General features: G+C 40.7%; 1 non-coding gene and 2 pseudogenes across 1 annotated transcript; all 3 read left to right on the forward strand.

Annotated features, from left to right (window-relative positions):
* Positions 1-2,432: 2,432 nt before the first annotated feature.
* On the forward strand, positions 2,433-3,311 carry LOC112925889 (small ribosomal subunit protein uS5 pseudogene; annotated as a pseudogene).
* Positions 3,312-9,856: 6,545 nt separating this feature from the next.
* Positions 9,857-9,998, forward strand: LOC112926009 (U4 spliceosomal RNA). Its single transcript, XR_003236238.1, has one exon. It is a non-coding gene; the product is annotated as a U4 spliceosomal RNA (small nuclear RNA).
* An 18,266-nt stretch (positions 9,999-28,264) lies between these two features.
* LOC112925926 (large ribosomal subunit protein uL14 pseudogene) lies at positions 28,265-111,156 on the forward strand (annotated as a pseudogene).
* The last annotated feature ends 33,023 nt before the right edge of the window (positions 111,157-144,179 follow it).

The raw sequence follows: 144,179 nt of genomic DNA on the forward strand, positions 1-144,179 counted from the left end.
GGAAGATCACAAAGCAGCTTTTGTGGCTCATTATCCATGTGCCTGCATAAGATCACAAAATCTTGAGTTTACTCCCATCCAGTTGTGTGTGTGTTTGGATGGGCAGGGGTAGGGGACAGGATACAACACTACCAGTGGTTGGGAGGGAGTCGTGGAGCCTCCCAGACTGATTTCTAGTGTTTTCCATCTTCCACCAGCCTGCTCTGCCTGGCTGCAGTGATGTCTCTTGTGGATGGCAATATCCCCCAAGGCCACCCGTACTCTGTAAAACACCAGCACCTGTCATCCTCCCACACTTCTTCTCTGGTCCAGCCTGTTGCCTTCCCCATCAGGCAGGGGCCACACGGATGCAGGTCAGGGCTGCAGACCAGCACAAGGAAGGCATACTCTTCCCTGTGGCAAAGCATGGAGTTGGGGCCCAGAGACTTGGAAGTTATGTGCTAGCAGAATGCTGAAGGTCAAAAGTAGGGCCATGTCCATCCAGGAGGGCTGGATAGAGGCAGGAGATGAGGCCTGGAAGAAAAGGTAAGCAAGGTGTGGTAGAGACAGACAGATTTAGCAGGAGGCTATGAAGTGTACACTTTAGGGCCTCCTCACTTGCACCACTCCTTCCCATGCTCTGCACCTAATTTTTTTTTCATATTTTCACTTTTTTTGTAAATTTATTTTTTATTGGTGTTCAATTTGCCACCATACAGCATAACACCCAGTGCTCATCCCATCAAGTGCCCCCCTCAGTGCCCATCACCCAGCCACCCCACTCCCCACCCACCTCCCTTTCCACCACCCCTTGTTCGTTTCCCAGAATTAGGAGTCTCTCATATTCTGTCTCCCTTTCTGATATTTCCCACACATTTCTTCTCTTTTCCCCTTTATTCCCCGTCACTATTTTTTATATCCCCCAAATGAATGAGACCATATAATGTTTGTCCTTCTCCGATTGACTTATTTCATTCAGCATAATACTCTCCAGTTCCATCCACGTAGAAGCAAATGGTGGGTATTTGTCGTTTCTAATGGCTGAGGAATATTCCATTGTATACATAAACCACATCTTTATCCATTCATCTTTCGATGGACACCGAGGCTCCTTCCACAGTTTGGCTATTGTGGACATTGCTGCTAGAAACATCGGGGGGCAGGTGTCCCAGTGTTTGATTTCTGCACCTAATTTGGTATTCAGAATTTTATATACTTTTTTTTTTTTTTTTGGAAAGAGGTCTAAAATTTCATAAGTTCCAGGTTCCACAAAACCTGAAATCTATTCCAGGTAGAGAAAGTAAGAAAACTGAAGATGCTGAATAGCGGAGGGGCAGATAGAGCAAACCAGAGCAATTCAGATCTGGAGCAAAGACACCCACAGCAGGGCACCATGAACCAATAAAGTCAGGTAAAGAGCCTGGAGAAGAAGAGATATACCCAGATAAACCTGAAAGCTGCTGGATCAACTGCCTGGGGCACTGTTCTTTCCCTGTTCCAGCATCTACTCCACATGAAGAAAAGACCAACAACCCCTTTTTGTGCTGCCCTCTGAGTCCGGGCTGCAATCCACCCACCTGTCACCACTGTAGGAACTGAAGAAAGGTACCCCTTCACTCTAACACATGTAGCCCCTCCCCAAGGTGCCCTTGGCAAGTACAGCCAAATCTGGATTTTAGCCCCTTGTTGTCCCTTCAGCTGAGTAAACAACCTAGTAAACATCCTAAAGAACTGTAGTAGGCAAACAAACTCACCATGGGTTTACAAAGCAGGTTGAGTCAAGCAGGGATGCCCCAGAGACTTCATCCAATAAACTCTTAGAGTTCTTACTCCCTCACTAGCAGAGCCTTCTCCCCAAGAACTCTGGCAAAAGCCCATATGAGCTAAGTCAGAGAATAATCAGAACAAAGCATGCTAGTAATGACAGTAGACAAACAGACAGCAGTTCAAATCCCAATTCTGCCATTTACTACTTGGTTAGCCTTGGGCAAGTTCTCTACCTCATTGAACCTTTGTTTTCTTATCTGTGAAATAAAGCCCACAATGCATTCCTTTGAGAGTTCTGGAAAGGATTACAGAAGATAATACTGACATATCTCAAGTATCTGGTCCATTACAAGAATTCAGTTAGTGGTAGCTGCAATTGCCAAGTGATGGATAGCTAAAATTACCCCTCACCTCCTGCCTGTGATCAAGTCAGCATATCTCAACTCTTGCCTCAGGGTGAGTCCCCGGCCTCATTAGTGCCTCACAGATTCCCAAGGGTTTGTTCAGCAGGTGCTCCAAAACAGCATAAATGAACTGAGACACCTGCAAAACAAATTCTGGCTAGGTATATGAACGTTTATCTCACATATGAGACCATTTATTCCTCAATGACAGGAAATGGTCTTATCTTTGTGCAATGTTGAATTAAAGATCACCTATTCACTTCTTCTCCGAGAGAGCACCAAATGGTGGATGACGCCGGTGCTGCAGGAGGCCCCGGGGCCCCGGAATGGGAGGCCGCGGCGGCTTCCGCGGAGGCTTCGGCAGCGGCATCCTGGGCGGTGGCCAGGGCCGTGGTCGGGGTCCGGGCCGCGGAGCTCACAGAGGCAAGGCAGGGGACAAGGCGTGGATCCCCGTCACCGAGCTGGGCCGCCTAGTCAAGGACATGAAGATCAAGCCCCTGGAGGAGATCTATCTCTTTCTCTGCCCATCAAGGAATCTGAGATCATTGACTTCTTCTTGGGGGCATCCCTCACGGATGAGGTCTTGAAAATCATGCCCATGCAAAAGCAGATCCATGCCGGCCAGCGGACCAGGTTCAAGGCATTTGTTGCCATCGGAGATTACAACAGACACGTGGGTCCGGACGTCAAGTGCTCCAAGGAGGTAGCCACTGCCATCCGTGTGGCCATCATCTTGGCCAAGCTTTCCATCGTCCCCCTGCGATGAGGCTACTGGGGGAACAAGATCGACAAGCCCGACACTGTCCCATGCAAGGTGACTGGCCGCTGTGGTTCTGTGCTGGTGCATCTCATCCCTGCCCCCAGAGGCACTGGCATTGTCTCAGCCCCTGTGCCCAAGAAGCTACTGATGATGGCTGGTTTTGATGACTGCTACACTTCGGCCAGGGGCTGCACTGCCACCCTGGGGAACTTTGCCAAGGCTACTTTTGATGCAATCTCCCAGACCTACAACTATCTCACCCCTGATCTCTGGAAAGAGACTGTGTTCACCAAGTCTCCCTATCAGGAATTCACTGACCATCTTGTAAAGACCCACACCAGAGTCTCCATGCAGAGGACCCAGACTCCAGCTGTGGCTACCACATAGTTTTATACAAGAAAAATAAAAAATTAAACCTTGTTAAAAAAAAAAAAAGAACATCTATTCAATTATCTGAGCTTAACTGCCTTCTCCTGAGAAGTCTTCTTCTTCCTAGTCTACTTCATTTCCTCAACTTCTGTCTCCAGTCCAAAGACAAGTCCTCATGGAAAAGAGGATACTGCTCTATGACCTGCCAGGCATGCTTTAATGTAAATAAATTTATCAGACTTAGATTATTTATAGAGTACTAGTTTTAATGAAGGAAAAAAGGCTGAAGAGCTTGGAGACTGGTTCTTAAACATCCAAAGATCTAGGAAATATAAATTTTTGTAGTTAATCCTGCTAAAATTGTCCATGACTATTTGCTCTGACAATATTAACTGACATTTTTTAGAGCTTTCCATATGCCAATGACAGAACCAAGCACTTTTATGCATATGGACTCATTTAGTACTCAACGCATCCTATGTGGTGGATCCTATGATTTTATAGATGAGAAACTGAACCACAGAGAAATTAAAACTTGTCCAAGGTCACACAGTAGATAAATGGTGGTGATGAGAAGTGAATCCCACAATTTAAAGCCAGAGTCCTTGCTGATTACTCCTTCACTCTACTACCTCTTATCACAGGTTCAGAGGTCAAAGTTCCTGACCAACCTCCCTCCAACTCAGGCTTGAAAAACATGTCATAATAAGACTCCATACCTTTTTGAACTCGGCCACACAGTAACTTCTTGCAAGATACATCCACAAAGGCAAAAGAAACAAAAGCAAAAATGAACTATTGGGACTTCATCAAGATAAGAAGCTTTTGCACAGCAAAGGATACAGTCAACAAAACTAAAAGACAACCTACAAAATGGGAGAAGATATTTGCAAATGACCTATCAGATAAAGGGCTAGTTTCCAAGATCTATAAAGAACTTCTTAAACTCAACACCAAAGAAACAAACAATCCAATCAGGAAATGGGCAAAAGACATGAAGAGAAATCTCACAGAGGAAGACATAGACATGGCCAACATGCACATGAGAAAATGCTCTGCATCACTTGCCATCAGGGAAATACAAATCAAAACCACAATGAGATACCACCTCACACCAGTGAGAATGGGGAAAATTAACAAGGCAGGAAACCACAAATGTTGGAGAGGATGCGGAGAAAAGGGAACTCTCTTACACTGTTGGTGGGAATGTGAACTGGTGCAGCCACTCTGGAAAACTGTGTGGAGGTTCCTCAAAGAGTTAAAAATAGACCTGCCCTACGACCCAGCAATTGCACTGTTAGGGATTTACCCCAAAGATTCAGATGCAATGAAACACCGGGACACCTGCACCCCGATGTTTCTAGCAGCAATGTCCACAATAGCCAAACTGTGGAAGGAGCCTCGGTGTCCATCGAAAGATGAATGGATAAAGAAGATGTGGTTTATGTATTAAATGGAATATTACTCAGGCATTAGAAACGACAAATACCCACCATTTGCTTCAACGTGGATGGAACTGGAGGGTATTATGCTGAGTGAAGTAAGTCAATCAGAAAAGGACAAACATTGTATGTTCTCATTCATTTGGGGAATATAAATAATAGTGAAAGGGAATATAAGGGAAGGGAGAAGAAATGTGTGGGAAATATCAGAAAGGGAGACAGAACATAAAGACTCCTAACTCTGGGAAATGAACTAGGGGTGGTGGAAGGGGAGGAGGGCAGGGGGTGGGGGTGACTGGGTGACGGGCACTGAGGGGGGCACTTGACAGGATGAGCGCTGGGTGTTATTCTGTATGTTGGCAAATTGAACACCAATAAAAAATAAATTTATTATTTAAAAAAAGAATATTTTTCCAGATATATACTCATAATGTCTATACAACAAAATAGAATCAACTGAAAAAGTACTCCAAACAATAAGATTGAGATAACCGTTTACAAAATTAATGTAAAAAAAAAAAAAAAAAAAAACAACAGCTTCTCTAGAAACAACAACCAACCAAAAATAGAATGGAAGAAAAGATACCTTTTAGAATTGTAATATTACATTATTACAGGTAAACTAGCGTAAAAAAATTACTAAAAAGACAAAACAACTAGGAAAAACTCAAGCAATATGTAACATATATATAAAGTGACTGTAATAATCATCTAATAAAAAATAAAAGATTCGAATAGAAAGATATTCCCTTTTCTTCAATAGAAGGACTCCTTACAAAGATGTATATCTTCCCTGCATTAAATCTATAAATTTAACATGATCAATACCAAAGAGAGGGGCACCTGGGTGGCTCAGTCAGTTAAGCACTCAACTCTTGGTTTTGACTCAGGTCATGATCTCAAGATCATGAGATCAAGCCCCATTTATTTGGGCTCCTCACTTAGCATGTAGTCTGCTTATCCCTCTCCCTCTGCTCCTCCTCCAACTTGCATACTCTCTGTCTCAAATAAATAAATAAATAAATAAATAAATAAATAAATAAATTTTTAAAGGAAATAATTGGTGGAAAGGGTAGGAGAGTATGCTCCTCAGATGGACTCTAAAATTTATACCAAAAAGGAAAACACAAGGAAAGCCACAGTATATATGTTAAAAAAGAGTAGGGGAGAAGTACTAGCCCTAGCAGATATAAGACTGTATTATAAAGTTATAGTAATTAAAATATTCTTGTACTGGCTCAATAATTGATAGTCAAATGAATGGAAGTGAATAGAAAAACCAGAAGTAGACCCAAAAGTCTGGTTTATGTAGAAACAGCTATTTAATTTAATGGAGAAAATATGTATTATTCAATAAATAGTTTAGGATAACTGGCTAGGCCATCCAAAAAAGAATGAATCCCTTCCTCATTTCTTTATACCAAAATAAATTCCAGATAGATAAAATATTTAAATGTAAAAATCTAAGCAATAAATGTACTCCACACAGAATAGTTTTTTTATTGTTTTTTTTTTACATAATTTGATGGGAAGAAGTTCCTTAGGCATAACATTAAACCCAGAACACATAAAAAAGTGCATAAAGCTGACTACATAAAATTTAAAAGGTCTTCATTTAGAATGGAAGAAGAGATAAAGAATTTCTTTTTTTAAGATTTATTTATTTGTTCATGAGAGACACACACAGAGAGAAAGGCAGAGACATAGGCAGAGGGAGAAGCAGGGTCCTCACAAGGAGACCATTGTGGGACTCAATCCCAGATCCTGGGATCACGCCCTGAGCTGAAGGCAGATACTCAACCATTGAGCCACCCAGGCGTCCCAATAAAGAGTTTCTTAGACAAAAACTAAAGGAGTTCATGACAACTGAACCATATATACAAGAAATATTAAAGGGGATGCTGAGTAAAAAGGAAAGTGAGGATATGAAAAGTAAAAAAAAAAAAAAAAAAACACAAAAGCAATAAATATTTCTATAAAAACCAGTCAAGAGATTCATAACATGAAAGGATGTAGAATAGGACACTATATACCTAAAACATGGGAGGAGGAGTAAAGAATGGGTTTAAACTTAGGTGAACATAAACTTAATATACATTGCTATATGCAGAAGAGGTTATATACAAACTGAATGATAACCACAAATCAAAAACCAGTAACAGAATCGCAAAGAATAAAGAGAAAGTAATCTTAATATATCACTAAAGAAAACCACCAACCATGAAAGAGCAAGGAAAGAATCAAAGAAAATCTATAGAAACAACCACAAAACAAGTGACAAAATGGCAATAAATATATACCAATAATTATTTTGAATGTAAATGGACCAAATGCTCCAATCAAAAGACAAAGGGTGACAGAGTGGATAAAAACACAAGACCATCTATATGCTGCCTCCAAGAGACTCATTTCAGCCCGAAAGACACATGCTGATTGAAAGTAAGGGGATAGGGAGACAGAACATGAAAGACTCCTAACTTTGGGAAACAAACTAAGGGTGGTGGAAGGGGAGGTGGGCGGGGGGTGGGGGTGACTGGGTGACGGGCACTGAGGTGGGTACTTGACGGGATGAGCACTGGGTGTTATTCTATATGTTGGCAAATTGAACACCAATAAAAAATAAATTTATAATAAAAAAAGAAAGTAAGAGGATAAAGAAACATTTATCATGCAAATGCATGTCAAAAGAAAGCCAGGATAGCAATACTTATGTTGGAGAAAACAGACTTTCAAGGACTGTAACAAGAGACAAAGAAAAGTACTATATAATAATAAAGGGGACAGTGCAATATGAAGGTACAATAATTGTAAATATGCACCCACCATGGGAACACCCAAATACATAATAAGACAGTTAATGACAAACAAATAAAATAATTGATAGTAACACAGTAACAGTAGGGGACTTCAACACTCCACTTACATCAATGGACAAAGTATCCAAACAAAAAAATCAACAAGGAAACAGTGGTTGTGAATGACATACTGGACCAGAGGTATTTAATAGATCTATTCAGAACATTCTATCCTATAACAGCAGAATACACATTCTTTTCAAGTGCACATGGGACATTCTTCAAAATAGATCACATATTAGGCCACAAAACAAGTCTCAAAAAATTCATAATATTCCGTGCATCTTTTTTTTTACTACAATGCTATGAAATGGGAAATCAACCACAAGAAAATATCTGGAAAGAACATAAGTACTTGGAAGTTAAATAACATGTTACTAAACAATGAATGGGACAACCAAGAAATCAGGGATAAAATCAAATGAAAACAAATGAAACAAATGAAAATGGAAAGATAATAGTCCAAAACCCTTGGGATACAGCAAAAGCTTTTCTAAGAGCAATATAGACCTACATCAATAAAAAATAAAAATCTCAAATTAACAACCTAATCTTACATCTAAAGGAGCTATAAAAAGAACAAGTAGAACCCAAACTCAACAAAAGGAAGGTAATCATAAAGATTAGAACACAAATAAATGGTATAGAAACAAACAAAAAACTCAGTAGATCAATGAAACCAGGAGCTGATTCCTTGCAAAGATCAATAAAATTGATAAACCTCTAGCAAGACTCATCAAAAGAGAGAGAAAGAGAGAGACCAGAGACATAGAGAGAGGAACCCAAATAAAATCACTAATGAAAGAGAAAAAAACAATCAACACTACAAAAAAAAAATCAACACTACAGAAATACAAACAATGGTAGCAGAATATTACGTTACTTCTATGCCAACAAATTGGACAGCCTAGAAAAAATGGACAAATTCCTTAGACAAAAATTAAAGGAGTTCATGACAACTGAACCATATATACAAGAAATATTAAAGGGGATGCTGAGTAAAAAGGAAAGTGAGGATATGAAAAGTAAAAAAAAAAAAAAAAGCAATAAAACATATAGAAAACATATAACCTACCAAAACTAAAGCAGGAAGAAACTGAAAATTTTAAGACCAATTACCATCAATAAATTTGAATCAGTAACAAAAAACTCCCAAAAATAAAAGTCCAGGAACAGACAGCTTCACAGGTGAATTCCATAAAACATTTATTTTTTTTTAATATTTCATTTATTTATTCATGAGAGAGAGAGAGAGGCACAGAGACATAGGCAGAGGAAGAAGCAGGCTCCATACAGGGAGCCCAACATGAGACTCGATCCCAGGTCTCCAGGATCCCGCCCTGGGCTGAAGGCGGTGCTAAACCGCTGAGCCACGAGGGCTGCACCCTCCATCAAACATTTAAAGAAGAATTAGTACCTATTCTTCTCAAACTATTCCAAAATATACAAGAGGAAGGAAAACTTCCAATTTCATTCTATGAAGCCAGTATTACCCTGATACCAAAACCAGATGAAGACACATTAAAAAGAAGAAGGAGAACTACTATAGGCCAATACTTTTCATGAATTTAGATACAAAAGTCCACAACACGTTTTTAGCAAAATGAATCCAACAATACATTTAAAAAATCATATACCCCTCAAAAAAATCATATGCCCTGATCAAGTGGGATTTCTTCCCAGGATGCAAAGGTGGTTTAAAATTGCAAATAATCAACATGCTACGTTGAATAAGAGAAAGGATCAAAACCATAATGATCATTTCAATAGATGTAGAAAAAGCATTTGGCAAAGTATAACATCCACGCATAATACAAAAAAAAAAAAAAAACCTCTGCAAACATACCTCAACATAATAAAGGCTTTATGTGAAAAATCCATAGGAAACATCATACTCAATGGGGAAAAACTGAAAGCTTTTCCCCCAAGATCAGCAATAAGACAAGGATATCTCTTCTCACCACTTTTATCCAACATAGTATTGGAAATCCTACCCATAACAATCAAAGTACAAATCCATCCAAATTGGTTAGTAAGAAGTAAAACTTATTTGCAGATGACATGATACTATATTTAGAAAACCCTACAGGTGCCTGGCTGGCGCAGTCAGTATAGCATGCGACTCTTGATCTCAGAGTTGTGAGTTTGAGCCCCATGGACGAAATGGAGTTTACTTAAAATTTTAAAAAGAAAAACAAAAACTCTAAAGACTCCAATAAAAAAATTAGAACTGATAATTCAGTAAAGTTGCAAGATAGAAAATTAATGTACAGAAATCTGAGCTTTGCACAGTGGCAGTATCGTAGCCAATGAGGTTTATCCGAGGTGTGATTATTGCTAATTGAAAACAGAAAATCTGTTGCTTTCCTATACACTAATAATGAAGCAGCAGAAAGTGAAATTAAGAAAACCATACCATTTACAATTGCACCAAAAACAATAAAATATCTAGGAATAAACTTAACCAAAAAGGTGAAAGACCTGTACTCTGAAAACTATAAAATATTGATGAAAGAAATTCAAGATGACACAAAGAAATGGAAAGACACTGCACGTTCATGGATTGGAAGAATATTGGTAAAATGTCTATACTACCCAAAGCAATCTATACATTTAATGCAATCCCTATCAATATACAATCCTAAAATTTGTATGGAACCACAAGGGACTCCAAATAGTCAAAGCCATCTTGAAAAAGAAAAACAAAACTGGAGGTATCACAAGTCCAGATTTCAAGTTATATTACAAAGTGGTAATTTAATTACTACAATATGGTACAGGGGCATCTGGGTGGTTTAGGTGGTTAAGCATCTGCCTTTGGCTCAGGTTATGATCCTGGAGTTGAGCCCCACATCGGGTTCCGCCACTCAGTTGAGCCCCACATCGGGTTCCCCACTCAGTGTGGAGTCTGCTTCTCCCTCTGCCTCTGCCTCTACCCTTCCCCCTGCTCATGCTCATACTCATTCTCATGTTCTCATTCTCTCACAAAATCTTTTTTAAAAAGCAGTATGGTACAGGCATAAAAATAGGCACATAGATCAATGGAATAGAATAGGAAAGCCATAAATAAACCCACAATCAAATGGTCAGTCTTTGACAAAGGAGGTGTTGGGGAAACTGAATAACCATGTGGAAAAGAATGAAACTGAACCACTTTCTTACATCATACACAAAAATATACTCAAAACATATTAAAAACCTAAATGTGAAACTGGAAACCATAAAAACCCTAAAGACAGCACAGGTATTAATCTCTCTAACATTGGCTGTAACAACATTTTTCTAGATATGTCACCTGAGGCAAGGGAAACAAAGCAAAAATAAAACATTGGGACTACATAAAAATAAAAAGCTTCTGAGATGCCTGGGTGGCTCCTTGATTGAGTGTCTGCCTTTGGCCCAGAGCCTGATCCTGGAGTCCTGGGATCGAGTCCCACATCAAGCTCCATGCAAGGAGTCTGCTTCTCCCTCTGCCTATGTCTCTGAGTGTCTCTCATGAATAAATAAATAAAATCTTTTTTTTTTTTTTAAAAAAGCTTCTGAATAGCAAAGGAAATAATCAACAAAACTAAAAGGCAACCTACTGAATGAGAGGAGATATTTGCAAATGACATATTCAATGAAGGGTTAGTATCCAAAATATATAAAGAACTGATCAAGTCAATACCTAAAAAACAAATACAGTACAACTTCTTTGGAGGGAAATTTGACAGTATTTACCAAAATTTTAAATTCCACTTCTAAAAATGTATCTGAGAGACAGCATACGTAAGGATGTTCATTGCAGGGTGCCTGGGTAACTCAGTCAGTTAAGCATTTGCCTTTGGCTCAGGTCGTGATCCCAGGGTCCTGGGATCAAGTCCCACTGAACAGGGAGCCTGCTTCTCCCTCTCCCTTTGCCTCTCCTCCCTGCTCATGCTCTCTTACTCTCTCAAATAAATAAATAAAATTTTTTTTAAAGGAGGTTTATTGCAGTACTATTTATTATAGCAAATAGAATAATGAATCTAAAGGCACATAAATGGTAAACTTATTATGTAACTTATAGTATATCCATACAGTCTACTATAATGTAGCCATTAAAAAGAATAGGCAGACCTATAAGTACGAACACAGCATAATCTTATAGTCTCCCAATATTTCAAGTGCAAATGGAAGAATGCAGTACAATTTATATAATATTCCACTGTTTTAAAACATGAGAGACACCTAACTCTGGGAAATGAACAAGGGGTAGTGGAAGGGAGGTGGGCAGGGTATTGGGGTGACTGGGTGATGGGCACTGAGGGGGGCACTTGGTGGGATGAGCACTGCTCATGTTATGCTATATGTTGGCATATCAAACTCCAATAAAAAAATTTTTAATTAAAAAATATTCTACTGTTTGTGTTTTTTAAAAACTGGAATATGTAAATCTATATATTAGAGATCAATGTCTTACAAACTGGGTGACAACCACTGGTAGGTTACAAAATCAACTTAGCAGATTGTAATCAATATTCTTTAATGCTTGCATTTTTAATTTTTGGATTATTCTATGTTTTACTTAAATATTGATGAAATCATTTAATATCAACTTTATGTTTTCCTTACCATATATGGTAAAGGTAAATATTGTTTTATGTAATTTTGTTACAGTCATAATTGCATAATGGGTTGTAATGGGAGTCTATTTCTGGGTTATAGACAAAAAGTGTTCGAAAAACATCAGTACCAACCATCTCTGGAAACACAAAAAATTGGTAAATGACCTTTGGAGACTGACACTGCAGATGGTGGAGTCAGAAGTGCAAAGGAGACTGAAGTTGCCCACATATCTTTATAATATTTAAATTATGTATTCAATTTGTTGAAAAAGAAAGAGAATGAGATAAAAGCCAAAAGCAAAAAAAAAAAAAGAGTTTTTAAATTGTGTTTTTTGTAGTACAGAGTACTGACTTATACTTCTATTGAGTACATGTCAGGAAAAATACAGAATTTTTAAACTATTTTTACCCTACCTTTTGACCTACAGTTTTATCCCTGACTATAGAGACATCTTTCTCCATGTTATCAATATGTATATCTTACTCAGAATTATACCAACATTGATGTACTTCCTTCCAGAGGGTGGGAGGGGCCAAATATTTTCAGTTTTGAACTCTACTGAGTTTATTTAAGTCCTCAGTTTTACAGATTACCATTATTAAACCATTCCCATTTTTCCATAACTATTTCCTATCAACAAATTAATTTTTATAAGAACTATTTTCCATATAACTTTTTATTATTTTTTTAATAAATTTTTATTGGTGTTCAATTTACCAACATACAGAAAAACACCCATATAACTTTTTAAACAAATATTGAATTGACTGATTTAGTTTTGTCCATAGCAAATAATGACTAGTTATTATTTCTGCCATCAGGAAGTTTCCTTTGCCACCATTTTGAACAAGTCAGTTTTCTTTAATCCAATGTTGCACATCTAAATGGTACCATGTGAATCTCCACCAATAAACCATGGGTAGTTTTAGTTGCTGTCAGTTTTATTTTGTATTGATCATTTCAGTTGCAGATATTCATTATGATTTGGCTGGAACACTTTATAGCTAAACCATGGGAAAATTACAAACATTCTTTCTAAACAAGTCCAGGCTCACTCTATGGTCCATGATCAGTCTGTTAGATTTAGAAGCCAATTCTTTGTGGTGTCCTTCTGAGCACTTTGAAAGATGTCTACCATTTCTGCAATCCACTGAAAAAGCCAAAAACAAACTTCTTATCACATAGTGGCATTGAAAGCCCTCAATTTGGCTGATGGTATCAGAATATATCATGTGACACCTGATAATGTACCATTACTGTGGGGTCAAAGTTGTAGAGACATAACTCCCTGAGCGGGCACTGTGCTAGTGGTGTAGGTTGCAAAGATCAAAAGAACAACTCCTTTTCTGAAAAGAAAAAAAAAAGTATTGTCTTATGAGAAACCCAGATATTCCCAAAATAAAGATAATACGTAAATGCTCATTTGCAGGAATTCTGTGTGATTGGTCCTATGAACAGGAATGAATTTTTCCACAGTGAGTTGACGGAGTTTGAAACAGATGAGTCTCACTGGGAACTTTGCTCTAATGTCACAGGTGTGCGGGATGGGGGCAGGTGGAAATGAAATGAAGAATGTAAAGCCATGATGCAGGGAATCCTATGTGGACAATTAAAGTTATGTTTCCCTCTATCTAGTTCCTCTCTGCCCGCTTATTTCTCTCTCTTCTCCCCCTAGGAAACCAGGTTTGGAACCAGAGCTCTTAGAGATTCTAGATCTGATTTTCCTTACTGTCTCCTTCTATGACCTATGCCCCATCAGGACTTGAGCGCAGAACTCTAGAGCACCAAGTAACAGAGGCTCAGGACCTCCTGAGAGGAGACTGGCAATCTGCCCTGTATCAGGGCCACAAATGAACACCCGATTTAAATTCCACATCTTCCTTCCTCCAGGGCAGCTTGGGTTGGCTTGACTCTTAAACCAAATTTCTTATAATGAATTTATGACCTTTGCAAATATTAATGCTAATCACAGCATTAATTCCAAGGTTTATTTAAATGCATAGTTTGGGGCCTTGGCCAAAATGTGCTTTTGTCTGCAAAGTTACCATGTTAATTTTCTTCATTGGACAGAATGTTTGATAAGACAGTGTAATTATTTTAGCAGCCCACTCAGAAACCAACTGAAATGCCTATGACTGAGGTTCATAGACTTGCCAGTCCTCTGGTTCTCCTTAGAATTGCTTTTGCTGCCTGTGGCCAATTACCCATACAAATTAGGAAGCACATTGGCCTAGATGAGGGTGGGAGGAGAGCCACACAGCGAGCTTCTCCACCCCTTCACCCTCTTGGGCCTGACTGAAGGCCTCATTCTTCAGCAGTGAAAAGGCAACAGATACAGAAGGAGCCCACACCTCAGGCACTCAGTGGTCACAAACCTGGTATTCTCCCCACCCCAATAGGCCACACCTGAGGAAGGCAGGCTGGGGAAGCAAACAACACTCTATGCAAGGAGCTGATTGCAGGCAGGAATTAATGCTTTGGAACATAGTATTATTGGATTGATCTTAAATAGATGTTTCACTTCTCTTTAGTAATGAACTGTAGGCTCTGAAGGGAGCCAAAAGAAATCAAAAGAAGAAATAACAAGAAAAACCACCCCCCAAAAGTCTTCCCGGTTATTGCTCTAAAAGGATCTTTAAAATTCAGTTTTGAATTGCTGGGTCTCTGACAGTGCAATTGTGATAAACTGATGAATGTCTATTTATACCAAAACATAAAACATATGGATGGTTATTTAGAGGACAAATGCATTTTGACAGATATCTAATTTCATTCCACTGATAGGATGTATTTTGTCAGACTCTTCATTTCATCTGAGACACAATCGCTTTTGGTTTCCAGTTCCTTGCCATGGTAGAAATGCATTTGTCAGGCCCTCCAAACCAAAGATGGGCTTAAAATATTGCCATTAAAACTCTGCTTAAAACCAAGGAAAACTATAAACATCTCCTATTCCCCACTCATACAAGAAATATTACCAAGTAAATGCTTTTTACATACCAAACTGGGGTAGCAACAAGAATTATTCAAAAGTCTTCAATATAGATTGTTGGCAATTCCCAACCTACCATGATATACTGAATTCTTGAATTACATATAAGCATAAAAGGAAAAGAGGTTAATTCCTAACAGGCTTAACTAAGAGGCAGAAGAAGAGGCTCAAGACTGTGCTGGAAAAGTTCTACTCCTCATGTTTTTTTGACTCAGCCATCCAGCCAGACTTAAGCTTTCCTCCATAGGCTCCCATTCTACCTATCCATACTTCCATTAGATTCTTTTTATCGCTCTGCATTTTAATTTTTCTAGTAGAGAACTTGACTTTTCATTTTTTGTATTCTCAGTGTCTAGAACACCTAGTACATAGCAGGAATTCAATAAGTATTTGTCAACTGAAAAATAAATTATCTCTATTACACATTTATCACTTGGAATTACTAATTTGTCTGCCATTTCCTTCCACCAGATCATGAGTTTCTTGAGAATGAGGACTATTTTACATTCATAGCGATTTCCTCAAGGTATGAACACTGTCTGGTATATAGCAGACACTCAGTAAATGTCTTGGATGGATGGATGGATAGATGGATCGACAGATAGATGGACAAATGGGTAGATGTACAAGTGATTATTTGAAGCTTCTGGATATTTGTAAAAGTCATCAGCTACATAAACACCAAAAACATTCCCTTCCCTCAGCCACTAGTCACTGGATTTCAAACTCTGAAATTCATTTTTCCAAAGATAGGTAACATCTGTTTTTAATATGTTGGCAAATTGAACACCAATAAAAAATAAATTTCTAAAAAAATAAATTATGAACTTAAAAAATAAAATAAAATAAAATGTTTCCTGAATACTTCAAGAACAACTGGGGAGCCCTTAAAAGAAATCTAGAAAGGAGTGCCTGGGTGGCTCAGTGGGTTAAATGTCTGACTCTTGATCTCAGCTCAAGTCTTGATCTCAGGGCTGTGAGTTCCATCCTGTCTTGGGCTCCATATCCAGTGTGGAGCCTACTTTAAAAAGCAAAAAATAAAAAAAGGGACGCCTGGGTGGCTCAGGGGTTGAGTGTCTGCCTTCGGCTCAGGGCATGATCCTGGATCCTGGGCTAGAGTCCCTCATCAGGCTCCTTGAGGGGTGCCTGCTTCTCCCTCGCCTGTGTCTCTGCCTCCGTATCTCTCATGAATAAATTAATTTAAAAAAAAATCTAGAGAAGATAGCTTGCATGTCTTTAGTTAGAGATTATTAGATGTCCCATTCCTCCATATTAGTAAAAACCTCCAAAATTTAGCTCTACACAAGATGCCTGGAATAACATTTTCCAGCCTCCCTTGCAGATAAGAGTGATCATATGACTAAATTCTGTGAATGGGATTTAAGTGGAAGAGTCAAATGCAACTTGTTGGAGATTTCCTTTAAAGGGACAGGGCCTCCTTTTCTTCTTCTACTAGAATACAGATAAGATGGCTGAGTCAGTCTCAAGGAGCTATACTGAACCAAGAGTTGAAAGCCATATGCTGAGGGTATGGGAGCAGCAGATGTCAACCTAAGTACCCGACAGCTTTGTGGGCTGCCCAATGAGCCCTGGACTCTGTCTATCTCTTTCACATGAAAGAAATTTTGAGTTTCCTCTCACTGCAGATTAACTAATCCGAATGAATATAGATATCCAGCTGGATACAACATGAGAAATATCCAGAATCTTCTTTCGAATTGAATTGAATTGGATTAGGTTGAAATGAACTGAACTGACACCAGGTTCACTATACCTCTGTCCTTCTAAGTAAGAGAAACTTCACTGGAAACTCAAGGTAAGAGATATTTGAACTTGATGGCACATCCCTGAAAGTAGTTCATCTCACACTCCTTTCTTCTCTGCTCTGGGCAGGTTCCCAACTGAAGCTCATTTTATTCATGTGAGACAAGAAAAACTGCTGCTGTTAAAAGATTCCCCTAGCATCCATCAGTCCCAGTCTGGAACTGTGGGTCAACCAACAACCTCCCTAACAGGAGAAACTCCACCAAGAAGAGAATTTTAACTTGGGGTAGAAAGTCTCCAATCTCAGCCAATAACTATGACACATCTTGATTCAAATAGGCCAGAGCTCAATTTCCATCTACATTTAGAATACTTTGACTGTGGTCATTTTTCTGATAATGTCCGGGAATTTCATGGCTTTTTAAGCAAGATGAGGTTGAATGGTTGGATTTACTGTGGGTGAAATGCTGGCAGAAGAAACTTCAATTTAGCCACAGTTATCATGGACTACAAATCGAGGACTCCTCGGAAGAGTGATGCCACTGAAAACAGTTATTACTCAATGTTAATAAAAAAAATTATGGATCTAATAAAAGTTAATGGGGAAGTATCATGTGTCATAAAAACTGCAGTCAAAGCAAAGAATGCTGGGCTGGGGGAGAAGATTCCACTATAATTCTGTACTGTCTGTGAGCCAGAATTGGCCATGTCCATAACACTTCTAAAGTGCAAATGGTTACACAAATCAAATTAAGCCACGGAATGCTTAGTAATAGGATTATCTCCTTTTGTAAAAATAGAAAGGAGCAAATGAGAAATTACCCAGCAAACCTAATTCATTAACTGTAAGCAAGGTCCTGACTCATGGTTGGCTACTTCCAGTAAATATCAGTAAACTTCTCAGAAACTCTACATATTTTCCCATCTACATAGAGACCTTGGTTCCTTTAAAGGGCAGCTTTTGTATCTAAGCAGAGCTCTGTATCTAAGCAGAGTGGCTATGGTTCTTTGAATTTAAGCTTCATATAGCACCAATGATCCCTATTGAGATATATGAAATCAGAGGAATCAAAAACCTTCTTTTCTCCATTCCTTCTATTGCCATCCTAGTCAGGCCACCATCATTTTCCATTCTAGCCTAACTTACGTCCCTACTTCCACTCTGGATTTCTTTTTTCTTCATCCATTCAGATCCTCTTCCCACATGGCAGTCAGAATGATCCTTTTAATTTATGAGTAAGATTTTATTACTCTTCTATTTAAATCCTTCCAAGACTTCCCTTGGCTCTTAGGATAAAAACCAAAATCCTTTCAAGGTTCAAAAGGCTTTCCACAATTTGGATCCTACCCATTTTTTAGTTTAATTGTGAGCTACTTGCTTCCCAGAGCCAGCCATATAGATGGGAGTGCACCTCCTCCTCTTGCACTCTCACTTCTCAGAGTTTGAAGCTTACTGCTCCCACCTCATCTACTATCTGCTGAGATCATTTGGACTCATCTTTAATTTCATATCCTCAGAAAGGGGTTCCCCTACCTCCAAGATTGGGTTAGCTTCTGCTGATGCATGCTCATAAGGCACTGTATGCTTTTCTCTTGTGTAAAATTTAGTATCTGCACAATGCTAGTTTTCCCCCACTAGACTTTAAGCCTCTTCACGGTATGCTCTGTGCCTGTCTTGTTTCCCATCTTCCCCCAGCATCTAGTATAGTGCGTGATAATCACAGGCACTCAAATCCTTGTTAACTGTCTGAATGATTAATAAAAGAATGTCCGCAAAACCAGAAATATTTGTGCTAATGCCACTGATTACGATATGAAATAACTCTTGTAACCCTTTATAAAATAGATATTAAAACACAGGTCCTACACAAGAGGTTTACAACCCAAACTGGGAGAGTGCAGCACCCTCGGGAGGAAGAAAAACTTTAGAGGCAAGCAGTGTGCATGGCCCCTTTTAGAGACAGAGAAACAGGGGGGCCTTTTCAGCAGCCTTGAGTGGTCTCCCAAGGTGAGAAGTAAATCTTACCAGGAAACCCCTTTCAAATCTTCTAAAAAGAGTCCTCAGAGTGCCATTAGGTGGTAAATCATCATTTTGAAACTCTCAGAATAAAGATTGGCTAGGCAAGAATTATCAATAGGATGCTAAGTCTCTGAGGAAATTCTGATCCCTGCATGGACTTAAAGTTTCCCTACAACATGTAAAGGAATAAAACTGGACCACTGTATCTTACACCACATACACAAATTAGCCCCATATGGATTAAAGACCTGAATATAACACCAGAAACCATAAAATTCCTAGAAGGGAATGTAGGTGGTAAGCTCCTTGACATAGCTTTTGCAATATGTTTTTAGAGCTGACTCCAAAGGTAAGTGCAATAAAAGCAAAATAAACAAAAGGAACTACATCAAACTAAAAAGCTTCTGCACAGTGAAGGAAACCAACAACAAAATAAAAAGACAACCTACCGAATGGGAGAAGATATTTGCAAATCGTTTATCTGATAGGGGTTAATATCCAAGATACATAAAGAACTTACACAACTCAATAACAAAGAAAACAATCTAATTTTAAAATGGGCATAAGATTTGAATAGACATTTTCCCAAAGACATACAGATGGCCATCAGGCACATGAAAAGATGTTCAACACCACTAATCATCAGGGAAATGCAAATTAAAACCACAATGAGATATCCTCTCACACCTGTCAGAAGAGTTATTATCAAAAAGACAAAAAATAACAAGTGTTGGTGAAGATGTGAAGAAAAGGGAACCCTTGTGCACTGTTGCTGAGCATGTAAATTGGTGCAGCTGCTATGGAGAACAGTATGGAGGTTTCTGAAAAAAGTTTGAAATACAAATACCATATGATACATCAATTCTACTTCCAGATATTTATCTGAAGGAAACAAAAACAGTAATTCTGAAAGACTCTGTGTTCACTGCCCCATTATTTATAATAGCCAACATGTGGAAACAACCCTTCCACTGATGAAAAAATGGATAAATATGGGGTATGTATGTGTACACACATACACAGAGGAATACTACTCAGTCATAAAAAATGAAATCCTGGGGTTCCTGGATGGCTCTGTCAGTTAAGCGTCCAACTCTTGATTTTTGGCTTAGGTCATGATCTCAGGGTTGTGAGATCCAGCCCTGCATCAGGCTCATGCTGGGCATGGAGCCTGCTTAAGATTCTCTTTCCCTCTCCCTCTGCCCCTACCTGCACCAAAAAAAAAATTTTTTTTAATGAAATCCTGCCACTTCCAACAATATGAATGGACCTTGAGAATATAATGCTAAATGAAATAAGTCAGACAGAGAAAGATAAATGCCATATGATTTCACTTATATATGGAACGTAAAAAGCAAAAACAAAACTCATAGATACAGAAAATGGTAGTTGGGCAGGGGGAGGGGAGCTTTTGAATGTGGGAGGTCAAGAGGTACAAACTTTAAGTTATAAAAATAAATAAGGCATGGGGATTTAATGTACAGCATGATAACCATAATCAATAATACTTTACTGCATATTTACAAGTTACTAGGAGAATGGATCTTGAAAGTTCTCAGGAGAAAAAAGATTTTTTTGTAACTTTGTATGAGGATGGATGGTAGTTAGACTTACTACTTCAGGAGGTATGCAAGTATCAAATCACTGTTTAACACCTGAATTTAATATGTGGTATATGTCCATTGCACTCAAAAATTGTTTCCCCACACATTGCCTAGTTGCGAAGGATAAAACAGTAACTATACAATGGAGAAACTGAACAATGTTTTAATGAATTGATGAAAATTGGGAAGGGGGAAAGACAGATATTGTATACTCCAGATGTGGTATCTGGAGAAGGACACAGCATCACTGGAGGAGTATATTGGCCTGGAATGCATAGCCTAAATCTAATGAATAAGCATCAGATAAACCCAACATGAGAAATATTCTTTAAAGAAAGGGGGAGGAGGAGGTTCTACATTCAAAACTGTCAATGCTATAAAAGACAAAGTCTATGGAAATGTTCCAGACTAAAGAAGACTAAACAGACAAGACAATAAAATGTAATACATTATCCTAGATTGGATCCTTCACTAAAAGGAAAAGAAAAATGTTCTAAAGGTCATCATCGGGTTAAGTGACAAAATTGGAATAAAGGCAATGAATGAGATAAAGCTATTGTATTAATATTAAACTTACTGAAGTTGATAAGTATCTTGTGGTTCTGTAAGAGAAAGAGCAACCAAAAAGTCCCTGTTTGGGGGAAATATACACTGAAATATTTGGGGGCTAAAGGGCTACTATATACCTATTCTATATAGTGGGAAAAAATATTACACATACATACAGAGATGACAGATAATAAAGCAAACAGATTTAAATGTTAAAAATGAAGGAATCTGGGTGTACTTTATCTTTCCACTATTCTTATTCTTATAACTTCTCTATAAATTTCAAATTATTTCCAAATAAAAAATTTTTAAAGGGGCCTTTAGGCTATAACCCCCCTTTAAGATAAACTTCTGACCAAGAGGCAGAAGAAACAAAGCCTGGTTCTCTTAATGCCAAATGTCATGAGGCATCAGCATATTTGTCTGATGTGGAACAGGTAAGCAGGGCAGGAGCAGGAGGGCAACATCCCTGCATCCTCACACACACAGCTCCCATCCTTTGCTCCTAAGAACTCTTGACGCTCTTCAGAAAACACCCCAGGAACCTTAACATGCAAAGCACTACCACAAAGCAGTGTGTTGCCTGAGAATGTCTGGTTGCTTAGCAACCCAGACTCCTACTTGACAAGATAAAGATGAAGCCCTCCCTCTTGGTCCCAGGGTTAGTACACTCTGGAGAGAGAATATCTGTTGGTCAAGCTCCAAGTGAGACTGGCCAGAGTGGAGTTTAGGTCCTGAGCCCCATAAAGCAACAGCCATGGCTGTGAGGGCTTAAATCAGGCACAAAGCCTGGGGATCCAGGAATGTAGTCTAGTAAAATGTTAAGTGAACAGACCTTCTACCAAGTCACTTCAATGCCCTGAGCCTCAGTTTCCTCACAGATAGGAGACAACTGAGATAGATCAGTGATTCTCAAGTTTAGCTGCATATTAAGATAGCCTAATGTGCTGGTAACCAACTCCATTTTGCTATCAGTGAGATCAGAATCACTGGGGATAGAGGACCCAGACACTGGTATTTCTTGAAATCTTTTCAGATGATTCAAATATGCAGGCAGTGTTGAGAATCAAGGAGAAATGATCTATGTATGATCTCCGGTATCTCTTTTAGAACTAATTAGCTGGGATGTTTTGACTCCTAGTCTCCTCTTCCAATTTCCCTCCAAATGGAGCCCTTGACCACCACATTATAGACTCACCCCTAAGACCATCCTTAACTAAGACCATCCCTGCAACCTTTGCAGCAGGTCCAGCCACTGCCCAGCTTTGTTATTTCTCAGACTCAGAAGTTGTGCTTGCCAAGAACCATGATAAGGGAAGAAGTTAGCCTGCTGAATTTTCATGTATTATGAAAGCATGGTATTCCTTGCTCAGAGACAAGAGACAGTTTATCACTAATATCAATAGCAGCATATAATTTTTACATCACTTCCCCAAGTACCAATATCCACAGGACAACATGAAGAGGACCAGAGAGCCCCTGCCCACAAAGTGGGTAGTGTTATAAGGTAAGGAAGCGTGAGTTCATGGAACCCAAATATTTTGTAATGGGCACTTTGCTATTGGCTCCAGAAAGAGACACGATTTCTATCTTCCAAGCTGTTCACTATTCAAACATCCCTGAAAAGACAGTCTAGTGCCCTGCCTGCGAGATGTACAGAAATGCAAGACCCACAGAGAATTGCCTCCCATCAACACCCCAGCTCTAATACCCTGTGCTAGAGCCCCTCACTTGCTCCATCTCCTTAAGATCATGGCCACAGGGCTGTCCTTGCCCTTGTTAATTCTCTCAGAGCCAGTGCCCTACCTCTGAACACCAGTTCTGCAGGTGGGATCTGCTTCCCTAATGCCAGCCAACTGCCTATAGCCACCCACCTGAACTACCAATCACCACAATCCGCCAGATTATTTCTCTCCAAACTTTCTTTCCAGGCAAAGTGTCCCCAAGACTCCAAGCCATGGTAGGGATTCTCTGAACTACAACAGAACATTAGAACAGGTAGCACTGGCCTGCAGCTATAGAGCAAGGAGCCAGGGAAGATTGCAAGAGCAGCTCCCAGGGAGGGCTGCAAACCAACCATGCAGTCTAAAGCAGTGGTTCTCAAACTTCAGTGTGTATCAGTCACCTGGAGGGCTTGTGAAAACACAGATTTCTAGGCCTACCGCAAATGTCTGATTGATGATATCCGAGGTGAGGCCTGCAAATATGCATTTCTAGCAGATTCCCAAGTAGGTGGTGATGCTGCCCTGGTCTAAACCACATCAATCCAAAGCACCTGAGCTGAGAAAGGACAAAGAGATTGAAAATAAGGGAGTGCCAGAAAGGGAGGCAGCAGTAGGAAAGAAGTTTTAGGGAAACTTCTATTCTACAGAATCCTCTACTTTCCAGAGGCAGGAAAGTTTTTTGAAACTCCCCCAACCTTGCCCACACAGGACAGGAAAGGTGCTGTTGGGATCATTTAGGACAGCGTTTTGGGCATCCTGAAGTTGACTGCTTGTTATCTCAGATGCCATGCCTGTGAAACATGCTTTCTGGCAGTGTCTGCAGCACTGTCTGCTCTCTGGGTCACAGCCTAGACCACAGGTAGGTCTAGTCGGGAGTTTGTGATCCTCCTGGCCTGCGTGGTTCCATTAGAGTTAACCCAGTCACACTAGTCTGTTTCCCATTTCTCCCACCCAGTCCCCTCCATCTATCATCTGTACAACCTGCCAAATCCATTCTTCCCTGGTTCCCCACTCTGTGCCCCTGAGGCTGATGCCCTCACAGACTGCAACACCTGGGCTACTAAATTTCCAGTTATGTCTACCTAATAGGCTATGGCAGGAGACCAAGGGGAGGAGAGGAGCTCCTGACATTTCTCTCACCTTCTCTCCTTCCTCCTCAGGGCTGCATTCCACTACCCTTCTACCACTACCCCTGGTGGCTCCTCCATCACAGCTCTGGATCCTCCAAACAGATTCCCACAACTGGGAAACTGTTTCTACAAAACTACTTCCTCTGCTGTCCCTTCAGCACTCAGGGTGGACATGGCCTCTGGCTGCTGTTTCCAGTGCATCATGATCCTGTACCTGTTCCCTTAGCCCTGCCCACATCCCTCTGTGAGCTGTCTCTTCAGTCTCTGAGCTGGATTCTGTTTGGTGCTGATCCCCCTGCTTGCCTGACCACAACCCAAATGTTCCAGAGCACCTCTGTGGGATACATCGAAATGGGCCTTTCTCAGGAACAGAGTGGAGAAATTGCTCCCTACGCCTTCTCAGACATCCGTCCTGAACTCCACCCACTCCACACAGCTCCACAGTGATGTGGAGACAGCAGCAAGATGCAGCACCACAGATATGACCAGAGGCCTTGTCAGCTGGGCATTGGAGAGGACCTCTCCCCGGGCAGCTTCCCTCAGGCAGGGACAGAGCTTTCTGATAGGACCAAACACAGCAAGGCTGTGCCTGAGAGCAAATGTGCTCCTCAGGCCCTGCTGACCTGGTTTCCCAAAGCTACGTCAGGAACAACAAACTGGTACCAGCCGCGCTCTAGAGTCTCGGATGATGTTACCATGGTAACACTAGGGTCACTGCTTAGCAACAGGCCAGAGCTGCAGGAAGTTGCTAAGGTATTTTCACATGTGTTAAAGCAAATGGATGTTTATCTCAATCTTGAGTGTAAATACACGGTGGGGGGAAAAGAAAACATATACACACAAACCACCTACTGACGTGTAGAGTTGCATGTCTGCTAACATTTGAGGCCTGGAGAATATGCCTTCTCTCTGGAGGAGGCAGACAGACCCTATGACCCAACAAAGCACAACCTCCTTCCTCTTAAAACAGTTCTCTGCCTGACTTTGCACTCACCTCCTCTTAAAACCTTCACCACCACCTGTTTTCCGAAAAAAGTCTCCAAATGCTTCTCCTTAATGGTTTTTGAGAGGCCATGTAATATAAGGATTACATGTGTGGATTGTCAAGTCAGACCGGCTGTGTCTAAAACCTGGCTCTGGTCTATTATTATTCTAATACATTGAACAAATAACACCTCTGCCCTCTACTTCTTCATCTGTAAAATGGGAAAGTGCCTATATCACTTTCCCATTTTCCAGTGTTCCAATTTAATAATCTATTCTGTGCAGTTAAAACAAATGCCTGGAGGGACACCTGGGTGACTCAGCAGTTGAGCATCTACCTTTGGCTCAGGGCATGATCCCGGTCTAGGGATTGAGCCCCGCATCGGGCTCCCTGTGAGGAGCCTGCTTCTCCCTCTGCCTATGTCTCTACCTCTCTCTGTCTCATGAATAAATAAATAAAGTCTTTTTAAAAATAAATAAAATCTTTAAAAAAAACCCACCAATGCCTGGAATATAATGAGTGCTTTATTTAGGATAGCTGTTTTTAATATCTAGTGAAATCATGTAAACCTTCCCATGTGCCAGGGAATTAAGAACATAAATGTTAGCAGGAAGTTGGTCTTAACTCATGGGACCCACATCTACCCCAGTGTGGCAAGGGTAAAAGCCCAACTCCTCAGTTGGTTGGTCATTCAAGGTACCTCAAAATCTAGCTCTAGCCTGGCCTTGCCTACTTAGCTATGATAATTAAATAAGGTAATACAACTGAGAGCTTACAATGGGACCTAGCATACACTAAGTGCTCAAAAAAAAAATCACCTATTATTACTCGCCAACAACATACACACATCCCAGCTCAAACTGGTCTGTGTTCTGATCCCTGAGTAAACCTCCTGCACTCCCACATCTGGGCCCTTGTTTACACTGGTTTTGACTATATGGAATACCTTCCCCTTTCCTTGCCACCAGTCTCATGTCTGTGTGACCTCTGAGAGCAGGTCAGTCATACTTGAAAACCCCCAACTACCTAAGGCCATGGTTATCCCCTCTACCTTGACCACATCCAAACTCCCAGAGTGTTCACTATCTCTTCTGCTGTGTGTTTATAGGTGCTTGCATCTGGCATTCTGAACCAGAGAATGAGCCTTCTCTATCAGATACTTCTTATGCATCTTCTCAGAGTCTCCTGGCCTTACCTGTCTCAGGCCCTTTACCGCTGATTCAGCCCCATGGTTACTATGGTGAACAGCCACACATGGACTCCAGCCAACTACCATCCAGTCACCATGCTAGTTCTTGGGGCTCCAGGAAAGGAGACAAGGGGGTGCATGATCATGAGGTCCACTGGTCTTACAACATTCCCCATCATCCAGAAGCAGTAGTCTGAAAGCCTGGCAAAATTAACAAAGATACCAGCTCAGTGACAACATGTCAGAGGGCTAGGGAACTGTCATCTGAAAAGTGAGATATGCCCTAAACCAATATCCTATATGGTACCATGTCCCCAACAACCATGATTGAGTCTGGGAACCCAAAAATGGACAGAACACTTGCCTCTATCCCCTACTTGCAGAATTTGTGCTCTGTCTACAAACTAGGCTCTACCAAGTTAGGGTTACACAGAACTGGACGCTGAGGTCATAACTAAGTCACCTGGAACTCCTTGTGCCAGCTGACAAACAGACCACGACAGGTGTTTATTTCCAGAAGGACCTAAGTGGTTGCCAGACAATGGACACAGAGAGGATTACTGCCGTGACCCAGGGGTTTCACTCAGGCTTTTTTTTTGGTGCTTGAAACCCAATAAAAACTTACCACAACCATTAGGGGATTTGTATCCATGTTAACGTGGAGAAGCCTACTAGGCACCAACTAGGCAAGCAACCTAGGACTTTTAGCTGAAGAGGAGAGAAATCTAGAAGGAGGGGGCTGGGGTGAGGAGTATCAAATTATACCCTCAAACCTTAAAGTGGCAGAGGTAGGCACTGTAGATTCTTTCAGTTATACTTTTTTCAGAGAGAGTGGCAGGTTACAGCCTTGATGGAGAATTTGTGAATACTAGAATTTGTATTTCTACCTCAGGGAAAAAGTGAGGGTATCTTACAAAAAACAAACAAACAAACAAACAAAAAACCCACACCACAAAGACTTGTATTCTAGTGTGGGGGCTGGATATGATGGGAGAGCGTTAGCAGAGCTGAGCAATGCCAGTCAGAACTGTCTCGAAACCTCCCCTGAGACCCTCAGATCCTGTTGGCCGCCCCCCCCCCCATCTCAAGGCCCTTGCTCACTTGCTCCACATGAGTGGTTGACTCTGTGTGAATCCTGCCAACCAGCACCCAGCCAGCTCAAGTAAGCACCATACCACAGCGTGCAGCATGATTTGGTTTCAATGGTGGCCTCAGGAGGACCATGTCATATAAACTACATAACTCCTCAGGGCAAAACTGGGTGAAAGGGAAGGAGAGAAAAGTGCCCCCTCTCTGCCTGTCTGTTCCTTTGAAAAAATGCCCTGAGATTCAGCAGCTTGTCCCTGAAATGGGGTCACAAAACTGAGCAATTTTTGGTGCTTCCTACCAAGCAGTGGCCAGCCCTTGTGTTTCATCTTCCACCTTCCCTGCCTGGCACCCTCTTTGTTCCTTGCTCCCACTCCTGGTTTTCTCTGGCCAATAAGATGTTAGCAGACTTGTGTCTCAGGCTCTGCCTTCTAGGGATCCTAATCAAGGTTACCTTTAAGGGAAAAGACCATGTTTTATCCTTGTTCACACAATATCTTGCCTGGTGGGATATTGGTGAGATATTTACACAGGTGAGAACTAAATATTTAATGCTGGGAGAGACCTACCTAGAGAGGAGGAAATGAACAACTGACAAGGATGTGGGGATAGTCCCACTTTGCAGGGTTTGTGAGGAACTTCAACACTACTAGTTATAGGACTGACAGGAGAAAATGATGCTAGGAAGCTGTTGTGCTGCCTGGCTTTGCTTTAACACAATCTTAACAAATAAGTATCTAATCTTTACCAGCCTTGAAACCACATGGGCAGTTGTTTCCCAAATTCTATACTCATGGTAATGGGGTAATTTTTCCTCAGCCTGGGTCTAGTCACCTGGAAAACACCTTGCCCAGTTTAAGCAGTGGCCTACCAGCCAATGGCAACAGCAAAACTCTCATCGGGAACATGATTTTTCCCTTGCTTCAAGTTCCCAGCTCTAACTGAAGATGATACCCCTCAAGTGAACGGCCTTCTTAGGCCCTATTTTAAAACACATCAGATGAGCACTAGGCCCCTGACTTCTTTATGCCAAGGCCTGATTCCACAGGGTCTACAAAATGTCCACTGCCTTTGTGGCCTCAGACTTCCATGCTGACCCCAGACTTCCAGGCCGATCAAGCTACATCCTCAGCAGCAGCAGGGGCAAACAGTTCAGTGGCAGCTGCTGTTCCTCTTCCCCACCCTTCCCCAGCCTGCACAGCACTAGAAGCCAGGCTGACAAGTAAGAAATTTCCAAGAAAGAGCAGCCACTATGACCCTGGTTCTTGTTATTATCCTGCCCTTTGCCAGAAGGCTTCTGCCTAAAACTAAGGTTCCAGAGGTGTCTCATATCAGAGGCCAGAGGTCCAGGAAAAAGCAAGATTATGTAACAAAGGCTCTTGTCCACAGGACAGAAAAAAATAGCAAAACAACTAATATGTATTGGGTTTAATGTGTTTCAGACCCTGTGTTAAGTGATTTCCATTTATTATTTCACTTAATCCTAATCTAAGGTGTAGATACCAGTATTATCTCAAGTTTAAAATGAGACTTTGTTTTTTTACAGTTTTATGTTTTTGTACATATTTGCCCATATTTTTTAATTCAGTATTTTTTATTAATTATTTTCTATTGGTGTTCAATTTGCCAACATATAACATAACACCCAGTGCTCATCCCAACAAGTGTCCCCCTTAGTGCCCATCACCCAGTCACCCCATCCCCTCACCGACCTCCCCTTCCACTACCCCTTGTTCATTTCCCAGAGTTAGGAGTCTCTCATGTTCTGTCTCCCTCTCTGATATTTCCCACTCATTTTCTCTCCTTTACCCTTTATTCCCTTTCATTATTTTTTATATTCCCCAAATGAATGAGACCATATCATGTTTGTCCTTCTCCGACTGACTTATTTCACTCAGCATAATACCCTCCAGTTCCATCCACGTCGAAGCAAATGGTGGGTATTTGTCATTTCTAATGGCTGAGTAATAATCCGTTGTATACATAGACCACATCTTCTTTATCCATTCATCTTTCGATGGACACTGAGGCTCCTTCCACAGTTTGGCTATTGTGGACATTGCTGCTAGAAACATCGGGGTGCAGGTGTCCCGGCATTTCATTGCATCTGTATCTTTGGGGTAAATCCCCAACAGTGCAATTGCTGGGTCGTAGGGTAGATCTATTTTTAACTCTTTGAGGAACCTCCACACAGTTTTCCAGAGTGGCTGCACCAGTTCACATTCCCACCAACAGTGCAAGAGGGTTCCCCTTACTCCACATCTTCTCCAGCATTTGTTGTTTCCTGTCTTGTTAATCCTCCCCATTCTCAGTGGTGTGAGGTGGTATCTCATTGTGTTTTTGATTTGTATTTCCCTGATGGCAAGTGATGTGGGGCATTTTCTCATGTGCTTGTTGGCCATGTCTATGTCTTCCTCTGTGAGATTTCTGTTCATGTCTTTTGCCCATTTAATGATTGGATTGTTTGTTTCTTTGCTGTTGAATTTGATAAGTTCTTTATAGATCTTGGATACTAGCCCTTTATCTGATAGGTCATTTGCAAATATCTTCTCCCATTCTGTAGGTTGTCTTTTAGTTTTGTTGACTGTTTCTTTTGCTGTACAGAAGCTTTTTTTAAGATTTTATTTATTTATTCATGACAGAGAGAGAGAAAGAGGCAGAGACACAGGCAGAGAGAGAAGCAGGCTTCATGCAGGAAGCCTGATGTGGGACTCGATCCTGGGACTCCAGGATCGTGCCCCAGGCTGAAGGCGGCACTAAACCGCTGGGCCACTGGGGCTGCCCTGTGCAGAAGCTTTTTATCTTGATTAAGTCCATGGACTTTCTTCAGAGAGCTGGAACAAATCATCTTAAGATTTGTGTGGAATCAGAAAAGACCCCCAAATAGCCAGGGGAATATTAAAATAGAAAACCATAGCTGGTTGTAATCATCAAGACAGTGTGGTACTGGCACAAAAACAGACACATAGATCAATGGATCAGAATAGAGAATCCAGAAATGATGCCCTCAACTCTATGGTCAACTAATATTCGACAAAGCAGGAAAGACTATCCACTGGAAAAAAGACAGTCTCTTCAATAAGTAGTGCTGGGAAAATTGGACAGCCACATGAAGAAGAATGAAACTAGACCATCCTCTTACACCATACACAAAGATAAACTCAAAATGGATGAAAGATCTAAATCTGAGACAAGAATCTATCAAAATCCTAGAGAAGAACACAGGCAACACCCTTTTTGAACTTGGCCACAGCAACTTCTTGCAAGATACATCTATGAAGGCAAAGGAAACAAAAGCAAAAATGAATTATTGGGACTTAAGATAAATTCAGTATTTTTATCCAAATTTATTTAAATTCAATTTGACAACATAGAGCATAATATCCAGTGCTCATCCCATCACGTGCCCTCCTTAATGCTCATCACCCAGTTACTCCATCCCCACTTCCCCTCTCACTCCTTCCACCTCCCCTTCAGCAACTCTGTTTCCCAGAGTCAAGAGTTTCTTATGGTTTATCTTCTCTAACTTTTCCCCATTCAGTTTCCCCTCCTTCCCTTAAGGTCCCTTTCACTATTTCTTATATTCCATATATGAGTGAAATCGTATAATAATGGTCTTTCTCCAACTGACTTATTTTACTCAGCATAATACCCTCTAGTTCCATCCATATTGATTTAAATAGCAAGTATTCATCCTTCCTGATGGCTGAGTAACATTTCATTGTGTATACACGCACACACACACACACACCCCACATCTTTATCCATTCATTTGTCAAAGGATATTGTGGCTCCTTCCACAGTTTGGCTATTGGGGACATTGCTGCTGTGAACATTGGTGTGCAGTTGTCCCATCCTTTCACTACATCTGAATCTTTGGGGTAAATACCCAGTAGTGCAATTGCTGGGTCTTGGGGTAACTCTAGCTAGGTTCCTCAAAACTTTTAACTCCTTGAGGAACCTCCATACTGTTTTTCTTTTTTTTTGTTTCATACTGTTTTTCTAGAGTGGCTGTACCAGCTTGCGTTCCCACCAACAATGTAAGAGGGTTCCCTTTTCTCCACATCCTCTCCAACCTTTGTTGCTTCCTGTCTTGTTAATTTTAGCCATTCTCACTGGTATAAAGTGATTTGTATTTCCCTGATGGGAAGTTATGTGGAGCATTTTTTCATGTGCCTGTTGGCCATGTGTAGGTCTTCTTTGGAGAAATGTCTGTTCATGTCTTCTGCCCATTTCTTAACTGGATTATTTGTTTTTTTGGGCATTGAGTTTGATAAGTTCTTTATAGATCTTAGATACTAGCCGTTTATCTGACATGTTATTTGCAAATATCTTCTAAGATGAGAAGAAGCTTGAAAACTTATCCAATCCACAAAATTGGAGGAAGTATAGGCAAATCACAGATCTGGTAAGAAACTTTGTATCTAAAATACATAAACTTATTACAACTCAGTCAAAAAGACAATTCAATTTTAAAATGGGCAAAGGATCTGAATAGGAATTTTTCCAGAGAATATACACAAATGTCCAATATGCATATGAAAAGATGCTCAATGTCATTAGTCATCAAGGAAATGCAAAGTAAAACCAAATGAGATAGCACTCAACACTCACTAGGATGAGTATAACAAAGTCAGACAAGTGTTGGCAATGATATAGAAAAAGTAGAGCTCTCAGATATCACTGGTAGACGTGTGAAATGATGCAGCTACTTTGGAGACCAGTCTGGTAGTTCAACAAGACAGACTTACCCTATGACCCTGCAATTCCACTCCTAGATATACACCCAAGAGAAATAAAATCCTATGTCCTCATAAAAGCTTCTACTCGAATATTCATAGCAGCCTTGTTGATAATAGTCAAAAAGTAAAAACAATCCAAATGTCCTCAAACTGATGAATGGATCAAAACTTGCCTCATGTCACACATCCTCTCCTGAGTTAATGGAAATTAGACAGGACCTTTGATTTCAAATCAAGACTAGTACAATGCAGAAGTGAACAGAAGTTGGTGGGAGGAAAGAAGCATAAGCTCATAAGGCAATGGGTAGTATGGTTCTGCTGAAACATAAGGGCATTCTCCCAACATTTCCATTAATTCATAGGGGAAACCTTCAAGGATCTAAGACGAAAATCCTAATAGCAATATAGTCTCCAGGTGGAAGTCCTCTTCACTGAGCAGGAAAGCAGCAGGCTTGGGGAAGAAGGACACTAAACATGAAAACATGTAACTCAGTCTGACCTGCAGGTACACTGTGTGTACCTTCCAAGGGGTGTCTAGGTTTCCTGTAACCCCAGGGCCTGATCTCCTGCAAATACTCCACAAGCCCTTGATGCCTCTAATTGAATTCTGTCTATGCAGGAGCTGAAGAGTGTCTTGGGAAACTCATGCCCAGCACAGTCCCAGCACCTAAAGCACTTTGCATATAATGAACATACAATAACTATTTGTGCAAAGGATGGATGGTTGAGTGAATAAGTACCTTTTAGCCTAGAGAACAAGCTACTATGTATTTGTGAGACACATCAGAGTGAGGAAAATAAAGTACCAAGTTTAACTCTTACGGGGAAAAAATAAACTAAATTGATCATGATTTGGCCCCAAAGTCATCTCTTCCACCGTCACTACAACCAATGAAGCAAGACATATAGAATTTGGGACATAGGTTTTAAAGAATCCCCCAATCTTTGACTGATATTTTGGTAAATGGCAACACAAATTTCTAGCTAGAAGACACCTTAGAGATCGATTCCTAAGCTATTGAAGAAAAAGCAGCCTAGAAGAACTGTCATTTTGTGGGAGTGTGACAACTGGCTGTGTAATTTCCCAAGGATAAGTTGAGCCAGGCAGGGAGTTCATGCATTGACAGCAGGGCCTGTAATAATGAAAGTTTAGGAAATTGACACCATGTCTATTGTGCAATATCTGAACTGATTACTGGTTCTGGATAATTCACTGCCCCCAAAAAGTGTGACTATATGACTATGGTTTTGCTGGAAGGCATTACAAAGGAAAAAAGAAACCTTTCCAAAATGGCCAGATTTGTAGATTTCACACACGTGAGTCAAGAAGAAGGGACAGCTGGAGACATAGACCTAGCCCCTTCCCTAGAACCACCCCTAGAGAAACATTCCCAGGCCAGAACTTCAGAAACCTATTCACCTGACAGCAAGCACCTGAATGATAAGGACAAAACTGTTCCCCAAGGAGAACTGCGTCCTTGAACAGAGCAGTGGGGCGAGCTAATTTCTAATAATGAAGCTGTAAGCTACAGTATTTGCTACAAAACAGGCTTATTCATGAAGAGTAAATATGTCAACCAATTCAAGAGGCATGCTAAATCTCCATTGTTTTCTGAAGTTCAGGTTTCCTGGCTCTATAAAATGTGATGCACGCCTTCAATGTGTGCAGCAGAATCTGTGAGATTGCAGAATGCCACATTAAACTCAGAGCTCCTGGGCTAATGAGGGTAAGTCCATTTTGCAGTAATGAATTGTTAGTAATAGCCCATCATGGAACAGATGTCTCATCCGTCACTGTACTGAGAATCCCACGCTCCAGAGTACTTAGATAACATGGGGAGGCAGCACAGCCTGGAGAGGAATACTCCTCTCTGGACTCCTGAGTGGAGCCAACCCCATGAATAGAATCAGTGGGTACCTACACAGTATGACTGGAGGCTCCCTAAACACTAACTCAAAAAATGTCTCCATCCACCTGCCACAGGGCTTAAAATATCCTCTCTTGAATTGTGTCCTATTAAAATGTAAATATGTCACCTGGAAGAAGTAACACATTGAATTAGCATCCATTATCACTCATTTTCACATTAGGGACAGCTGGGCCCTCAGGGAATGGAAGGAGGACAGGTAGACCAGCAGGTCTCAGGTTGGAGGGGAAGGGCCAGGGTGTGCCCATGGTGTACTCACCAGCCTAGCAAATTCTTGCTCATCCCATCCTACTGATGCTGCGTGTTTCCTAAATATGTTTCCCCAATGTCCAGAGCAACTCAAAGGAGGGGCTGTAATTTATTTATCTTTGCAAATTCCCAGAACTTGGAGCATAAATATATAGAAAATCTATAATCAAGTACCTCTCCAACAAATGTTTGTTGAATAAATGAATTTTATCTTCACAATCACCTAAGGAAATCAGAGGAGAAATTATTACTTTTTTATAGGTCAAGAAGGTCTCATGGAGACCCATTTACTTACCCAAGAACATGGAATTGAGGAGGTACAAGCTTTTCATACACAAAAAGGTAGACAAAGCATGTGCCCTTTGTCTAAGGAGAAGAGTACCTATGAGAGGTAAGAGTGGAATAGATTAGGGCCAAATTTGGGGTGCCTCTGACCATCAACCTGAGAGTTTGGGATGCTAATCTGGGATGCTCTGCAAGTTTGTTTAGTGATTGGGAACGCACTAAGCAAAAGAATACAGTTAAGTGTGCAAAGTAATACTTTTAGAAAGATATTGGCATAGAGGAAATTAGGATGGGTTGGAGGATCAAGAAATTAAAGGCTAGTTAAGGGATAATTTGTGTGTCACAGCTGAGATAGCAGCAGTGGAAACAGAGAGAGGCTATACATTTGAGAGACTTTATGAGGAACAAATAGAGCAGTTTACTGACTGATGAATGAGGAGTAGCTAAGGGACAAGGAGGAATGAGGGACATCAATTAGGTTTCAAATCCACTTTAAGTGAATGACAGCAAATGGACAGCAACAGGAAATCTGGGTGGGAAATCTTGGCCAAAAGTCTGCTTTGGGCCAAGAATGGCAAATTTCACTACAACCAGGCTGAATGAGGTGGCAATGGTATTCCATTCCCAAGGCAGTTTGAAATTTGTGTCAAAATCTCAAAGAGATTTAGTGGAAGACATGAGATTAGATGCGATCTCTGACAAAGAGTAAAAAATGAGTCAAAGTTAGAATATCCCAAGGTGAAGGAGACAGCATTGGACAGTGTAGTGACAATTGAAGCCAAATAAGAGTGTTTTAGAAAGGTAGAAGTGACAGTGCCAGACACTGCCGAAAGGTCAAGGAAAATGAGGAGAAACAGCTATTGGATTTCAAGAATAGGCTATCTCTGGTTATCTTTAAGAGGACAATTGCAAAGTATGAAAAAGGGCAGGGAAATTTAAATGGTGTAGGAGCAATCAGGAGAGGAAGCAATGGGAAGGGAAGAAAATTTTATCCTCTGTATTAGGGACAGCAGAGCCAAGGTTTGTTTATTTGTCCCTTTCAGTACAGGGAGAGCTGAGCCTGTGTTTTATGTGAAAAGGAAGGAGCCAGCACAGAGACTGACATATGACAGAGAGAAAGGGAAGACACTAGATGAGGCACGACAGAACAGCATCAGGAAGTGAGGGGCTGGGAATACCAGGGGGCAGCTGGGCGGAGGCTGCGTGGGAGGACACCACACACAAAAGCATGAAGGAAGAGAAAGAAGTCAGCATGGAGGCAAGTCCAAGAGATCATTTTAATGAAAAAAAAAAATAATAAGTTCCCAGGGTTCAGTCTGGTAAAAAAGAAAGCAGGCTCCCCAGGGTACAGGACTGGCAAAGGACTAGACTGAGATGTTGCCAAGATTTGCCCAAAGCAGGAAAGGAGCAAAATCACATCTAAAGTTAGAATCTCATCTATATACTGGTGACAGTCCAAATAATGAAGTCTGCACCTAGAATTTCAAGGTCATTGAACACCAGTGCCAGAGAGGTCCTGAAATATCATCTGACCCACCTCTCTCACTTCATCAACTAAGGAAATAAGTCCCAGAGGTGCAGTAAATTAACCGAGATCACACAGCTAGTTAAAGCTAAAACTGAACCAGAATTAAGACTCTTCATAGCTCCTGGTCAAGTATATTCCCACCAAACAGCAACTTGTGTGCTGGGTTACCTGGGATAATCCCAGGCATAGAATTATTCTTTCCAATGGTGATTTTATTAAATATATAGCAAAATAAGATTTCATTTTGGTAACTCCAAATGGCTTTTTGTAATAGAAATTTAAAAAACAAGCAGGGAAAGCAAATCATTTGTCAGAAAATATCTCCCAATCTTTGGTTCTGCAAATATAGTCACTGAAATTACACAGCAAAGTTATTTATGAGCATGGCTGTGGAGTCGGAGTGGCCTGGCTGTGAATCCAGGTAACACTTGTGTGACACTGGGTGAGACACTTGACCTCTGCTGAGGGAAGGCCCTTGGCCCTCCCAGAATGGCAGAGCAATCAGAGGCACTATCATCATCACCCTTAGCATGGGAGAAAAGTAGTGGGTGAAACCCAGAGAGGGAAGCAGGCAAAGCTGCAACTAATAACATTTTCCCTCTGGAATAATCCCTGTGTTTCAGCCAAAGATGATTTGGAGGCTTTCTGAGAGGGAAACCTGAAGAGAAAAGGTAATTACTTTTATCTCCCCACACTTGAATTTCAAGGTGGTGTCCTTTCAAAATAAAAAAGACACTCAAGGGGTGGAAGGGAGGCAGCAGGGAGAGAAGTGAAGGATGGAGAATGATCATTCGTGCTGAAGCCTGTGACATTTCACCAAAGTGACTCTCTTTGGGAGCAGCTGGCACAAATGTCATTCAGCTAAGACAGGAGGAAGCAAGAGAGAGTGGTGGGCTCCACAGGAAATAGCATGATCCTCTCCTCCTCCTCACCAACATCCTCTCTCTGCGCATCCTGATTCTCAGGAGAAGTCAGGATCAAGCACTTAGCTGAGGTCACCCACCTTTGTGGTGGCTGCAGATATATTGCAACTTTTAATGCAGCAAAACAGTACATATCCACCCCTAAGAGAGCTACCCCATCCATGGGGGTCCCCATCCAGAGACAACAAAGCTCTGGACCCCATCTCTCCTACATGGACCAGCAGACTAGGAAAGACACCACCATACAGCCACTTTCACCAGAGTATCCCAGGAGAAATGCAGACAGTGAGGACTACAGAGTAGGTATGAGTGTCCAGAACAGACAGCCCCAGGGCTCTTCTAGTTGATAATCTGGTACAGGTAGGCAGGAGAGAAGGAAGGAGGTGGCAGGGTGGGGGTGGAGGAGGTAGAGAAGGGGAGGGAAAGACAGAGAGAGAGAGAGAGAGATAAGCCAACAGGAGTTGATTCAGATTTGCCACTTACCATGTGACCATGGCAAATTGTTTAACCTCAGCCTCAGTGTCCTCATCTACAAAAGGATAATATAAGCTTCAGAGGATGTTAAAAAGAGGAGATGTGTATGTTACAAATGCCTAGCAGTGAACCGGTGTTCAAAAACAGTATTATATTACATATATACGTGAATTATTAAGAAAGCATCAAATTGGGCAGCCCGAGTGACTCAGTGGTTTAGCACCACCTTCAGCCCAGGGCGTGATCCTGGAGACCCAGGATCGAGTCCCACATCGAGCTCCCTGCACGGAGCCTGCTTCTCCCTCTGCCTGTGCTTCTCTTGCTCTGTGTGTCTCTCACGATTAAATAAATAAAATCTTAAAGAAGAAAGAAAGAAAGAAAGAAGAAAGAAAGAAAGAAAGAAAGAAAGAAAGAAAGAAAGAAAGAAAGAAAGAATCGAATTCATGCACACTGACAAAAAAGTACAGGTCCCTGGTCAAGGTCTCAGTCATCATGTGGGAGGATAGACATTCGTAATACTTAGAAATTAGTAATGAGACTGTTTGGGCTGCTGATGTTCCCAGATAGTTGCTGCTCATCTCCAGAGATTGAGACCTTCTGAGCTAATGGATTGTTCTGAGACCTGAAAGACCAGATCAACTGGCAAAACTCCATATTTAAAATCTCCTGTTTTTTTATTTACTTGTAATAATGTATGATTTATGCCTCTGCGTACATTCCAAAAATATTTCTTCCAAGTAGGTACAATGCGAACTCTACTTGGTAGCATAATGTTTGGTACATGCTAAGTGCCCACTTAGTATTGAGTGGGTCCTTGATGGCCTTGTTAGGGTCAATGTGTTGTCCAAATGCTGATCTGGAAGGACCCTGGCCCCTATAGAAATTGGTGGTGTCCAATATAAGCCAAGGCCTTGTAACTACCACAGAAGGCTGGTTCCTATGATGACTCTAGCAGATAAATTCAAAACAATAGCTCTAGCAAAGACTAAGCTCAGAACAAGTTTTCATCAAACATCAACAAAAGTAGTCATAAAAAGTCAGATGGCAAGAAAACTTATGAACAAGTTGGAAATTAGGGTTTTATCATTCTGCAAATACAGGTGATTGGTATACTTCTGTTTTAGGAGAAGAAAAATTGCCCAACAAACTAAAGCTTTCTCTTTCATTTTCAGAAAGCAGTCATATACTAAATCTCACCTGTCAGAGGCTCCGCATTTAGGTGGAATGGTGGAAAACACAAGGGTTCTGTCTCCCAGTGAAGAAAGATTTGAATCCTAGTACTAAGACTTTCTATAGACACTGAAGGCAGCTACTTAGCCCTCCTGGACCAGAGGTTTCCCATCTGTAAATGGAAATAAATGGCCAGAAGCCCCAAAGCTATGTTCACAATACAAAGAGATTTAAATTAAGTGCTGAAAGGGAAAAACTACCAACCAATTAATTCTCTACCCGGGAATGCTATCATTCAGAATTAAAGGAGAGCTTAAGAGTTTTCAAGATAACCAAACCTAAAGAAGTTCTTTACCACTAAACCAGCCTTACCAGAAATATTAAAGGACTTCTCTAAACCAAAACTAAAAGGCACTAATTAATAATAAGAAAACACACAAAAATTAAAATTTCAGTATAAAAAAATAACTAAAAGGTAGAGGATGAGCTACTTATAAAGCAAGTATGAAGGATAAAAGACAAATGTAGTAATTAAAAATATAATAATTAGTTCAGGTATACATAAAAAGATATAAAACGTCATCAAAAATAGAAATTGGTGGGGAGGATCCCTGTGTGGCTCAGTGGTTAAGTGCCTGCCTTCAGCCCAGGGTCTGATCCTGGAGTCCTGAGATCGAGTCCTATGTCGGGCTCCCTGCATGGAGCCTGCTTCTCCCTCTGCCTGTGTCTCTGCCTCTCTCTCTCTCTCTCTTACTCTCATGAATAAATAAATAAAAATTTTAAAAAAAGAAATTGGTGGGAATAAAGATATAAGGCTTTGGAAAGTATTCACAATAACTTACTATCAACTTTTAAAAGATTGTTACATACATAAGATTTTATAAGGGAACTCCACGGTAACCACAAAGAAAAAACTTGTGAATACACAAAGGAATTAGAGAAAAAAAAATCTAAACATAATACTAAGGAAAACAATCAAACCACAAGGGAAGAGAGACAGAAGGAACAAAGAGGAACTACAGAAACCACCATAAAACAATTAACAAAATAGCAATAATTCATACTTATCAATAATTTCTTTAATTGTAAATTGACTAAGTGCTCCAATCAAAAGAGTGTGGCTGAATGGACCAAAACATAAAAATAAAAATGGACAAGACCCTTCCACATGCTGCCTAGAAGAGACTCACTTCAAAACTAAAGACACAGACTGAAAATCTGAAAATGGAAATGAAAAGAAGCTGGGACAGCAATACTTAGACAAAACCAACTTTAAAACAAAGACTGTCACAAAAGACAAAGAAGGGCATTACATAATGGTAAAGAGATCAAGCAGACAAGACGGTACAACATTTTTAAATATTTATGTACTCAATATAAGAGCACATAAATACATAAAACAAATATTAATGGAGATGAAGGGAGAAATAGACAGCAACACAATGATAGTAGGGAACTTTAACACTACACTTACCTTAATAGATAGATCATCCAGGCAGAAAAATCAATAAGGAAACGTAAGCCTTAAACAATACATTAGACCAGATGGACTTAATAGATATATACAGAACCCCTCATCCAAAAAGCAGAATACACATTCTTTTCAAGTACACATGGAACATTCTCCAGGATAAATCATATGTTAGGCCACAAAACAATATCAATAAATTTAAGTTTTAAATCATATCCAACTTCTTTTACAACTTTAACAGTATGAAACTGGAAATCAACTACAAGAAAAAAAACTGGAAAAAACACAAATAATTGGAGGATAAACAACATGCTATTAAACAATCAATGGGTCAACGAAGAAATCAAAGAGGAAACCAAAAATACCTTGAGACGAATGAAAATGGAAAACATGTCCCAAGATTCTGGGGATGCAGCAAAAGGAGTTCTGAGAGGGAAGTTCATAGCCATACAGACTACCTCAAGAAACACAAATCTCAATCTAACCTTACACCCAAAGGAACTGAAAAAAAGAAGAACAAACAAGGCCCAAAGTTGCTAAAAGGAAGGAATTGATAAAGGTTAGAAGCCTGGGTGGCTCAGCAGTTGATCTACATCATCAACTCAGGGCATGATCCTGGAGTCTCATGGGATCAAATCCCACATTGGGCTCTCTGCGGAGAGCCTGCCTCTCCCTCTGCCTATGTCTCTGCCCCTCTGTGTCTCTCACAAATGAATAAATAAAATCTTAAAAAAAAGATAAGAATGGGAATAAATGAAATATAGACTAAAAAAAAAGAAACAAAGAAAATGAAACTAAGAGCTGGTTCTTTGAAAAGATAAACAGAATTGACAAACCTTTAACCAAGTGAGAAAACCAAACAAATAAGATCAGAAATGAAATAGGAAAAAGTACAACTGATACCAAGGAAATACAAAGCATTATAAAACTATAAATAATAATATGCCGACAAATTAGACAACCTGTAGGAATTTATCTATTTTTTTCTAAACATACTATCTTCCAAGACTGAATCATGAAAATATAGGAAATTGGAATATATTACCAGTAATGAAATACAAACACTCCTATAATCAAAACACTCCTGACAAACAAAAGTCCAGGTCCAGATGGCTTCACAGGTGAATTTTACCAAATATTTAAAAGAGTTAATATCTATCCTCCTCAAATTATTCCAAAATACTGAGAAAGAAGGAACACTTCCAAACTCATTTTATGAAGCTAGCAGTACCCTGATAACAAAAGCAGACACCACCACATAAATATTACATGCCAATATCCCTAATTAACACAGATGCAAAAATCCTCAAGATATAGCAAACCAAATTCAATAACACATTAAAAGGAGCATACTTTATGATCAAGTGGGATTTACTCCTAGGATGCAAGGATAGTTTAATATCCACAAAAACCAGTCAATAAATATGCCACATTAACAAAGCAAAGCATAAAAGCCATATAATCACCTCAAAAGATGCAAAAAAGCACTTGACAAAATTCAACATCCATTTAGGATAAATTTAAAAAAAAACCTCTCAACAAAGTGGGAATAGAGGAAATGTACCTCAACATAAGAAAGGCCACATATGACAAGCCCACAGCTAATATCATATTCAACAGAGAAAAGCTAAAAGCTTTTCCTCTAAGATCAGGAACAAGACAAGAATGCCTATTCTCACCATTCTATTCAACATAGTACTGGAAGTCCTAGCCACAGCAATCAGACATGAAAAAAATAAAGGCATCCAAATTAGAAAGAAATAAGTAAAAGTATCACTATTTGAGGATGACATACTACATATAGAAAATCCTAAACTCTATCAAAAAACTATTAGAAGAAATGAGTTCAGTAAACCTCCAGGATATACAGAAATCTATTGTATATACTAACAAACAGAAAAAGAAATTAAGAAAACAATCCCATTTACAGTTTCATCAAAAACAATAAAATATGTAATAATTAATTTAATCTAAAAGGTGAAAGACCTGTATTCTGAAAACTAGACACTGATGAAAAATACTGAGGAACACACACACAGAGAAAAAGTATTCCATGCTAATGGATTGGAAGAATATTGTTAGAATGCTCCTACAATGCAAAACAATCTATAGATTTAATGCAATCCTCATCAAAATACCAATGGCATTTTTCACATAAGTAGAGTAATGCTATTTGTATGGAACAGAGAAGATCCCAAAGAGTCAAAGCAATCTTGAAAGAAGAAGAAAGGTTGGAGACATCACACTCTCTGATTTCAACCTATATACTAAACAAAGCTACAGTAATCAAAACAGTGTGTTACTGGCACAAAAATAGATGCATATCAATAGAACAAAATAGAAATCCCAGAAATAAATCCACACTTATATGGCCAACTAATCTATGACACTGGGGGAAAAAGGCAGTCTCTTCAGTAAATGGTGTTGGTTAGGCTGGACAGATACATGCAGAATAATGAAGCTTTTGTACAACATCTATAAAAATAAACTCAAAAATGGATTGAATTCTTAAAGCTAAGACTTGCAACCATAACACTCCTAAAATAAAAGAGAAGCAGTGAGCTCTCTGGCTTTGGTCTTAGTAATACTTTTTGGATAGGTCTCCTTACGCAAGGGCAACAATAAAAAAAAAAATAAAATGAGACTATATCAAACTAAAAAACTTTTCCACAGTAATAGAAACTATCAAAAGAATGAAGAGGCAACCTACTGAATGATGGAAGAGACTTACAAAACAATGTTGATATTCAAAATATATAATGAACTCCTACATCTCACTAACAATAAAACTCTGGGTAAAAAGTGGGCAGAGGACCTGAACCATTTTCCAGAGAAGACATACAGATAGCCCATAGGCACATGAAAGGATGATCAACATGACTAATCAACAGGGAAATTCAAATCAAAACTACAATGAGGCAGCACCTCACACCTGTCAGAATGGCTATTATCAAAAAGAAGAAGAAGAAGAAGAAGAAGAAGAAGAAGAAGAAGAAGAAGAAGGAGGAGGAGGAGGAGGAGGAGGAGGAGGAGGAGGAGGAGGAGGAGGAGGAGGAGGAGGAGGAGGAAGAGGAGGAGGAGGAGGAGGAGGAGGAGGAAGAGGAGGAGGAGGAGAAAAGAAATAAGTGTTGGCAAGGATGTGGAGAAAAGGGAACCCATGTACACCACTGGTGGAAACATAAATTGGTGTGGAAAACAGTATGGAGATTCCTCAAAAACTAAAAACAGAACTACCATAGGATCCAGTAATTCCACTTCTCTGTATTTACCCAAAGAAAATGAAAACACTAATCCAAAAAAATATATGTATCCCTCCTACATTCATTGCAGCTTTGTTGACAATAACCAAGATATGGAAGCAATCCAAGTGTCCATCAATACCTGAATGAAGATGTGTTATTTATATATATATACACACACACAATATTATTCATCCTTAAAAAAGAATGAAATCTTGTCATTTGTAACAACATGGATGGATCTAAAAGGTATTATGCTAAATTAAGTCAGACAGAGAAAGACAAATATCCTATGGTGTCACTTATATGTGGAATCTGAAACATAAAACGAACAAAACAGACTTATATACAGGAAAAGCTGGTGGTGGCCAGAGGGGAGGGGGCAGTGGGATGAGGAAAATACATGAAAGAGATTAAGAGGTACAAATTTCCAGTTATAAATAAGTCATGGGATATAATGTTCAGCATAGGGAATAATATTTTGTATGGTGACAGATGGTAACTAGACCTATTGAGGTGATCATTTTGTAATGTATAAAAATATCAAATCACTATGTTGTATACCTGAAACTAATATAATATTGTATGTCGATTATAATTCAATAAAGAAAGATTTAATGTGTAATAGGAAAATTTAAGGTGAACTGAAAGATACTTCCTACTCAAGGAACAATTGGGCTTTGTTTGATATTTTGGGGTTTTTCTTTCTTTGTGTTGTGGTTAATAGAAAGCTCTATTTTTTAAAGGAAGACCTTTTAGTTTCAGCTCAACATATCTTCGGAAAGTAAACTCTTGGGACCTTAAGACAATAACCAAGGTCTCTTAACTGAAACTAAAATACCTAAGAGGGAATAAGCTGGAACTTGAGAGCTGACTTTCAAGCCTACTTACACAAAGTTCAATACAAGAAGTAGCTTTCTAACAATGGAAGTTTTCTCAACAGTGGAATGCCTTGTTTCATCACTACTGTGACTCTCCTCTCTCCTCTGGGCATCTTCTGGGATGCTATCGAGACAGATTCTGGAACCACAAGGAAGGCTGATTGTAGGGTCCTTATCTATACACTGTTAATACTTAGAGGCACACACCAGTGAGTATTTAAGGTGCTGCCCACTGCACATGGAGAGCTGGGGAAAGGGAACTCAGCCTAACTATGTTTTCTTGCAAATTAGGTGCCGTGACAACTCAGTCACTGAAACATACAGACACAGTATCTGTGCTTAATTAACAAGCTGGAGAAAACAAATGCTAATAATTGATTTATGCATGAGAATGAGGCATTGGAAAAATACCCAGCAGAGCTGTGCCTGCCAGTTCCCTCTTTGGGGCAATGATTAGCATAGCAGAGCTCCCAGAAGAAACTTCTACAGAAACAAGAGTAGGTGCTGCCGTTGAGGGAGTGAAGCACATGAGGATGGAGGTTGCCCCAGCCAACCCAGCCTTATTCAAGGTGTCTGTGGCAAATCAGGAAGCTGTAAGGGACCTTTGCAAGTCCCAAAAGGAGAATCACAGCACAGACTTCCAGGGTGTGGGAGCAAAGGCATACTCTCCTCAGTGACATCTCTTCTTCTGAGAAGCCACCCCTGGCTTCTAATAAGGCCTTGACAAAGAGTACACAACTAACCAGGAGATATCAAGTGACCATGGGACCTGAATTGCCTGTCACGAACTGGGTGCTCTCTGAACTGTCAAATCAATAAAGTTGAATATGCACTATAGTACCCTATCATCAAAAGGAAGAAGCATATTTGAGAAGCTGGAATCTCAATGGACCTGCCCAAAAGGAGCTGGGACCACAGATAGTCTGTTGCTGGAGATACCAGTGGAAGTCACCATAAGCCTTCAAGTCCAGGTTCTCCAGGCAATACACAGTCCCCATCTAGCTGCTATGTTATATGAGGACCAGCATTTCTCATATAAAGTAGCAGGGTGGTGGTTCTCACCTGGTGACAATTTTGCCCCCAATGTCTGAAGATAATTTTGAGTGTTACAAGTGGAGGATGCTAAGGCATCTGGTGGGCAGAGGCCAGGGATGCTGTTAAAAACCCTCCAATGCACAGGGCAGCACCTTTACAGCCCAATGAAGAATTATATCACCAAAAAGATCTAAGAATGGCAAAGTTGAGAAAACCTGTTATAGAAGAAAGGAGAGAAAATAAAGGAAATCAAAGATTAACGTACACCCAACAAAAAAACACATGCACATATATAAACTTCATTTCTGTAACTACTTACACAGTATTATAATCAATATTCTTTTACTACCCATCACCCATTGCTTCTATGTGCACATTAATACTCCTGGGCTCAGGGAATGGTGCCTTTTCCAGATTTTCAAATTTTATTGCCAAAATAGTGTGAGTCCCTGCTCACATACTTATGAGATCCCAGAAAGGAGTATTTTTTGGCTCAAGGTCATTTTCATCTGTGCAATAAAAATACTTTGCATTTTCACTATTTTGCATTTTCACTACTTTGCATTTTCACTATTCTGATTCCACATTTGTTAATTTGGTAGTAGAATAACTCCTTTCATTTAATTAATATTTACTGAGCACTTACTATGTGTCAGATGCTATGCTAGTGGACATTACAAGGTAAAGAGGCCAACTTTTTGCCTGTCTTCATGGAACTCACACACTACAGTTCTCCGATTATCACCTTCATTGCAGGCTTCCTGAAATGGGAGACCAGAACTCATACTTCCTCTGATTCTTCCCCCCAGACTCTGTAGTTCCCTCAGGTTGTCTCTGGCCCTGGGCCTAACCTGCCCATAAGGTAATGTTTGGGGAAAGTATCATGTAACATCCCATTGTTTCTCATGGTCTCCAGAAGCTTATTCAACCTTCGCCATTCTGTTCCTGGGTTGTGAGTTGCCCTCTACTTCTCTACTTAGCCTGGGACTCAAACAATGCACCAGAGAAAGGCCAAGTGCACACAGTTAAAATGAAAAGAAAAACATCAATATCCATCATGAGACCAGAATACCCTTGCTCAAATTTGTAGAGTCCCCTAACCTAATATTCTTCTACTGCCATCCCAGAGTAGAAGAGCTTTCCTCTGAGGGTCCTTGGATCATTCCATGGTACGAGCTTCTAGCATGAGCCAAAGCTGAGTGCACTTCTGACCTTCAGTGTGTCTAGGATGTCTGGTAACTCAGAATGGCAATTTGCCAGAAGCCCTTCTCCATGAGGGTCCTAGAATTCACCTGGGAAAGAATTCCGGGGAAATTGGAAAGAATTGTTCTGGGAGCCCCACTTAAGGAGGAGATGCTTACATGGGCATCTTAATTTGCTCATTGGTTCAACTTCCCTTCCTTCCATTGCCTTCTCATTCTCATAAACAGTACCTTCTGTGTTAGTTATTACCTACTGGCTTCCTATCATCTATATTTTTTAATCTGTGGTTAATATGCTGAAATGACAGACATCCCACCATCCACTTTAACCCAGAACACTTCACACTATCCCTTGGTGGTTCGGGGTACACTTAGAATTTTAGGGTTTTTCCACTTTTTTGTGTTCATTCATCATTTATTCAGGAAATATTTGAGCATCTACTCCTGTGCTAGGTACTCTTTTTGGCATGTGGGACACTTGGAGTTTGCATATACAGAGAAAGCAGTGACAGAAAATAAATTAGAAGAACAAACAATGGAAGCAGGGTGAGGGATAGAGAGTGACTGATATGGGGGCAAGGTAGTACAGAGGCCAAAGAAGGCTATCTGAAAAAGGAAGGGACAGAAAGACCTAAACAAAGTGAGGGAGAAGCCATACAAAATACAGGGAGAGTGCATTTAAGCAGAGGTTAGAGCGAGTGCAAAGGTCCTGAGGCAGGAACAAGCTTGGCATGTTTTAAGGACAGGGGCAGCTGGAGCAAAGTTAGCCCAGTGGCCTGTTATAAGGTCAGAGACATAGACAGGACGCAACTCATATCAAGCCACATGAGCCCACAGCAGAGTTGGATCTTATTTTGAGTATAATGGGAAACAGAGGAACTTGAGTGAGGAAGTGACATGCCCTTTCATGTCAGTCTGATCTCCATGAGGAAGATTACCTAAAGGGAACCAAGAGGGTGGGCAGGGAGACCACACAGGAAGCAATGGCAGGCCCATAAGAGAGACATTGGTAACTTGGGCTGGTGGAGAAGAAGATATGATATCAGATTTAGGATATAATCTTAATGATAGCAGTGATAGAACTTGCTGGTTAGACAAGGAGGGAGGAAGAGAGGGAAAGAGAGGGTGAGGGAGAGGAGAGAGAAAGAAAGAAGAGAGAGAGAGAGAAGCATGAAGGATGAGGGCTGGGATTTGGCCAGAGCAACCAGCGGGGTCCATTACTACAGTGGAGAAACCTGTTGGGGGAGCTGTTTGGGAGAACATGTCAGGATCCAGGATGGAGTGTCTGGTCTTGTTGACAGACACCTAGTATTGTGAGGGGTCAGCATGCAGAGGTAAATTCAGGAGTCATCAGCATTTACACAAAACTTAAAGCCATGGGCTGAATGCGAAGTTCAAAGATTCAGTCAGGTTAGATAGAGATCAGGAGGCAAATGAGAGAGAAAAGGAAGTGCCCATGACATGGGAGAAAAACCAGGTGTGGAGTCTTGGATGGAAGTTTTTTTTTTTTTTTTTTTAAGGTAATTCAAGGGGGAGAGGGCTTCAACCCTACTAGTAATGTTTTCAGTCACAAACAGGACAGCATTCTGGCCTTTTCCCACCTTTAATATGGATGACATGTTTTATTATAAAATGTTTTTAGCAAAGGTGGCAGTGATCAACTATTTTAATGCTGCTGAGTGCTCAAGTATGACAAGCAGGAGAGTTAACCTACTGTACCTGGCAAACGGACTCTCCCTGGTGGTCAGGACAAGAACAGTTCAAAAGGAGGACTGCAGACAAGAGCCCTCCGAGAATGGATGAAGAACAGAAGCCAAGGAAGTAACAACACTGGAGATGGACAACTCTCTTGAATTCTGCTGTACAGCGGGACAAAGAACTGGAACATGAGCTCAGGAGAGACTTGGGGCCAAGGAAGTTTAGGGGTTTTGTCTGCTGTTTCAGATTGTCATTGAGTTGAGCAAGAATTACAGCACATTTGTAGGCCAGTAGAGAAGATCTAACCAATCATCCAGGAGCAAAGGGATAAAGGCAGCATCCTTGGATAGATAAGAGAGAGAAGAAGATCTAGACTATAGGTAGAGGCATCAGCCTTAATTCAATAGGGCAGTGATTGTACCATTATACAAGATGGAGGCAGAGCACAGGGCTCTCCAAAGCAAGCAGGTTAACAGATTTGGTGATGGACAAACATAGTCTTGTTCTGATTCCTTCTATTTTCTTGGGAAAATGAAAGGTAGGGTTGTCAGTTGACAAGATAGGGGAAGTGCCTTTGGTTACAGAGAGAACAAGCAAAATATAAGAGAGAATCTTAGACTTGAAAAGTAATTTAAGTAAGAATACAGAGAAGCACCAGACAGAGTGGACAACTCACTTAAGCCCAGCAGTATCAACTTAATTGCACTGGTTTCTCCAGCCACTTCCTAGCTTGTGGGCTAGGATAAAGGAACAGACTGGAGTTGAACTAGCATAGATATGAAGGAAAGGGTGAATCATAACGAAGTTTAAGATCTAAGTAAGTCCTTGGACTTGAGCACAGATCAAGTCCTCTGGCCTCATGGTGAGTTCCCTTCAGGACTTTCTCTTTCCTAAAAACCTCAGTGTAGGACCAGCCCAATCTGTTAGGGAAGTCCTTAATACTATTAACCTTAAAGGGAAAGGGTTGGGTCTATTTTCCCAGGAAGCTCCTCAGTCTTCTATGTGCCCACCTCTTTCCCAGGGACCAGGTCTAATCCATAAAGGAATACAGGAAAGGGCAAACATCACCAAGCCACAAAAGCTGGGATATACCTCAGCCTCCAAGCAAATAGGGGCCTCTGGTGAGGATTTCCCCTTGGGTATTCAAAAAAATATGTCTGCTTTATCACTCTAAGACACTGAGGTGGGCTAGATGCCTTGCATTAGCAGGTGGAGGCATGAGCTAGTGAAAAACAAATGATCTACTTGTTCCTCTACCTGCTAAAGCTCACAGAAACTTGAGTTGCACTCTTCATTTCAACAGAACTCAACAAAACCAACCAGCCACTGTGCTTTAATAAAATTGACTTTAATAGACACGGCCAACAAGCACATGAGAAAATGCTCCACATCACTTGCCATCAGGGAAACACAAATCAAAACCACAATGAGATACCACCTCACACCAGTGAGAATGGGGAAAATTAACAAGACAGGAAACAACAAACGTTGGAGAGGATGTGGAGAGAGGGGAACCCTCTTGCACTGTTGGTGGGAATGTGAACTGGTGCAGCCACTCTGGAAAACTGTGTGGAGGTTCCTCAAAGAGTTAAAAATAAAACTACCCTACAACCCCACAATTGCACTGCTGGGGATTTACCCCAAAGATACAGATGCAGTGAAATGGCAGCCCAATATTTATAGCAGTAATGTCCACAATAGCCAAACTGTGGAAGGAGCCTCGGTGTCCATTGAAAGATGAATGGATAAAGAAGATTTGGTCTATATACAATGGAATATTACTCAGCCATTAGAAACGACAAATACCCGCCATTTGCTTCAAGGTGGATAGAACTGGAGGGTATTATGCTGAGTGAAATAAGTCAATCGGAGAAGGACAAACATGATATGGTCTCATTCATTTGGGGAATATAAAAAATAGTGAAAGGGATTAAAGGGGAAAGGAGAGAAAATGAGTGGGAAATATCAGTGAGGGTGACAGAACATGAGAGACTCCTAACTCTGGGAAATGAACAAGGAGTAGTGGAAAGGGAGGTGGGCGGGGGGCATGGGGTGACTGGGTGACGGGCACTGAGCAGGGCACTTGATGGGATGAGCACTGGGTGTTATGCTATATGTTGGCAAATCGAACTCCAATAAAAAAATATACACAAAAAACCCGACTTTAGCCTTGGCTTAAAAATATTGTTATTCACGTGCAGGAAAGAGAAGAACTGGTACAAAGACAGCTAAGGTTTGACTTTGGCAGAGAAGAGGAAAAGGATGTGAAGATCAGCAGACAACTACATAAAGCACTGGTTGTGTGTGTCTGTGTGATTGATAGGCTAGCCCCTAAAAAACTACTACAGAGATTGGCTCCAGTGCTTCCAGCTCTTAACTCTGTCTACCACACCCCCAGCCAGCCAGGGCCCTGGACAGAGCTCCCTGTCAAGGGCACACTTGCCCTGCCTTTCCAGCCAGCACCCTACACCCCCCTCCCCAGGTCCAATCAGATCCAATTTCCACTTCTTCTGAGCACTCGTTGGAGACCAGCTAACCTGACAAATTAATTCAAGCTAATGCAAATCATGGCTTAATAAGTTACCCTTTCCAGACAACATTTACATTTTTTAAAGTAGCTTTGGATGCTTACATCCAAAGGAGTATTGTAGCAGGCCAGCATAGGAGACTTTGGAAAAATGGTAGCACCTTTCCCAGGCCTCTCTGAGGTCAGACATGGGAGGTCCCATCTGCTCCTCCTAATCATCAAATACCTCACAGGCCAAGAGGCAACGACGTCACTTCTTTCTCTAAAACCTGGGGATTTCTATCTTAAGAAAATATGCTTATAATGCACTTGGCTAATGCCTGTATTACTCTAATATATGCAGATGAGATTCTTCTGTGCAATCAAAAGAAATCTATGATAGTGATTTGTTTAATTTCTTCTGCACCAGAGAATGAGTTCCCTGAGGGCAGAAGGAGAAAGAAAAGGAGGCACCTACCCATGGCCAGCACAGAAGACCTCTGCCCAGGACTACAGCCTTGCCCAAACCACTGTAGGATTGGTCTGGGTGCCAGGCAAGAAGTTATCAGAGAAGGCCTGCTCCTCTGTACTCCTGAGAGAAGCTCCCGGAAGACCCAGCTACAGAAGGAAGTTCTATATGTGCCATGTAACTCCTACCTCATCAGAAAACTTTTTGGGGTTCTGTGAGTCTCTGCATCAGGGAACCAACCTTGTTGATTCTCAAGGTTTGTTATAAGAAGCCCTAACCGAAGCCTGGTGCAGATATGGCAGTTAAGACTCAAACAACAGCTTCCCCAAACTTCTCTCAGCTTTCCTTGATATATAAAGCAAACAAAATCCAGCTTCTGCTTTTCTAGATGCTCATCACCCCAGAATGGAGAGAGGCTCCAAAGGAAGCAGACATGGGAATAAGGGCAGGGTGACTGCCCAAGAGGCCCGTGGATAGCCTGAAGACCCAGAATGAGCAGCAAGAAGGGAAGGGGGTGCTCATGCAAAGACAGTGAACTCTGTGGCCTCCACAAGCACTCACCACTCACTCACCCATCCATTCATACCATCATTCATTATTGTTTAGCTAGAGAAACCAGCAGGCAGCCACATTCCTGGACAAAACTGATGACTTCCCAAAGGCGTCGGACACATGGGTCTTCCAAGTAGATGAAGTCCCCACTCATCAGTGAGCTGGAGCATGGTATTACTGAGAGTAATGTGTTTGTCTTTGGGGGTTAAGGCAGAACCCAGTGCTTGAGGACAAAGCAAAGAGCTGCCACCTGGTTCCCACTCAGAGGTGGAGAGCCAGAAGCACTCATCACTGTCTCCATCCCCAGCCAGACTCCCTTGTTCCTTCTACAAACACAATGCTCTCTGGAGTTAATCTTCCACTAAATGTCTCCATGCTTCTGGAACTTCTGTTACAGCCCTTTCCTCCCTCAGGCAGACACTGCCACCTGCAAACACAGATTAACTCACCACAGCATTTTTTCCCCTATACTTCCTCATGCTGGTGTGGTTTTCCTACATCCCCTTTTGTCAAAAGCCCCATTCAGCTTCCCTTGCCTTCCTTCCAAATCAGCTTGGCGTACTAAGCTTCCCTCCAGCACATAGCCCCTCCGAAGGCTCTTCTCTGCATACACCCTCATCTCAAGGATTCTCTCCGGTTTCTGTTTCTAGTATATGGTTTCCACTTGCCAGTTCTCAGATACCAACACTTGCTTTGAATCCCTTTCTTGCTTCTGCTGCCCCCCAGGGTTCAATCTGTCAAACTTTACCTTGATCCTGGCACACCCATGCCCTTAGAAGTGGACATGCACACATACCCCACAGATGCCCCAGTTATACAAAACCCAGATGTTAGCCCCTCTGGATTCTCATTTCCAGGGGCCTCAGGTCAGATCACAGCTCCATACCCCAACCTTATACTAGGAGGGGAAGTCACATGCACACCTCTCAATGCCTCTTTTCTTATGGAAATGGAAGAACACAAGCACTTCTAGGGTTTGCTTTACTTCTTTAGGATGCAGAGAACAGAAGATTTTAGATCAGTATCCTAAGTTCATGAAAGGTAATTCCACAGGTTGCCTGCCAAGGCCCCAAGTCTTCTACCACCCCTTCCATTATATTTCCAGCAATTGCCCCTTGCCTTTCATCTGTCTCTAAGGCTGTGCAATCACTAAGCTTCACAAAGAAGAGCTAACTCAAGGCTGAATGTTGACCCAGCACTGCCCTGCAGATTTCTCCTAGAAGTCTGCGATGGAGCCAGGGCCAGGAGATGAAGTTCCAAACACACAGCTCAAGCCTCCTTTCCCCAGTACTGTGTTGCCTTAATAGATTTTTTTTAGACTTTTTAACTTTTTAACTTTAAGTGCAGAGAGAGCTGGATAAATCTATTCTACTTTTTATGATAAATCATTCTCCCTTATTATTAGATTTAAAGGAAGAGTGCTGGGGTTCAGGGCAGACCGCCCCAGAATGAGTCACTTTAGCATTTGGATTTTTTTTGAGCTAAAGACAGTGAAGGCCCAACAGACTCAGAAGATCTTTATACTTCCCCTTGAATGGCTTAAAAGAATTTAGATAGGCTGATCTGTATCAAGAAGAAACTGATTGCCAGAGATAACTTTTTACATCAGGTGACTTACTTGCCTGTCATAGCAAAGATTTGTTTACCAATATTTGCTCTTCCCATCTTCTTTTAAATTGCTTTCCTCTGCCTTGAAGCCCAGACCGCTATCCCCCTCCTCTTTAGCTTAGGGTGGCATATAAGCTTCAACTACTTCTTGGAGCGACTCCTATCTTGGGAGTTACCATACATATGAAATTGATTTGGGGGGGGAGGGCTTTTTTCCTGCCAATCTATCTCATGTAAATTTAATTATTAGACCAGTTGAGGAACACAGAAAGGGAGAAAAGTTTTTATACCCTCGAAAAGGGAGTCATAAAATAAGGACAATTCTCATATAAAATACTGTATGGGGATCCCTGGGTGGCGCAGCGGTTTAGCGCCTGCCTTTGGCCCAGGGTGCGATCCTAGAGACCCGGGATCGAATCCCACGTCGGGCTCCCGGTGCATGGAGCCTGCTTCTCCCTCTGCCTATGTCTCTGCCTCTCTCTCTCTCACTGTGTGCCTATCATAAATAAATAAAAATTAAAAAAATAAAGTTGTTTAAAAAAATAAAATAAATAAATAAATAAATAAATAAATAAATAAAATACTGTATGGCTGGCTGTCCTAACTCATACCTTCCCTCACATGCCCCTACATATAAAAATCACAGGGAAAAATCAAAGACACCCCTCAAAAAATCATAAAAACCGTGACTTACTATTAGCCTACTGCTTGAATTCAGGAGAAGCCTCTGCTCCTACCAGGTGAGTGAGGATGGGAGTGTGAAACAGGTGGTGAAGCCAGGCCCCCACCCAAGAAAAAAGGAGTCTCCTTCCTTCAACACTACCAGTTGGGCTCTCCAGAAAGCACAAGGGTGAAAATTTGGAAGCAAAACTGTTATAAGAAAATGCTCCTGGGGGCACCACCAGAGGTAATGAGCAAAGCAGGATTATCAAAGAGAAATTGTACTATGATGTAGGTACCCCCCTCTAAAGCTGAAATGGCCCTTCAGAGTCTGCCCAGCTGGGCAAGAGGAACAAGCCTTTTTATCCCCACATCAACCAGTCACTGAAAGCAGGCTGTCCCCAGAAGGGAGCATGACAATGGGTGAAGCAGCTCCAAAGAAGGCTGATAGCTGAGGGCTGTCTGCAGACTATACTTCCAACAGCTGCAGGAATATATCTTTCATCCTGAAGGGGCCCCTGGGCAGAACAGCACACTGTCCACTGCAGCATTTCTGCCTCTTCTCCTGGATCAGACATGGAACATCTGAATTAGCCAGGAAATCGCATTGATAGCACTCTTGAGGCAGCTGAGGTACAGTCCTTCCTCGTTTCCCTGTATTCCAAGAGCTAGAATTCCTAATTAAATGACCTAGCAGGGGAGCATGGTGTCCTTCAATGTGCAAGCAAGAGGCAGTAACAGGTAGCAATGCATTCTGGATTATACTTTGCATCTGCGGAAAGCTTTTGAGACATGGGGCTCAAATAGAAGAACTCCCACTCTGTCCCCACCCCAGCCCTACCTAAATGCTCATTAGACAATATACAAAACCATAATGAGCATAGTTAACAATAAAGATTCTCACCTATACACATGCCCCTGACATTTTTTTAAATTGAAACATAATGGGGCATTTTAGCTAGGTCAGAACAGACTAATAGGCTGACATGTGGAGTTAGGACACATGTCCTCCTCCAGACCTTCCAGAACATGTCTGCATGCCCTAGGCAAACAGGCCTCCTAACTGTTGGTCCTAGGATGTTCTAAGAGCTTCTCAATTGTTGCAGAAGGCTCAAAAATACTTAAAATAAGCTCACAAGTACATCTCTTGAATTTTGTAGAACTTTGGGAGAGCCCAGTGGGAGAGACAAGGGCATTAATGCTTAGTTCTGCTTTGGAAATGCACACTGACAACTGGACAGGAGCAGAGGAAGGTGACCTCCACATAAGCCAGAAAAACAAGGGGCCATAGAGACTGACAGCCCAGAGGATGTCAGCGATGGTACCTTAGGCAGTGTCCTTGGGCAGCACTGGTATAAGCAGTGTGAGGCTATCTGTAAGAGAATAGCAACAGTTAATGGAACAGGGATGATTAGAGCTGTAGGAATTGGCTCTGATTTAATGTGAAACAAACATCTGGGAGCCCAAGAGTTTCTGACTGGATTCAGAAATTGGTGAGACCTGTGGGACAGTGAGGCTGAAATGCAAGTATCCCTAGAGATTGTCATAATGGGGCTCAGAAGAAAGTTTCCTGCCAATAGTATGCTGAAGCATGATGCACTGAAAATTTAGGGTGCTCTTATGAATTAAAGAGCACCCTAAATTATGTAGGGTATTGTATTATGTAAAAACTCACCAATAAATAAAATCTAGGACCTTCTAATTATTTAAGGATGAACTTAACAATCAGATGATCATCTAGTCAAAAAAAAAATGTTGCCTACAGAGGAATAGAAACTGAGCTGACATCAGGCTTCATTCCAACTTTAAGAGGCAGAAGAAAATGAGATTTTCACAAGGAAATATTCTCACCGGTAAAAAGATAAAATAAAATAAAAATTACAAAGCAGGGACATCTGGGTGGTTCAGTGGTTGAGCATCTGCCTTCAGCTCGGACGTGATCCCAGAGTCTAGGGATCTCATCCCTCATCGGAATCCCCAAGAGGAGCCTGCTTCTCCCTCTGCTTTATGTCTCTCCCTCTCTCATGAATAAATAAATAATTAAAATCTTTTTAAAAATTGCAAAGCATTGTGGAGATTAAAAGTGGCTGAAGTGTTAGAGTGCTAATTTCTACTCTTCCACAATAGAATATCATTAGATAACTTTATTTCAAAACTAAACAGCTTTAATGAAAACACTAATTTGAAAAGATATATGCACCCCTACACTTATTGCAGCATTAGTTATAATAGCCAAGATATAGAAGGAACCTAAGTGTCTACCAACAGATGAAAGGATTAAGCAGATGTGAGATAAACATATAATGGAATATTACATATCCATAAAAAAGGATGAGGGATTTTTGGTTGTGTGTGTATGTGTGTGTGTGCATTTCTTCGAGGGGGGGAACCATTTGCAACAATGTGGGTGGACCTAGAGGGTATTAGGCTAAATGAAATAAATCAGACAAAGACAAATATGACATGATTTCACTCATGTAGAATCTAAAACACAAATAAAAAACAGAATCAGACCTATAAAATACAGAGAACAGACTGATGGTTGCCAGAGGGAACAGGGGTAGGGAAGTAAAATGAGTGATGAAGAGCAAGAGATACAGTCTTCCAGTAATGGAATGAATAAATTACAGGCATTCAAGGTACAGCATAGGAATGTAGTCAATGATATTGTAATAGCACTGTAGGGTGATGGATGGTGACTATACTCGCAGTGAGCATAGCACAAGGTACAGAGTTGTGGAATCACTTTGATGTACACCTGAAACTAATATAACATTATGTAATAATTATACTAAAAAATTTTTAAACAAGATATTTAAAAAGAAAAAGTTATATAATCCAATACCCAGCCAAATATTCTTCAATGTGTAAAGGAAAGATATGCAAAGATTTTATAAATATACTCCATTATTTCCCTTTTGTAAAAAATAAATATATGTAAGGATATATAACATCCTACCTAATGCAATAAAAAATAAAGATGTACAAATTGGGAAGGAAGAAATAAAACTGCCTTTGTTCACAGATGACATTTATGTAGAAAATCCAAAAGGAAAAAAAAATCACCACACTCTTGGACATAATAAGTGATTAAATACAGCAAGGCTGCACAACACAGGATTCATATGTAAAAGTCAATTGTGAGAGGCGGGGCAAGACTGCAGAAGAGTAGGGTCCCCAAGTCACCCGTCCCCACCAAATTACCTAGATAACTTTCAAATCATCCTGAAAACCTACGAATTCGGCCTGAGATTTAAAAAGAGAACAGCTGGGATCCCTGGGTGGCGCAGCGGTTTGGCGCCTGCCTTTGGCCCAGGGCCGATCCTGGAGACCCGGGATCGAGTCCCACCTCGGGCTCCCGGTGCATGGAGCCTGCTTCTCCCTCTGCCTATGTCTCTGCCTCTGTCTCTCTCTGTGACGATCATAAATAAATAAAAATTAAAAAAAAAATTAAAAAGAGAACAGCTGAGGGATCCCCGGGTGGCTCAGCAGTTTAGCACCTGCCTTTGGCGGAGGGTGTGATCCTGGAGTCCCGGGATAGAGTCCCACGTCAGGCTCCATGCATGGAGCCTGCTTCTCCCTCTGCCTGTGTCTCTGCCTCTCTCTCTCTGTGTGTCTATCATAAATAAATAAATAAATCTTTTAAGAGAGAGAGAACAGCTGGAATGCTACAGTGAGAAGAGTTCACGCTTCTATCAAGGTAGGAAGATGGGAAAAAAATAAATAAAAAACCATCCAAGGGGGAGGGGCCGAGTGAGCAGCCAGGCTAAGGCCCCCCGGAGAGAGCCCCCAGGACAGGAGAGCCCAGGCCTGAGAAGCAGGAGCTTCACCAATCTTCCCGGACGGACGCGCAGGCGCTTGCAGGGAGCTCGGGCAAGATACCCGGAGGGGCGCGGATGCCCTCAGGTTCCCAGGGGCACTAACAGAGGACCTGCGCCCGGGGGGAGAGAGCCACACACCACAGCCAAGCTCCCTAAAGGGCTGCAGTGCGCCCCCAGCGAGCCCAGGAGCAGCTCTGGGCGGAGGCTCCGTGCGGAGGGGGCTGCGCGCCCGGGAGCGCGATTCCCGGGGCGCAGGCCCTGGAGCCCAGGGCGCTGGGGACACAGCCCAGGATCCTACGCTCCCCCGGGACACGCGGAGGCCGGGAGGACACAGGACAGCAAGGACACTCCTGCCGCCGGGCGGCGCCGAGATATGCAGGTCAGTGCCCCCCGCCCCCGGAGCATCCAGGCCCCTGCTGACTGGGAGACTGCGGTAGTTACTGTGCGAGCTGACTCCAGAGCTGGAGAAAAGGCCACCACCACTTTTGTTGTTCCTCCGGGTGTCACCTTGTGCCTGAGACAGAGCGGGGCCACCAGGGAGCAGGGGCCTCACAGGATAAACAGCTCCCACTGAACCGTACACCTGGCAGGGGGCTGGGTATCTCCCCCAGGTGCACACACCTAAGAATCAGCACAGGAGGCCCCTCCCCCAGAATACCAGCTGGAAGGACAGGGAAAGAGCAAGTTCTTGACCAAGCAAAACTAGAAAGTTCCAGGGGGAGTCTAGGGACTTACAGTATATAGAATCAGAGGGTACCCCTCCTTGTTTTTTTTTGAGTTTTTTTTGTCCCACCCCCAATTTTTTTTCTTTTTTTCCTTTTTCCAGTACAACTTGTTTTTAGCCACTCTGCACTGAGCAAAATGATTAGAAGGAAAAAAACCACCGCAAAAGAAAGAATCAGAAACAGTACTGTCTCCCACAGTTACAGAATTTGGATTACAATTTGATATCAGAAAGCCAATTCAGAAGCACAATTATAAAGCTACAGGTGGCTCTCATAAAAAGCATAAAGGATTCAAGAAACTTCATGACTGCAGAATTTAGATCTAATCAGGCCGAAATTAAAAATCAATTAAATGAGATGCAATCCAAACTGGAGGTCCTAATGATGAGGGTTAACGAGGTAGGAGAAAGACTGAGTTGACACAGAAGACAAGTTGACGGCAAGGAAGGAAACTGAGGAAAAAATAGAAAAACAATTAAAAGATCATGAAGATAGTTTAAGGGAAATAAATGACAGCCTCAGAAGGAAAAGTCTACATTTAATTGGGGTTCCAGAGGGCGCCAAAAGGAACAGAGGACCATAAAGTGTATTTGAACACACTCATAGCTGAGAACTTCCCTAACTTGAAGAGAAGCAGGTATTCAGATCGAAATAGAGAGATCCCCCCCTAAAATCATTAAAAACTGTTCAACACCCTGACATTTAATAGTAAAACTTGCAAATTCCAAAGATAAAGAGAAGATCTTTAAAGCAGCAAGAGACAAGAGATCCCTAACCTTTGTGGGGAGAAGTATTAGGTTAACAGCAGACCTTTCCACAGAGAACTGGCAGGCCAGAAAAGGCTGGCAGGATATATTCAGGGTCCTAAATGAGAAGAACATGCAGCCAAGAATACTTTATCCAACAAGGCTCTCATTCAAAATAGAAGGACAAATAAAGAGCTTCCAAGATAGACAGAAACTGAAAGAATATGTGACCACCAAACCAGCTCTGCAAGAAATATTAAGGAGGACTCTGTAAAAGAAAGAGGGAGCCCAAGGAAACAATCCACAAAAACAGGGACTGAATAGGTATCATGATGACACTAAATTCATATCTTTCAATAGTAACTCTGAATGTGAATGGGCTAAATGAACCCATCAAAAGGCGCAGGGTTTCAGACTGCATAAAAAAGCAGGACCCATCTATTTGCTGTCTACAAGAGACTCATTTTAGACAGAAGGACACCTACAGCCTGAAAATAAAAGGTTGGAGAACCATTTACCATTCAAATGGTCCTCAAAAGAAAGCAAGGGTAGCCATCCTCAAATCAGATAAATTAAAGTTTATCCCAAAGACTGTAGTGAGAGATGAAGAGGGACACTATATCATACTTAAAGGACCTATCCAACAAGAGGACCTAACAATTATAAATATTCATGCTCCGAATGCGGGAGCTGCCAACTATATCAATTAATAACCAAAGTTAAGACATACTTAGATAATAATACACTTATACTTGGAGACTTGAACACAGTGCTTTCTATATTTGATAGATCTTCTAAACACATCTCCAAAGAAACAAGAGCATTAAATGATACACTGGACCACTGGACCAGATGGATTTCACAGGTATTTACAGAACTTCACATTCAAATGCAACTGAATACACATTATTCTCAAATGTACATGGAACTTTCTCCAGAATAGACCACGTACTGGGTCACAAATCAGGTCTTAATTGATACCAAACGTTTGGGATCATACTCTGCATATTTTCAGACCATAATGCTTTGAAACTAGAACTAAACCACAAGAAGAAGTTTGGAAGGATTTCAAACACATGGAGGTTAAAGACCATCCTGCTAAAAGATGAAAGGGTCAACCAGGATATTAGAGAAGAATTTAAAAGATTCATGGAAACTAATGGGAATGAAGATACAACCGTTCAAAATCTTTGGGATACAGCAAAAACCGTCCTGAGGGGGAAATACATCGCAATACAAGCATATATCCAAAAATTGGAAAGAACTCAAATACAAAAGCTAACCTGGCACCTAAAGGAGCTGGAGAAGGAACAGCAAATAAACCTTCACCCAGCAGAAGAAGACAGTTAATAAAGATTCGAACAGAACTCAATGAAATAGAGACCAGAAGAACTGTGGAATAGATCAACAAAACCAGGAGTTGGTTCTTTGAAAAAAATTAATAAGATAGATAAGCCATTAGCCAGCCTTATTAAAAAGAAGACAGAAAAGACTCAAATTAATAAATTCATGAATGAGAAAGGAGAGATTACCACCAATACCAAGGAAATACAAATGATTTTTAAAAACTTATTATGAGCAGCTATACGCCAATAAATTAGGCAATCTAGAAGAAATGGACGCATTTCTGGAAAACCACCAACTACCAAACTGGAACAGGAAGAAATAGAAAACCTGAACAGGCCAATAACCAGGGAGGAAATTGAAGCAGTCATCAAAAACCTCCCAAGACACAAAAGTCCAGGGCCAGATGGCTTCCCAGGGGAATTCTATCAAACGTTTAAAGAAGAAACTATACCTATTCTACTAAAGCTGTTTCGAAAGATAGGGAAGGAATACTTCCAAACTCATTCTATGAATCCAGCATCACCTTAATTCCAAAACCAGACAAAGATCCCACCAAAAAGAAGAGTTATAGACCAATATCCCTGATGAACACAGATGCAAAAATTCTCAACAAAATACTAGCCAGGGATCCCTGGGTGGCGCAGTGGTCTAGCGCCTGCCTTTGGCCCAGGGCGCGATCCTGGAGACGCGGGATCGAATCCCACGTCGGGCTCCCGGTGCATGGAGCCTGCTTCTCCTTCTGCCTATGTCTCTGCCTCTCTCTCTCTCTCTCTCTCTCTCTCTCTCTCTATTATAAATAAATAAAAATTAAAAAAAAAAAAAACAAAATACTAGCCAATAGGATCCAACAGTACATTGAGAAGATTATTCACCATGACCAAGTGGGATTTATCCCTGGAAGGCAAGGCTGGTTCAACATTCATAAAGCAATCAATGTGATAGATCATATAAACAAGAGAAAAAACAAGAACACTATGATCCTCGCAATAGATGCAGAGAAAGCATTTGACAAAACACAGCATCCATTCCTGATCAAAACTCTTGAGAGTGTAGGGATAGAGAGAACATTCCTTAGCATCTTAAAAGCCATAATTAAAAGCCCTCAGCAAATATCATTCTCAATGGGGAAACACTGGGAGTCTTTCCCCTAAGATCAGGAACACGATAGGGATGTCCAGTCTCACCACTGCTATTCGACATAGTACTAGACGTCCTAGCCTCCGCAATCAGGCAACAAAAGAAATAAAAGGCTTTCAAATTGGCAAAGAGGAAGTCAAACTCTCCCTCTTTGCAGATGACATGATACCGTACATAGAAAACACAAAAGACTCCACCCCAAGATTGCTATAACTCATATAACAATTCGGCAGTGTGGCGGGATACAAAATCAATGGCCAGAAGTCAGTGGCATTTCTATATGCTAACAATGAGACTGGAGAAAGAGAAATTAAGGAGTCAATCCCATTTACAATTGTACCCAAAAGCATAAGATACCTAGGAATAAACCTAACCAAAGAAGTAAAGGATCTATACCCTAAAGACTACAGAACACTTCTGAAAGAAATTGAGGAAGACACAAAGAGATGGAAAAATATTCCATGTTCATGGATTGGAAGAATTAATATTGGGAAAATGTCAATGTTACCCAGGGCAATTTAGACACTTAATGCAATCCTTATCAAAATACCGTAGACTTTCTTCAGAGATTTGGAACAAATCATCTTAAGATTTGTGTGCAATCAGAAAATATCCCAAATAGCCTGGGGAATATTAAAAAAGAAAACCATAGCCAGGGGCATCACAATGCCAGAGTTCAGGTTGTACAACAAAGCTGTGGTCATCAAGACATTGTGGGACTGGCACAAAAACAGACACCTAGATCAATGGAACAGAATAGAGAATCCAGAGATGGGTCCTCAACTTTATGGTCAACTATATTCGATAAAACAGGAAAGACTACCCACTGGAAAAAAGTCTCTTCAATAAATGGTGTTGGGAAAATTGGACAGCCACATGCAGAAAAATGAAACTAGACCATTCTCTTACACCATACACAAAGATAAACTCAAAATGGATGAAAGATCTAAATGTGAGACAAGATTCCATCAAAATCCTAGAGGAGAACACAGGCAACACCCTTTTTGAACTTGGCCACAGCAACTTCTTGCAAGATACATCCACGAAGGCAAGAGAAACAAAAGCAAAAATGAATTATTGGGACTTCATCAAGATAAGAAGCTTCTGCACTGCAAAAGAAACAGTCAACAAAACTAAAAGACAACCTACAGAATGGGAGAAGATATTTGCAAATGACCTATCAGATGAAGGGCTAGTATCCAAGATCTATAAAGAACTTATTAAACTCAACAGCAAGGAAACAAACAATCCAATCATGAAATGGGCACAAGACATGAACAGAAATTTCATCAAAGAAGACAAACACATGGCCAACAAGCACATGAGAAAATGTTTCACATCATTGGCCATCAGGGAAATACAAATCAAAACCACAATGAGATACCACCTCACACCAGTGAGAATGTGAAAATTAGCAAAACAGGAAACGACAAGTGTTGGAGAGGATGTGGAGAAAGGGGAACACCCTTGCACTGTTGGTGGGAATGTGAACTGGTGCAGCCACTCTGGAAAACTGTGTGGAGGTTCCTCAAAGAGTTAAAAATAGATCTGCCCTATGACCTAGCAATTGCACTCCTGGGGATTTACCCCAAATATACAGATACAGTGAAATGGCACCCCAATGTTTATAGCAGCAATGTCCACAATAGCCAAACTGTGGAAGGAGCTTCAGTGTCCATCAAAAGGTGAATGGATAAAGAAGAGTTGGTATCTGTATACAATGGAATATTACTCAGCCATTAGAAACGACAAATACCCACTATTTGCTTCAATGTGGATGGAACTGGAGGGTATTATGCTGAGTGAAATAAGTCAATCAGAAAAGGACAAACATTATATGGTCTCATTCATTTGGGGAATATAAAAATTAGTGAAAGGGAAAAAAAGAGAAAGCAGGGGAAAATGAGTGAAATTATCAGTGAGGGTGACAAAACATGAGAGACACCTAACTTTGGGAAATGAACAAGGGGTAGTGGAAATGGAGTTGGGTGGGAGTTGGGGTGACTGGGTGATGGGCACTGAGGGGGTCACTTGACAGGATGAGCACTGGGTGTTATGCTAAATGTTGGCAAAATAAACTCCAATAAAAAAATTTTTTAATATTTATGTTCAGAAATAAATCAATCAATAAATAAAATGAATTAAGTAAAAAATAATATAAAAATAAAATTTTAAAATGTCAATTGTTTTCCTATACACCAATGAAAAAGTGTAACTTGAAATAAAAAATAATACAATTTACTTTATTGCTCTCTCAAAATGAAATACTTAGGTATAAATCTAACAAAATACGTACAAAATCTATATAAGGAAAACTATGAAGCTTTGATGAAAGATATCAAAGAACCACCAAATAAATACAGAGATGTTCCTGGATAGAAAGACTAACAATGCCAGTTCTTCAGAACTAGATTCAATGCAATACCAATCAAAATCCCAGCAAGTTATTTTGACTCAAGGTTTATATGAAGAGGAAAAAGACCTAGAATAGCTAACACAATATTGAAGAAAAAGAATAAGTTGGAATGGACATTACCCAACTTCAAGACTTACTATAAAGATACAGTAATCCAGACAGTGTGATACTGGCAAAAGAACAGACAAATCTGAGAGCAGAATAGAAGGGTGATAGTTGGAAAAAAAGTAAAATACATATAAAATTCCTTATCCTTATATCCAGGGTCAAATATATTTTATTTGCCATTTTTATCCTTGTAAGATTATCAGGGGCTAATAATTTGGAACAAGAATCCTGCTGGAAACAACTGAAACTCCAGGAAGGTATTACTTAAATCTCTTTAAAAGCAAAGATGACCTGATGGCATACCAATGAAGTACCAGCCCAAAGTGTGGGATTGGAAACCCAGATAGGGTGTTGAGCTAAAAAGAAAAAAAATTATTTTTTAAGATTTTATTTATTCATGAGAGAGAGGGGAGAGAGAGAGAGAGAGAGGCAGAGACACAGGCAGAGGGAGAAGCAGGCTCCATGCAGGGAGCCCAATGTGGGACTCGATCCCAGGTCTCCAGGATCAGGCCCTGGGCTGAAGGCAGGCACTAAAATGCTGAGCCACCCAGGGATCCCCCAAAAGGAAAAATTTTAAAACAAAGAGTTGATAAAATATTATAGCTAAGACAGGGAAAAAGAAATGAATCATAAGGAAAAAAACATGAAATTCTGCATACTATTTTCTCTCAGTCTTGGAATTTTTCAGTGCTGCCTGGTCAGTAAACGTGCTGGTTCCTAGCAATTGCACTACCTGGATATTTACCCCAAAGATACATATATATAGTGAAATGACAGGCCACCTGCACCCAATGTTCATAGCAGCAATATCCACAATAGCCAAACTGTGGAAGTAGCCACAATGTCCTTCAACAGATGAATGGATAAAGAAGTTGTGGTTAACCTATATACAATGGAATACTACTCAGCCATCAGAAAGGATGAATACCTACCATTTACATCAACGTGGATGGAACTGGAGGGTATTATGCTGAGTGAAATAAGTCAATCAGAGAAAGACAATCATCATATGGTTTCACTCATATGTGGAATATAAGAAATAGAAAGGGACTATAAGGAAAGGGGGGAAACTGAATTGGGAAAAATTGGAGAGGAAGATAAACCATGAGAGGCTCCTAACTCTGGGAAACAAACAAAGGGTTGCAGAAGGGGAGGTGGATGGGGGGATGGGATAACTGGATGACAGGCACTAAGGAGGGCACATGATGAGACAAGCACTGGGTGTTATACTGTATGTCGGCAAATTGAATTTATTTTTTTAAAGATTTATTTATTTTTATTTATTTATGATAGACAGAGAGAGAGAGAGGGAGGCAGACACACAGGAGGAGGGAGAAGCAGGCTCCATGCCGGGAGCCCAACGCGGGACTCGATCCCGGGACTCCAGGATGTGGCCCACTCAAAGGCAGGCGCCAAACCGCTGAGCCACCCAGGGATCCCCGCAAATTGAATTTAAATAACATTTTTTAAAACCCAGTCAGGGAAACATTAAAGCAGTCTGTGTCCTGAGGATGTCTCTCTCTCTCCTGTACTCACCCCTGCTCTGCTCCACTCCACTCTGCTGCCACCAAACTTGAGCTTTACTTTTGATATTAAACTTCAGGGCCTAAACTAGACAAAACAGGCAGAAGTCACTTCAACATTTATCTGATGACCCTCCTTACATAAGGCTGGGACCCCAAAAGACTGCAAACTTCAAGGTAAGAGTGAGCAGGAAGTAAATCACCTCTCACCACCACCTCAGAATAGTAGGAAAGTTATTTTGACACTGACCTAAAGGGGGAGGAGGGAACCAAAAACAAAACCTGAGGAAATTTGCAGGATATAAAATCAATATTCAGAAATATTGTGTTTCTATACTCTAACAATAAAGTAGCAGAAAGAAATTAAGAAAACAATTCCATTTACAAATGCAAGAATTAACTTAACCAAGGAGGTGAAAGACTTGTACTCTGAAAATGACAAAATACTGATGAAAGAAACTGAAGATGACACAAATGCAAAAAATATTCTATACTTATAGAATATTGTTAAAATGTCCAAATTACCCAAGGCAATCTACAGAGTCAATGCAAACCCTATGAAAATACCAACAGCTTTTTTCATAGAACTACAATGAATATTAAAATTTACATGGAACCACAAAAGACCCCAGATAGTCAAAGCAATTTTCAGAAAGAACAAAGCTGAGGAAGTTATCACAACCCCACATTTCAAGGTCTATTGCAAAGCTGTGGTAATCAAAATACTATGACACCAGCACAAAAATAGACAGATATCAAATGAATAGAGCACCCAGAAATAAACCCACTTGTATGTCAATTAACATATAACAAAGGAGGCAAGAACATAAGGAAAAAACAGTCTCTTCAATAAATGGTGCTGGCAAACTGGACAATATGTAAAAGAATGAAACTGGACTGCTTCCTAATATCACACACAAAAATTAACTCAAAATAGACTAAAAACCTAAATGTGAGACCTGAAGCCATAAAATTCCTAAACAACAACAACAACAACAACTCTAGGCAATAATTCCTTTGATATCAACCTTTGCAACCTTTTTCTAGACAAGTCCACTTAGGCAAAGGAAACAAACACAAACTATTGGGACCACACAAAAAGCTTTTGTATAGCAAAGGAAACCATCATAAAGAAGAAAAGGCAACCTACTGAATGGGAAAAGATATTTGCAAATGATATAGCCAATAAAGGATTAATATACAAAATATATAAAGAACTCTTATAACTCAATACCAAAAAAAATCCAATCAAAAAATTAACAGAAGACCTGAATAGATGCTTTCCAAATATATACAACCAATAGACACATGAAAAGATGCTCAGCATCATTCATCACTAGGGAAATGCAAATCAAAACCCACAATGAGGTATCACCTCACACCTGTCATAATGGCTAGAATCAAAAACACAAGAAACAACAGATGTTGGCAAAACTGTGGAGAAAAATGAACCTTCATGCACTGTTGCTAAGAATGTAAATTGGTGCAGCCATTGTGGAAAACAGTATGGAAATTTCTTTAAAAATTAAAAATAGAAATACCCCATGATCCAGTAATTCTACTACTCAGGATTTACAAAAGAGAAGAAAGAAGAAGAAGAAGAAATAAAAAATAAAAAGCTCTAGTTCAAAAATACATATATATATACACTACTATATTTATTGCAGCATTATTTACAATAGCCAAGATATAGAAGCAAACCAAATGTCCATCAACAAAGGGATAAAGAAGATGTGGTATGCATATACAGTGAAATATTACTCAGGAATAAAAAAATGAGATCTTACCATTTGTAACAATATGGATAGATGTAGAGGGCATTATGCTAAGTAAAATAAGTCAGACAAATACCTCATGGTTTCACTAAAAAACAAAACAAATGAAAAGCATAAATATATCTATAAATACAAAACAAACTGATGGTTGGGAAGTGGGGTACAAAATGGGTGAGTGAGTGAATGGGAGTGGGAGATACAGCTTCTGGCTTTGGGATGAGTAAATCACAGGGATGAAATGTACGCTATAGGGAATATAGTCATTGGTATTATATTTGCATTGTATGGTGACAGATGATAGCACACTTATGGTGAGCACAGCATAAGGTATAGAGTTGTGGAATCACTATGCTGTACATTTGAAACTAATGTAACATTGTCAATTACACTTCACTTAAAAAAACATAGCTGAGAAGTTGCAAATACAAATAGATTTTTAAAAAGATGTGTAAAGGAAATTCACATAACTTGGTTGGAAGGGAAAAAAACCTCAGAGCATGAATTTAATGTGGTTCTAGACTGGTGGTTCCCCTGTGTGTGCAAGAGAAATAAAAATAAATCCCCTCTGAATATACCTTCATACTATGCTTCAATCTCTAAAAATAATTTGAAGACAATGACATTAATTCAGTCAAAAATAATAGAACAGATTAAGTAAAAGGAACGAGAGCCAGCAGAAGTAAGAAAGAACAGAAAAAGATGCACAAAGACTTCAGATACTGGAATTATTATCAGGCTACATTATAATAAAATTACTCTTACAGTGTTTAAAGAAATGACATACCAGTTTTAAAATATCTGCAGGGTACCTGGGTGGCTCAGTGGTTGAGTGTCTGCCTTTGGCTCAGGTCATGATCCCAGATTCCTGGGATCAAGTTCTGCATGGGGCCCCCCACAGAGAGCCTGCTTCTCCCTCTAGGTCTCTGCCTCTCTCTGTGTGTCTCTCATGAATAAATACAATCTTTAAAAAATATTTGCAATAAATCTCTGCAAGGATGCTATGACAAGTAATAGCATATGTTTTTTAAATAAACAGAATGTCTAGGTACTTCTTGGATTAAAAACAACATATGGTTATAACCACTGATAAATATAACTAAATAAAAAATTAGTATATGAGGGAGGACAGAAGAAATGATTCAGAATATAAATCAAAATTTCAACAAGGAAAAGGATAGACAATAGGGGAATGGTAATATTTTAAATAATAATGACTGAGAATTTTCCAGAATTAATGAAAGACACCAATCTACAGATTTAAAAGCCAAACAAATCCTTTAAAAGTCTGAACAAAAAGATATCCATGCCCATGCCCAATTCCAACATAGATAAATTAAAGGACATTAGAGAGAGAAAAAATTTATCCCTAAAATATAGATCACTTCTACCTAAGGAGAAACAGTTACCCTGATAACCAATCCTCAATAGCAGCAATAGCACCCAAAAGTCATAATGTTATCTCAATGTACTGAAAGGAAACAAGTGTTCCATCTAGAAATCTATTCCTGGCCAAAAAAACAGTACCTTTCAAAAATGAGGGTGAAATAAAAACATTTTCACCAACAATGACTGAGAATTCACTATGAGCAGATTTTAAACAAAGAGAATTCTAAAGGATATACTTCAGGTAGAAAGAAAATAATCCCAGATAGAAGGACTGAGATTCAAGATGAAATGAAGAACTCACAACATACTGAATATGTGGGTAAATCTAAATATTGACTATATAAAACAGTAATTTTAAATGTCTCAAAAGGAATAAAAAAATAAATATGGCAACAAAAACACATAAGCCAGGAAGGTGATAATAACACTATAATACCTAAAGGTGCTTCATTATTAGGAGGAGGTGAAGGATATCAATTAACGTCAGACTTTAATAAATTAGGTACATGTCTAATAGTATCTCAGATAGGGATGCCTGGGTGGCTCAGTGGTTGAGCGTCTTGCCTTCGGCTCAGGGTGTGATCCCTGGCCCAGAGATCGAGTCCTGCATCAGGCTCCCTGCAAGGCACCCGCTTCTCCATCTCTTTCTGTGTGTCTCTCATGAATAAATAAATAAAATCTTTTTTAAAAATAGTATATCAGATAACCACCAAAGGAATAAAAACACAGTAAGTACTTCCAAACTGGCTGAAAGAAAACATGTTTTAAATTTTAATATTCCATAATTTCAAAAAAAGGAAGAAAGGACAAGAAACAGAATAGATTGAATAAGTGAAAACTACAAAATAAGGTGGTAGACTTAAACAAAAACATAGTAATTACATTAAATTTAAATGGACTGAATGCTTCAAATAAAAAAAAGATAGTCATGCTAGATTAAAAATAAAAACCTAAGTAAAAAATATCACGTTGCAATAAGTGCATCAAAACTATAAGGAAATAGGGGCACCTGGGTGGCTCAGTGGTTCAGCATCTGCCTTTGGTTCAGGTCATGATCCCAGGGTCCTGGGATGGAGCCCCACATAAGGCTCCCTGCTCAGCAGAGAGCCTGCTTCTCCCTCTCCTACCACCCCTCCTCCTTGCTCATGCACACTCTATCTCAAATAAATAACATCTTTTTAAAAAAAGTCAAAAGTACCTTTAACAAACCTAACCTATCAACCGTCATAACTTAGCCTACCTTAGATGTGTTCACAACACTTACATGACCCATGGTTAAGCAAAGTCACCTAATATAGAGGCTATTTTACAACACAGTATTGGGTATGTCATAAAACCTATTGAATACTGAAAGTAACAAACAGTATGGTTATATGGGTACCAAATGTTGGTTAGTGTATTGGTTTGGTTATTTACCCTTGTGATCACATAGCTGACTAGGAGCTTCAGCTCACTGCCACTGCACAGCATCATGAGGACCATGCCATATACCGCTAGCCTAGGTAAAAATCAAAATCCAAAGTCAAGTTTCTACTGAATGTTTATCGCTTTCACACCATCATAAAGTCAAACAAATTTTAAATAAAATCATCATAAGCCAGGGACCATCTGTATTCGATATTAAACATATGTATTTAATGCATTTTCTTTAGTATCACAAAAACTTTTTTAAGTACATATTTAAATGTTTCTAATACTCAAAGGTAATCAGTAACATAATTTAAAATAGGACCTATTTTCCAAATCACTGAAGAATATAAAAGGATATAAAATATATTCCATATAGAAAAGAAAAAGCAAGAAGCATAAAAATAGGAAGCACAAAATAGGTATGAAATATAAAAACAAATAAATCATGAAATAAATATAAGGAGTTTAACTACCCCACTAAAATAAAAAGAGTCTCCAATTGTACTACAAATTCAAATCTTACTATATGCTTCCTATAAGAAACAGGCATAAAGCAAAATAGTTTTTATAAACGGTGTAAAATAAAGAATAAAGATTTTTCAGTCCAGTGCAAAACAATGCAGTGCAGAAATAGCAAAGTTAAATTCTGAAAAGCTTTTATTCCAAGCAAAAAGCATTGAACAAAACATAAAATGTCACTTTTTATAAGTTACAATCCACAATGAAAACAGTCATAAATTTTTATATGTCAAATAACTTGACATCAAACTATAAAAAGCAAAAATTATTGGAAACACAGGAAAATTGATAAACACATAATTGTGGAGCACTTAAACACCAACTCTTTGATAGATTAAGAGGAAAAATAAGAGGATTTGAGTAAAATTAATAGGATGGGATTAATAGAAATACATCAAACAATGTACCCTACTATCACCAAATATACATTCTTTTCATCTGCCCATGAAACATTTATAAAAATTGATAGTGAGCTACAGAGAAAGCTTCAATAAGTCTCTAAATGCATATATCATGTATGCAACATTTTCTGACAATATAGTAAAACTAGGAATTAGGAACAAAATGTTTAGGGAATAAAAACTTTAAAAACATTTTTGCTAAATTAAATATCTCAAAGAGAATATCAAAATGAGGTACATGTACAAAGTTATTTATTAGTTCAATATCCTAATTAATTCAAAGCTCAACAACAGAGGCATGGTGGGAAAATATTATAATAGGGATTTCTGTTAGGCAGTTGATAGGAAGTTCTCCTAAAATTCTGAATGGCATGAAAAAAATATTAGTGGCAGGACGCCTGTGTGGCTCAGCGGTTGAGCCTCTGCCTTTAGCTCAGGGCGTGATCCTGCAGCCTAGGATCGGGTCCACATCAGGCTTCCTGCATAGGGCCTGCTTCTCCCTCTGCCTCTGCCTCTATGTGTCTCTCATGAATAAATAAAATATTTTTGTAAAAAATGAAAAAATACTAATGGTTAAAAAATGGTATTGAATTTTACATATTACATAGCATAATAATTACAGATGATGTCCAGTATACATACATATGTGTATGACATACAATACAGACTGAATATTCATATCCTGCAAAATTCACTATGTTCAAACCATAAGCCCCAGTGTGGCTGTATTTGGAGACAGAGCCTCAAAGGAAGTAATTAAGGTTATATGAGGTCATAATAGGGGTACTCAGATCCAATAGGATTAGTATCCAATAAGACACCAGAAAGTTTACTCTTGTTCTTTCTTTCCCATCCCTGCATGCACAGAGTCAGGCACCAAAGAAAGATCATGTGAGAACAACGGAGAGAAGGTGGCTGTCTACAACTCAAGAGGCAGCTCTCATCAGACCCCAATCCTACTAGCACCTTGATGCTGGACTTCCCAGCCTCCAGATCTGTGAGGGAAAAAATGTGTTATTTGAGCCACCCAGCTAGTGATATTTTGTAAAGCAATCCAAGCTAAGACAACATGGAACAAAGCCTCGAGAAAATGAAGCAAAATCTTGGGTCAGGATTTTCCTGTATTATAAAGTTATAGATGATTTCTGTATACATTTCTTTATTCTCTGTTGTGAATGTGTGTAATTTTTATAACTAAGAGTAGAAGGTAGATACATAATAAACAGGAAAAAAATGACTACTGTCTACCAAGAAAAGGCTGAATTGGCCCACACACAACTGTATAAAACCGCCTTTGGGTAGTTGGCACAGCACACCTCGTCAATGAAAAACTATTCAGAAGCTAAAGACAAAAAAAAAAAGGCTGAAGACTGGAAAGCTTGGAACAAAAACTGATGATGATAGAGAATCTTCTGCTCTCCTTTGCTAGAGAAGCTTTTTGTTTTTTAAAAATATTTTAATATATTTTAAATATAATTTTTAAAATACAAATATACACATACACATGTATGTATATAAGCTGCAAAGTGTTTCCATTAAATTTTTTCACTTATGGGATCCCTGGGTGGCGCAGTGGTTTGGCGCCTGCCTTTGGCCCAGGGCGCGATTCTGGAGACCCGGGATCGAATCCCACGTCGAGCTGCCGGTGCATGGAGCCTGCTTCTCCCTCTGCTTGTGACTCTGCCTCTCTCTCTCTCTCTCTCTCTCTCTCTGTGACTATCATAAATAAATAAATAAATAAATAAATAAATAAATAAATAAATAAATAAATTTAAAAAATAAATAAATAAATAAATTTTTTCACTTAAACCCTAAGCCACCAGAAAGACCATTACAGCCATTTTACAGGTTAGAAAACCAAAGCTCAGAGAATTTAGGGCAATGATGAAGCTGGTCCACAAACTCTGGTCCTGTGAGGTCACATTCGGTATTCTTCCTATATCGAGTTGTATGGAAGTGTTTCTGGCTCAAAAGCAGCTTCAAAATCTTCCACTCAATGTTGGATGAAAGCTAAGATTTGATAGTTTCTATCCCTTACTCAACATCTCACTGGGTCACTGTCTCATTGTTGCCTAAAATGTATCTTCTAGCTGAATCTCTCAATATGATCTTCCAAATCACTAATTCTGACAATGGATTCAGGCAGGAGTTTATCTGTCACTATGTTGTTATTTTAATGAAAATATTTGATTCATAGGACTTCTACCTGATTGACGCTTGTTCAAAGCTGCCTTTTGTTTCAAGATATATCTTTAATGGTTATATCCTTTCTTTAGAGATCAGATGCATCCTAAAATATTTTCACATTGTTCTACTATTCTCATTTAATCTAATGTGAACTCATACCCCCTATGTTTTTGTTGTTGGCTAGGTCTCTGTATTAGTTTTCCTCACATGTTTTATTATTTTTGTTTGCAGGCTCACTTTCAGTGAAAGCTTTTTCTTCTTTCTCCCTTGCTTTTTTACTCTTGTTTTTACTTTCTCTCTCTCCCACTCCAGAAAGGTTTCTGTTGCCTCCAGGTAGCCTGAGACCCCTAGAATAGAAAACATCTCCCACCAATCCACCCTGCAGTGATATTGGGGTCACAGGTCCCATCACTGCCTATCATAGTATGTGGCTCTGCCCAGAGTTTGGTTGCAAGACTGTATCTGCCTCCCTCAACTTTCCTTGGTCTGTATCACCCTGAGAAGACCTGGGAAAAATTATGGTTGAGCACATTCCAGAGAGCCATACTCCCTAGGTGTTAACTCTGAATTATTAGCTGTGTAGATTAAGGCAAGAAACATATTTCTTTGCTCACTTTGCTCTAAAGTGGGGATAATAATTGTCTACTTCATAGGATTGTGAGAATACATTAATCCAAGCAAAAAAGTTTAGAACAATGCATGACACATTAGCAGATGCTAAGTATTAGTTCTAATTCCAGTGAGCCAACCTAAACAGTTCTTCTAATGTCCTTTCCCAGACAGGGAAACCCTACCCTAATTCAATTTCAGGTCAAACCCTAGTCCCCTCTCCTATGTGGGAGCACTGTTCATCTCTCTACCTGAGAAAATGAACTCCTTGCTGCCTGAACCTGCTTCTGGTCCTGGAGCCCAGCAGGTCTACAGCAGTGGCCCTTGTATTATGTTTGTTTCTGTAACACTTGTAGACACAGTGGTTGTACCTTGTTTCTGAGTGTGGCAAGTCTTTTACATTTTCTCTTTTTATCTACTGCTGGCTGGAGAAGGTGAAAAGGGATTTGGCTCTGGCTCACATCCTGGTCATAGACTTGCAATGTCATCGTTCTATTGAGGTATAATTGGCATATAACAACGTGTTAGTGCTAGGTGTACAACGTGAGGATTTGATATATGTATCAAATATTTTTTAATTTTTTTATTAGAGTTCAATTTGTCAACATATCGCATAACACCCAGTGCTCATCCTGCAAAGTGCCCCCCTCAGTGTCCATCACCCAGTCACCCCAACCCCCCACCCACCTCCCCTTCCTCTACCCCTTGTTTGTTTCCCAGAGTTAGGAGTCTCTCATGTTCTCTCACCCTCACTGATATTTCACTCATTTTCTTTCATTTCCCTTCATTCCCTTTCACTAATTTCTTCGCATTTTTTTATTGGAGTTCAATTTGCCAACATATAGCATAACACCCAGTGCCCACCCCATGAAATGCCCCCTTCAGTGCCCATCACCCAATCACCTCATTCCCCTGCCCACCTCCCTTTCCATTACCCCTTGTTCATTTCCCAGAGTTAGGAGTCTTTCATGTTCTGTCTCCCTCTCTGATATTTTCCACTCATTTTCTCTCCTTTTCCCTCCATTCCCTTTCACTAACTTTTATATTCCCCAAATGAATGAGACCATATAATGTTTGTCCTTTTCTGATTGACTTATTTCATTCAGCATAATACCCTCCAGGTCCATCCACGTCGAAGCAAATGGTGGGTAATTGTTGTTTCTAATGGCTGAGTAATATTCCATTGTATACATAAACCACATCTTCTTTATCCATCCATCTTTTGATGGACACCGAAGCTCCTTCCACAGTTTGGCTATTGTGGATATTGCTGCTATAAACATTGAGGTGCAGGTGTTCCAGCGTTTCACTGCATCTGTATTTTTGGGGTAAATCCCCAGCAGCAATTGCTGGGTCATAGGGCAGATCTACTTTTAACTCTTTGAGGAACCTCCACACAGTTTTCCAGAGTGGCTGCACCAGTTCACATTCCCACCAACAGTGCAAGAGGGTTCCCCTTTCTCCACATCCTCTCCAACACTTGTTGTTTCCTGTCTTGTTAATCCTTCCCATTCTCACTGGTGTGAGGTGGGATCTCATTGTGGTTTTGATTTGTATTTCCCTGATGGCAAGTGATGCAGAGCATTTTCTCATGTGCTTGTTGGCCATGTGTTTGTCTTCTTTGGTGAAATTTCTGTTCATGTCTTTTGCCCATTTCATAACTGGATTGTTTGTTTCCTTGCTGTTGAGTTTAATAAGTTCTTTATAGATCTTGGATACTAGCCCTTTATCTGATAGGTCATTTGCAAATATCTTCTCCCATTCTGTAGGTTGTCTTTTAGTTTTGTGGACTGTTTCTTTTGCTGTGCAGAAGCTTCTTATCTTGATGAAATCCCAATAATTCATTTTTTCTTTTGTTTCTCTTGCCTTCATGGATGTATCTTGAAGAAGTTGCTGTGGCCGAGTTCAAAAAGGGTGTTGCCTGTGTTCTCCTCTAGGATTTTGATGGAATCTTGTCTCACATTTAGATCTTTCATCCATTTTGAGTTTATCTTTGTGTATGGTGTAGAGAATGGTCTAGTTTCATTTTTCTGCACGTGGCTGTCCAATTTTCCCAGCACCATTTATTGAAGAGACTGTCTTTTTTCCAGTGGATAGTCTTTCCTGCTTTGTCAAATATTATTTGACTATAAAGTTGGGGGCCCATCTCTGGATTCTCTATTCTGTTCCATTGATCTAGGTGTCTGTTTTTGTGCCAGTCCCACACTGTCTTGATGACCACAGCTGTGTAGTACAACCTGAAACCTGGCATCGTGATGCCCCTGGCTATGGTTTTCCTTTTTAATATTCCCCTGGCTATTCAGGGTCTTTTCTGATTCCACACAAATCTTAAGATGATTTGTTCCAAATCTCTGAAGAAAGTCCATGGTATTTTGATAGGGATTGCATTAAATGTGTAAATTGCCCTGGGTAACATTGACATTTTCCCAATATTAATTCTTCCAATCCATGAACATGGAATATTCTTCCATCTCTTTGCGTCTTCCTCAATTTCTTTCAGAAGTGTTCTGTAGTTTTTAGGGTATAGATCCTTTACTTCTTTGGTTAGGTTTATTCCTAGGTATCTTATGCTTTTGGGTACAATTGTAAATGGGATTGACTCCTTAATTTCTCTTTCTCCAGTCTCATTGTTAGCGTATAGAAATGCCACTGATTTCTGGGCATTGATTTTGTATCCCGCCACACTGCCGAATTGTTATATGAGTTATAGCAATCTTGGGGTGGAGTCTTTTGTGTTTTCTATGTACGGTATCATGTCATCTGCAAAGAGGGAGAGTTTGACTTCCTCTTTGCCAATTTGAAAGCCTTTTATTTCTTTTGTTGCCTGATTGCAGAGGCTAGGACGTCTAGTACTATGTCGAATAGCAGTGGTGAGACTGGACATCCCTATCGTGTTCCTGATCTTAGGGGAAAGACTCCCAGTGTTTCCCCATTGAGAATGATATTTGCTGAGGGCTTTTAATTATGGCTTTTAAGATGCTAAGGAATGTTCTCTCTATCCCTACACTCTCAAGAGTTTTGATCAGGAATGGATGCTGTGTTTTGTCAAATGCTTTCTCTGCATCTATTGAGAGGATCATAGTGTTCTTGTTTTTTCGCTTGTTGATATGATCAATCACATTGGTTGCTTTATGAGTGTTGAACCAGCCTTGCATCCCAGGGATAAATCCCGCTTGGTCATGGTTAATAATCTTCTCTCTCTCTTTTTTTTTTTAAAGATAGATTCATTCATTCATTCATTCATTCATTTATGATATATATAGAGAGAGATTGGCAGAGACACAGGAGGAGGGAGAAGCAGGCTCCATGCCGGAGCCCGACGTCGGACTCGATCCAGGGACTCCAGGATCATGCCCTGGGCCAAAGGCAGGCGGTAAACTGCTAGGCCACCCAGGGATCCCCTAAGTAATCTTCTTAATGTATTGTTGAATCCTTTTATCAAGTATTTTAATTAAACTTGTGAAAATATTTTAATTAAACTTGTGGTAATCACATGTGGTTATTTTTTAACTAAACTTATGGTAATCACATGTGGTTATAATTTTTTTCTTGTGGAAAGAACTTTTAATATCTACCCTCTTAGCAACTTTCAAATATATAGTATAGTATTAACTAAGTCATCATATCATACATTATATCTCCAGGACTTATTTCTCTTATAAATGGAAATTTGTACCTTATGATCGACCACCTTTACCCATTTCACCCTCCCAACCAGCCTCTGGCAACTACCCGTCTGCTCTGTGTCTAGGAGTTCAGGATTTTTGGTTTTGCTTTTCATGGGTTTTTTGTTTTCTTTAGATTTCATAATAGTGAAATCATGCTATATTTATATTTTCTGACTTATTTCACTTAGCAAAATGCTAAGGTCTATCCAAGTTGTTACAAATGGCAAGATTTCCTTTTTGTGGCTGAATAATATTCCATTATATATGCATACATGATTGCTTCTTTATCTAATCACCTGACAATGGGCACTGTGTTTCTAGGTCTCAAGTATTATAAATAATGTTGTAGTGAACATTGAGGGACAGATAGCTTTAGGACAGTGATTTCTTCTCCTTCAAATAAATATCTACAAGTAGAACTGCTAGATCACATGATAGTTCTATTTTTAACTTTGAGGAAACTTCATACTGTTTCCATAGTTGCAGCACCATCCTGACTCTTCTTTAGGCTGATGCTGGTCCCACTAACATACACTGCACCACCCAGCAGGGCATCACTCTCTCCAGTGTTAATCATCCAGAGGAGAGAAACCAAGGTTTTTCTCTTCTAATTATGGGTTCTTCCAAGCCAACAGGTTTGGCTCTGGTAGATGAGGACTGATAGAACATGAGATTAGCTAATTAAACATATCTCATCTTGCAGAAAAAGTTGTTTGTTTCCATTCTCTGCCTTCCTGCACCACTTCTGTCAGATCCTACCTGAGCCCCTTCAAAGTGTCCTACAGTGTGGTGGCTCCCAAACCTGGGTACAGTTCTCTTTCTAAAAATATGATAGCCCAAGGCCCCTCCCCAAGATTTAGGAGGCCTGGAAGGAGAACGAGGACACTGATTTTTTAAGTTCAAAATCTAAATAGCTTACTGCATACCTATTAGAATGGCTAAAATGAAGAAGATTGATTCATACCAAATGTTAGGGGGATGTGGAACAACTTGCACTCACTGCTGATAGAAATTTAAGAAGTTAAGTATACACCCATCATCTGTAACCATTTCATATACTAACCATGTCACACCTAGATTTTACCCAAGAGAAATGAAAATTAAAGCACAAAAAGTTACACATACTCACAGCAGCTTTCCTTATAATGGCCCCAAATTGCAAACAACCTAAATGTCCACCACCAGGTGAATGATTAAACAAATCACAGCACAGTCATGCAATGGACTCATCAAAATGTACTACTGATACACACAACAATGTGGTTGGATCTCAAAATAAATATGCTGAGCGAAGACAGACCCTTCCCCCTAAAAAAAAAGGCTACACATTGCAGTATTCTGTGTATAGAAAATTCTAGAAGATGCAGACTAATCTGCATCAAGATGGTCATTGACTGCCTAAAGAGAGAATAGAGGAGAAAGAAGAGCAAGCGGCAGGTATTACACAGGGGCTTATTGAAACTCTGAGGGGTGATGAATATTTTCATTATTCTGATTGCGGTGATGTTTTCACAAATATATACATGTCAAACTTACCAAATTGTATATTTGAAACATGTACAATTTATTGTATCTCAAGTTTAGAAATCCAAATGGCCCGCCAGAAAGGGATGGCTTGGTCCTGAAAAGCCATTGGACTCAGGTCACTGACCCAGTTACCACCCTCTTATGCACTGCCACCAGCACCATCCATCAAGTGGCCCCAACCTCAATTATGTGCTTTTAGCTCCACCCTGGTAATCCTCTGGTCACCCTCAGATTAATTCTTTAAGTAAAAACTGTAAATAAATGTGGACTTAAATTGACACTTAGTATTTTTATTTTGGCTATTTCTGTTAAATCCTTTGCACAGTTAGCTGGTAACCAAGGACTTTGGAGAAAAGAATGCATTGCCATTGTGCCCGCAAGTATTTACAGACCACCAACAGGCACAGTATAGGACTAGGTACCTTGGAGTAGAGGGGCACAATGGAGGGAACCAGTAAAAATGAAAAGAACACAATTCTGCCCAATAGGTAATGTTCCACAGTGGCTCAGAGCTTGGGCTCAATATTCTGACAGCTAAATAAATAGCTTGGTGGCGTCAAGAAAACCACTACTTTAAATAACTAAATTTTCCACTTTTCAAATAATTAGGTTGCATCAAATGGACAGATATAGTTTGGCACTAAAACTTAAATTAGTGTGGTGTTCTCCATGAGCAGAGCAGGAATATTATCTTGCCGGCTTGAGTTCAGTACAGGGAATGTGAATAGGGAAACTCTAAGAGAAAGTATAGGGAGGAGTGATTGATGTAGGCAGGGAGGAAGTGGCAGAAAATAGGCATTGGGTTTTTAAATTGGAGAGGGGTATGATCAGATATACATTTTAGAAAAATAAATCTAGGAGATGGATTGGAGTTGAAATGAGACTGAGGCCCAGCAGACAATTAGGAGGCTTCTGCAATCATCTCAGACATGGCTGATGAAGCACTGACCCTCAGGGAGGAAAAATTAATCATGTGAAAGTAAAACAACAACTTAATTTGGTTAGCCTCTCTGGATTCCTTTTAAGGCACAAATACAAAGTCGAATTTGTCTAATATTTTAGTTAAGAACAGTAACAAATTGTATTCAATAAATATGGAGATATTTTAAGAATACTTAAAATTGGGAAAGGCAGCCTCACGCATGCCTTCCTCTTTTGACCCCTATCAGCCATGTAAGAATGGGCCTGGAATACTTCCTTACCAAGAGATAAAGAGTCCATGGTTTATGTTGACTTAGTGCCTTGTGTGGGATTATCTTTCCTTGTTTCAGACCCAACATATGCTCCTTTGTTCTACTTAAGCATGTGTGTCACATGGCACTTTGTCAATCCCACTCCATATATGTCCCCTGTGAGGAAGGGTCAGGGTCCTACTGCAGCACAAGGTAGGTACATGCAGGCCATCTGCCCTGTGCTGGCTGCTGAAAGGAACCTGTTAGCCACTGGGGACTGATTCTAAATTCTGAAGCTGATCTTGCCCTGTATCTTTTAAGCAGAGCATTGTTCCATCCAGTTCCAATGCCTGTGTTGGGTTTTCCTTGGTAACTCCAAAACCAAGGTTCAGTGTATAGAAGTGTTCAATGTCTATTCCTAGTGATAAGTAACAGATGCCATCTGTTGCTTATCATCACTTAAAACCAATATTATAACCAATGAAGGAAGTCTGGGGAGGAGGAAGACTGGCTATTGTCATCGGGCAGGTAAAAGATGAGGACTTGAATCAAGACACTGAGGTTAATATTGAAAAGGAGGATAGAGGTTTAAAAGCTATTTATGAAATAAATTTGAAAGGACTCAATATATTAAATAAGGAATATACTAACCATGTCAATCACAGTGTCTCTGTGCCAGCTTCCCTTATGAAGGTAACTGTCCAGTTTACATCATTTGGGGAAAAGTAGTCATACTTCATATCACATTAACTGGCTCCTCCTGAGGCAGGTGCGTAGAGTAGGATGAGTGCCTGTCATAAGGGAAGGCTTTCAAAAGGCTGACAAGTAACCTAGTGAGATGAGCCGAGACAGTCTGACTCTTGATCCCATGAATCAGAAACATCGAATGTAAGAAAAAGCAGGCTGTGAACAATAGGACTAGAGGCCCAAATGAGATTAAGTTGAAGCTACATGAAGGCAAAAGTCAGGTTGAAACCACAAGAGATCATAGCAAGCCAAAGGTTTGAGGATAATCAATAATGAAAAGATACAGAATGGAAGAAAAGAAGAAGGAAGTTAACTGTCAGAGGTGAATACAGCAGAGAGGCTGGGTTAACATTAATGATCAGGAAGTTCTACAAACTGCAGGTCCTGAGGTTTCTAGAATGCCTTCTTATAAGGCCTGACTTACTGCCATTAGAACCTATCTCCATTCCTCAGCAATCTAAAGACATAACTAGCATAAGAACAAGAAGGATTCAAGGATGACTCCCTGGTTTCTAGCTTAGGTAAACAGGCAAATGTTGGTGTCATCAATTGAAATAGAGAATCCAAGAAAAGTAATAATGTTAAGGAAGAGGATAGGGTTATTCCAAGACTGCTTGAATTTGAGAGGACTATGGGTCTTTCAGGTAGAGGCAAACAGTACAGTTGGTCTTAGACTTGAATTCTGGAGAAGAAGTCTAGGCTAGAGATAGATATTCCATTCTCATCAATATATGGTTAATACCTTAAATGGCAAGTGTGGAGGAGATCACCCAGGGCAAGAGTATACAGTAAGATGCAAAGGGCTGGGGTTGAAACCCTAAGAAGCACCAATATTCCAGCAGTAGATGGAGAAAGGTGGGGCTACAAATGAGTTACAGGGGGATTGGTCAAAGATATAGAGGTGGGGAATGGGAAAACATGGCACATAAAAGCCAAAACAATAGAGTTTCAAGGAGGATACAATCTGAAGTGTCAAATGCAACATGCAAGTTAATAAAAATTAAAGAGGGTCTACTGGATTTGGAAATTAGGAAACCATAGCAAAAGTACTTTGAATTAAGACATAAAGATGAAGATTACAATTAATTTCAACAAGTATGGAACTTCAGGTCAAAATGTCACAGAGAAGGCTTATGATCAAGAGAGTGGAGCCAGTATCTTGAGACCTCCTTCACACACTGTATTTTGGGGGCTGGGGGTAGAATGTGTACATGTGCATTTCAAAGAAAATTAAAAATTAAAATTTTAAAGATTAAAATTTTCTATGAAAATAGTGTAGAAACTACAGTGGGCTAGAGATACGGGGCCACTGGTTACTTGAGGCAACAAGACCAGAAACAGGCAATGGGGCTATTTTAACACTATAGAAGAACAAGAACCAAGTGTGTCTAAAAGATAGCAAAGAATTAGAGTCTGCCTCTCTGCATGAAGCCAAGAAATTGGACTGTATTCCTATCTAAAAATGGAAGCTTGGATTGTGGTCAAAATGAGTTTTCATATAGCTTAGGTAATGAGAACAAAAGTTTGAAAATTAAAGGACAGAAACAGATAGGCCAACTATCACTTAAATATGGTTGATTGAACACATAAATTTCTCTTTTCCTTCCCAATATTCCAGTAAAATGATACTATAGAATTTAAAATGCTATAAACCCACAAGGACAAAGAGAATGGAAAATGAGAGATGGCATCAAATGACAGATGATAGAGAAGAGGAAAAAACATTAACAGACTCTAGAAAGCTGAATACCAAGTACAAGCAAAGGATGCCAATGTCAAGCCATGACACAGAACACTGGAAAATCTCCACGGTCTGCAGCATCAGGAGCTATGAAGGCAGCATGATATTTAGTCCATCTTTCTCAGCCCCAAACAACAGTGAAAAAGTAGATCTCTGTGTACTCTTTGCCCCTCTTGCAGAGCCAAATGACAATCCTTCCCCAAATCAAAATGAGATAAATGGTTCATTTTGGAATGAAGCTAAACCAAATGGACTCCATATTCAGGAAGAAAAGGTTAACAAAGAGTGAAGGACAGATGCTTAATTAAAATCAGTATTTGATGAAAGTGCGACTCCCAGCCCCATTTCATTGCTTTGCTCCAAGATATAATCCTAGGTGAATAGATTCTAGAAAGGAAACTGGTGGATTCTTTTCTGAAGAAATTGAACCCAAAAGAACAAACCTACAGATACTGACATTTCTGAGTTTCAAAATAAGGCATCAGGGTCTTCACTTGACCACCTCACAGTGATACATAACAGTCAGCAAGAAGCACCTACAATGGAGCTCTCTCAAGTACCTTACCCTTAATTAGGATGGGTCAACCAAGAGTTATCATGACCTTCAGGGAAATTCTCCAGGATAAAAAAGGAAACCAAATCAATCAGAAAAAGAAAGAAAATGAAGACAATGAAGGAGAATTTTTTAAAACTGTAATATTCTCAGAGAAATAAGATTATATTCATGACAACAGATAAAAATAGTTTGCTATAAAAAGGAACAGTCAGAATGAAAGTCTTGAAATTTAAAAAAATATATAGTAACTGAAACAAAATGGAAAATTTGAAAGATAAAGTTGAGCACTTGTCCCCCAAAATAGAACAAAAAGACAAATTTAGACAAAAATAGGAGGCTAAGATCAATCTAGGAAGTTCAATATCAAAATATCCAGAAAGAAAAGCAGAGGTGATAAGGTTTCTAAAAGTATGTTTTTTAAAAATATTTTTTAAATGTAGAGGCTTCCAGATTAAAAAGTCACAACCTGTGTCTAGAAGGTTTAAAAACAAGGCTAAACTATACCAATGCAGATAAATTTTGAAATCTTAAAATACCAAGGCTAAAATTTTGTTCTCAAAAGCTTACATGAAGGGGAAACTATCTAGAATCAGCTCCACTAGAAGCTAGAATGCAACAGAACATTGTCTTTATAAGTCAGAGGGAAATTATTTTAGCTAGAACTCTGACAAATTATCAATTAAGTGTTAACTGAAGAGAATATAGATAATTGCAGAAAGTAGGTTTTCTAAAAATTTGCTTTCCAGCACACTTCCCTTTCTTAGGAAGTAACTGGAGAGTATATCTATTAAAAAGAAGCAAACTAGAGAAGGAATACACAAAATCTAGGAAATGGAGGATCCTACACAAGACAGAGGCAAAAGATCAGGAGGACAGCTGCTCAGCAGAGCTGGAGAGCCACTAATACAGAGGGGAAGGAAAAAGGAAGGACTCCCAGGTAGAAGAAGAAGGAACAGATGTAGATTACCTAAACTGTTTCACTTCCTGGAATGGATTTTACTAATTTTTGAAGCGGTTAAGACAAATCAATGATATGTAACATAGGCAACTACATTTAAAAAATATACATCTGTCAACGTGAATTACTTTCAGGAATATTTAAATTATATAATTATGTGTAGAATGTGGTAACTTTTACGTAAGTTTTTAAAACAAAAAACCTGTTATTTATTAATATGTAAAAAAAATTTAAGGTTAAAGCATTTAAAAAATGAACTGGAAAGATAAAATTCCACATTTCATTTGCCTATGAATAAAGGATAAGGACAATAGGACAAGGGATTTCTACTGGATCTGTAGGTTTTCAATAATTATAAGCAGTAATATAGTATAGTGGTTATGAGTTCAAATTCTATAAACAGATTTTCTGTATTCATAGCTCTGCTTCACTTACTAGTTTTCCAATCATAAGCATACTACTTAACCACTGTATTAGTTATGATCTTTATTTATACAACAGTGTCATTCATTATACTGAAATCAGAGAAGTGTTATAAGGATTAGATGAATCAATAATGTTAAACATTTAGAATACCTGCTACAAGGCCTAAAATTATAATAAACATCATATATTTAATATAATTTTGAGGGGAAAAGATTTGAAACAAATTAATATTCAGTTCTAGTGTTGTATATATAGGGATTTGTAATATTGGTCTATATTTCTGGGTTTTTATTTACTCAAATTTTTTAGAAAGGTGTGTAGAATTCAGCTACAAGAAAGTAAAATATTTTACCCCGAAAAAAGCAATAAAATGTTGCTCTAAATGTTTAGGTGAAAACTTCCACTTTCATCAGGATATAGTAACTGGGTCTAGATATACTCTCTACTAAAACAACTAGAAAAATGGATCAAGTATATGTAACAATGGATTTCAGACACTGGACAATAAGAGGCATGGGGCAGTGATCCTGGAGGAAAGAGAAATCAATGAAGTAAGCCATGTGATTGTTCCAGGTCATTTTCTGGATGCAGTTTCCAGACCATAGAATGGAAATCCAAAAGGAGTTCAACATTTTGAGTTGAACAGAGGGACACTGGAGCTCAAGGAAGTCAGAGTCACTAGAATTTATATGAAGGAACACTGGAAGAACTGCCCAGAGAAAGGGTACCAGAAACCTACAGATTGAGGGAGAGGGGAGAGCAGTCCTCAAATATTGGCGAAAAAGTTATCCACATATGCATGATTTGTAACTCTACAAGGAAATAAGTCAAACAACTTTTGGAGCTCACATTGGGTTAGAAATAGTTTTTATCACCAGCCACAGTAGGGAGATCTCATAATACATGGGGTATCATAGAGTATACTCAGCAGGGTTTCATCTTTGTAGTGAGGTCAACTAACCCTGAAGACTGCTCTGAACTCATCCTAATAGCAGATAAAAGTAGGCCTTAAGAATACTGAGTTAACTCCAAATAACTTAACCATATGATGGAAGAAAGTCCAACACTTTCTAAAGGATTACAACAAAATCCAGGAGTCAATGGCATGAAATTCATGAGGTCTGTTGTCCAATCCAAATTGCCAAGTATATAGATAGGCAGTAAAATATGACTCATAACCAAGAAAAAAAAGTCAGTCATTAGAAGCAGAACCAGAAATTACAGAGTTGATAGAATTAGCAAATAAGAATATCAGAACAGCTAGTAAAATTAATATATACAAGGATATAGAGAAATATATAACACGGGGTGAGGAAACCAACAGAAAACACACACAAATAAAACCCAAATGGAAATTCTAGAAACACGAATAAAATAGCTGAAATGAAAAATGCACTGGATCAGATTAACAGATTAGGTACTACACGAATAATAATCAAAATGAAGCATGGAAGGCAAAAGGGAGAAACAGAGCAAGTAGCCAATGGGGAAAAAATGCTAAGCACTCTAAATTTTATGTAATTTAAGTCTGTGAAAGAGAAAGGAAGGGAAGACAGAAAACTATTCAGTAAAAGAGCAAAACATTTCTAGAACTGATAAATCCACAGATCCCAGAATCCCAAAAAAGCCAAAAATAAATACAAAGAATCACAAGGCACAATACAATCAAACTTCTAAGAGCCAGGGATAAAGGGAAAATCTTAAAAGCAAACCAAAAAATACATACAGAGAAAATAAAATAAGACAAGTCATAAACGTCTTGTTAGAAGCTATGCAATCCAGAAAAAAATGGAATGATATCCTTTAAGAAGAGAAAACTGTCAACCTACATTTATACACCCAACAAAAATACCAGAAATGAAGGCAAAATAGACTTTTTCTGAGAAGCAGAAGCTGAGAGACCTTCCTAAGAAATGTTAATAGTTCTCTAGATAGGAGGACAATACCAGATGAAAAGTGATCTATGCAAAGGAACAAAGGATGCCATAAACTGTAAATCTGAAAGACTAAGAAATGTTTTTAATTTTCAAATCTCCTTAAAGAATGATTGGTTGTTTTAAAAAAGACAATAACCATATATTATGATCTTTATAAAACATATAAAAAATAAATAACAACTTCAAAAAAGAATGAGTATGAAAATATGCTCAACATCACTAGCCTTCAGAGAAATGCAAATCAAAAGCACAAGGTACTACACTTCACATACATTAAGATAATTATTTTTAAAACAGAAAACAAGTTGGCGAGGATGTGGGGAAAAACTCCTTGTGCACTGTTGGTGGGAATGTTAATGGTTTAGTCACTGTGAAAAAAATAGTGTGGCAGTTCCTCCGAAAGCTAGATGTAGAATCCATATGCTCAAGCAATTCCACTCTCTGGTAGATGCCTAAAAGAATTAAAAGCAGGGACTTAGATTTGTATATAAGTGCTCATAATAGCATTTACAATCACCAAAATGTAGGGAAAAAAAACAAATTTTCAAGAGATGAGTAGATAAACAAAATGTGGTATGTACATGCAATGGAATATTACAGCCTCAAAAGGAATGAAATTCTGAAATATGCTGTAACATAGACAAAACTAATTGAAATTAGCAGAAATAAAAGGACATTTTATGATTCCAGGTATATAAAGTATAGATAGACAAATTTATAGAGGCAGAAAGGAAAATAGAGATTACCAAATGCTAGAAAGAGGGAGAAACAGAGTTATTTATAATGGGTACAGAGTTTCTATTTGGAATCATGGAAAAGTTATGGAACTGAATAGTGGTGAAGACTGTATAAAATTATGAATACCACAGCTCCCCCATATCCATGAAGGAAACATGACTCCCAGTGGATGCCTGAAACCATGGATTGTACCAATCCACATATACACTATGTTTTTTCTTATATATGCATACATATGATAAAGTTTAAATTATAATTTTATTATACCTAACTGACCACAATACACTAAGTTACATGAATGTGGTCCCTCAAAATTATCTTATTGTGCTTTACTCATCCTTCTTGTGATGATGTGTGATAAAATGTCTACAGGAGAAGATAAAGTGAGCTAAATGACATTGTAATGTAGTGTTAGGCCATTATTGACCTTAAAAAAAATACATCAGGACAAGCATTATCTGCTTCCAAACCACAGCTGACCAAAGGTAACTGAAACCATAGAAAAGGAACCTGTGGATAGGGGGGTACTACTGTAACTTAATGCCACTGGATTGTACACTTAAAAGTAGTTAAAAGGGAACCAGAAAAACATCAATAATGAGAAAGGAAATTTGAACAATGGACCCAACATATACAGAATACTCAAATACAAAAAACACATTTTTCTTGAGTACGCATGGAACATTCTCCTGGATAGACCATGTATTAGGCCACAAGGTAAACCTTAATAAACTTTAAAACACTGAAATCACACAAAGTATCTTCTCTGATCACAATGGAATGAAATTAGAAATCAGTAGCAAAAAGAAAAGTATGTAATCTACAAATGTGAAAATTAAACAATAGTCTTAAACAACTAAAGTGTGAAACAAGAAACTGCAAGGAAATTAGACAAGAGCTTGAGACAAATGAAGATGAAAATGTAACATACCAAAACTCAAGAAAGGAGTACTAAGAAAGTAATTTAATTATAAAAGCTCCTAGGTCGTGATCCTGAGATCAAGTTCCACATCCTCTCCCTTCTGCCTCTGCCTATGTCTCTGCCTCTCTCTGTGTCTCTCATGAATAAATAAAATCTTTTTTAAAAGCTCATAAGAAGAATAAAGATCTTAAATCAATAACCTAACTCTAAACCTTCAGAAACTAGAAAAAGAACAAAATAAACCCAAAGCTATCAGAAGAAAATAAAGATTAGAGCAGATAAAGAAAATTTAAAAATAGAAGGAAAAAAATCAGTGAAACCAAGAGTTGGTTCTTTGGTGGAAAAAAAAAACCATAAAATTGACAGCCTTTAGCTATACTAACTGAGGAAAAAAAGATAAAAGTCAAACAACTAAAATCAAAATGAAAGAAGGGACATTATAATTTTACAGAAATAAAAACAATTATAAGAGAATACTATGACCAGTTATATACTGACATATTGCATAACCTAGATCAAATGGACAAATTTCTAGAAACATACAACCTCCAAGAGTGAATTGTGAATAGCAAATAGGAACAAATCTGTTACTAGTAAAGAGACTGACTGGGTAACCTACCTCCAACCCCCACCCCCACCCACCCACCCAAAGAAACCTCAGGAACACATGGCTTCACTGATAACTTCCACTTAACATTTAAGAATATTACCAATCCTTGTTAAATTCTTCCAAAAAATTGAAGAAAAACTTCCAAACCTATTCTAGGAGGACAGACAGTATTACCCTGATGCCAAAGTCAGACAAAAACACTACAACTACAATATCAATACAGATATTGATCCCTAATGAACATTGATGCAAAATCCTGAACAAAATACTAGCAAAGAGAATTCAGCAGCACATTAAAAGGATCATCGTGACAAAGAAGGACTTATTCCTAGAATGCAAGAGTGATTTAAAATCCAAAAAGCTATCGGGCAGCCTGGGTGGCTCAGCAGTTTAGCACCACCTTCAACCCAGGGCATGATCCTGGAGACCTCAGATCGAGTCCCATGTCAGGCTCCCTGCATGGAGTCTGCTTCTCCCTCTGCCTGTGTGTGTGTGTGTGTGTGTGTGTGTGTGTGTGTGTGTCTCATGAATAAATAAATCTTTTTTTAAAAAAGCTATCAATGTAGTATACTACATTAACAGAATGAAGAAAGAAAACTACATGGTTATCTTAATTGATGCAGAAAAAAAATATTTGACAAAATTCAACACCTTTTGAGTGATAAAAACACTCAAACTAGAAACAGAAGGAAACTACCTTAACATAAGGAAGGCCATATATGGAAAGCTCATAGCCAACATACTCAGAGGTGAAAACCTAAAAGCTTTTCCTCTAAGAACAGAAGACAAGGATATCTGTTTTCACTTCTATTCAACATAGTACTAAAAGTCTTGTTCAGAAAAATATAGCAAGAAAAAAGTCCTCTAAATTAGAAAGGAAGATATCTCTGTTCACAGATGATATTATATATATATATAAATCTTAAAGATATACACACATGCACTGTTAGAAGAAACTAATTAGCAAAGTTGCAGCTTAAAACAAATAAAAAGCAGCTGCATTTTTATACACTAAAAAATGAATAATCTGAAAAGGAAATAATTCCAAATACAATAGCATCTAAAAGCATAAACTGGTTAGGAATAAACCAAGGAGGCAAAACCCTGTACACTGAAAAATATAAGACATTCTTAAAAGAAATTAAGGAAGACACCAATAAGAAAAGGTATTCCATGTACATGAAAGACTTAATATTGTTAAATGTCAATACTATCCAAAGTGATATACATATTCAATGCAATCCCTATCAAATTCTCAATAGCAGGAGGGGGAGGGCAAGATGGTGGAAGACTAGGTGCCTCAATTCACCCAATCCCACCAACTTACCTAGATTACTTGTCAAATCATCCTGAAAACCTACGAATTTGACCTGAGATTTAAAGAGAAAACAGCCAGAATGCTACAGAGAGAAGAGTTTTAGCTTCTAACAAGAATCATCTAGGGTGAAATTTCCTTAGGTCATGGTTGATATTCTTGACACAGCTCGCTCATACAGCCACTCTGCACTGAGCAAAAGTACTAGAAAGAAGAATTCACCACAAAAGAAAGAATGAGAAACAGTACTCTCTGCCACAGAGTTACAGAATTTGGATTACAATTTGGTATCAGAAAACCAATTCAGAAGCACAATTATAAAGCTACTGATGGGGATCCCTGGGTGGCGCAGCAGTTTGGCACCTGCCTTTGGCCCAGGGCGCGATCCTGGAGACACGGGATCGAATCCCAAGTCGTGCTCCCAGTGCATGGAGCCTGCTTCTCCCTCTGCCTGTGTCTCTGCCTCTGTGTGTGTGTGTGTGTGACTATCATAAATAAAATAAAAAGAAAGCTACTGATGGCTCCTGGAAAAAAGCATAAAGGAATCAGGGGACTTCATAACTGCAGAATTTAGATCTAATCAGGCCGAAATTAAAAATCAGTTCAATGAGATGCAATCCAAACTGGAGGCCCTAACAATGGGGGTTAACGAGGTAGAAGAAAGACTGAGTGACATAGAAGACAAGTTGATGACAAGGAAGGAAGCTGAGGAAAAAAGAGAAAAACAATTAAAAGACCATGAGGAAAGATTAAGGGAAATAAATGACAGCCTCAAAAGGGAAAATCTACGTTTAATTGGGGTACCAGAGGGCGCCAAAAGAGACCGAGGGCAAGCAAGCATATTTGAACAAATCATAGCTGAGAATTCCCTAATTTGGGGAAGGAAACAGGCATCAGATCCAGGAGATAGAGAGGTCCCCCCCATAAAATCAATAAAAACTCTTCAACACCTCAGCATTTAATAGTGAAATTTGCAAATTCCAAACATAAAGAGAAAATCCTTAAAGCAGCAAGATACAAGAGATCCTTAACTTATATGGGGAGAAATATTAGGTTAACAGCAGACCTCTCCACAAAGACCTGGCAGGCCAGAAAGGGCTGGCAGGATATATTCAGGGTCCTAAATGAGAAGAACCTGCAGCCAAGAATACTTTATCCAACAAGGCTCTCATTCAGAATAGACAGAGAGATAAAGAGCTTTCAAGATAGGCAGAAACTGAAAGAATATGTGACCACCAAACAACTCTGCAAGAAATGTTAAGGGGGACTCTGTAAAAGAAAGAGGAAGCCCAAAGAAACAATCCACAAAAACAGGGACTGAATAGGTATATGATGGCATTAAATTCATATCTTTCAATAGTAACTCTGAATGTGAATGGGCTAAATGATCCCATCAAAAATGCAGGATTTTTGACTGGATAAAAAAGCAAGACCCATCTATTTACTGTCTACAAGAGACTCATTTTAGACCTAAGGACACCTACAGCCTGAAAATAAAAGGTTGGAGAACCATTTACCATTCAAATGGTTATTAAAGGGAAGATTTGTGTGGAATCAGTAAAGATCCCAAATAGCCAGGGAATATTTAAAAAGAAAACCAGAGCTGAGGGCATCACAATGCAAGATTCAGGTTGTACTACAAAGCTGTGATCATCAAGACAGTGTGGTACTGGCACAAAAACAGACACAGAGATCAATGGAACAGAATAGAGAATCCAGAGATGGGCCCTCAACTTTATGGTCAAATAATAGTTGACAAAGCAGGAAAGACTATGCACTGGAAAAAGGACAGTCTCTTCAATAAATGGTTCTGGGAAAATTGGACAGCCACATGCAGAAGAATGAAACTAGACCATTATCTACACCATACACAAAGATAAACTCAAAATGGATGAAAGATCTAAATATGAGACAAGAATCCATCAAAATCCTAGAGGAGAACACAGACAATACCCATTTTGAACTTGGCCACAGAAACTTCTTGCAAGATACATCTATGAAGGCAAGGGAAACAAAAGCAAAAATGAACTATTGGGACTTCATCAAGATAAGAAGCTTTTGCACAGCAAAGGATACAGTCAACAAAACTAAAAGACAACCTACAGAATGGGAGAAGATATTTGCAAATGACATATCAGATAAAGGGCTAGTATCCAAGATCTATAAAGAACTTATTAAACTCAACAGCAAGGAAACAAACAATCCAATCATGAAATGGGCACAAGACATGAACAGAAATTTCACCAAAGAAGACATAGACATGGCCAACAAGCACATGAGAAAATGTTCCGCATCACTTGTCACCAGGGAAATACAAATCAAAACCACAATGAGATCCCACCTCACACCAGTGAGAATGGGAAGGATTAACAAGACAGGAAACAAGTGTTGGAGAGGATGTGGAGAAAGGGGAACCCTCTTGCACTGTTGGTGGGAATGTGAACTGGTGCAGCCACTCTGGAAAACTGTGTGGAGGTTCCTCAAAGAGTTAAAAATAGACCTGCCCTACAACCCAGCAATTGTCCTACTGGGGATTTACCCCAAAGATACAGATGCAGTGAAACAGCAGGATACTTGCACCCCAGTGTTTATAGCATTAATGTCCACAATAGCCAAACTGTAGAAGGAGCCTTGGTGTCCATCGAAAGATGAATGGATAAAGAAGTTGTGGACTATGTATATAATGGAATATTACTCAGCCATTAGAAACAACAAATACCCACCATTTGCTTCAATGTGGAGGGAACTGGAGGGTATTATGTTGAGTGAAGTCAGTCAATCGGAGAAGGACAAACATGATATGGTCTCATTCATTTGGGGAATATAAAAAATAGTGAAAGCTATTAAAGGGGAAAGGAGAGAAAATGAGTGGGAAATATCAGAGCGGGTGACAGAACATGAGAGACTCTTAACTCTGGGAAACAAACAAGGGGTAGTGAAAGGGGAGGGGGGTGGGGGGATAAGGTAACTGGGTGACGGGCACTGAGGGGGGCACTTGATGGGATGAGCACTGGATGTTATGCTATATGTTGGCAAATCGAACTCCAATAAAAAAAAATATACACAAAAGAATTCTCAATAGCATATTTTTACAGAAATAAAAAGAAATCCATCCTAATACTTATATGTCATCTCAAGGGACCCTAGAGAGCCAAAACAATTCTGGAGAAGAATGCAATTGGATGTGCTTCACTCATGTTTTCTGAATTCAAACTTCTTGCAAAACAATATATTATCATCAAAATAGTCATCAAAACATACTTTCATACAACAGTCATCAAAACAGTATATTACCATAAAAATAAATATGTAGACCAATGGAATAAAATATTCCAGAAATAAACCCTCACATACATGGTCATATGATTTCTGGCAAGAGTTCAAAGACCATTCAATGGGGGAAAGGATGGCCTTGCAACATAAAGTGTTGCAAAATTGAATATCCATGAGCGAAAAATAATGAAACTGGATTCTTACCTTATGCTATATACAAAAGACTAAAATTGAATAAAGACCTAAATGTAAGAACTAAAACTATAAAACTCTTAGAAGAAAAGAGAAGAGTAAGTTTAATAGCATTAAATCTGGCAATAATTTCTCAAATAGGACCCCAAAAACACAGGCAACAAAAGAAAAAAATCAATTGGGATTATTTCTGTGCAAAGAACACAATCAGTAGAATGAAAGACAACTATAACACTGGGAGAAAATATTTACAAGTCATCTGCCTGACAAGAGGTTAGTATCTAGAACATATAAAGAACTCTACAACTCAATCACAAAGTGCGTGCCGTGTTTTAAAAAAATGGTAAAAGGGGATCCCTGGGTGGCGCAGCGGTTTGGCGCCTGCCTTTGGCCCAGGGCGCGATCCTGGAGACCCGGGATCGAATCCCACATCAGGCTCCCGGTGCATGGAGCCTGCTTCTCCCTCTGCCTATGTCTCTGCCTCTCTCTCTCTCTCTCTCTCTCTCTCTCTCTCTCTGTGACTATCATAAATAAATAAAAATTTAAAAAAAATGACTAAACGTTCTATTAAAAAAAATGGTAAAAGGCTTAGATTGACATTTCTCCAAAGAGGATCTACAAATTGCCAATAAGCACATGAAAAGATGCTTAATAGTACTAATAGTTAGGGAAATTAAAATCAAAACTCTAATGAGATACCACCTCATACCAGTAAGATGGCTACTATAAAAAAAAAAAAGAGTAAGTTTTAGAAAGGAATTGGAGAAATTAGAATGCTTGTGCATTGTTTCTGGGAATGTAAAGTGACACAGTCACTAGAAAAGACAGTATAGTCGTTCCTCAAAAATTAAAAATAGAGCTACCATATGATCCAGCAATTCCACTTCTGAGTATATACCCGAAAGAATTGAAAGTAACCATCTCAGAGATATTCGTCCACCCAAATTCAATGCAGCATTATTCACAGTAGTCAAATGGTGGAAACCAAAGTATTCATCAATTGATAAATAGATAAGTAAAATGTGATATAGTAATGGATTATTACTTATACTTTTGAAAGAAGGAAATTCTGATACATGCTGTAACATGGATAAATGAACCTTGAGGACAATGTGCTAAGTGAAATAAGCCAGTCACAAAAAGTCAAAATACTTTATGATTCCATTTATATACAGCATCTAAAGTAGTCAAACTCAGAGACAAAGTAGAATGGTGATGGGCACTGAGGGGGGCACTTGACGGGATGAGCACTGGGTGTTATTCTGTATGTTGGCAAATTGAACACCAATAAAAATAAATTTATTATAAAAAAAGAAAGTAGAATGGTGGTTGCTACAGGCTGGGGGAAGAAGAAAACTAATGTTTAATAGGTATAGACTTTCAGTTTTGAAAGAGGAGTTCTGGAGATGGATTGCACGACAACGCTAATGTACTTAGCACTACCAAACTCTACACTTAAATGGTTAAGATAGCAATTTTATGTATTTTACAACTAAAATTTTAAAATTATAAATTAAAAAGAACAGGAAAAATGACCCCCCAAAATTATCTGAAATTGTAGACGTGGAAGCAAACAATTAAAATAAATATATCATCTCTGTTAAATACAAATGTTGTCTCTTAGTTTTTGGAATTTTTATGGGACTTACAGGGTTTTCTTAAAGTCAGAATTAAAATTTTGATAGGGTTTCTTTTTAAGGCAAAATATTTAGATGAGAAGAAAGATCAAGGAAAAAAGTAAAGGGAAATGTGGAGTCTAGGCAGGGTTTGTGGGTTTGAGTTTAGGACTTTGCTTTTGATTGAGGTTTTTTTCATTTCCTTTTTCTTTGTTTGTTGTTGTTGTTGTTTATAGAAGAGTAGAGATTTGAATATGTTTATAGGCTAAGGAGAAGTATTCAGTGGAAAGGAAGAGATTGAAAATATAGTAAAGAGATGAGTGCAGAAGGAAAGATTCTGAAAATACCACTCAGGAAGAACTTACACAAGTAGTTGAGACTCTCACTAAAAAATGTTTAAGATGTAGGCAACTCTCCTACCTCTCAAGTCAAACTCATTGTCAGCAAGGACAGTTTTACTAAGGGAGAAAGCTAAGGCCAATTTCAAGGGTTGCTGAACAATAGCTTTGTACGCAGCTTTCCAGCATCCAAAAAGTCCATTTCTCTCCAAGAACTCCTCACTTTGTGATTTAATACCCCTTGCTCTGGGTAATTGTGATCCTAAGTATGTGCTAAGAACCACAATGGCCAATTTACAGCCCTATAGTCCACCCTCTGACCATTGGAAGTGATAGTGCTTCCACCACATGGGTTGGTACATTTATAATTTCTGTAACCTGGCACCAAACAATTGCCTTACATCAGCACAATTCATATTGTTTGTCCTGCTTGAGTATTACCATGGACTTGTGGTCTTGCATAAACTTCTTATAATGTACCATAGTCATTTACTTTTTTGAAGCTCACATTATTGGTTCAGTACACTCAAGTTCTCATGCCTCAAATACAGAATCAGCTCTTCTCCAAGGACACTTGGTTCCTTCTTGTAAAAATGATAGTAGAAACCCGAATGTGGCTTACTAGAGAAGTATACAGTTTCACAGAAGCACATGAGATGGTTGATGACATCAGAAAAGAAATTATCTTTCAAAAAATGTGGTAGTTCATGTTGATACAGTATTCCCCCCTCATCCACAAGGGATAATTTCCAAGACCCCCAGTGCATGCCTGAAATCATGGATAGTACCAAACCCTATACACTGTTTTGTCATATACATACATGCTTATGATGAAGTTTAATTTATAAACTAGGCACAGAAAGGGATTATCAATAGAACAATTATGATAATATATGGTCATAAAACTTTGTGAACAGTGTCTTTCTCTCAAAATGTCTTATTGTACATACTTACCCTTCCTCTTTTTATGATGTAAGAGAATAAAATGCCTGCATGATGAATTGAAGTGAGGGGAATGACGTAGGTGCTATGACATAGCATTGGGCCACTATCAACCTTCTGACATACCATCAGAAGGAGAATCATCTTCTTTCAGACTGCAGGTAACTGAAATCACAGAAAACAAAACCATGGAATGGCAGGGGGCAGGGAAGGAGGTGGAAGAGAACCACTATATTTTCAATTTGCAAAACTCCCTCCAAAGAACCACCAAAAAAATACATAGGCTTTAAATACCTGGTACCTCAAAGTGATTCAAACTCATTGTCAGTGATGACACAGCTCCACTGGGGGATGAAGCTGAGGCTGTACCCAAGTGTCACTGAACACTACCTCTGCAATAAGCAACAATAGCAAAGAAAGGTAGAAGGCAGCCAATACCAGCTTCACAGGTTTTATTTTTTAAAAATCTTCTCTAATTCTTCATTTTCAGGATCACTGGAGTTACTATTTAATTTTTATCATAAGTAGCTGTAGTTTTGAACTACAGCTTCCTGTGGATAAGTTGATATTCAATGTTTTTGCCCTGTGCCAGCCCAACTTTTCAAAATCCAACTCATATCAGAAAAACAACTAAAATTAAATTTAAAAATAAGTGACTTTTCATACTTTCCCCCAAAGTTCAGGTGGAACGACTTCTGTAAGGCCCCTTAAGATTTATGCAATATTGCCTGGGCTCCTTCAGAACAAACTCAAACGATCAAAGACATTTAAGGTGAATACACTTCAGTCTGAGCATCAGATTCACGTCACATTCTCACATCACCCAAAGCCGAATTCACAATCAAAATAGGTTTTAGCCACTTTGTTTTTACAAGTAAGAAACCCACATCCTTACACAGAAATAAAGAGTACCATGATGAGTGTGCATTTTGTGCTAACTGCTCACCTATCAAAGAGAAGAAATGTAGTCACATTCTTCAGGGTAACTCCATGGGTAGGACACAACTAGATATGCAAGTGAGAGAGACTGTTGCTAAATCCAAATATAGTTGATCAGGTATTAAATGCCTTTGAGATGTATGAGACTGTGCCCACTATTTTTATTTTTTGAGAAACTCTCTACTTATTTGGTCCCTGGAAACCTAGTTATTTAGGATAAACTACCTCTTTAGAAGCTAATAGTAGAGTTTCCCTTTTTGCATATCCAAATAGCTCTAAATGAAGAGATTTTCTTGGTTATTGGTATTATGAACTTAAGGGACACTATCATTCACTTCCACTGGGAGCCATTAAGCTTCTCATAGGTAAAGAAGCCTGATGACCTAAGCAGACTTGCAGCCTAACTTTGGGCAGACTCAGTCAGCCTTCTGTCATAGAGATCAACTTTCTCAGCAGACCCTCATCTAAGCCAACAATTGTCTACTTTCTCACTTCTTTTTCAGAAGCTAGAGAACATGGCTTCTTCACCATGTTCCATCAGATTCCTCGAGCATCTAGCTCTTTGCCTCTTTTTCAGTGAAGCCAGGTAGGTCATGGTATGAATCTGTCAGACAGGACAGAAACTGTCATCTTAAGTTCAGAAGTTGCAGAAGCCATGGCCTCAGTCAAGATTCTAAAGTGACCCAACTGAAGTGGGAGAGGGATGTGACCTTCCTAAGACCACTAGTCTTGGAGATGAACTGATGATGATTATTATCCAGGTTTGTGGTCACCTCCTCTTGTGTTATCACTCCATTCCAAATACAGACATCTTTTTCTAAACCAGATTATGGCCAAAGTTAGTTACCTAACACTTATAGCTGAGCTATCTTGAGACTACTTCAATTTGGTATTTTTAATATTCTACTTAAAAGTCACCTTTGTGAAGTTTAGAATTATTTCTGAGACTCTATCCTCTGAAAGCCATTTTAAAAAGCTCATTTGGCTTGCACAAGAACAGTGAAAGCCAAGGTCATAGCTCTCAAAAGACTTTTCTATAAAAACAAAGATTAACTCACACATGTTAAAGTAATAACAGAACACTAGCTCTTCAATTTTCTCTTTGAAGTCAGCCTCCCTATTTTAAGGGGTCCCTGTGGCTCCCATGCAATAGCCTTGATTAAAACATTCTCAAGACCACATTTCCTCCTTCATTTTCCTGACACTCCCTCCAAAACCTAAACATGGGGGAGGGAGGTTTGGTGCCAATCATACTTCTGGCACCAGCTGCAATTTCTAAGGACTCCAGATCAGCAAGAAGAAAACACACAGGTAAAAGTATCAATGTAGTTAGCCAAGGATACAGAATCTTATCAGAAGATGACCCACCTGGAGCCTCTATCTGAGCAAAGGCAGCAAATCTCAGCAGGATTTTCTCTGCCCTCAATGGGCAGTGACATTAAACACACAAGTTAGGAACTTACCAGATTTGAGAAGCTTGTTTCTTGCATGCTTTTAGCCACTATGCTACTGTCTTGTACAGTTGCACTTGTCATTCTACTACCCCACTCTTATGCTCCACTCTGTGTTGGGGCAGACCGGCAAAAGTACATCCTTCTGTTAATTCTAAAACTTAACACTTTCAAGCATTGTGCCAGTCACTGCTTCATAGAACGCCTACAACTGGAAATTGGTGAAAGGAGAAGGGAAACTACTTCCAACCATCCCAGGCCAGGATTGCTAAACCTGGATCAGCTACTGGGGAAATAATTGATCGCATATCTGAGGAAATACTACCAGGTAGAAAATGCCCAACAACCAAAGAACTTAGAAGCCCTACGCAATCATGAAAGTATATCCAGCTTTGTCATGTCTTACAAGGGCACCTTCTATGCCATCTTGCCTCTACACATATACTTCTATTCCCCCCACTTGCCAAACTCAGAATAAGGTAAATTTGTGAAGGCTGGAGTTATAACCACCCAGCGGGTATGTGCCTTCTGACTGAAATGAAATGAAATGCAGCATTTCTTGAAAAGCCAATTATTTCCAACCTGTTCCATTAGAGTCAAACATGCTAAATGAGCATGTAACATATTGACTTTTGTGCCCTGTGGCATCTGGGGCCATAAATGTCCTGCTTATCATAACACTCATCTCCATAGCTCTTATAAATCGGGACCCTCCTCAGGAAAGCACACATCGCCCATTCATAACTTAGAATAGCAAGGAGACAGGCTGCATGATGTAACAGAGCAGATCTCCCCTGCCCTCTGCACTTCTGCCCATATGGCTGGACCTGCTGCACCCACCCACCTGACTGTGCCTGAGTCAGGAAGCCTCCCCACCTGTGTCTGAACAGATGGCAGACAATACCATGCAGGCAGTGCCATTCCCTGTGAGAAGGCAATCAGGCTGCCAAGGGGATTGCCCTAGGCTGAGAAACAGTGAGGGGAGCCCTGACGAAACCCAGCAAAAATGAGCTTTGGAGGCACCAATCTGCATTTGAATCTTGGTATTCCCTACAAGGCGTTGAACAAGTTATTTAACCTCTTTAAGCCTCAGTTTCCTTCTTGGAAATTGGAGTTGATAATGCCTATTATGCACTTAGCGTGATGTTTAATAATATAATGTGTACAGAGCTTCTTATAGGGTACCCAGAAGGCTATAGACGCTTGAGAAACAGTAAGTATTATGTTCTGTGTTTTATAAATATTTACTATCTAGTGGATTTCAGATTGCTAAGGGACCACGTTCTCAGTACATCATGTCATCACCTCTGCTGTAGGTGTGAGCAAAAGGCGGAAAATTAATTTCCTGGAGTTCTTTAAAATGATCACTTGCTGAGCTCCCTCTGGAAGATGCATATCCTCATACTCTTCTCCCTACATTTCTCCACTACCTTCCCATTGCTCCCTGCACAACTCCTAGAGAGCAGGTAGGAATGAGTGTCCTAAGCTCTTCCTGTAGTAAACTCTCCACTCCTAGCAAGTTTTCTCTATTTTCTGCTGTCTACTGGTTGAATCCTAATGGCTCTGGCTCTGATGATCAGTGAAGAGCAAAGGCTCTGCTTTTCCCAGATCCAGCAGGGAAAACCCAAGGCGTCTAGCAGAGGTGAGTGCAGTACTCTCAGCCCACACCCTGAACTTTTACACAGGTGTGGCATTTGGGATTCACCAAGGAAGCTGCATAATTACTTAGAAAGAATGAAGTCTGATTGTTCCTTTCTCTCTAAGTGCAATCTCTCCTAATAACATCACCCAACTGAATGTCTCCTAATTCTGTCGGAATGCATTTTAATTATCACTGCTTCTTATGTTGGTGAGCTGTCGCTGAAGTTTTTGATTTGTGATGGAAAACAGAGAAGCCATAAAGTATTTTGGTGACAGCTCCCTGATTAGGCAGCATTGCAGCAAAACAAGTTGTCACAATAAAACTGATTAATCAAGTTGTCAGAGTAAAACAAATTAATGTCACAAAAACCTTTGCTAGAAATTACCTCTGTATCTTGGGGTATTCATCTGATGGATTCCTTCAATTAGCAGAAACTTCTATCTCATGAGCACTTCTGAGTCTGCACTTAGGATCCCATTTGGACCAATTGCCCTAGAGCAAAACAGTAGGTCTTAGAGAACCCAGGGGGCATATTTGAAAAAGACAGTCACTGACTTGCTTTTCAAGATTCTTCACCCCTAACTACTTGGGAGACTGTTAAGACCAGAAGTATGATCTAGAGCTAAAATGTTCTAATACAAGATAAATACAAAAGTCATTACCTACAGTCCTACCAGTGGGTCTAGATTTAATTTAAGATGGATTTAAGATTAACTTATTTGAGAGAGAGAGAGAGAGAGAGAGAGAGAGAGAGGAGGGGCAGAGGGAGAGACTCCCCAGCAGATCCGAGCACAGAACCCAAACTGGGGCTTAATACCATGACCCTGAGATCATGACTTGAGCCAAAACCAAGAGTTGGAGGCTTAACCAACTGAGCCACCCAGTTGCCCCTGTCTGTCAAGAGGTTTAATCACAGTCCTCTGGCTGGAAGGACACTGCAGTGCTTGCACATTCCTATCTCAAGGAAAGACTGCCCATAATGGAGATGTCCACCACAGTTCACTGTAACTCAGATGAGGATGTTTGGTTATACAGAGCCCCAGCCCCTCATGATCAGAGGTGACGGGATAGAAGTGGGCATAACCAGTGATCCTGATATAAACTGATGCACTAGGCCAATCACATTCCATCTCCAAAGATTTCAACCAGGAAATATGGATAGAATGGATCAGTTAGCTGTGGGAACTGAAAGTGGAAAAGTACCATAAGGTAACAGTGAGCCTTTAAGTATCTCAGCAAATGATAGCTTTGAGGTAGGGAAAATATAGAGTAGGGGAGGAAATCAGTGGGTAGCAAGGAGAGAAAAAGACAATAGCCCATGACTAAGTTGGGAATCAACAACAATCACTAGGGCAGCCTCCATTCTAGAAGGATCAGGTCTTAGAATAAAATAAAGTCTTAGAATAAAATCCCCTTCACTTGGGAAAGCTGGAATAGGTCTCTCTCTTGCAAACACTATAAGAAGCACAGAGGACTGTGAGGGGAATAGACTGTGTACAAAAAAGGGAGGTATGAGAATGAGTGATGTTCAAACTACTCCTCAGGAGAGATACTACCCGGGATGCCATACCAGAGTAAATAAACTGCATAAATATGTGTCAACTGGTGCCAGTATATGGGAGGCCCACAGCAATGCAAATTACCTCTGCATTGCACAGAGGCCTCAAATGGAAAACGCTGCTTCTTGGCCATCTTCAGAATCTTCTCCTAGAAGCCAGTCATTGTAACTGGAATAGGTGGATACTTGATATTGCAATACCAATGTCTAGCAGGAGCCTCCAGGCCTTAAAGGCACTGAGTACACCATTCCTTTCTCTGACATTAAAATACCATCCTCAGGAGACTTTGGCCTCACTGCCTTTGAGGGCAAAGATCCACATTCTGGAGGGGAGGAGTGATACACGGTGTGGAGAAATAAAGGTATTGTTCTGGTCTAGTCCCAAATAATATTCTAGGATTAAATAAACTGTGGTTTTGGTTTTCTTCAGCTTCCTAAAGAATAAAGGGTCAGCACCTATACACAGATGGAACCCTCATTCCACTGTAAAAATATATACCGTTATGTTCTCCACCTTTACTTAAAGCACCCCCTCTACCTCCTAGCCTTAATGGCACCTGAATTTCTCTCTCCCAGGAAGATGATCCTCTGCCCACCTACATAGAAAGACCTACTTTTTTCACTGTGGTTTTCTGAAAAGGGCCTGTTGCTTTATACCACCTTACCTTTGCTCATGTTGTTCCCTCTGCCTGAAATGCTTTTTCTGCCACTCTATGCCACCCTCACTCCCATCTGTCAAGAGTAATTCATGTCTCTTCTCTGGAGTCTTTTCTGACCACCTCCTTTGGTCATAAGCCCTGCAGAGGTTTCTTTCATAGACACAATGAGCATTTATAGTCATTTGTTTATATATCTCTCCCCCTACTACACTAGGAGATTCCAGGGGGCAAAGATCCTATATTATTCATCTCCACATCTTATGGCAGTGCCTGACACACAATAAATGCCTAACAAATATTCATTGAATAAAAGAAAATGAATCAAAGTGGCTAATCCAGGATTCTAACCTAATCTTCCAATGTAAAAACCCATGGTCTTTCTGCTACAACAATCAGGCATACCCAATGGCAACAGCTGAACCAACCAATGGGATCTCAGAGAAGCAGGATGGAAGCAGGAACCACTTATTGCTGTCCTGCTCTAACCCTCACCTGCAGCTTCATCTGTGGAACTGTGCCAAAGGCATCAAGCCCCAGGCAGTATTGAAGAAGGTGCTGAAGCTAGTGCCTTCCCACTGCCCTGGACCTCTTCAGCTCACTCTAACATTTCTGATGCATCAGGGATGAAGTACAGAATCACCTAACTTTCAAAAAGGGAGAAAACGAAGACCATATGGTTCCTCCTCTTCATTTTAAACATGAAGGACTACTAGAGGCACAAAGAAATGAAGGAAGTTGTCCTAGGTCACCCAGCAACTTAGAGGTAGAGCCCAGACTCAAGACCCCCATCTCTTCCCTCCTGGTCCATTCTTCCTTCCTTTTTCAGTACCCATGCCTCTCATGATGTTGGAGACAGGAGATCATACCCTAGACTTCATTAAATCCACAGGACTAGGATCAGGCACACACACAGACATCATGGGAAGGATCTCTGCTTCCTTTTTTCCAGCCCTAATCTTGGACTCAGACAAACCCAGGCTTAAATCCAACCGTTACCACCTACTAGTCTCGTGAAGTGGTACAAAGGAGTTAACCTCTCTGAGCCTCAGATTCTTCACTTATATACTGAGAATTTGATATCCTTAAATATTGATGTGAAAATAGGTGAATGTGGTCTATACCAAAGCTCTTGGCAAGAGTTTGGCATGCATTAGGTGCTTAATAAACTTTTTTTTTTTAGTTTTTCACATAATTTTATTATATTCTTTAAAGACAGCATTATTATTGTAAATAAACATCTTAAATTGGTTCTGCAACATAAGATTCATTTTGAAAGGTGGTTTCTTTGAAAAGTCCTCCTTAAAAGCATTCTGCCAACAGACACCATTGATCTGCAGCCTTTTGTCCTAGAGTCTTCCATATTTTGCCCAAGTCAAAAATGCTACTTCTTTAACATGACAGACATTTCACTTTCATAAGTTCTTTTATAAATTCACTAGCAATCAAAATAATTTCCTCAGTCGAGCAGTAAAAAGTTATTTCATGGAGAATAGAAGAAAAGCATTTCATTACCTTCATCGTTTTGTACTTTCATATTCTGTTCTAAATCTGTGTTCTGATATTTTTAAATTGGTCACATGCTTTTGCTATCACTTGGTTACTTTACCAATTAAGTTTATCTTTTCATCAAAGAATTACATGTAGATAGTTTAAGGAGGAAATAGTTCTATAAGGCTTATTATTCAAAAACAGCTTGTCCCTCCACCACAATCCCCATTTCATTTCCCACACCCTAGAGGCAATCACTTTCAACTCTTACCTGACATCCTTTTGAATTTATTGCTATGTCACTAAATAACCTGCTTGGAATACTATTTTATTGACTTTCAGACTCCACTGGCTCATCTGAAAGATGAAGATTTAACTCCTCAATCTCCTCCATATCCTTTTGCATAGGTGCACACCTTCCCACCTCCCTATTCACATTCTCCTCCCACAGCCAGAAGTACATTTGGTTTCTACATTCCTGTTAGGGTACAAATGCTCTTCACAGCCAAGCCATTTGTATACCATTATTGCTCTTCCATTCCTGCACCAACACTGTTTGCCCTGTACTTAATAACAGTCATGTAGGTTCTTAATGTACTTATCACTAGTTCACCCCTGAAGTCTTCCCCAGTTGTATAAACCCCCAAATACATTCAGCCACATTAGGTGCTCTGTCATTTTCTTTGGTCCAGAGATGAAATCGCTGTGGAGACTTCTAGCCTGATCACAATTATTATGTTGGGCCCTCCTTTTCACTACTATGCTGAGTATTTCCTTCTCGCTCGGTCCTGGGTTAGAGCCAGTTTCTTAGATGCTAGGCATTTGTTTTTCTTGGATTACTTCTTGTCTTGGTAAGCACACCCTTTAGTGGTTTCATACGAAAAGAAAGGATGTACATAGGAAACAAATGTTTTGAAATCTTGAATATCTAAACATATCTTTAACTCTACCCTCATATTTAATTGAGTATAGAATTCTTGGTTGGAAAGTATTTTACCCTCAAATTTTGAAACTATTTCCCCATTATCTTTTAGCTTTCAGTGTGGTTGTTCTTGATGTTCTGAAATTTTACAATAAGAGATCTTGGAATAGCTCTATTTTCATACACAGTGCTGATTCTGAAATTATCATTTTGAGGAATTGTTACTGAATAATTTTGGGGTGATTATTTTTTCCCATCTGATTTATTCCTTCTAGAGTTCCCATTATTCAGATGTTAGATTCCCAGAAGTCTTTTGCTTGGCTTTGCATTCCTAGCTTCCTGCTCTACTACAGGGAGATTTATCCAACTATTTCATTACTCATTCCTTCTCTCAAGTTTTTACTGAGTGTCTACTATGTACAAAGCAATGTTCAAGGTACTGGAAATGCTTCCAAGGAAAAAAAATCCCTGTCATCATTGATCAGTTTTTAGACCCTACCATTGAATTGTTTCTGCTACCAAATTTTCAATTTCCAAGAGCTGATTATGATCTGACAGTTCCTTCTTCATAGTATCCTATCTTACCTCTGAGCATTTGACAGGCTTGCCATTTTTTCCTTCCTCCACAGTGCCCATTTCCTCAAAGTTGACTTTGTTGGTTTGGTTTATGTCTTTCATATTACACACTCTACCCAAATATCCATGTCTGCTCATATTTCAGAGTAGCATGCTAACATACTGAAAGTTCTATATGTGTATAGCTAGGGCCTGTCAACCTTGGTTTTCACAAATGGTAAACAAAAGAGGCCTGTACTATCCTTGCAGAACCCCTGATGTTAGTCTCTTTAGGTCTTTCCTTTTGGACTGGTCAGATTTCCCAGAACATTAGGACCACAACATTCAGTAATATTAACTTTTACCTTAACTCCCTATGTACAGTAATCTTCCCTTCAATTGTTCTGTGTTGTGTAGTATTAGTTATTTATTGCTACATAGCAAGTTATTCCAAAATTTAGAAACTTAAACATTATCTCAGTCTCTAAGTCAGAAATCTGGACACAGCCCAGCTCATGCCTCTGCCTCTACAGCTTTACAAGGCTGCAATAAAATGTCAGTTGGGGGCTACAGCATTATCTGAAGGCTCAACTGAAGAAAATTCTGGCAGTGCCCTGGATTTGATCTTTGCTCAGAAGATATTTCTTAATTTTTTAATTGCTTGCCATCCAGAGGCAGAATTTTCAAGTTTATCAATACCCTAGCTTTTTTCTGTTTATCAGTACTTCCCTCAATTTATCTGTCCTTTTTTTTAATATATAAATTTATTTTTTATTGGTGCTCAATTTGCCAACATATAGAATAACACCCAGTGCTCATCCCCTCAAATGCCCCCCTCCATGCCCGTCACCCAGTCACCCCCACCCCCCACCCACCTCCCCTTCCACGACCCCTAGTTCATTTCCCAGAGTTAGGAGTCTCTCATGTTCTGTCTCCCTTTCTGATATTTCCCACTCATTTTTTCTCCTTTTATCTGTCCTCCTGTGTGCATTTTACTATAAGAAACAAGAAGAAACCAGGCAATACCTTCAACACTTTGCCTGATCACTCAGTTCATTAGGCTCATCTTCTACTTCCCTATCATTACAGGCAAGAAGGTTAAGTTTCTGCCATGACATCAAAGATCTCCTTCTAATTTCCTTAATAGTGTTTTTCACGTCCCTTTGAGACCTCATTCACTAGCAACATCCAAGTTTAGTTTTCTACCTTCTGACCAACTTAAGTTTCTCTAATGCACACATCAAAAATCCTCCCAGGCTTCATCTACTGGCCAGTTAGATAGCCATATTTTTAGGTATTTATTATAGTATCACCTCACTGATGGTACCAAAACCTATAATGGGTATCTAATGCTGAGTAACAAACTATCCCAAACTTAGAAGCTTGAAACTTTTCTTATCTCATCTTTCCTATGGGTCTAGAATCCAGACATGGCTTAGCTGGATGGCTCTGCCTCCAGGTCTCTCACAGGCTGTAATCAAGGTGCCAGGTGAGGCTGCAGCCTCAACTGAAAGCATAACTGGGGAGGATCCACGTCCAAGCTCTCACGCAAGCTGTTGGCAGGATTCAGTTCCTCATGGACTATAGTTCTTTGCTCACTGTTGGGTAGGGGCTTACCTTGATTCTTTGCCATGTCTCTGCCTCTCCATAGAGCAGCTCACAACGTAGTAGTTGGCTTTCCCCAGAGCAAATGAGTAAGAGTGAGAGACAGGAGCTCAAAGCAGAAGCACAGTCTTTTTTATAACCTAAGAAGGGACATGCCATCACTTTTCCCATATTCTATTGGTTAGTTATGAGACACTAAGTCCAGTCCACACTCAAGCAGGTGGGGCAGATTACACAAGAGCAACTATGGGGCAGATCACACAAGAGCAACTATTTGAAGACCAAACTAAAGGAATCATTGGGAGTCATCCTGGAGGCTGTCTACCACAGCACTATACTATAGGGGGATAATCACATATAAAAGTCAACATTAGCCAAAATAGTGAGAAGTCAGAGAATAACAAACATAGAATAGAGTGTAAAGGCCTGCTCTTCAAGGTAGTTATTGCCAGTTTCACATTCTGGCTTTGCAGTATTGACACATTGGACTGTTTTCTTTGTTGGAAATGCAAGTTTTTTTTCCAAGACCTCTACAATCTAATTATGGGTGTTGTATAACCACTTTTCAGGATATTAAATTTAAGTATTGTATTACTTGGGGAACTATTGTAGTTTGGAGGAGAAAAATATATGCTGAGAAATGTAATCATAACATCCATGAAATCCATGGCATAGAAAGAACCTCAATTTCCTAGGGTGGCACTGACAGCTCCTGCTGTGACTTGCCCAGCTTTCCTGCTGGTCTCTATTTCATCCTGACTTCTGCTCATAAGATTTATCACTGACTAGTATCTAAGCCATTCATCCACTCACTGGTCAGCCACAAAGCACTAATTGAGAACTTGCTGTGTGCTAGACCCTGCACCAAACACCCCAGAGAATTAGTCACAATCTCTGCCCTTCACAGAATATAGTCTGATGGGAGAGGTGAACAAGTGAACACAGACAAAACCTTTGAGGTAAGTGGATGGGATTAGAAACAGCATTCCAGGAGGTGGACATGGCAAGTGTATAACATAGCCAAAAATTGTTGGAAAGTTCTGCTCAGATTGAGTCAATGGAACGAGGAAACTCCTGGTTATTTGTCTTAATCTCATGAAGATTTTTGTCTACCTGGGAACATCAGAAGGCCATACATGGAAAGGTTAATGGTCAGGGAGGACTTTCTGGTTCAGTGCTGTCAAAGATTAGTTTCCATGGAAACCCTTCTTTCATCCATTTTCTTTCTCTGTTTCAGCCATGTTAATCTCTCACTTTCCCCACTAAGCTTTGCTCCACTTTCATTTTTGGATCCTTGAGTACGCCACTCCCTCCACCTATGACACTCTCTCTACTGCATCTTCCTTCATCTTGCTAGCTCCCACTCCTTCAGCTCAGCTTGGGAGGTTACCTGCTCTGGGAACCCTTCCAGGACCACTACCACCCACAAACCAGAGTGGTCCTCATTAGCCTCAGAGCTTTCCCTGCTCTAACACTATTCATACTTGTTCCATGTTTGTCTTTTTAGATTACCAATTGTAAGTTCCTTGTTGACAAAGGTGTCATTTGTCTTCATCATCAAATTCCCAGAACCTAGCAGAGTACATGGCATATGGGACAACACAGGTGAATGGATGAATGAATAAACAGAGCATTTTCTGTCCCTGGAAATGGCTATATGGCCATTTGATGGGAGTGTTCTAGAAAAAATTGTGGATGAGGCAACAGGAGTTGTTAAGGTAGACTATTGAACTTTTAGCACAGTTCCAACTCTATAGTTTTAGAATATAGCAAAGAATAAAGCAATAGTAATTCCATCCTTCGTATAGGAGGAAAATATTCTGCTCTTTCAATCAATAACAAAGTTCAATAGCTTAGTATTTCAGTTGCAAATCAACCTACAAACAAAACTAAATACAAAGGAAATGATTTTTTTTTTTTAAGGTAGAATGAAAGGTCAAATGTGACTATTGGTTTATTTCTTCACAGATGCCCTAAGATGGTAAGTAAGCCTCCTGATTAAGAACTACTAAGATGCCTGTTCAGAGCTGAATAAATTCTGACTCTCTTCTAAGTCACTGGGTTCTCCCTCTTTGGCCTCATTGGTTGGGGTAGAAGGTTATTCTTGACAGTATCTAGCTTATGATTGACCTTGAGAATACAATGAGTTTTGAAACTTACACCAAAGATGCATATGCACACATATTTTAAAACTTGCTTACTATTTCAGAGACTCCCTCATCCCCCTGAAGCTCATGCATAGACTGCAAGCTGAGAAGCCCTGGCCCAGCATGAAGTAATTACCAAGATTCACAGACAGCTATGTGTTCTTAGGACTTAGGTCACAAAAAGCACGGTTTTTCTTTCCTTCTCAGATCCTTAGGGTGATGGCAATAAAAGCAAACATGACAGCCATCAGCTGCATCCAGCCACTGACAAATACTGAACAATATGCAAAGAGCATACTGCAAACTTCTTGAGGTCTCGTCTGTATCTGCTCTATTTCTTGCAGCATCCCAAGTGAAAACAGAACAAAAGGGAAAGACTGGTAGAGATTTAAGAGAATGAGAAAAGACACATTGATGAAAACAAAGAGATAGTATTATTAAAGAGAACCAGGAAACAGTAACAATATATAGAGAGACAGACAGAGCAAAGTCATGGGAAACTAGGACCCAAGGCATTAAGTTTTGTCACCTCAGGCATGGCCTTCCCCACAATTAGCTGCAGAACTGCCACGAGAAGATGCTAAGCTGGCCAACTGTAAAACTGTTTGACTTGTTAGGACTTAAATCAATAGGAACCAGTGTAACATTTGTGCTTCGTGTTCCTCTTATTTACACAAAAGACAAACTGAAGAAAAACTCTATTTCTCCAGCCTTAAACGTTCCCTCCAGGGAGTTGAGATCCTTCAAAATCAACAATGAAATGGTGAGAGGAAAAAATTAAGCACATTGGCAAGGGTATATTTAGATCCAGCTCAAAGACCCTCTTTGCTTTCTCCCTGTCTCCAGCTGGTTCCAATCTCAGCAAAATTCAATTGCCACCGATCTATAGCTTCCTATTGGGGTTTCTGGCCTGTCTTAATACAGGAACCAGGAAGAGTGGGAAGAAGAGGACAATTGCTTAAGGGGCAAAGGTCTCCTCCAACCCCCACCCCTCCAGAGCAGACATCCCTCAGACAAATCCATGCTGACCAACACTGTGGGGTGTCCTATCCTGCCTTCAAGGCTCACCTCAGGCGTCTCAAAGCCTTCTTTAAACCTTTGCAGGCCAAGGTGGGAAATGTATCCACTGGCTGGCTTTGGGTCCCTTTCTGGCATTCAGGATGTTGAAGTGTGGATGTAGTGAGTTCCCCAATGCAAAATTCTGGATTTCCCTGGGTCTTCCAGTAGGAGCCATGATTAACTGTGCTGACAACACAAGAGCCAAAAATCTGTGTATCGTCTCTGTGAAGGGGATCAAAGGATAACTGAACAGACTTCCTGCTGCTAGAGTGGGTGACATGGGGATGGCCACAGTGAAGAAAGGCAGACGACAGCTCAGGAAAAAAGATACACCCAGCAGTAGTAATTCAACAACGGAAGTCATACTGGAAAAAGATGGCATGTTTCTCTATTCTGAAAATAACAGGGGTCAGAGTAAACAAAGGCAAAATGAAAGACTGCTATCACAGGACCAGTTGCAAAGGAGTATGCAGACTTGTGGCCCAGTATTGTATCCAATGCTAACAGTATTGCCTGATTCTTTGGTGCATTTGTTTTTGAAAAATTAAAAAATTGGGCAGCCTGGTGGCTCAGTGGTGTAGTGCTGCCTTCAGCCCAGGGTGTGATCCTAGAGATCCAGGATTGAGTCCCACGTCGGGCTCCCAGGATGGAGCCTGCTTCTCCCTCTACCTGTGTCTCTGCCTCTCTCTGTGTGTGTATGTGTCTCACATGAATAAATAAAATCTTTTTTAAAAATTAAAAATTATTTGCTAAAAAGAAAAAAAAAGCACAGGGCTGACTTTTGAACCCCAGCTCTGCCTCTCACTACCTACATGGCTTAGCCAGTTATTTAGTCGAAGTTCTGTTATCTGTAAAACGAGCAGAATAAAATCTTCCACCTAGGGTTGTTGCAGCACATGTGACTGTTGGAAGAATGCACTGAGCATAATACCTGTTGCATGGCAGAAATTTGCCAGACATGGGCTGGTATGATTAAACCCCCTACTCCCACAAAACCTGGGCTATGCCTAAGTCTGAACACATGACCACACTAGATTGAAATGATCAACAGCAGGTCTGTTTGACAACTACCCAGGGACGGAAGCCGACCCTCCACCTCCAAAGCCTCCCACGCTACCTGGCTCCAAATCTCTTTGGCAAAGGAACCAAGTTAGAAGCTATGATGGAAAAACTGTTTTCCTCCTTGACTTTCACAAGCTCTCAAACCTTCCAGCCAACAAATGCGTGGAGCTCCCCCAGGCAATTGTCCCACACCAGCTGGCTGTCCGTAATTTTAACTCAGTTCTCATGCTACCCATCTGGAGAGGCAGGGGATTCCACAGGTGAAGGGCTCGGTCCCGCAGACTGTCCCCTTCCCACTTTAGGCCCCAGCTATTGTCACCTGTCCCGCCGTGTGGGAACACGGGATGGCTACAGGGCAGGGTTCCCAGCACCGCCCCCGCCTCGGATCCGATTAATCTGCTTTAGTGGCTCACAGAACCCAGGCAAACGGTTTACTCGCTAAGTTACCGATGTAGTCCCAGTTTACTATAATCATTAGAAGTTATGCAGTACCCCCCCAACCCCCCGTTATCCTCCGAGGGATGCCTGCAGATAAACCGCGCCCGGTACAGACTGTGTGTTCCATACGTACCTCCCTACGATAAAATTTATGAATTAGGCACAGTAGGAGATTCACGACGACTACTAATAAAATACAATTAGGGCAGTACGGGTGGCTCAGCGGTTTAGCGCCGCCTTCAGCCCAGGGCGTGACCCTGGAGACCCAGGATCAAGTCCCACGTCGGGCTCCCTGCATGGAGCCTGCTTCTCCCGCTGCCTGTGTCTCTGCCCCTCTCTGTCTCTGTCATGAATAAATGAATAAAGTATTAAAATAAAACACAATCAAACGATAAGCTGTAATAAAGGTCGCGTGCATGCGGGGGCTCTCGCGGCCTCCGGGCCCTCCGCTCCCCTCCCCAGCTGAGCCGCGCAGGCCCGGGGAGGTACAGTCAGGCCACTACTGCCCTTCTGAGGATTCTCCGGGAGGATGAACCGCTTCGGGACCTCCGTAAACCTCAAGGGACTAAAGCTGTGGCAGGGGAAACTGCCCCTAAGGGTGGCGGGGGGCAGCCGCTGAAACTAGGGAACACCCAAACCTAAGAGACCCCGGGCCACCTGGAAGCAGCACCCTCCCCGCCCTCTCCCGGCGCCTCTGCATTTGCCAACCGGAAGCTCTCCTAGGCTTTTATGAGGGCGCCATTTTTGATGACGCTGTCGATTACACTATTGGCCAATGGCGACCGAGCCCTCCGCTAGCCCCTCCCACCTCCCCACATTTGCCAACCGGAAGCTCTCCTAGGCTTTTATGAGGGCGCCATTTTTGATGACGCTATCGATTACACGATTGGCCAATGGCGACTGAGCCCTCCGCTAGCCCCTCCCACCTCCGCGCCCCCCCCCAGGCTGGGGGAAGGGTGAGGCGGAACGTTCCAACCCATTCGTGAGCTGCTTGGGTGCCCTGAGAACCCAGATACTTTCCAAAAATTACCTCATTAACATAAACTCAGGTGTGGGTAGAAGGGGCTTGTTATAAATAACAAGACTCCTAAAAACAAAAAAACAAAAAAAAAAAACAACAAAAAAAATAAATAAATAACAAGACTCCTTTTCCCTCCGTTCCTCTGATCACTTAGGAAATTCTAAGAGTTTTTGGAGCTCGGGGCGAGAAACAGGATGAAAACGAAATATTATATTTCTTATTAGAAATCACCATATCACAGGAGCACACTACACTTAGGGTTGGCTCACATTTTCCCTACGAATTCAGACTTGGGACAGATCCGACGAACCTACTGGGGCTTCTGCGAATTTCTGTAACACGGTATTCTTTGTGGTTGGTTCTCTCCCTTCTTGGCCTATTCAACCCATTGAAACTGAATCTGTCACTTCGGGGAAGAGGTCCCCTGCCCTCTCACCCCCCACCCCCACCACCAACCCGCCCTCTCCCAAGCCCCCTCCCCCTGGGGTCCCTGATCTTGGTAAAATTTTCAGCAGTCAGTGGAGGCCGAATTAACATTCGCAAGGGCAACCCCTCCCGGCCAGGCAGCGGTCTGCAGGCCTCATCTGCATGGGCCATAACAGGCCTTGTGTTGTCTTCAAGGCAGGAATGGCCCAAAGAACTACTCAACCGGCTCCAGGAAATGGCTAAATGGCAGGTCAAATTGCCCATAACTTTGACGAGGAGGATGGCTGGATAATTCCATCGCCTCTCTAGGGAGAGATGAAATGCACAATTCAAGCGTCAAGAAAAGGAATCATAAAAAAAAAAAAAAAAAAAAAAAAAAAATCTCCGATGCAGAATTTACATCCTGCTGTAAAACGGGGAAGAACAGAGGATGCAGAGGTATCCTCATATTAGCAGAGTGCCTTTGTCAGGAAACAACCTCCTCCAGCTGGACCAGACTGTTTGCCTTTCGGATGATTCCTGTCCGGGCCAAACAATCCAGACATTTGCAATTATAGCATATCAATTTGTTTTTAAATTATAAGGCTGCCGGGAAAGGTTGACTCCTTGCCAGAAATATGCTTCGAGGTGCTCTGGGGCAGCTGCTATGCAATGTGGTGAGACCACCAATCTGTCCAGACACAGAGGATTTATGCACCTGTGTGTGCAGCCCACGTGGAGCCATGGAGCTGGGCAAGCTCTCAGCTGGCCTCTCGCACTCTGATAGCCCTGGGTCCACATGAAAATGAGTAAACGAAACCTCATTCAAAATGGTGTTATGCTATATGTTGGCAAATCAAACTCCAAAAAAAAAAAAAAAAATGGAGTCGGGAAGCCCTGAAGGGGGAGCACTGGGTCCCACCACTCACTGCAGCCTGCAGAACCAGCAGGAAGGAGGATCACTCCTGACTCCAGCAACAGTGCACAAACCACCACTTGCAGCCAACAAGAAACCACCACACCCTCAAACTCCTGTTCTTGTCCAGTGAACTTTTGTTCAACCCTCCTCAATTATCCCCTAAAACCTAAAAAAGTCTGCCCTTCCTTTTGTCTCTTTAGACTCAACTATGGTCTTCCATAGTTTGCTTATCCCAAATTGCAATCCCATTGATATTCCTGAATAAGCTTATTTTGCTAATAAAATAGCTGGCTGTTTTGCTTTTTAGGTTGTCATCTGCAGATGTCTAACGTGGCCTCATTCTGGCACATGTACAAGTCCCTGGAGGTGTCCTCTTCAAAGAACTGACCCTTTCAGTGCCATGGGGGCGGGGTGCTTTTTCTTCACCTGTTGTGTATGTTTGCATCCTCTGAAGAGATCCACGTGGGGAGGATAGCCAAGGAGTCGGCCTCCTAGGCTCTCCTGCGTGGAACCCACCTTCCTCTTCCTTCACACAAGAAGGGCACTGTCTTGTCATTTGATACAGGTGAGTGTCACCTCTCACGTGGAAGACCCCTATGGCCATCTTCACAGATCAAAAACATAGCCTCTGTTCCAACAGAGTCAACTCCCTTTAATGAAGGCCTCCACAAAGTATCCCGGTAGTGTCAGAGGAAAAGGTGAGGGGACATTACCTGGCTACTTTGCCCCTTATACCACCTGGCATAAGGGGAATATCAGGTATAAACCTAGGGGAGGTTTACCTAACTGTACCCTCAGTCTGCCAGCCGTCACTTCTGGAAGCCCTCGCCATCCAGTGTCCCTACTCTCCTCTCTGAGGACATTCCACCCATTCCACATTCAAGGGGTGCCCTGGTCCTGAATCCTTTCTGTGGGAGCCTTTGATGTCAGCTGGGTGACAGTAAAGTCATTTGCCAGCTGGGTTTCTGCTCACTGTTGGGAGTGAGGGGTGGCACGAGCAGGGATTGTCTCATTCCCTAGGGTGGGTCTGTTCCCCGGACAGAGGGTGGAGCCAGCCCTGAAGGAGCAAGGACAGGCACACACTGCACTGCACCTGCTGGGTCAGCTATCTGTAGCTGGAAATGTGGAGCCAGAATTAACAAGTCTGATGCAGCCAGATGCCCCAAAGGAATTTTTTTCCTATTTTATTCTCACTTATTAAATTTTAAAGAGCCCTCAAAGACTCCAACCTAACACGGAAATCAAAGACAACAAAACAATGCGTTTATTTCCTATTAATACGGTAGAGCAGTCAGTCCTGCTGCAGCAAAGTTGTGAATTACTGGAGAAAAATCAACCATCTTCTCGGAGGAGACTCAGAGTTCTACCTGCAGGTAGCCCCCAGCTGGGCCCAGGATTCCATGAAGCTCACACCCTCGCTTCCAAGATCCCCAGCTGCCCACACACCTGCTGGCTATGGCCAGGACCAAGAGCCCTCGGATAGATTCTGGCTGCCTGGGGAAACTAAGGGGTTCAGGGGCTTCCCCAAAACAGCCCACTGCCAACCTACAGTCCCTGGCACCAGCTGAGCACCCTGAAGACTTAGTAGTTCCGGAAGATGGAGTTCTTTAAGAATTTCCTGTAAAAATGGACAGGAAGCTCCCAGAAAGCCAGGTGTGGTCTCCAGGGCTATCATGAGGTCATTTGTACTCCTGCCTCCATCCTCCCTACCTGAGCTGGGCTCTGCTGATGGCCGTGAGACATTCTGCAGCAACCTTTTAGATACAGGGACATCTTGAGCTCATAGGAAAACAAGTTATGCAGATCAATGGTAAGTAAAGTGGGCTTTAAACTGGGTGATCATGTAACTCATCCAAATTAGGATACTTTTGAGAGCAAGAGTGCTGTAAATCATTAAGCCAACAATATATACAAATGTCAGATCATTATGTTATACACCTGAAACTAATATAATGCTATATGTCAATTAGACCTCAATAAAAAAATCATTAAGCCTAGACAACATAAGTAAATTGTGACTAGTTTTAGACCCTTTCATCCAACTCCTGAGCTTTCAACCCACCCCAGATGCTCTCTTCCAGCCTCCCTGTACCAGGAGCCTCACTCCAAAGGCAAGGGGTCAGGAGGGAAGGGGCATCTGGATGAGGTGCAGGCCAAGGAAGGCATGAGGGTCAAACAGAGGTGGTACATATTTGATGGGAATTTTAAAGAGTATTTTCATTTGAAATCTGGTTTGACAAAATGATTAAGGCATCAGTTTCTATTCTGAATGTTCCCCTTTGTGAATTTCCCTGCCTCCTGCAAAAACCAGCACAAAACAGAATTTTGTGGGGAGAAAGGTTCTGAAAGGGGAGAGGGTGGGGGACCCAAATCAAGCCACCTCCCAACCCTAGTTTGTCCAGATCTTGCTCCATGTTCTGTATTCAGGGCTCAGAGCAGCAGCTCTTGCCCCCCAAGCTTCTGTTCCCTGATCATCCTGGACCAAAAAAGGTTTGGATCCTCATGGGAGTAAAGAGACCAGAGGCCACTGGTCCATCACCCACTGGCAGCTTGAACAGCTCAGAAGTCATCCTAGGGAAAAGTGGGTGCTGAGCCCCAGACACTGAAGCATTAAGCTTGTGTGTATTTGTGTGTGTGCATGTGTGCTTCCTTATTTGCACTGAAATGACACAGGGTGCTTTCAGACAGCCTAGTTGGAGCAGAATTTTCTCTTTCACTTACAGAGTGAGTGAAACAGAGACCAGGTTACAGAGACCAGGAGAAGCCAAAACACCAAGAGGACAACCCCCTTCTCTCTTTAGCATAGCCTCGGAGGGGATCTTCCAGAAACCCTCCCTTCTGCTACCCCTTGAACAAATCATTGTGCAAAGGGCCCAGAGGCTGAGAAGATGGCCCAGATAGCTCCACAAGCAACCTCTGGGCACAACTGGCTGATCAGGGACTTGTCCCAATGGTGTCAGACCGAGCAGACATTTGAAAGGGGGGTTAACAGATGACAAAACTCCAGAAGCAGGCACCATCCGTCTGCCTCCTGCAGACATCTATTTGAGTGAGGGTATCCCCCATACTTTCCAGGCAAAGCTGCTGAGGCTGACCACCTTAATAACCCACCCAGATGCCTGGGTTTCAGGACTGGCAACTCCATTGGCCACTATTCTCATAGGAAGTTTCAGGTGTTGCCAGCAGAGGTACCCCAGTCAGCTGTTCCTTCAAGGAAATTGAACTGATAGTTCACTGGCATGCTGTTGACACAGAAGGCCAGTGTGCTGGCCAGGTCAGCTGACCAGGTGGTCACAAAACTGAAACCTGGACAGCATATGTCAGCCCCTCAAACCCCTGAAGGCTCATTTCCCCCCCAAGATCAAGCCCCAAAGGCACCTGTCTGGGTCAGAAAGTGGAACATTCCATGCAGAAGAGCAAAGAGTAACAAAAGGAAGCCCTCTGGGGGCAGATACCACCTCAAGCCACAAATGCAAGTGCACATCCGCCCTGGTGACACTAGTTGAGAAAATTGCTGCCAAATTGCACCTTGTGGCTAAGGACCCAAAGGATTCTTTGCCAACAAGCCACAGCAATGGCAAAGGCTGGGGAGAGGCCAAGCTGGCTGAATGTGAATGGGCAAGTGAGAGGGTTTCCAGAGGGGTGGAGGGTGGCTGATGACTGCTGCAGGGTATAGAGATGCTTTATGAGGTGTAACACCCGTGCTTCCACAGTCCATAAACCGGCCAGGCCTGAAGGCTGTTCCCATGGAGAAGCTCTCAGTACTATTCTAAGCAAGGCTGCCCTTCTGGAATCAGTGCATGGCCTCAGGCCGAGAGAAGGGATTGGGCACGTGTCTACTGAGATGTATGTACTGAAATAATTTTTCAAAATACAGCTTTACACCCTTGTCTCCTCATGTAGCTCTGCTTACCTGTAAAATTCTCCTACTTCCCCTTTGGAACCTCTGTTGTACCTGTTCTTTGAACCCACAGAGTTCTAAGGGGAAGAATGAGGGTTACCCTACATCCATACCTCCCACTCACCTTGCATAACTTTTCCCATTAATTTCTCACCTCCCTTCCTGCCTGGGCAGCCAAACCTGAGAGACCTGGACCTCCTGCCATTTCCTGAGTCAGACCACATCCTGACACCAGAGCTTGCCAGCTCTCACGAAATGGCTGGTGACCTTCTCAGGTGCTTCAAAGGCAAAGCCCCAAGGCCCCCACATGCAGGAAATGAGTTAATCTCAAAAAGTATCTGACTGAAATTTATCCAGCTCTCCCAAGCATGCGTGAACATGGAACCCAGCACAGGTCACCCATCTACACGGGTCAGCAAAACACAGTGATTGAAGGGATAACCACTATCCTTTTTATAATATAGGATAACTGCCCACAACACCTGTGCCTTACCATCTGTGGTTTCCCCCAGATTGGCTCAATACTTATTATTGTGGGGAGCATCGTGCTGGGTACCAAGAAAGTAGGTACCATAAGACTGACTCACCAGCTTGGCCTCAAGGTGCTTCTAGGAACTGACCAAGTATGAATACAAATGATAATAGAGAAGGGGGCCAAAGCACAGAAAACAGAGCTATAGGGGTTATAAGAGGAGCACATGGGCTGGTTGGTTTATCAGGAAAACTTTAGGAGGAGGCCCCAAAGGGCAAAGCAAGCATGTCCACCCTTTAGAGCAAGACGCTGTGATGGAGGGAATAGCACCTGCCATTGGACATCAGCAAAACCTGGGATTAATCCTGTGCATATCACTCACTAGCTGAGCAATTTTGGCCAAGTTACTTCTGTGCCTTTTCTTCACCTCAAAAGTGAGAATAATAACACTAGCCTCACAAGGGGGCTACAAGGATCAAATCCATGAACATTTGTAAAGAGCCCTGTCTGGCACACAAAAGTGATCCATGAATATGAATTTATTAATTCTGAGCATTGCACTAAGTCATCTCAGCTCTAACCCCACACAGTCTTCCTTCTGAGATGCTTCCAGGCTAAGAAGATGGGACATGGAAGGGAGCGCAGAGTTCACAGCTGACATTCTAGGCCAGGCATTGTTCCCCAGTGGAAAATGATAAATAGCTTTCACTTGATGTTACCCCAGAATCCTTCCCCAGGAGCAGTTATTACAGAGTTTAAAAGCAAACTGAAGTGAACATCCAGAACAGAAGAGGCAATATGCATGTATACACACACACACACACACACACACACACACACACACACACGCACATGCACGCATGCACTCCCTCTTTGTAAGAAAGGTTGCCATGGAGATTAAACAGAGAAACAGCAAAGACACAGAGGAGCCACTGAAATGGCTATAATTAATTTAAAGCATTAGAAACAATTAAAATTGTATTAAAGCAAGTTCATTTGAACAAGGCATAAATCGGGTGAGCTGATCACATCAAGCATGAACAAAATAAAGCATTGCTTTGGGGTGTTAGAATAGGTGCCTTCAAAGGAAGGAAATAAATTATTGCACAGTTTTCAGGAACAATGAAATATGTAACCTAATTTATCCAATGTTTCTGAAAACAAGACGGTTCTCCAATAATTCCATTTCCTCTAATACCTTTATGCCAGGTGCAAAAACAAAATGGGGATAGAAAGCTACGCCTTATCAAGCAAATGGATCCCCATGTCTCTTTGTCAGTCACTGTGGCCACAGATCACTCATCAGAAGGGAAGGGGAGAGTGGGGGACCAGTATTATGGAATGCCTACTGGACACCAGCACTCTCTGGGCACTTCACACCATCCTTTACACCTCCCCCAAACACCACCAGGAAGGCCTGAGTGGTCTGTCCTGCCAACAGGAGACTCAGAAAGATTGGTAACATACTCAAGGTATCATAGCAACTTGGAGGCCAAGTAAGCACTTGAACTCAGATCGATCCGGATTCCAAACTACATGTGCTTGCCACTGTGTCACACCACTTCTCATGGAAGAAAGGGAAATGTGACATGGGACCATGGACAATGAGTACCATTTTGAGCCCCTGTGTGCCAGGCCCTGTGCTACACAGTTTATAAACATCATCTGATTTGATTCCCACACAGATCATTTGTTTTTCAGTGAAGGAAACTATAGCACTCACAAAGTTCAACTTGCCCAAGATGACACAATCAATGATGAACAAAGCCAAGATTCCCACACTCCCTGCCCCCACCAAGAATTAAGACTTAATTCTTTAACATCTCAGCCCTGTGCTTTTGCTCTGTGTTCCTCTACTCCTATAGCACATATCACTACTACCATGTGTCACAACCTGCTTCAGACTGAAGTAGTACTTAGGGGTGGCTGGATATTTCATTTTTCCATTTAGACAACTAGGAATAGCAGAAAAAACTTTCCACAGGAGGCAAATTCCAAGGCAGATCTTGACTTAGACAAGTGAGCTTTGAATGGGCAGATCCCCTTCCTGTTCCCGAGACCAGTTGAGACTGAAACTTAGAGCTGAGATTGGAGAACCCTAAGACAAGGACAAACACCAGGGGTATTTGCACAAGGCAGCCTGAGGCCCCAAGGGCTAGCAGCAGACCCACCTGTCCAGGGAAGACAGACCTGTGGCCAGGAGAGTGATGCCGAGTGTCATATCCAGTGATGAAGGGAGAACAGAAGTCGGAGAGGAAGTGAGATGGGGAGAAGGCATGTCAAATGTAGGATGGAACTGGGAACAAGGAAGAGAAGTGCAGAGTTAATGCAATGACAGAGTATATTCTGTGGCCTCTCTCCTCTTTGGTGTCTGACTTGTATGTTCCAGGAAAGGTGGATGGCTCTAAGGAGCTCATCAGAAAGTGCCAGAGGAACATTAGCCAGGACTCTGCAGTACAGTCATGCGTGTTGCAATACTGAAACATGTCATACTGGCTATATAGACACAACCAGTTGCCTGAAACTCACAAGGGTCCCATCACTCTAGCCACACCAACATTCCCTCCTCCAAGACTTCTCAGGGTTCCCCACCTACCAGCAGTGACAATGCCGACACCTGCTTCAGCACCCCAGGCACAGTTGTGATTTACCAGCCTGGGCCACTTTAGTGGGTAAATATTTGTGCATACCATCCCCTTGCACTATGATAAGGACTTACAAAGTGACATATTGAATCCTGACCATAACCACGAAATGGATAGTATGGTCTCGATTTTTCTGACGCTGGCTTTGGGAGGTTAAGCAATGACCCAAGAGAAGTGGCCTTGGGAGTCAGGGCTAAGAGGCTGGCATGAGCGGAGGGGAGAACCAGGAAAATGAATGTCTGGCATCTGCTCTCTCATGGCTCAAGGAACTGAGCTTGGAATTATTTCCTATGGGGAGAAATTTCATGGGTCACAGGGAGAATGCTAGGCCATAAGCTGCCTACAAAGAGGCCATCTAACTATGTGTTTAATTAGCCCACTCCCTGGATACATTAAATACAGATGGCCATGTAAGAGAGATTTATTGATCAAATGAAAAATCAGATAAATGATAGAAGTTGCAGGAGCACCTACGGCAGCCTCCTGCCTGTGATTCCAGAAGGGAAGTGAGGGGGTAATAAATGGTCTCCACCCCACCTGACAGGGAAGATAAAAGGCCCCTCTGGGCAACTCGGGTATCCAGAAATATTTATTCCTCCATGTAATTCATTCGTGCACACCAATGTGGTACAAAAGCAATATGTATTTCAGGTTATGATTTCCCAGAGAATCATTTCCTTTGCCTTCATAAACTAAAGCAAAATATCCAGACCACCCACCCAGCAGAGTAGTCTGAGCTGGAAGAAGTTGAAGCAGAAAAGCAGCAAGCTAGAGCTGACAACGTGGAAAGCAGGGTCGAGCAAGAAGAGGCTATGGGTTCATTTGTTGATTCATTCATTCTTTCAGCAAATATTTAATGGGCACCTACTATGTGGCAGACACTGTTCTAGACAGTGGGGGTATGGAAGTGAATAAGACAGAGAGAGAGTCCCTGACCTCATGGAGCTTCTAATCTAGTATGGGAGGCAATTTTAAAAACATAATCTGATGTCAGGCTAAAAATAGGTAGAACCAGTGGAAAGATTCTAAGGCCAGAATGTTTTTGGCATATTTGGGAAACAGCAAGAAAGTAACATGGCTAGAACAGAGCATGTAAGAAAAAGAATGGGTGATAGGGTATAGAAAGCCTGGGCCAGCAGAGTCTTAAAAGCAATAGAAAAGAGTTTGGATTTCATCTTGGGTATAATGGGGAGTTTGAAGCTGCTAGAGGGTTCTAAGTAGAACAATGACATAACCTGATTTACATTTTAAAATGTCTCTAGTTGCTGAGCAGCAAATGGATCATAATAGGCCAGAAATCTGGGGACATCAGTGAGGGGCCATTGCAGGACAAAGAATACTTATTGAAGGCTTATTATGTCATGTAGTATCATGTATTAAGTCATATAATCCTTGCAAAAAACCGCCTTTATTACCTCAGTGGAGGAACGGAGGCAAAGAGAGGTTAAGCAGGTTCGGAGCCCAGGTCCCCTGCCTCTAACCTGCTGTGCTGTGCTGCCTCTCTCAGTAGCCCAGATGGGAGACTGTGGCGGCTTGGAAAGTGATGAGGGCCAATAGAGTAGTGAGAAATGGTAGGATCCCAGTTATATTTTTAAATTAGTGCTGACAAGATTAGTATCTTAATTAAATTAGATGGGAGATGAGAAGAAAATAGTTTGAGTTTGTTGCTTTGAAAGCACTGATTTCAAAGTTCTAGGAAGAGCCAAACACAGCCTTTAAGTCAGTGGTTCAGAGACCTAGAGACTCAGCAGAGGTTTTCACAAACACAGACTTTAGGACCTCACCCTGCAGGCATTGAAGGAGACATTCCAGATGTGGGCCCAGGAACCTGCATCTTCCAGCCACTTGTCAGGTGATGTTGAGGCAGCTGGTCCCTGGGCTCACACTGGGGGTCTCTGCTCTTGGTTTTATGTCCTAAGTCCCACAATGTGAGAGCTGAGGACACCTGAGAAGTGAGAGTGCCACTTCCACTGCAGATGAGGATTTCAAGGCCCAAGAAGGAAGTGGTCAGGCCCAGTCCATGCGGGGGGCGGCACTGGTGAGAGAATTTCCATCCTCTGATTCTGGGGCAGAGCTGCATACCCTACCCCAGGATGACTCCTTTGGACAGCACCACATTGCTTACCTGTATCATTCCTTGCAAGGACAGGCAAAGGACCTGAATGACTTCTGTGGGGTCATAAGATGTACGTTCGGGATCTGATCTTGCAATCCACCCACTGAGAGATCCAGGGAAAGTCACATTACCTCTCTGCACTTCAATTTTCTGGTTTCTAGAATCAGAACTTCAGGTCCTCATGCTATTGCTATTTGAGTAAATGAAACAATACATGTGAAATGTCTAACAAGACTTCGATGTTAGTTACTCTCTGTGGTTTTATTACAGTTCACCCAAATCTCCTGGCTCCCAATGCCATGTCTTTCTCTTATAGCATGTTCATTAGGATTTTCATGCCTTTGTATCTCCAGGATAAGATGCATGTGCTCCAGGAGTGAGGAGGAACTCTAGATGTTACAAACACATGGCTTCAGGGGCCTATGGGCGGATGCTCAGGAGGAGGGCCCACCTAAGCTGGTGGAGAATGGGGAGGGAGCGTGGAAGGGCACACATGTCTGCCCTGCCATGAGCCTCCAAAGATAGATTGGTGACAATGGTGGAGGGTACTACATAGCCCGTGTCCGCAGGTGGCTGAACCACAATAACAGTCATATCTGTGTAACAACTTGCACGTCACAAATGCTTTCAATGGATTGCTTCACTTGAGCCTCAAAATAACTCAATGCAGTAGCTGTTCTTACCGTACCTCCAATTTTAGAAAGGAAAAATTGAGGCTTAGTCACACCATTTGCCCAGATAACACAATAATAAGCAATAGATCTGATTTTTGACTCACAATCTAACTCCCATCTGGACCAGTGCTATCCAAAAGAAAACGAACATGAGCTACTTACATGGTTTTTACCTTCTTGATTTTTTTTTTTTACCTTCTTGATTTTAAGAAGAAAGAACACATATCATTCATTTTAATCATATACTTTATTTAGCCCAATACATCCAAAATATCATCATTTTAACATGTAATCAATATAAAACATTTAAATGGGATGGTTTTGGGCAGTCCCAGTGGTTTAACAGTTTAGTGCCACCTTCAGCCCAGGGCATGATCCCGGGGGCCCAGGATCAAGTCCCAGTCAGGCTCCCTGCATGGAGCCTGCTTCTCCCTCTGCCTGTGTCTCTGCCTCTCTGTGTGTGTGTGTGTCTCTCATGAATAAGTAAATAAAATCTTTAAAATAAATAAATAAATAAAAATTAAATGGGATGGTATTTTATTATTTTTTATGCACTCTTTGAAATCCAATGTCTATTTTACACTTACAGCACATCTCAATTCACTAGCCACATTTCAAGTGCTTAATGGCCACATGTGACTAATAGTGACTGGCTAGCGGCAACTCTAGACCAGGGATTAACAAAAATCCTTCTGCAAAAGAATCAGATAAATATCTTGGGTTTCACAAGCCACCTTCATATTCTGCTACATATTCTTTTTCTTTTCTGTTCTTTCCTTTTTCTTTCTTTCTTTTTTTTTTTTTACAATCCTTTAAAAATGTAAAATCTACTCTTAGCTGATAGGTTATAGAAAAACAGGCCACAAGAGCACCTGGGTGGGTTAGTCAGTTAAGTATCTGCCTTCAGCTCAGGTCATGATCCCAGGGTCCTGGGATCAAGCACCGAGTCAAGCTCCCTGCTCAGTGGATATCTTGACTGCTTCTCCCTCTCCCTCTGCTCTTTTCCCCCAGCTCATGCTCATGCTCTCATTATATCTCAAATAAATAAACAAAAATCTTTAAAAAAAGAAAAACAGCCCACAGATCAGATTTGGCCTGTGGCTCATGGTGTGCCTACTTCTGCTCCAGACTATAAGCTCACTGAGGACAAGAATGTATGCACTACTATATCCTCTAGTAGTGCCTGGAATAAAGCAAGCACTCCATAAATAGTTTGGAATTAAATTTAACTGAGTCAAGTCAGACAGGATTTATCATTGCCACCTGAGAGATGACAAAGGTGAAATCAGAGAGTCAAAGCAACTTATCTGAAGTCATATAGTTACCTACAAACCCAAAGCTGTGTGACTTCCAGTCACACTTCCAATACAAGACGACACCTGTTTCACAGCTACATTGACAGTCACTCTGATTCCCAATTCTTTCATCTCTTTTCCTTCTGGATTTGATCTCAGGCTCCCAGACCACATGCCCCCAAGGGGCCTAGCAGAGAGGAGGAGTGGAGGGGTCCTGCACATCTTAGGAGACCCTGGCAGAGCTGCCAGCAGGTACCACTGTTCATGATGAAGAGCCCCTATTGTACTGCTCTCCCTCTGTTCCAGGATCTCTCTGAAAAGGAGTGCTCTTATAAGGTTAGAGAAAATGCATTTCTCTTCTCCCTTCTGCCTAAAAGCATCTGCCTGCTTCACAAAGAAGGTAGTGAACCAGTTATAATTACACACCATGCACTGGGGAGCATGAAAGTGACATTTAGCAACATAAGCCTCAGATATGTGGTGGCTGCAGTAAACATTACATAATTGCTGCAGCATCGATCCCAACAATTAACACCAAAAAGCAGAGACAGAATGGAATTTCTCCAAGAAACTGCCACAACCTGAGAGTAAAACAGAACCCAAAATCTCTCTTGGAGACAGCTCCCCCTCCTTCACATGTTAAGACATTTTGAGGGGGGAGGGTATAATGTTTTCTGTCCAAACAATTTTCCACAGTTTTTCCAGAGCCCAGGTAGGCAGGGAGCAGGTGGGGGGAAGGTGGAGATGAAGACACCAGAAAGTCCTCTGATGGGATGGTCTGCCTCCCAGTCCCCTCAGGTCTAACCCACAACATTGGAGAATTGGGAGAACTGCAGGGTCAGGGTGGCTGGATCATAGAAGGCCAGGAGCAGCTTCAGGAGTGGCCCAGGGAGGTTAAGGATCAGTCTTCCCTAGAAGCAATGCAGAGTCACTAGTGGGCTTTATGATGAGAAGAAGCAGGGTCATTTTGCTTTTTGGCAAGAAGCAAAGTGAAAAAGAGAGGATGACAACAGCCCAACTATGGCAGTGGGGGTGGAGAGAACTGGACAGGTCCAAGAGGTATTTAAGACATAAAAATGAGAGGACCCCACGATGATGATAGGATGTAGGTGAATCAAGGATGACCCCAGGCTTCTGGCTTTGCTGACTGGGAGGTTGTGGGAACTGAAACTTGGAAGGAGGGGAGACAGGTTTGGAGGAGAAAGACAACATGTCAGAGTGTTGGGTGCATTAATCATAAGGAGGATTTGGATAAAAAGAGAAAGTGGAAATATGGCTCAGAAGGAAGGCTGCGGTGAAGACACAAAAATGTGAGTCACCTGCATCCAGAAAGTGCTGGACTACAGTGGTAGATGAGCTGTTTGGGGAGGAGAAATAGAGCAGTAGGAAAGAAGACCAGGGACGCACTAGGTAAGGGGCAGAGCCTCCAGCAACACAAACAGAGGAACAATCAGAGAAGGCAAAAGAGAAACAAAGAAGAGGGTTTTGGAAAACAAGGAAGAGGAGTTTGGGTAATAAAAGAGGTGCACATGGGCAGCCTGGGTGGCTCAGCGGTTTAGCACCGCCTTCAGCCCAGGGTTTGATCCTGGAGACCGGGGATTGAGTCCCACATCGGGCTCCCTGCATGGAGCCTGCTTCTCCCTCTGCCTGTGTCTCTGCCTCTGTGTGTGTGTGTGTGTGTGTGTGTGTGTGTGTGTGTGTGTGTGTGATGAATAAATAAATACAATCTTAAAAAAAAAAAAGAGGTACACAGCCATGTCTAATGCGAAACAAGAAGAAATGAGATCCTCCTGCTTATTTAACTAAGATTTATTAATACCTGCTATGTGCCTGGCACTATTCTAAGTACTAAAGATAGAGCAGTGACATGACTATAATAGACAAAACTCCCTACCCTTATGGGAATTTCATGCTACTTGGAAAGAGACAGAATTTAACTAGAAGTAAGTGAATTTGTTTGGCATAGGTAGTGGGTTGAACAGTGGTCCCAAAAAACATGTCCAAGTCCTAACCCCTGGTGCCATGAATGTGATCTTATTTGGAAACAGGGTATTCATGGATATAATTAAGTGAAGGATCTCAAGATAAAACCATCCTGGATTTTAGTTGAGCCATAAATCTGATGACTGATATCCTTATAAGAAAAAAAGTAAGTTAAAAAAAATTAAAATTTAAAATTTAAAAAAATTTTTTTAAAAAAAGGTAAGTTATACTGGAGACAGACACACAGGAGAGAGGACCACATGAAGATGGAAGCAGAGACTGGACCAATGCATTTACAAGCCAGGAAGCTGGAAGACAGTCTTGAAACAGATTCTCTTGTATCTTCAAGCCTTTCTTTCTTTATAAGAACACCACTCACTGGATTTTGAGTCCACCCTAATCCAATATGAGCTCACCTTAACTTGATCACACTTGAAGTGACCCAATTTCCCAGTAAGGTCACATTCTCAGCAACTGAGATTTAAGACTTCAACATATACTTTGTTGGGGAGGATAAAATTTAACCCACAACAAATACCGCATAATTAACTTAATGCAGAAGAAGCATTTGAAAATTCAACACCCACTTGCAATAAAAATTCTCAGCCAACTGGAAATGAAACCAACTTTTCTCAGCCTGACAAAGGACAACTGCAGAAAACCCCTAGCTTGTATCATACCTAATGGTGAAAGATTGAATACTTTTTTCCCCTGAGGTAGGGAACAAAGCAAGGATGGCCGCTCTTGCTATTTCTATTCATCACCACACTGGAAGTCCTAGCCAGCGAAATGCGTGAATGAATGGAGGAGTGAACGAAGATTGTAAAAAAAAGGAAAGGAATAATAAAGCTTCAGGGATCCCTGGGTGGCTCAGCAGTTTAGCGCCTGCCTTTGGCCCAGGGCATGATCCTGAAGTCCTGGGATTGAGTCCCATATCAGGCTCCCTGCATGGAGCCTGCTTCTCCCTCTGCCTGTGTCTCTGCCTCTCTCTGTGTGTGTCTCTCATGAATAAATAAATAAAATCTTTTAAAAAATAAAGGAAGAATAAAACTTCTACTTATAGACAATATGATTGTCCATGTAGAAAATCCCAAAGAATTTACAAAAACTTACTAAAACCAATATAAGTGAGTTCAGCAACATCACAGGACACAAAGTCAATATAACAAAAGAAAAAAAAAGGCATTTTCATTTGCATTTACTATCAGTGAATAATTAGAAATTCAAATTTACAAAAATACCATTTATAATAGCACCTCTAAAGCACGAAATACTTAGGTAGGAGACTAATAAAACATGTGCAGGATCAGTATACTGAAAACTAGAAAACACGAATGAAAGAAATTTTATTTATTTCTTTTGGAAATAAATTTTAAAAGATGAAAATAAATAGAGAGGTATATTATTCATGGGCTTGAAGACTTGGTGTCATTAAGATATCAGTTTTCCTCAGAGTGAGCTACAGTTTCTCACAGAGTTTCTGCAGATATTTTTGTGGAAATCAATACACTGATTCTAAAAGTTCTTATAGAAAGACAAAGGAACTAAAATAGACAAAACAATTCTGAAGGAGAACAAAGTCTGAGGAATCACACTACCTCATTTTAAGACTAAACATAATGCTTCAGTGATTTAGACAGTGTGGGGTTGAAAAACAGGGTAGACATAGTGCTATGCTAGAGCCGGTTCCTACCAGCTCATGAGAACGAAATGTTAAATTTTTAGGAGTTTTACAGGTTAACTGATGTCAAATTGGTCACTTGAAATGATGGTATTTAAAAAAAAAAAAAAAAAAGGAAAGAAACCCAACAAGCACTACAAATTGAGACTCCCCCCTATCCCTCCCTAAGAGCCAGTTTTCAAACATAACCAGCCTGCCTCTACATCTAGATCAAGGGAACAGAACAGAGAGTTCAAACGCTGACCCACATATAGTTGGGCAATTTACTTTCAACAAAAGTACAAGGGCAATGTAACTGAGAAAAGATAGTCTTTTCTAATCAATAGTGTTGGAACAGTTGGGACCTCCATATGCAAAAATAAACAAACCTCTAATTCCTGCATCTTATATAAAAATTAACTCAAAATGGATCGCAGATCTAGTTGTAAAATCTAAAATTATGAAACTATTAAATGGTGGTGCGTGGGTGGCTCAGTCGGTTAAGCGTCTGCCTTCAGCTCAGGTCATGATCCCAGGGTGCTAGGCTGAGCCCCACACGGGGCTCCCTGCTCAGCAAGGAATCTGCTTCTCCTTCTCCCTCTGCCCCTCCCCCTCCTGGCTCATGCTCTCTGTCTCTTTCTGGTTCATTCTCTCTCAAATGAATAAATAAAATCTTTTTTAAAAAAAAAAGAAACTATTAAATGAAAACATAGGAGCAAATATTTGTGAATTTGGGGTAGGCAAATATTTCTTAGAAAAGACACCAGAGTGATAAATAAGACCAACAAAATTAAGAACCTCTACTCTTCATAAGACACTATTAAGAGAAAGAAAAGACAAGCCACAGACTAGAAGAAAATACTTACCAATCATAAATCTAATAAAGGACAATACAGAATATATAAAGGATCCTCAAAACGCAACAATAAGAAAGCAAGTTTTAAAAGGGGCAAAAGAATTGAACAGACACTTTGCATAGCAGTAAGTACATGAGATGTTCAACATCATTAGCCACTAGGGAAATACAAATTGAAACCACAATAAGATACCACAACACATCTAGTAAAATTGCTGAAATATTTTTTTAATTCATAACACCAAGCACTGGTGAGGATGCAGGGTATCTGGAACTCTCATTCATTGCTGGTGGGAATGCAGAATAGTACAGCCATTCCAGAAAGCAGTTTAGCAGTCCCTTATAAAGTAAAACATACTCCTACCACACAACTTACCAATTCCACGCCCAGGTATTTACCCAAGTGAAATGGAAATTCACAATCACACACACACACACACACACACACACACACAAACTGTATGTAAAATTTTAGAGCAACGGTATTCATATTTCCCCAAGACAGGAGAGTACCTGACATCCCTCAACTGGAGAATGGATAAACAACAATGGAGTATTCCTGCAACAGAACTCTACTCAGTCTTAAGGAACAAACTACCGACTCACAACAGCATGAATGAATTCCAAGTGCATTGTGCTAAGTGAAAGAAGCCAGACTCCAGGGCTACGTACTACGGGGTTCTGTTTATATAACATTCTGAAAGGCAAAAGTAGAACGACAGAAAACAAATCATAGGCTACCAGGAGCCAGGATGGAGAGGGGAAGGTGGGTACAGGGGAGCTATTTGAAGTGAAAGGATTTCTCTATCTTGATTATACTGATGGTTAAACTACTGGATGTGTTGGTCAAAACATGCAGAATCGTATACTAATATAGGTGAATTTGACTGTATATACATTACTCCTTAGTGAAAAGAAAAATTAAAAGAATCACCATGGCTATTGGCTTGAGAATAGACTAGGCAAGGCTAGAAGCTGGGAGACCATTAGAAGTCCAGGTGAGAGATACAGTGGCTTGGATTGAACATAGCACTATAACATGGCAGGACATAGGTCGTCAGAGACTTGCGGACACAGCTTCAAAGAAGAGGCAAGGCTGAGGGGTGTGCATGCAGACAGCACTGGATCCTGGACCACTGACAACTCTTTTGAGAAATCTGCATAGACCTGTCCCACTATGAGCCCCTGCTCAGAGAATGCCCTGGGACTTTCCCGATTTGAAGACTACAAGTCCCACATCCAGGGAAACGCTGCAGTCCTGAGCACACAGGGACAGGTGGTCACCTAAGCCTGGTCCCTGACCTGCCCAGGCCCAGACGTTGCTCTGGTCACCCTGCAGTTCTGGCTTCCCTGTGGGCTGCTGTCGCTGCCCTCTACCCCTTACAAACCTCTGAGCTCCTTTCTGATACTGCTCACATGTGAGGGGCTGCAGGAATGCTAATTAACAGAGCGGCACTCTGCTGCTTTTCATGTCACCCTCCCTTCAGCCCCTTGTATGAAGGCTGTCAGATGAGTCTGGATATCAGCAAGAAATGAGAGAGTGGTTTCATCACTCCCCTACCAGGAAATCGGGAGCACGGAGCTGGGGACACACCTTTCCCTCTCATCTCACTTTCGAAATGCCTCTCTTGAAACAGACTCTGACTTGTGCTTTGGTCTTACCCATCTTGACATCTCCATGGTTGTGCATATTGAAAACATTCCCTGCTTCTTAGCATCTCTCTGGATCTCCTCCTATCTTTCTGATATGTTTCTCAGCCTCCTGATTGCCTGATAAAGTGGGCTGGAGGAACAGTCTGGAGTAACATTTGAGGGTCTGGACTTTGACATTAAAGGGATCTGGGTTTGATTTCCAGCCTCGTTAATTTCTAGTGGCATGACTTCTGAGACATCACTCCTCTGAACTTCAGGTTTGCCCTCTGTGGAATGGGTATAGTGAATGCCACCTCATCGTCAGATTATCGTGAGAATGAAATGAAATGAGATTACATACGAAGGTAAAAAAAAAGCTTAGCACGAATGTGTAAGAACAAGCAACACATAAATGCAGTTCTTGATGTTAGAACATCTTTCCAATGGTTAGATCCAACAACAGAGAAGTGGTTAATAAGTTAGGCTACAGCATGATTTATTTATAGAATACTATACGATGAAGCCGTTAAAAATAATGTTCTGAAGAATATTGAATGACACAGAAAAATGTTCACAATACAATTTTAAGAGAAAAAAATCAGGCTCTAAAACGCAGGTCCCTATTCTGTTCTTTAAAAAAAAAAAAGTATGAGTATATGTGCATGTCGTGCATATGTATTTGGAAAAAAAAAGAAATCTAGAAAATCTTGGCTTTCTTCTTTTTCACTTCTTCACTTCTTCACATTCTTCTGAATTTTCAAGGTTTTGCTAATGAACATGTGTTACTACCATAACAATAAATATTTTTGAAATTCAGTCAGCAATTTTTTTCATTCAACAGATTTTTTTACTAGCACACATCATGTGCCAAGCCATATTTGAGACTCTGGGGATGCTACAATAAAAAAGCTAACAGGCAGGTTTTCCTCAAGATACCACCTTGCCTTGCATTGAATTCTCCTTAATTGTTTTAGGCATTCATTTTGTTTCTACAAATATATTAATTCCTCGAGGGAAGGAAGCACATGGTCCTCTTCTCTGTAGCCCAACCACATCATACTCCATGCACTCAGGAAGAACTCAGTAATAAGTTGCACTTCAAGACCTGGACATTGTTGAAAAGTGGCCAGTTTCCCACAATCCGTTATTAGAGGAAGTAAAGAAGAGGTGCCTTCTTATACAAGGCAACCTTCCGCCTTCCTCCCTGGTCCTGGGCGTGAGGGGGCTGAACATTCAAAGCTGCCACCTTCAGTGGGGTTTCTGGAAGCACAGGAGCCTCGTGGCTGTGGCCCCATATGAAGTGGTTCACTTTCTCTAGCCTGTGCCAGAATACATATCAAATCTGCCTTTTTCCACATTTGAGGAACTTGAGAGCAGGTTTGGTGATTATATCATCTTAGAGCAGGGTGGTTTTTTTTAAAGATTTTATTTATTCATTCATGAGAGACACAGAGAGAGAGAGAGAGAAAGAGAGGCAGAGACACAGGCAGAGGGAGAAGCAGGCTCCATGCAGGGAGCCCAATGCGGGACTCCATCCGGTGACCCCAGAATCAAGGCCTGGGCCCAAGGTGGCACTAAACCACTGAGCCACTCGGGCTGCCTGGATTTTTTTTTAATTGTTTTTATACCAGGGACCCCTTGGGTAGCCTGGTGAAACCTATGAACGTATCTTAGAATAATGTTTTTTTAATGTGTAAATATACAAGATTACAAAAAAAGAAAAAAGGTGGGGGGGACCTAAATATGCTGCAATATAATTACCAAAGTATTTTAAAGTTCTATTTACTATATTAATAGACTTGCTTCTTTCTACTACACTTAAAAAATTAAATTTGAAATACAGTCAAGTTAAAATTGAATTTTAATTTTTAAAGACATACCCCTATAAAGACCGCTTTGGGGGCACATGGGTGGCTCAATCCATTAAGTATCTATCTGCCTTTGGCTCAGGTCATGATCTCCAGGTCCTGTGATTGAGCCCCACCTCGGGCTCCCTGCTCAGCGGAAAGTCTGCTACTCCCCCTACCCCTCCCCACTGCTTGTGTGTGTGTGCACACGCGCTGTCAAATAAATAAAAATAAAATCTTAAAAAAAAAAAAAGACAGTTTTGGCTTACCTTGAATAAGAATATAAGATAGTAGAATGTGTTTTTTTTTTGAAGATAACAAGACATTATACATGTCCTGTTAGAAATAGAGCTGATTTTGATTTTTTTTTTTTTATGGTAACAATGTTGAAAACCCAATTCTCAAAGAAATAGCGTTGAAAATGGGATTAAAGCTTCCACAGCACTTTTGCAAAGATAAGTGTCTCCTGGAGACCACCAAAACTCCTCTAGGCTTTTTAGTGAAACTCTAGTTATAGTGGGTTTGTGGTCCTAAGATCAATGAATTCATCTTTGGCTTGGTCAACACCTCAGACGCAATTTATATCAGAAAGAAAAAGAATGCTGCTCTAGCATTCAATTTTGTTACCATCAAGATAGAAATAACTTTTGAAAGAGTTCTAAAGTGCTTCCAGGTGTTTGTAGATTACTCTTTTCAAGTAAATTGACAGAATTTTGTAACTCAGCTCCATTGAGGTAAAGCACTTGAAAGTTTGCAAAGATGTCAGCCTCCTATCAGCTGCCTCGCCAAGACATCCATAATGGTGATATCAGAGAATTAAGAGTCATCTCATTCCTATGGTTAAAAATACCTGCCAAGGGAGCCAACCAGCCCACAGACCAAATTCTTTCTTTCAAAGTGCTCCAAGAATGGATTTTCTGTTTCTATTAGAAAAAGTAAAACTTGCTTCTTCAAAGTCAGTGAGCTTCTCTAAGGTAGAGAGAAGAGAGTTCACACCCTGTAAAAATATTATGATTCAGAGACAAGCTTTTGATAAAGTTGATGACTTTTATGACCACAAACTTCTCTCAGGATATATAGAAAAGCCTGATTATGTCTGTGCTAAACGCAGCAAGTGAAAACACAAGAATTCTTGTTTGTTGACGTTAGTGGAGTCATCATGAACGAAACTGAAAGATGTCTATAGTTTCATTAAGAGGCTTACTGAGAGGAATGGCAAGGCCACCAATCCCTCCATAATCCACTTCAGAATATGCCAACCTTCCTGCATGGAAGTACCTCCATGACTAGAGAGCCACTTCCCTTTTTCTCAGCATCCCCAGTGTGTGTGGCTTTAGGTAAACTTCCTCCAGTACAACGAGCCTTCTTTTGATTGGCACTTGCTAAGAAACTTCAGGAGTGCTTCCAGAAGTTTTCACAAAATGGCAAATCCACCTTTTCGAAGTATCTTGGCTTTTTCAAACTGAGCTTTCTTCATCCACATACACACAAAGCTCTTCATTTTCTTGGATGTATTTTCTATATTGACAGACATGAGGTACTCTCTCAGTCTTTCTGAAATCAAAATTCCATTCTCAAGAATCTTTCCACAACAAAAAGGAAGTCATTGTGGCTTTTATGTCCCACCACTTTATTAATGTAAAGAAACCAGGTACACGGTTTGATCACACCTTTTTTTTCTTTGCCAGCTCAAGATAAACTGGGTCTATACAGCACAAATAATACATAAAGCTAAAATAAAATATTTTTGTTCCTTGTCATTCTTTGAAATGTAATATTTTGTTTATGGTTCCTAAGTAATTTGTTTGCTAAATCTACATAAAGGGAATAATTTGTATGTTAATTAAGTAAGGTATAAACATTCATTACATTTTATGAAAGGTAAGTAAAATAAGGCAGTTTTTATGATAAGCAGAGTGCTTGCACTAGTAACATCTTTTCACCTTTGTGCAGACCAAGGGATTATACAGTTGCTCACCAGTCCTATTCTTGAAATTCAGCTATTGCTTCTTGAAATTCAGCTATTGCTTTCTGTGACTTTCTAGAATAATGGTTCTCATTTCTCATATTGTCATTGTTTCCCACAAAGGTATTCTTTTAAATGTGTGGCATTTTCACAGAACAATAACACAAGAATAACATGTGGATAATATCCTGTGCATGCACGACTTTACTTCAAAACACAAACATTGGGCAGAAAGCAAAAACAGAAAAATAAATCAGAGAAAGGACTTCCACTGCTCATACAGCTTACCACACTGTGCATAACCCATGACACCATGCAATCTGTTAGCGATCACAAGAAGTTACTTTAAATATCACACTTCGACAGTCAGCTCAGCCATCAGACATGTTTGAACTCATCTTGTCACCAAAGGCTGCAGTGCTGACAGAGAGTGAAAAACTCGCATTAGAGCAATTCAGATGGACAAAACTTGGGCAAACTATTAAAATGATTTGACTCTGGCAGCCCTGGTGGCTCAGCGGTTTAGCTCCGCCTTCAGCCCAGGGACTGATCCTGGAGACCCAGGATCGAGTCCCACATCAGGCTCCCTGCATAGAGTCTGCTTCTCCCTCTACCTGTGTCTCAGCCTCTCTCTCTCTCTCTCTCTCGAATAAATAAATAACATTTTTAAAAAATAATAAAAATAAAAATAAATAAATAAAATAATTTTACTCCTTCTGCATATCGATCCTCAAATACACACAGTTAAGGAATGTTGTAATGTGTGGGTCACCCTCTGAGAATCCCTAATTCATGGCTCAGTGGCCACCCTACCCATGTTGTCAGACAGCGGCTGGCTATAGTGGAAGACAGTTCTTCCGGAAGACTAATCCCACATTTCCAGGGGCCATCTAATAGCTTCTGTAATTTCAAAATCGTTGTGGGTATAATAAGTGACATTTCAGATATCTACAACAACTGTAACATGATATGAAAATATTTGTGATTTCTATTGATGACAAAAATCACAGGTCATGCTCATACTACCAGCTTGTTGTCACACTTGTAATTGAAGGAAATGCTATGTTTCAGATACAGGATAGTAAAAATGAAGCTATAATTTTTCCTTACCTACATTCATGTCCCTTCCAACTTCTATTCCACAGACCCCATGGGCCCATGGATCCAGTTGAGAACCTCTGTTTTATATTGTTCATAGTGGTCCAAGAGACTGGTTCCCAAATTTCAGAAAAGAGAAATGAGAAAAATTTTTCTTCTTCACTTTTAAAATATTTTTTTGATGAAATGATAGCGGTAGTAGATAACAATTTTTAAAAATGTCTTTACCAGCTAAAAATGAAAAGTTGGCAAGTCTATCACCAGTTGCCTCAACCACTCTTTTTATCATGTTTACTGATCTAAGAAATAAAAAATCTGGGATTTGTTGGTCAGGTCACCATGACAAATCCAGCGAGCCCCAATATCTAGTCTCACCTAACAGAACCCCCAGCTTAGTTTATTTATCCACTCCTCAGGTAAGGTGACCCATTCCCAGTCCAGAGCAAACTCCTGAGCAGTCGAAGCTCTCATGGTAAACCCACTGTCTGGGCAAAGATTGATTTACAGAGTGGAAACATGGCTCACTCTGGCCAGTTGAACCTGAAAATAATGGGATTGTGACTGGGTGTCTGATGTCTGGAAATGTGATCCCACCACCAGGAACTCCCACCACTGCTACATTCCTTACTATGTGCCATGGTTCCTAATTATTTCTGACCACTGAGTTGGGGGATTTCTCTAACATACAGATGAAGCTATCCTAACTGACCCAGCTAGAAACTTTGAGAAGCTTTCAGAAAGGGCAGTACCTCTTTAAAAAAAAAAAAAAAAAACAACTGTGTCAGGGTACTAAAAGAGCTTGCCTGCCCCTGTTTGTGGCAGTTATTTCTCCTTCAACCTTGGCTTGAGCCACTCCCGACCATGTTGCTGATTTCACCTCCTAAATATCCCCCAGTTCTTCCTATTCTTTTCATTTCCACTGCCAATGCTAGCTGTTCAGTCTACACAATTGATGGGCAATTGTCTAACCGGTTTTCTTGCTCCCACCAGGGCCTCTTACAAACCGAAGCCAAGTGATCTCGTTTCAATGAGGACCAGCTCGCATCATTTTCCTGTTTAGAACTTTGCAATTGCTTTCTATTGCACTTGGAATAAAGTGCAAACTACTTAAGTTACCTACAAAGCACTTGGCCCTCCACACCCCTCACCCCTGCCCTCTCAGCTGCAGTCACACAACCCCCCACCACTACCCCAGCAGCATCTCCTTAAAGCCTTCAGATCCTTGAAATCCCTGCTCTGCAATCACTTCCTCAGGGAGATCTTTGATGACTACATCTTCCACCAATACCAGATCTGGCCCCCCGTATATATACTCTCAGCACTCTGTATAGTCTTTCCTAGTATTAAACACAATTTTTAATGACTCATTTATTTATGTGATCAGCTGAAGTCTTTTTTCCCTACTAAAATGTAAGCTCCCTGTCTTGTTCACTACTGCATTCCCAGCCCCTAAAAGAGTATAGATATTCAAAAGATATTTGTGGAATGAATGACTTGATGTTTGCAAATGGTCACAGATACTCCCAGGCAGGAGCTTGTCTCCAACAAGTATCTGGCTTTGTAAACACCATACAGGATCTCTTTAACCAGCTCCCAGAGTCCTGCTCACAGGCATAGCATCTTTGTACCTAACTAATCCCTCTCCACACACTGCTGGAAGTGGAGAGCAGCATGCCCTCCTACTGCTTCTAAGGGTGATTCAAGTCTCACCCACACTCTCTCCAAATCATGGAAGGAGGCAAGATTGCATAATGTCTGTGATGGAATGAATGAGTTTGTGTCCCTCCAAAATTCATATATTGAAGCCCTAACCCCACAATGCAGTGGTATTAGGAGCTGGGGCCTTTGAGACAGGACTAGATTTAATGAGTTCATGAAAGTTGGGTCCTCATGATGGCATAAATGTCCTTAAAGAAGAGGAAGAGAGATGCCTCAGTGCCTCAGTGGTTGAGCATCTGCCTTTGGCTCAGGGCATGATCCTGGGTCTGGGGATCGAGCTCCCCATCGGGCTGTGAGGAGCCCACTTCTCCCTCTGCTCTCTGCTCCTCTGTCTCTGAACCTGCTTCTTTGTCTCTGCCTCTTTCTCTGTGTCTCTTATGAATAAATAAATAAATCTTCAAAAAGAAAAAAAAAAGAGGAAGAGACTAGATCTCTCTCTCTCTCTCTCTCTCTCTCTCCTCTCTTTCTCTCTCTCTGGCTGCTGTGGCAGGACGCAGCAAAAAGGCAGCCATCTGTAAACTGGAAGAGAGATCACAGCAGACACAGAATCTGTGGGCATCTTGATCCAGCCTCCAAACAGTGAGAAATAAATGTTTGCTGTTTAAATTGTCAAGTCAATGGGTTTTGTTATAGCAACCTAAGAAAACAAATCAAACATGTGGGCTACAGAATCAGAGACATGGGCTTATTTCAGTCCTGCCACTCACCAGTAACATTACCCTGGATGAGGTAGCTAATATCTCAGAGCCTCAGTGCCTCATTTGTAAAATGGGATAATAGGAGTGTGAACCATACAGAGTTGCCATGGGGATTAGGTGACAAAGGCTCTCAGCAGAATGCCTGGCACACAGTATAAACATCCAGCCATGGTGTCTATGCTTGCCTGAATTACTGTCACAGAGCTGAAACACAACTTTAGAGATTAACTAGTAAACAGGCTGATTTCACAGATGAGGAGACATGATCCAAAGAGGTTCCAGTGGCAGAACCAGCAGGAGGAACCAGGGTGGTGGTTCCCAGCAGGTGTTTTTCCATCACAGTGGGTGCTCTGACAGCTCACGGCCTCGCAGGGCTGAGAAAGAACATTAAGAGGGGGCAGCCAGGGGATTATTTCCTCCAGGCACAGGGTAGTTGAGCTAATAAGTGAATGTAGAAAGGACCAGATGAGTGCTTCTCTGCCCCTAGAGAATATCCATCCTCCTGGGACCATGAAGAGACATACTCTAGGAGAATGTCCTAATTAATCCAGTACTGTCCATCTCATTTACTAGGCCTCCCTAGGAAGGATGTTCCAGACTGTTTACTTGGCTTTCTTTCAACACTGTGGACATTATAATATTAAATCTCCTTGTCCTGGGACCAATATAAATGCATTTTCTGCTAATAGTGTCCTCATCATGCCAACACCCAAAGGTTATTCTGTGAAGATGCAATACAGAGACAACCTCACATGCACACACAAACATCTGAACAAAAAATATATTCCTTGATGCCTGCCTGGTGTTGCAGCTGAGCAGCTGCTTGACAACCATGGGGAAGGAGAGAAAGAGAGAAAGAGCAAGAGGGAGACTGAGAGAAGAACGTGTAAGAAGTACATGTGCCCACGGGGAGAACACAGTCAACCACTTCTAAAGGGCATACTTCCCCTGGAGTAAAGCTTTGAGGGAATAAGCAAGCAGATATAATGAAGAATTCTGAATCTATTTATTGAAATCTGTTGTATTTTCTAACTACTTGAGAACACATCATTTGTGCATTAGGCAATCGATTTATGACTTATGTAAATAGAAAACAGAGAACCTTTCCAAGAGATGGGCCAGTTTAGCAGAGATGCCACATTCTGTTACACTGCAAAACTCACCTCTCCCTCCCTGTTGTCTTTGTGATGAGACACATCCAGGAGCCTCCAGGCAGAGGGCCCCCTGTGTTCCTCCACTTTTAATGACAATTTCCATGATGACTAGGAGCTGCTCCCAGAATGCAACACACTCTCTTTTGTATCCTGCCTCTGCTGGAGCTGCTCCCCTGCCTGGGACCCCTCCCTCTGGCTTCTTTACCCACCCTTGTCCACCATGATTCACCTAGAAGGTGGCCTTCCAACACCATCTCCATTGAAGCCTTACTTGGTGTCCCCAGGCAGCGTTCAGAGCTCCCTCTGGTGTATCCCAATGATGCCTTGTCCCCGGGATGTTACGATGATGATCACACTGCTGTAACTACTCCTTCTAAGACAGACTCTGCCCCACATTTTTTTTGTTCTGATAGGTCACTGTACCTACTGCTATTGCAATACCTACCTACTACCTGTAGTGCTCAATTTTAGAACATTCCCTTTTTTCACATCTGTATGTTTTAAAATTAGGATGTTTTGCAAACAATGTGTGCATTTAGTGTGGTACTGTTTCGGATTTTTCTTCTCAAAAACTCTTATATTGAGAGTACCTCTTAAAATCAAAGAAGTAACGTCACTTATTTGAGTGTCTGACCTCCCCCTCCACTATGAATTGTGGGAGCAGAACCCATGCTCTGACCATTTTTGTGTGTCTGTCCCTTTGCAGAGTGCCTGCTCAGCAGTCACTTCTCAATAGATGGAGAAGGGAGGGAGGGAGGGACAAAGGGGGGAAAAGGAAGAAAAGGAGGAAGGAAGAGAATCTCTTACATGCTACAACCTATGAAGCACTTTTACATCCTGCTTTCACTTAGCTTGATTTCCCATCAGAGGGCATTGGGGTTTCTCTCCCAGAGATTTTCCCTGGAGTTCACCTAGTTGCTGCTGTCTGGGCACTCGGTCTGCTATAGGTCATTAGCACAACACAGGGCAGTCAACCACCTAGGACATGTGCTGCAAAGGGAGAAGCAGTCAGGAGGAAAGTCACAGATTCTGGTATTCTACAATTCAGCTTCACTGGCCAGCTAACTTTTCTGTGAATCCTGCACCCCATGGGTAAGAGCTTACCCCAGTGAGTTCCAGCATGTTTCAGCTCTTTGTCAGGCCCACCAAGCATGCCAAACTCTGGCCTCACTCTTACCCATCCACCTATTTCCCAAGATTCCCATCAGTGGCTTTTCTCATTTTCCGCAACTCATGCCATTGTAGTGATATGTCCTCTGGCTCTCAGCTTTTCCAGAACATCTTCCTTGACCCCCCTGCTCTCACAGACTTCACCATCCTCTGAATAGCACCTGCCATCTGAGCTAGACTTATCAGCACTTTTTATACGATGACTGTCGTTTCATAGCACTTCCCACAGCAGAAAGCTAAACATATCTATGATCAGAGTTCAAACACGACTGAAAGAAATTAATATGACAATCAGCTTTCCTGGGCTCCTCTGCCCTTTTTCATATCCTTGGTCCACCATTCCTTCTGCTTCTAGCCCAAACAAATTCTTCTCTTGGAATGAGAAGAATTCTTCTTCTCTGACTGGTTGCAAATTATGCTCCTTGCTTCTGGTTTTCCATGAAACCATGCTCCAAGCAGCCCCCTGAAGCTCAGGCCCTGTCAGAAATCTCTCTGTCCTTATAGGTTCTTCTCTGTTCTGGTCAGATAACCACTTTTATGGGGTCCTCTGCAACGCTTTAAACATCGAGCTGGCATTAGAAGTGGGAGAAGGGCTGCTATGTGACACTGTTGGCCTGTGCCGACTCCACAGCTGGCTGTATTAGGCTCTGTTGACATGAGCTGCTGCTGTCAAGCCAGGTTTTCATTCTTTACATTGTTAAAAAAAAAATTCAACTGAGTAAATTTGAAGATCTAATTGGCTTTATTCAATGATTCATGAGTTGAGCAGCATCCCATCTAGCAAGCAGAAAGGAGCTCAAAGAACTGTACAACATAAAAAGCTTCTATAGGCAGAAAGGGGGAAAAAGGAAGAGTGGACTGTTTCAGGCAAGGTCACCTTCCTTTGGGTAAAGGAGAGGGTCTATCAGGTAGATGACCTCACTAGTACTGACCAGGTGATTCCAGCTTGACTGGTCAAAGGGCACATTCCTGGAAAAGACTAAAACTGCACTTAGGTTGAGTGCTGGGTCTTGGTTTGCTGATGTAGGACTTAGCACAGGTGACTCCAGCTTGAGCCTGTTGTTTCTTTGTTTATCATGAACAATTAATTTGGGGATTTGAGAGGGGATTTAAAGATTTATTCATTTATTTTAGAGAGAGCATATGAGTGGGAAGGGCAGAAAAAGAGGGAGTAGAAGAGAAAATTTGAAGTAAATTCCATGCTAAGTGCAGGGTCCAACACAAGGCTTGATCTGATGAGCCTGAGATCATGACTTGAGCTGAAACCAAGAGTTGGATGCTTAACTGACTACACCACCCAGGCACCCCATGAACAACTGATTTTGTAAACCTAAGGGGGGTTATTTACGTTTGCCCTTATTAAATTCCATCATATTTAGCCTTATCATTCCAGCTGGTGGTGACTGTTTTGAAGCTTCATTCCATCCTTTCAAGTCCTCAGCAGAGTGGAAACAGTGTACACAAGCTTTGTGGGTGGCAACAATGAAATAATACCATGTCTATAGCAGGGCTTTAGTTCACTTCTTAGCCCTGAGATACCATGAGGCCTGGCCAGCTTGAACAGTCTGTGCTAAGAGTGGCACATGCCCAGTAATTACCATCCTATCCCAGCTTCTTACTTGGGCTCCTCCACAGTGCTCCTTGTCTCAGTAAATAGAAAGCATTCATAATTCCTCCTTCCCCTTCAGCCTGCATGTGAAATCAGTTCCTTAGTCCTATCAACTGATGCTATCACCTCAATAAATACCACCATTCAGCCACCACTCTCTCCTACATTTTGGCCATACCCTCATACATTCTTCCCTTGCTTCATCTCTTCTCCAACTCCCATGCCTCAGGCCTCAGTTTGAAACCTCACTTCCTCCAGAAAGGCTTCTCATCCTGTAGATTTCTCATCCTGCCAGCAGCCTCGCCAGCATAGTACTTTCTCTATCATCATATCACCCAACCACAGCATGGTGCTGCTTATTTAACCATTCTCAACTATATCTAAGTTCTATCAAAATGGGGAGAATCTACTTTGATCATTATCACACCCCCAGCATATGGAAGGTGTTAATAAATATTTCTTGAATTAGGGGCACCTGGGTGGCTCAGTTGATTGAGTGTCGACTCTTGGCTTTGGCTCTCAGGTCATGATCTCATGAGTCATGATATTGGTACCATGTTGGGCTCTGTGCTCAGTGGGGAGACTGTTTGAAGGTTCTCTCCCTCTGCCCCACCCTCACTCTCCCCCCTCAAATAAATAAATAAATCTTTAAAAATAAATTTCTTGGATTACTGAATGAAATAATGATACCATGACCTTGACTGGGCAAGTTTTGAATCACTGGCAAGTGATTTGGCTCAACATCCATGAGGCTTCCTAGTGTAAAGGTTTCCTAGGGAAAGAACACTAGCTTTGGCCTGTAATTAGCAGTGATACCTGAGTCTTGTCACTTAAACTCCATGTGCCTCAGTTGTCTCATCTGAAAAGTGGGAATAAAAAATTATCATAGAGGGTTGTGATGATGTTCAAAGGAAATTGTACATATGAATGTACTCCCAAGCTGAAAAACTATGATTCAATAACAGGTATAACCATAGACCCCAATCCCTCTGAGCAGCCCTGTACTGTCTGCAGAGGTTGTGCCAAAGACCTGAATGGGTTCAACCTTGAGCACTGACATTCATCAGTTTGGGTCCAGTACTAAGCCCAGCAGAGCTTTTTTATTCTTTCCCAACATTTTCAGCTATCTTTATTCTCCCACACTCCTGGGCCACTTCCAGAAGCTTTCATAACTGCCACTTCTACTGCACTCTCTTGGTG

Source organism: Vulpes vulpes, chromosome 12 (genome assembly GCF_048418805.1).
Source record: "Vulpes vulpes isolate BD-2025 chromosome 12, VulVul3, whole genome shotgun sequence".
NCBI lineage: Eukaryota > Metazoa > Chordata > Mammalia > Carnivora > Canidae > Vulpes > Vulpes vulpes.